Source organism: Phallusia mammillata, chromosome 5 (genome assembly GCF_965637545.1).
Source record: "Phallusia mammillata chromosome 5, kaPhaMamm4.hap1.1, whole genome shotgun sequence".
In the NCBI taxonomy this organism is placed as follows: domain Eukaryota; kingdom Metazoa; phylum Chordata; class Ascidiacea; order Phlebobranchia; family Ascidiidae; genus Phallusia; species Phallusia mammillata.
The window spans coordinates 1,136,949-1,279,124 of record NC_137256.1 but is presented as its reverse complement, the minus strand read 5'-3'; the positions used below and the strand labels follow the sequence as shown (position 1 = coordinate 1,279,124).

The 142,176-nt window shown below is 37.9% G+C and overlaps 6 protein-coding genes and 1 long non-coding RNA gene across 13 annotated transcripts; 3 read left to right on the top strand and 4 right to left on the bottom strand.

Annotated features, from left to right (window-relative positions):
- Positions 1–11,864: 11,864 nt before the first annotated feature.
- LOC145228007 (G-protein coupled receptor GRL101-like) lies at positions 11,865–18,867 on the top strand. The gene is made up of 8 exons (XM_080092976.1): positions 11,865–11,891; positions 16,182–16,529; positions 17,197–17,361; positions 17,418–17,714; positions 17,773–17,953; positions 18,016–18,193; positions 18,261–18,472; positions 18,528–18,867. The coding sequence occupies exons 1-8, from the start codon at positions 11,865–11,867 to the stop codon at positions 18,818–18,820; spliced, it is 1,701 nt and encodes a 566-aa protein (XP_079949102.1). The 3' UTR covers positions 18,821–18,867.
- A 4,217-nt stretch (positions 18,868–23,084) lies between these two features.
- On the top strand, positions 23,085–28,143 carry LOC145230207 (uncharacterized). Its single transcript, XR_013860583.1, has 10 exons — positions 23,085–23,128; positions 23,427–23,487; positions 23,813–23,898; positions 25,411–25,496; positions 25,841–26,002; positions 26,115–26,191; positions 26,260–26,332; positions 26,599–26,687; positions 26,796–26,853; positions 27,136–28,143. It is a non-coding gene; the product is annotated as an uncharacterized LOC145230207 (long non-coding RNA).
- A 14,082-nt stretch (positions 28,144–42,225) lies between these two features.
- Positions 42,226–103,956, bottom strand: LOC145228178 (dynein axonemal heavy chain 6-like). The gene is made up of 82 exons (XM_080093180.1): positions 103,712–103,956; positions 103,014–103,219; positions 102,415–102,596; positions 101,871–102,068; positions 101,294–101,463; positions 100,381–100,578; positions 99,908–100,052; positions 99,140–99,336; positions 98,494–98,623; positions 98,044–98,144; positions 97,624–97,753; positions 96,416–96,473; positions 95,140–95,275; positions 94,503–94,677; positions 93,933–94,060; positions 93,095–93,239; positions 92,297–92,551; positions 91,684–91,833; positions 90,962–91,090; positions 90,274–90,429; positions 89,809–89,910; positions 89,581–89,680; positions 89,004–89,146; positions 88,261–88,353; positions 87,745–87,864; positions 87,457–87,620; positions 86,666–86,840; positions 85,660–85,843; positions 84,739–84,875; positions 83,967–84,197; positions 83,247–83,450; positions 82,694–82,839; positions 80,534–80,765; positions 79,671–79,808; positions 79,025–79,180; positions 78,197–78,340; positions 76,126–76,283; positions 75,594–75,708; positions 75,097–75,258; positions 74,513–74,697; positions 73,959–74,076; positions 73,283–73,426; positions 72,382–72,583; positions 71,566–71,733; positions 70,950–71,098; positions 70,222–70,362; positions 69,520–69,729; positions 68,957–69,085; positions 68,380–68,480; positions 68,146–68,256; positions 67,665–67,896; positions 66,734–66,909; positions 65,763–65,870; positions 65,129–65,272; positions 64,430–64,556; positions 63,825–63,974; positions 63,226–63,438; positions 62,197–62,373; positions 61,332–61,523; positions 60,650–60,763; positions 60,016–60,174; positions 59,081–59,256; positions 58,692–58,857; positions 58,253–58,381; positions 57,721–57,836; positions 56,996–57,193; positions 56,425–56,596; positions 55,617–55,823; positions 54,814–54,954; positions 53,948–54,088; positions 52,829–53,045; positions 52,251–52,371; positions 51,726–51,831; positions 50,593–50,739; positions 48,473–48,681; positions 47,577–47,748; positions 46,955–47,145; positions 46,165–46,327; positions 45,355–45,508; positions 44,270–44,433; positions 43,250–43,472; positions 42,226–42,779 (listed from the first exon to the last, which is right to left on the bottom strand). Exons 2-82 carry the CDS (start codon positions 103,129–103,131, stop codon positions 42,676–42,678), a joined length of 12,672 nt encoding a protein of 4,223 aa, XP_079949306.1. The 5' UTR covers positions 103,132–103,219; positions 103,712–103,956; the 3' UTR covers positions 42,226–42,675.
- A 771-nt stretch (positions 103,957–104,727) lies between these two features.
- Positions 104,728–113,794, top strand: LOC145230599 (dynein axonemal heavy chain 12-like). 3 transcript variants are annotated; one of them, XM_080096067.1, is made up of 13 exons: positions 104,728–105,067; positions 105,353–105,426; positions 106,331–106,495; positions 106,816–106,924; positions 107,434–107,592; positions 108,065–108,200; positions 109,198–109,372; positions 109,656–109,823; positions 110,315–110,420; positions 110,849–110,988; positions 111,398–111,506; positions 111,913–112,066; positions 112,798–113,794. In XM_080096067.1, exons 1-13 carry the CDS (start codon positions 104,831–104,833, stop codon positions 112,941–112,943), a joined length of 1,878 nt encoding a protein of 625 aa, XP_079952193.1. In that variant the 5' UTR covers positions 104,728–104,830; the 3' UTR covers positions 112,944–113,794. The 3 variants fall into 3 exon arrangements, with proteins under 3 accessions (XP_079952193.1, XP_079952191.1, XP_079952194.1); XM_080096065.1 differs by having other exon boundaries at positions 106,313–106,495; XM_080096068.1 differs by lacking the exon at positions 106,331–106,495.
- Positions 113,764–120,730, bottom strand: LOC145230600 (microtubule-associated protein RP/EB family member 1-like). 3 transcript variants are annotated; one of them, XM_080096069.1, is made up of 8 exons: positions 120,478–120,730; positions 120,214–120,320; positions 119,952–120,044; positions 119,679–119,790; positions 119,146–119,238; positions 117,905–118,038; positions 117,153–117,323; positions 113,764–114,782 (listed from the first exon to the last, which is right to left on the bottom strand). In XM_080096069.1, the coding sequence occupies exons 1-8, from the start codon at positions 120,644–120,646 to the stop codon at positions 114,714–114,716; spliced, it is 948 nt and encodes a 315-aa protein (XP_079952195.1). In that variant the 5' UTR covers positions 120,647–120,730; the 3' UTR covers positions 113,764–114,713. The 3 variants fall into 3 exon arrangements, with proteins under 3 accessions (XP_079952195.1, XP_079952196.1, XP_079952197.1); XM_080096070.1 differs by having other exon boundaries at positions 119,146–119,226; XM_080096071.1 differs by lacking the exon at positions 119,146–119,238.
- A 915-nt stretch (positions 120,731–121,645) lies between these two features.
- On the bottom strand, positions 121,646–130,740 carry LOC145230597 (NACHT, LRR and PYD domains-containing protein 2-like). 3 transcript variants are annotated; one of them, XM_080096060.1, is made up of 14 exons: positions 129,644–130,740; positions 129,528–129,590; positions 128,983–129,081; positions 128,655–128,699; positions 128,131–128,214; positions 127,394–127,426; positions 126,665–127,102; positions 126,149–126,417; positions 125,262–125,629; positions 124,369–124,644; positions 123,777–123,915; positions 122,970–123,329; positions 122,348–122,509; positions 121,646–121,908 (listed from the first exon to the last, which is right to left on the bottom strand). In XM_080096060.1, exons 1-14 carry the CDS (start codon positions 129,684–129,686, stop codon positions 121,783–121,785), a joined length of 2,505 nt encoding a protein of 834 aa, XP_079952186.1. In that variant the 5' UTR covers positions 129,687–130,740; the 3' UTR covers positions 121,646–121,782. The 3 variants fall into 3 exon arrangements, with proteins under 3 accessions (XP_079952186.1, XP_079952189.1, XP_079952188.1); XM_080096063.1 differs by having other exon boundaries at positions 128,998–129,081; XM_080096062.1 differs by having other exon boundaries at positions 128,983–129,072.
- A 71-nt stretch (positions 130,741–130,811) lies between these two features.
- Positions 130,812–141,903, bottom strand: LOC145230598 (rho GTPase-activating protein 39-like). Its single transcript, XM_080096064.1, has 15 exons — positions 141,758–141,903; positions 141,283–141,408; positions 140,134–140,307; positions 138,661–138,705; positions 137,923–138,043; positions 136,723–137,140; positions 136,267–136,436; positions 135,267–135,384; positions 134,687–134,869; positions 134,176–134,249; positions 133,752–133,861; positions 133,285–133,374; positions 132,756–132,847; positions 131,929–132,098; positions 130,812–131,651 (listed from the first exon to the last, which is right to left on the bottom strand). Exons 1-15 carry the CDS (start codon positions 141,769–141,771, stop codon positions 131,457–131,459), a joined length of 2,100 nt encoding a protein of 699 aa, XP_079952190.1. The 5' UTR covers positions 141,772–141,903; the 3' UTR covers positions 130,812–131,456.
- Positions 141,904–142,176: the final 273 nt, after the last annotated feature.

Below are 142,176 nucleotides of genomic sequence, written 5' to 3'. Positions count from 1 at the left end.
GTGATGAACTTAACTGTACTTGTCCAGCTACAAAGTTCGAATGTGATTGTTTCGAAACAGGGTACTGCCCTCGTGATAATACAAAAAATGACTGCGGAGATTGGAGTGATGAAGTCAATTGCACTTTTACTTGCAATCTTGATTACAGTTTTGAATGTGCTTGTTACAAAACAAACAACTGCAGCTCCTCAATTAAGAAAAGTTGTATTAGTAGAAGGAAACAGTGCGATGGAAAAAATGACTGTGGTGATTGGAGTGACGAAATAAACTGCACCTATCCACCTGATAAGTTTCAATGCAGTTGTCACAAGAACAAGAACTGTACTGGTCCAGGTTTAATTCCCAGTGTTACGCGGTGTGATGGTTTAAAAAACTGTGAAGATTGGAGCGATGAAACAAACTGCACTTGTCCAGCTGATAAGTTTCAATGTGCATGTGTTGGAACAAAACAATGCATTGGAATAGAGGGAAGTTGTATTGACCGATCATTGTTGTGTGATGGAAATCGTGATTGTTTTGATGAAAGTGACGAGTCAGAAAATACATGTAACTGCTCTGGAATTTACGCAAGATGTCCATGTGATCCTGGTAACAAACATTGCCCATCTAATGGTAGATGCATACCTTTTGACTGGGTGAATGACAACGTTAAAGACTGCCCTGATGGGAGTGACGAACTCTGCACTTACCATAACATCACATGTGGATCTTGCTCCATGCTTGCTATAACTTGTAAGAGTGAACAACTTGCCAGGTATCTTGTACATTCAACAGTCTCGGCAAAGTGCAATTCAGTTGTTCAACGTTCATGCGCTGATAACATCAACAGTTGCGGAACAGAGAAAGTTATCTGTGCCACCGCCCAATGTAAAAATCCTAATTTTTGTCACAACATGTTCGTTTGCAAAGATGAACAGCTGATATTGAACGATTACTTTTGCGATGGAATTGGCAATTCGGTTCGCGGTTGCAATGACAAAAGCGACGAAAACAAAGGAGGATTCGGCTTTAAATGCTCTGGATCAGCCAGACAAGATGTTTGTGTTTTGCCCCAAGCCAACGTTTACGATTCACAGGCTCAGTGTTCTGACAAATCTGATCGTTGTTTTGTTAATGGACAGTTCAAATGTTTTCAGTGCTTAGATAGAAAGTTGATCATATCACCCAAGCAAGTTTGTGACGGAATAGTGGACTGCCTTGATATTTCTGATGAATGTTTATGTCCAAATCAGAGTTTGTGTGACAAAATAATAGGAGATTGTCCCAAAAATCAGATGCATTGTCACAATAGTTCCACTTGCATTTCCCAAGAAGAGACTTTGTGCAACATTAGTGTACAGTGTGTCGATCAAATTAACACTAAATATTGTTCCGTTTCGGATGAAGCACGACAAACCCAATGTTTACCAGAAAACGTTGACGGCCTCGGTCTTGACGAAATATTTAAGTGTGCAAAAACAGACAATGTGCTTTTGAGAACCAAATTTAAGTGGGGCCTAAGTCAAGGATACAAAGCCCGATATTTGTTGGAATCAATATGTGACGGATCTACACGCGACAAACTTGGGCATTTTGGCGAAATAAATTGTCCAAATACGTTTTATTGTTTTTCCACTATTAGATTTAGTTTGAAAAGCACGGAGGTATGCGACGGAAAAGTTGACTGTTACGACGGTTCAGATGAATTTTCTGCTTTATGTCACAAAACTCGATATTATTGCAAAAGTGATTCGTGGATATCAATTGACAGAAAAACTCTTTGTGACGGAATTATTGATTGTGACAATAAATCTGATGAAAGCAGATGCCGCTGTGAAAAGAAAAGATTTTATTGCACAAACAAGGAGCCTTTGTCGATTGAATTGAAACTCGTGCAGAATGGAATTCGGGATTGTTCGGACGGAAGTGACGAATGTGTAAACTTGGCCGGCAATGCATTTGCAGATGTCAATGAAATGATTTCAAATCCGTTTTATCGAGGAATTTTCTGGATAATGTCACTGTTAGCATTAGGAGGAAATTTGTTTGTGTTTGTTGCAACTATCCGCGGCCTACAAAAAGCCAAAAAGGATCAAAACGTTTTTGTCAACACCAGCGTTTTTATTCTAAATCTGAGTGTTTCTGATTTTCTAATGGGCATTTATCTGCTTGTTGTCATTGTGCAAGGAACTCGATTTTCTGGCTCGTATTGTTTGTTTGACAAGGAATGGAGATCTAGTAGCTTGTGTTCAGGACTTGGAGCGCTTGCAGTTTTGTCTTCAGAAGCTTCTGCCTTTACTATGACAACCATGACCACATTTCGCCTTGTATCAGCATTTAAACCATTTGTAATTCGAAGTGTTGATGTGAGAAGAGTTTTACTTGCTGAAGTGTTTTGCTGGATTTCATCTATTCTATTGGCAACTATTCCTTTGCTGAATGTTACTTCTGAATATTTTGTAACTGATGTTTGGTTTCCAAACTACTTCTTTGGAAGTGATTTTGTTTCAAGGAAAAACATGTCTCTACTTGCAGAAAGAATTACCAATGTGAAACCTGAAAGCTGGAACGAAGTAAAAAAAGCAATCAAAACAGCCTTTCCGCGAAATACTGTTCAGGGAGAGTTTGGATATTATGGAGAAACAAGTGTCTGTATGCCACGTTTGTTTGCCAAAACCAGTGAGTTTGCTTGGGAATATTCAACATTCCTCATCACAATCAACTTTCTCATGTTCATCTACATGGTGGTTGCATATTTTCTTATCTACAAGCAGAGCAATAGCATGAAAGGGTCCAGGAGCACTGATGTCAGCTCCAAGATGCAGAAGAGAATCTCGAGGTTGATTTTGACCGACTTCTGTTGCTGGATTCCAATTTGTGTCATGGGATATTTGAGTGTTGGAGGAATCAAGATGCCACCAGATGCTTACGTGTTGAGCGCTTGCTTGTTGCTTCCAATCAACAGCGCTCTCAATCCATTGCTTTACTCAAAGGCAATCGAAGATCAATTGTATAAAGCAAAGCAATTTGTGGGGGAAAAGATATCCTCATTGCGAGCTTCTATAAGTTGCTCATCGGATTTAGCGATGACACCCAATGCCGAGATAAACCAAGAAGGAGACAGAGTGGTTGAGATCGTCAAATAAAGTTGACACTGACATTTAAATTCAATGTGTTTTGTGAACATCGAAATTGTTGAGAATAATTTTTTGCAGTTTACCTTACGAAAAAATATGATGAAAATTTCGTTTGCTTTTCTGAAACGATAAAACAATTTTGTGTCGCCTTACTAGAATTCTAGTAAGACACGTTGTTGTTGTGTATCTCATATGTGTCCATCAGTTCATTGGGTGTGCCTAAAGGGAACACAAATGTGACTAAAAAGAAAAATCCTACTTTAAAGTTTCCAATTGTCGTTCACGTTTTAGGGCCTAAAAACAAAACGTTTGTTTCCTTTACTTATATTCATTCATTACATTACAGCTTGTTTAGTTGTTTTTATGTTTTGGTTTCAGAATTTGCCGTGAATTAAAATGTGGTTTATTATGAATCCGCAACTTACGTTGGTTGTAAAACACTAAGTTAAGTTTGTGCGTCTTTTTAATGTCGGACTGTTTTTATTATTGCGTGTTCATATACCTTGCTATTAATACTCTGCAACGTAGTTAGGCTACTTGTTAAAATGACTTTTTTGTTATTAATTTGTACAATTCAATGGTTTTCCACTTTTTTATATACCTTGAAGAAAACAAACGCAATTTCTGCTTCAATTTTTCCATTTAAATGTTGTTTGGCAATTTTGTTTTGAGCAGAGTTGTTAGGTGGATTTTTTGCCTTGTATTTCTTGTGCAGAATATTTGCATGTATTTTGTGAACATTTGTTTGTATTCGTTTATTTATCGCATGTTTGTTTGGAATTTATTAAATGGATTAAGAAATGGAGAGTTTAACACTTGGGAAGCAACATATTACATCTAGGCTGTGTAATCACAAGCAAATGATTGTAGATACCATCTACTAAGGGCTTAAGTACTAGTCAGCTTATTTACTTTATTACTTAAAGCTATTGCCTGGTTAAGTGATTTTCTATACCCTGCATTTTGTTGATTAAAAAACGACAACTTTAATGGAAAAAATCCTATGAAAGTTTCCTATGTTACACTAAACCAGTTTGTCAACCCTGCATTTCGTGTTAGAAATAAGCGTTTTTCAAAATACTTAACAAATTGCGTTTGTGGAACGAATGTTTCAAACCAACGGTCCTCAAACTTGCGTTCGCGAGGCAATTTGGGGAGGACTGTAAATCGGTTGAAGTATTTCCGCAATCTTATTAGGCGTCAATTCGTGCCACTGAATCAGTTTTAATCAAATGTGCGATTTTGCATAACTAGCTAAAGTTCTGCAACCAACTTTCGTTTTTCTGAAATACACAATCCAGCTTAAGGACCGAGAGCTCTCGAAATAATGGGTTTTTAAAAAAAAGTATGAGAACTACTGTTGATGCGCTGTCTTAATTATCGGAAGGCGTGACTCCATGCGCCTCCAGACAGCACAGCAGGGGCGATCGCTTGTGTTCCCAAAACTGTCTTTAACGCGCCTTTCCTTGCGCTCAAAACTCCAAGACACCAGCAGCTATATAACGAACTCTTTTATTCTACAATATGGCCGAAAGATGGCGCTCGAGAGTAGGGCAGCACGGCGAGTACAAGATTCAAAAGGCGGTTTCTGCAAACAGGTTCAAATTAGGACAAGGCAAGGGACAGAATTTCAATGACATTACGCTTACCAAACTATTAAAGGACTGGACTCGTTTAAATGCAAGCGATCAGTAGAAGGTGTGTAAACACAGCATCAAATAACATCACATATACACATCACTTAATCACACTAGTGACGGACGGCAAAACTTTAAGCACAATAATCTTACCGGAATAACACAGTTCGGTTCAGAAAAACACATGGGTGGACGACGGCGGATTTCACGTCGGTCACTAAATGTACAAGTCACACATTGGACGGTGCAGTTTCTAAACAGCATAACTTTCCTGTTCGTTTAAAAACAAACATAACTGACCAGTTAAAAACGCATGCAGACGCGGTAAGTTCCAGTCACTAATAAACACGAGGCAGCCCCGCTTACAAGACGTGACTTCGGTAAAACAATGCCAAGGTTGTGACATCATAAGCACCGATAGTGTGACAGACAATGTTCCAGGTGGCACAACACTGCGTCATACACAGGAATCATGGCCACTGGCGGGAAACATAAAAAACATAATAATATGTACAATGGCGATGTAACAACTGTTTTAAACGAACTATTTGCGTGTGCTGGTGACCTCAATGGGGTCACAAAACTATATGAGCTGTAGAGCTCGGCAAAAGTTTATTGTTTCGGAAAGCAGCAAAACCGGCGAGATGACTTCAGGTGTTAGGAGTTTTATGTAGGTTCGACGACCTTTGTTTAAATAAACTGATTTCTCATACTGATTCAGGCGGGCTTACGGGGTATTACTGACAGTGCGCAATGAATTTTGCTGGTAACAACATAATTGATACAATTAACTTTCTAAAATGGAACCAAACCGAGGGTTTACTGGGATTCGCCGTGTTTATGTTGACCCACTACTGGTACCAAACCCCCTCCGAGTTTTCCCCCTGGGCTCAGGAGAATACCTGTGTTTGGAGTGGTCCCATTTTGGGAAAATTTCCTCCAAGAACTTTCCGTGATTGGAGCGGGAAGTACGGGAAGATAATGGGTGTGGGGCTTGGAAGAAACGAGGTGGTTGTGTTGAACGACTTTGAGACAATACAAGAGGTAGGAAGTCAAAGAAAGTGTTTTAAGTAGTGATGCACCGAACAGACATAAAAGATTATTGCTAAACAGAATATTCAGCCACAAGACCTAAAATTTCAGTCGAATCTAAATCCCCTTTTCAGATGGCTGTTTTCAATTGAACCTTGTGTCGCTGATACAGGTGAATTCATTTACGAAACTCCGCAGCAACCTACAATATTTTAGCTAAACAAAACATAAATCACAGTACGCCAGGCCCATTGAAGTCGTGATACAAAATCCGCCGATCACCAAGCATTTACAAACTGCAAGGCATAGGCTCGAAAAATCTAGCCTAACATAGGTGGGGTACGTTTGGATTCGTGCCACGTAGGGATTTTAGCTTAGAACGATTTTTAGCCAGGTGTGGCGCGTTGCTAAATGGATTTAGCTAAAATAAGGTGCGTTTAGAAACACGGCCTGGGCATGGCCTCCACCGCATTGCATTGGCCGCGGTGTAGACGAAATAGAGTAGGGACACCGCTATTTCCAATGAAGGTCCATGCTCGTGGGTCAGAGGAAACCGGCTTTGCATATAGCACGAAAAGTTTCGTGATCCACCCTGGTAGGGCGCAAACTGTTGTTAATTTTTCCCCAGCCCTGCGTTTGCGTAAAACATGTCTTCCAAAAAGAGGACGTATAGTAGGTCTACTTAAGCAAAACAGTTTTTAGATCGCTGGTTCCCAACCTTGTAGACTGAAAGCAACAATTCTATTTTATAAAAACATTTGTGCTATACCAACCACCACAAAAATACTACACTTTTCTTTTCTTGGCAACGACTGGTTTGTGGAGCAGAAAAGGAAGAAACCTGAAAAGTTTTGTTTGTGCTTGGTTGTGATTTGCGCGAATTTGCGAATTAAACTCCCTCACATTGTTAGTTGGGGCATGAACAAAGGCAAAAAGCATTGAACCTATAGATACGATATTGTGCTTCAAAAACCTATTTGTGACGTCACAAGTGTTCGTATTGCGCAACAAAAAATCGTGCTTCAAATGATTTAACCGGTTCAAATTGAGAACATGTTCCAAATAAGATAAAAAGCTGGTAAAATTTTCTCCATTTAGTTCTAAAAAAATATTAAGATCTGCGTTTAAATTGTGAAATCTTGGTTGTATTTTATTATATTTTGCATCAGTTTTATTTTAATTCTATTATTAACACATGCGTTTAAATAAAATCAATAATAAAATGGATTTGGAATTTTTGTTGTGCAAATACTGCTGAGGAAACGTCAATTAATATCACCAATAGCGGGATTTCTGTGAATTTATTGTTGTGATCAATGTCAGTTCGAGCTGCAAAATTTTTGCTGCGATCAACAATTGGTTTGCAAACTGTGTTTTGAGTTTAACCTAGTTGCGTACCACAAAAACTTACAAAAATATTTTTTGCTTTGAAAAGTATTAGCCATCACTTCTGCGGCATTTGGCGTAAATATTTTGTGCACAGAAATTAATTTGCGTATTAATTTCACGAGAAATTAAACAGCGGAACAAATATTGGAAACAGTTTGTTTATGCGTAACAGGAAGTCTTGCTGACGTGCGGGGCTTGGGAAGTGACAATCATCTGCCTGGTTTGCTGAAAGCGGAAAATACGTTTGGAAACCTTTCTGACCGCAAACGCAGAAATTCAGTATTTCGGGTTAATTAAACAAACTGGTTAATCCTGTTTACCTCTTTCAGATAATTCACAGTTTAGAAAGGTTAGAAATTTTAGTTGTTTATTGAGAAAACTTCGACTAAAAAAATTAGAATGTTGCACCACTTCGTGAAAAGGTAAGCAAATTATCTTACATGTAAAGTATATCATGAGAACATGCTCAGGGAAGACGCAGGTTCAGGTTTGTCACTAGTGTATTTCTTTACAACGCCCCTGTTGTGTTCCTTCAGAAACCTCATCATGATGATTTTCGCTGCAACCTTGATTTGGTTCATCGCACCGGCTTCATGCCAAGCAATGAGTAAGTTTGAATGTTTAATTATTAAACAACAAACCAACGCTTTATTTAAAACTAAGTTAATTAGTAACATTAACTAAGATATATGAAGGTTTTAGTATTTTTTTAAATTCTGGTGTGATTTTAAATAGTTCACTTGTAGCGCATTGGTCAACTGTCACTGTGACGCAAATATAAAACGACTCACAATTATATGTTTGTGATTGTTGATTGCAGATTTTACCTGCGATGATGGGAGAATAGTTGACTCAAGGAACTTTTGCAGTGATATTCCTGGCTGCAGAGACAGAAGCGACGAGAAACTGGCCACATTTCCCACCTACCCTGCTAACTTATCATCCAGCTATATCAGGTGGACTTTGTCGGTTATCAAATGACGTTTATGTTGTTGTTTACTCTACTTGTCGCTTTAAATGTTTGACAGTGAAGATATAACACTGAACAAAGTTTTATAAAAACGTGGTTGTTGTTGTAATCCAGCATCTGGCTTCGAAATTCTACAACATGATTAACCTGTGAAATAAAACAGCACAGTTTGCGCGACGCGTGTAAACTTGCGAAAAACTAGCAATATTTTTCTTCATTCCAGTCTTATCTATTTTACGCGTTGTAATAATTTATCGTTTATTACTTCATTAATGAAAAAATTCCTTATTAACCCGATAGTACAGATACTTTTGGTCGTTTACCCTGGGAAATACCCTTATGTGGGTGGGTAATTACCAGCAACAACACGCAGCCAAACTTCAGAATGTTGGTTGCTGATTACACTTTAATTTGTGTTTATAAAAGTCAAAATATAATGATTCCACTTTCACAGCTGCGACAACATACATGATATTTGGGCAATAAACAAAGTGTGTGCGCTACGGAGGCAGGAATATTGCAAAGGCGAAATCACTTGTCAGAACAAAACTCTATGCGACGGCGGTTGCCCCTCCCACTTTCGCTGTCCGGATTCGACTTGTTTGAAGCGTTCAACTGTGTGTGACGGCGATCCCTGTAATGACTGCCCTGCCTTTCAACACTGGAGTAATGGTCACGGCTTCAAATGTGTCAAGAACAACCGTACGTGCTTACTCCCGCAAATGTTTGTGTGGGACGGCGTACAAGATTGCGATAATGGCTCTGACTTATGCTACACGCCCGAAAATGGCGATGTGAGGTATGTATATGTTTTTAGGTCGGTTGTGCTTCATACATCAGCTGAGTTTTAAATACTATTGTGGCGTCCAATTTATTGGTTTTCTTCGAAAAATGCACTAACGTCTAGCCACGAAAAACTCTAGGTTTAGACGCGTTCGAGCACTGCTGTCTTTATTGAAAAACACTGAATAAAACTGTAAGATATTGGCAAGGTCTGCGCAGCACAAAATTTAAGACAAGTTGACAACGACAGCCGGAGAAGAACTTCTCACAACAGCACGTGACCAGCAATAAACTTTAAACAACTAATAAAAAAACAAGTCACGTGGTCGAAACCCCCCTGGCCAATTATCATCGCCCTAACGGCTATCTTTAGTTGGTTACACCTGAAATTGTAGCTGAAATGCTGCGAAAGGTCACGACAGGATAGGAGTTACAAAGATGTAGTGAGCGCAAAGTGTGCCGGGAAATAAATTTATAAGAGGCAATCAAACAGTTAAAATGGTAAACGTGAACGTGACAAAAAGATGTGAAAAGGGATTAACGTAAAACACATTAAAAGACACATCGTGAAATTAAGATAAACACGTTTTGGGCAAATAAGCACACACACAGAAAACAAATTATGATAAACTAGCCTAGTAAATTAAAGACAATATAAGAAATGCGAGACACAGGCGACTAATGTAAAAAAGTGATAACGTAGAGACACAAAAGTTTTGGTAACACTAATGCAAGCGTACACACATTGGTTATGGCTAAAAAGGAAACTTGCAATTTTTAGATTTTTGGTGTGCAACGTTTTCAGAGAGCAACATGTAAAAAGTCATTTGACGTTTGTTTTGTTATCTTGAGGTAATGTGATACTTGAATGACCTTTATTTCGTTTTCAGGGACGTCCGTCGTTCCTCCAAAGCCTCGTTCAACAATCAATTGTGCTTCCAGTGCAAAAACGACGCCATGATCGTTTCAAGGTCAAGTGTGTGTAATGACGTCATCGATTGTCCTGATATGAGCGACGAATGTAATTGTACTGGGAAAGTCCCCGAAATGTGTGACAAATCAAAACGTTATCGTCGGTAGGTTTACTTGATTTTTTTGTGAATAAACGATTGTTCCAACAAAGTAATTATTTTAAACAAACGTATCTGCAACCTGTTGTTGTATTGCTTTAACAGCTTGACGGTTTAAAACGCGATCTGCAATATGGCCAAATCTCAATAATGGTTGAGGGTGGACAAACTGACACCAGTGTAACATCGGGATTCATGTTAAATTATGAAAACATTTACTCAGTACTCTTATGTGCAGATGTTACCAAATGTGCTGCTTTTAATTGTCAACGCGCGGGGCAACGGCGCCTACTCTAGGAGCTATTGTTATTGTTGCAACCATAGAGTAACTATTTTAAACCCAGCTCAGCGGGACGATGCGATTGTTTCGACATTCATGGAGTTTGTCGCAATATAATGGATCCAACCAACGCTTCCTGTCCAAAAACAAAAGATGAGGTCTGCAAATCACATGCGCCTTGTGATGGAAATTCCCCGTGCGAATATCTCTGCCCTTCCCACTTCTGGTGTTCGGAATCGGTTTGCTGGAAGCGTTCATCGGTGTGTGATGGCGATCCATGCAACAACTGCCTTGAGCTGCCCCGACCGAACGGACACGGCTTCAAGTGCACCAGAAACGGTAAAACTTGCACGTTGCCCCAGCAGTTGCTATGGGACGCCGTACAAGACTGCGACAATTTCGCTGATCTCTGCTTCACATCGGTTGATGAAATGATGAAGTCGGATCCCAGGTATGTTAGAGCGCTCACAATGCCCGATGTTTCAAATTAAATTAAATATTTCAAATTAAATATTTCCCCTGCAGGGACATCCGCCGCTTGCCGTCTGTCACCTTTAACCACTCTTTGTGCTTCCAATGCATAAATAACCCCATGATGATTTCAAGGTCAAGTGTATGCAATGACGTCATCGATTGTCCTGATATGAGTGATGAGTGTCTTTGTGAGACAAAACAACCAACAGGTTGCGGAACGTTTTCAATGTAGGTTGAAACGAGTATTTTTCGGAACTAGTCCGTCTATTAATGACTAATATTGTCGCTTTATCTTTCCTTACCTTGCTACCACTTTGGTCAACTTAAATTGAACCAAAATAAAACCCATCAACACAATATTTTTGCATATATTTACGTTGACATATATTATTTACATGATAACATAGTGTATTTCAGGGGTGTCAAACTCAAACAACTTTGGGGGCCAAATACAAACTTTTAAGTAAGTCGAGGGCCGCACTATCAAAACATTTGTAACAATGTAACATGACAACAATAAAGATTGCACGGTTAAAGAGTAAAATGTTCAGTAATACTATTGAGTAGATCAAAAAATATATTAGTATTGTAATAAACAACAAACAGATATACATTGTAGCAGAGTGTATCAACTATGCTTTGAGTAAAACAATGGCATACAATGACGCAACAATCGCAATTGCTTATTCTAAGGATGGGTACTTTTGATCATCCTTAAAACGTTGCATATACCTCTAATAAAGAATGAATGTATCATATAAACTCATTGGTTTGACAGGGTATTCCGCCTGAATAAAACACATAACTTCTTAAAGTTACTTCGCGGGCCGCATGTTTGACACTCCTGTTGTATTCAATAAAAACGGTTTTGCTTACACGAAACCTGAACATTACGAGTGCACAGAGCGACCTGCGTAAACCCGAGCAGCTGGAAACGCAGAAAACGCTCGATGGCCAAACGCGCATTTAGAAAGTGAACGCTTAAATTGTTTCGCGTCAACCCAGTAATCGACAAATTCGATTCTACCATGTCTACACAATGTAAGTGGTGGTGTGATTGTTTACAGTGGGAATGTGAGTGCCGAGATCGACTGTTCGACAACCAACAATATTATGGAGGACGGGTGGGAATGTGAAACGGTGAGTAAAATGTTAATTATGTGTTAATTGAATTTACTTGATTAACGTTGTTGGATAAATGTGTAAGAGGGGTAATTAAAATTAAAGCGAAAAAAGTACTGTATTGTTTTTCACAAACATTTTTAGGCCATTTTATTGGCTAATTCGCGGATTTTTGTGTGCACTCTTTCGTAAAGATTCATATCGTTTCCATGAAGCACCAATTCAATTTTCAAAAACTTGCTGGCGTCCAGTTTTTTTTAGGTTTGGTTTGGGTGACCGCTAAGTAGTTTTAAGAGACCACAAGTGTTTCATTTAAATACCAAAAAATAGCCATATTTGTTTTTTGGGGAATTTTGGGAAAACGCTGGAGAAAAGACCAAAACGGTCCCCCAAAACACCTTAAAAAACACTGCTTGCGTCATATGTGTCATGAGCGCGTAGCGTTAAATAATATAGTATTATATTATAACTAGGGCGATTATTTTTTGACCAAGAAAAAATTAATTTGACCTACAAATTGAAAAATCAAAATTTTGACCTATGAAGAATTCAAGTGGTTAAATTACACATTATTGTACGAAAAGTTAAAATATAAAGACTAATCTAACTAAAGCGAAAGAATGTACAAAAGTCTAACAGAAGGGCAAAAATCTGAACATAGACATAACCCAATGGTGGCCAAACTACGGCCCGCGGGCCGCATCCGGTCCACAGTCCTGTTTCATCCGGCCCGCCAAACACCTTGCCTGGTTTTTCTCCAAGCACCATATTTACCACTGTGAACAAGCAGTGCAACAGCGCTGGCTGCTACTAGCAGTAGCTTGTGGCAAGCGTTGTTATTTTTAGAATAAATACCCTTGCAGCGTTGTTTTTAAAACAGTCTGTCAACCATGACGTAAGTAGCTAACATAGCTGTATGTGCTCTTTTTCACATCCTGGCCTACTTATTGTTATTGTTATTCTACTACAATAATACATATTTTAATAAAGATGGCAACCAGTTACGACAAATTTTACGTAAATCTCATTTAATCCGGCCCTCCAGTGGCAAGATAGTTGCAAATTTTGCCCTCTGGTAAAAAAGTTTGGCCACCCCTGACCTAACCTATTCTAAAAAGGGAAATGAGCTAATTAAAAATCACTGCCAAAAAACTTCAGCTAAGACACAACAAAAATTGTTTAATACATTTGTCTCAACGAAAGATACATGAAGTATCTAAAGCAAAACCGAAGCAAGAGCTGCACCTAACCTGCAGCTGCCGTAAAATGACTTGGGACCTACCAAAGAATTTACACGTTTTGAGGTGTGTTGAGCATCACACCATATCGACCTAATTATTTCACTTAAATGTTTTCGATTAACAATAACTGGGCAATGGGCCAATTACAACAGTAAAAAGCGGGCTAAATAATGTAAAATGAAAAGTTCACTGACAGCGCAACCTCTACAACAGTGGTCTTCAAGGTAGACCGGTCGTCAACCTGTGGGTCGCGACCCCAAGTGGGGTCGCCTAAACTTTTTCTGGGGTGGCTATAAATTCAATTTACTGGCGTTTAAATTTATTACCTAAAAAATTGATACGTTTATGTTCTAGTTCGCAATGTTGCTCATGTTTTGCAGTACAGCTTGGTACCTCGTGTCACAATCTAATCATTGTGATGCAATACCGGTAATCAAAAACCGAACAGTTGCGACCCAAATATATACAAAACACAAGTTGTCTAACCCATTGTTACGCGATAGAGCCCTATGAATGATATATTGTGTCAATAATAACACATGTGGTACAGGAAAAAATGCATAAATTAACTGATTTCTACAAACTGGTGGGCTTCAACGCAAATTAGACTTGCAAAATTAGATGAAACTTTTGGGTTTTAACATTTAAGCGTAATAATACACGCTGAATGGCGTGAATGCTAATATTTAAAGTCTACTTGAAAATTAGGCTGGCATATTTACATGAAAAAAGCTTCAGTTTAGGCATTCCTTAAAACATTTTTTCTCGGAAAAAAACGCGACCACATGTAAATCCTGATTTCAATTTCTTTCAAATTGGGGTCGCTTGTAAAAAAGGTTGAAGACCACTCTTTTACAACACACGACAAATGCAACATTTGTGACCTATTTTTGACCCAGACAAGTCAAAAAAAAATCGCTCATATTATACGATATCTTCCTGACATGTGCAAAAAACAAAACTGACTTTGTGATATTTTGTTTAACTAATGCGATATCTTGTTTTGCATGTGTCCACAAACTGTACGTGTGAACAACCAACAATAGACGGTAAGTTATTACTATCCATAGAACGAAACAGACCTGACATGTGTGATATTTTGTTTAACTAACGCGTTATCTTGTTTTGCATGTGTCCGCAAACTGTACGTGTGAACAACTAACAATAGGAGGTAAGTTATTACTATCCATACAACAAAACAGGCCTGACTTGTGTGATATTTTGTTTAACTAACGCGATATCTTGTTTTGCATGTGTCCGCAAACTGTACGTGTGAACAACCAACAATAGCGGGTAAGTTATTACTATCCATAAAACGAAACAGGCCTGACATGTGTAATATTTTCCGAAACCGCATCTTTTACGATAACAATTTTAAAGACTTAAACGTATCTTTTCTGCTTAAGGTTCCACGCAGATCTTTCAAAAGCCCAAACATAACGAAATCGCATCAATTTTTATCTTTTTCAACACATTATCGTTTTTCCTACAGTAGTCAAAAAAAAATTAGCAATTCATTGGAAGGTTGCCAATCATGCTTGAAGCAAATTTAAACCCCACAGAACTGAAATAAGGACGAAACACAACTATTCTGTACTAATTGCCTGGAAGATAAACATTTTTTCATGTCAAACGCGTAGGGTACGACCTCGCGTGACGTCATAAATTATTCGGTTGATTCGGCCGAATTGAAATTTCGCCGATTCGGTACATCACTAAATAGAACCTAGAAATACTAGAAATAGTTTTATAGCATGTTTATTAAATCAATTCTTTACATTTTCCGCAATACTTGATAAAAGTTGCATGAAAAATAGAAAAAAGTTGGAAAAAGTTGCAACATAAAATTCCTACAAACCGCTTATAACAGCATACTAGATAAATTCTGAGTATTTAGGAAGCTGCCGGAAGCTGTAAAAAAAGTTGCAAGAGTTGCCCTAGTTATTACTATCCATAGAACGAAACATACCTGACATGTGTGATATTTTGTTTAACTAACGCGATATCTTGTTTTGCATGTGTCGACAAACTGTACGTGTGAACAACCAACAATAGGGGGTAAGTTATTACTATCCATAGAACGAAACAGACCTGACATGTGTGATATTTTGTTTGACTAACGCGTTATCTTGTTTTGCATGTGTCGACAAACTGTACGTGTGAACAACTAACAATAGGAGGTAAGTTATTACTATCCATAAAACGAAACAGGCCTGACTTGTGTGATATTTTGTTTAACTAACGCGATATCTTGTTTTGCATGTGTCCACAAACTGTACGTGCAAACAACCAACAATAGTGGGTAAGTTATTACTATCCATAGAACGAAACAGGCCTGACTTGTGTGATATTTTGTTTAACTAACGCGATATCTTGTTTTGCATGTGTCCACAAACTGTACGTGTGAACAACCAACAATAGAATGTAAGTTATTACTATCCATAAAACGAAACAGGCCTGACTTGTGTGATATTTTGTTTAACTAACGCGATATCTTGTTTTGCATGTGTCCACAAACTGTACGTGCAAACAACCAACAATAGTGGGTAAGTTATTACTATCCATAAAACGAAACAGGCCTGACTTGTGTGATATTTTGTTTAACTAACGCGATATCTTGTTTTGCATGTGTCCACAAACTGTACGTGCAAACAACCAACAATAGCGGGTAAGTTATTACTATCCATAGAACGAAACAGACCTGACATGTGTGATACTTTGTTTAACTAACGCGATATCTTGTTTTGCATGTGTCCACAAACTGTACGTGTGAACAACCAACAATAGCAGGTAAGTTATTACTATCCATAGAACGAAACAGACCTGACATGTGTGATATTTTGTTTAACTTACGCGTAATCTTGTTTTGCATGTGTCCACAAACTGTATGTGTGAACAACCAACAATAGCGGGTAAGTTATTACTATCCACAGAACGAAACAGACCTGACATGTTTGATATTTTGTTTAACTAACGCGATATGTTGTTTTTCGTTTGTCTGCAACTGTATGTGTGAACCATTGACAAGGTACGTAAAATCACTTTAAGATTAGTATTTGTCGTTTAGTTTGATCCTTTCAGCAACGAGCTGTTGTGTGACGGGAAACGAGATTGCCCGCTTGCAATTCGCAATGCTGATCAACGAAGGTTCAACCACGATGAGGACCCTCGTATCTGCGCGCATCGTAAACATTGTCCAACAACAAACGATCGTCTCAACATTCCTCAATCCAAAGTTTGCGATGGCGTTTTGGATTGCAAAGACGGAAGTGACGAAACCGTGGTGGAAATCTCTGGAAAGTTTCGTTCAAAAGTTTGCAATGGTTTTATAGATTGCAAAGACGGAAGTGACGAATATTCGAAAACTTGCACAAAACAAGGAAGGTTCAATTGTTCCGCGTTAAATGGAGCTAAGGTATGTTAGCATCTATGGATTATAATAACATCCCTACTCTATAAGCAGTGGTCTCAAACTTTTTCATTATTTTTTTAAGACGGTCCCGTTGTCATTATTTCAAGGGCTCGTGGGCCTTTAGATGGAATGTGTATTTTAGCAAAACGAAAGTTGATTGTAGAATTTTAAGTTACTTGTGCAAAATTACGTTTAACAATAATCCAAAAATTGTTTATGACATCACAAACAAGACAAGAAACATTACGATTGTGCGCGAACAAGTGCTTCTTTGTCACGCAATAAAGGCTATACGGAGACAGTTGATCTTCAAACGCTACTTTGATTTACACTTTTTTCAGTGGCATAAATTGACGCCAAAAAAATTATACAAGTTCTTCAACCTTTTCGCGGTCCCCGCAAAATTGCTTCACGGGCCCCTAAGTGACCGCGGACCGTAGTTTGAGAACCGCTGTCTTATAGGTTAATGTGTTTAGGTTTCCATAAGTAAATCTGAGATTTGTGATTTTACGATAAACTGTGATGATGAAAGCGACGAAACTAACTGCACGAGTGACGGGAGGTTCTATTGCGAAAACAAACAACCTTTGTTTGTGAAGAAGGAAAAGGTTTTTAATTATTCTATATAATTTTCTTTCATGGCAGTTTTAACAAAATTTGCCACTAATAGATGTTCAATGGATTTGGCGACTGTTCTGACTGGAGCGACGAATGCCCAACGAAGTCAAGCAGAGCAAATGAAAACGTTTTTTCCTCGCGATACGAGCTGATCGCCAACCCGGTGTTACGAACTGTTGTGTGGATAATGGCGTTCCTCGCAATCTTTGGAAACCTGGTATATTTTGTAAAGCTAAAACAAAACACGTGGTTCTAAGTAGGTGGTTTTTGCAGGTCGTCATGGTTACTGAGATGAAACTGTTGGTGACGACAGAGTCACAATCGGCCTCATTTCAAACCAACCATCTTCTTGTCTTGAATCTGTCGATTTCTGACCTGCTTATGGGAGTTTATCTGCTCATGCTCGGCGTTGCTGGTGTTCAATATTCTGGAGACTACTGTGCCAACGACCTTGTTTGGAGGTCAAGCCAGAGGTGCATTTCAATGGGCATTTTGGTTTTGCTTTCCAGCGAAACATCAGTAATTACAATGGTCCTGCTAACAGCATTTCGACTTTACGCTGTGAAAAACGTGAGTATTTTTTAATGCATATGTGCTCTGGTGTTTCAACAAGCAACTTATTTTGCAGCCGTTTAATGCGCCATATTTCCCCAAACTGAAAATTATTACCCTTTCCATCATCTTATCCTGGACTTTTTCATTCACACTGGCTTTTATTCCTCTCACGTCTCAATTTCAACATTTGTTTGAAACCAAAGCGTGGATGAAAGAAAACCCGTTCTTCAAGAGTCATGTCGTTGACTTTTCAAGTGAGCAATTGCAACACATGTGTATATTTAACCGTTTTGTTCCGCCGTATGTTTTCTTGCAGGCATGGACACTTTCATGAAACGGTTTGTAAAGTTTCGACACAATTTTACCATTAACGATTCCCAGACACTCGATGGCACACTTCTAAGGGTACAAAATGTTTATTCTTGGGCGGATTTTGTGGATATTCTTGAAGATTATAACTACACTGAACTGTTTGACATTACAGGATATTTAGGGTATGTATAGTTACAAGCAAATTGGATTTTAGTAATTGTTGCTGTAACTGAATATGTTTTTTCTCAGATATTACAGCACCAACAGTGTTTGCGTCAGTAAACTTTACGTGACACCGACCGACAAGGCTTGGCCATATTCACTTGGCATCATCACTCTAAACTTTGTGGCTTTTATGTTTGTTGCTGTGGCGTACGTTTGGATTTACAAGAGATCGGCTGCCAGTGGCAGGCAAGTGAATGAGAGGGCCCGAAATGCGAGAGCTGAAAAGCAGAACCAAGGTAAATCCGATAAGCGCAACTTAAATTTTGCTCCTACTTCTGGTGTTTGTTGCAGAAATGCAAAAAAAAATCATCCGGCTGGTCTTTACTGATTTCTTCTGCTGGGTGCCAATCTCAATCATGGCTTTCCTGAACTTCGGTGGAACAACTGTGCCTCCAGTGATTTACGCAGTGTCAGCAATAATCCTGCTTCCCATCAACAGCTCTCTTAACCCTCTCATCTACTCCAACGCCCCGAAAATGCTCTACGATCGAGTTCGGAAGCGTTTACGTGACGTTGGACGACGTCAACAGCCACATGACAACCGACGAGTTAACGTGGCAGTTGTGGCTGAAGCCGCCCTCTGACAATTAAACGACAAGCGACAAACATGATTGACAAGCCAAGCGGCTAAACCGCAAAACCACATCTTGTGCGACATGTATATATTTATTGTTATTTTTACTTGTTTGCGTATGTTTTGCAGTTTCGTGGTTCTTTGATCCTTTTTGCTATTTTGTGTAAAACTAAGGGTCAAATACATGTTTTTGTTTTGTGCTTAATTTTGTTACAATGTGTCTGCTGGGAATTGGCATTTATCGTTGGCAACCCGGGAAATCCCGATTAATTTTCATGAAATGCCGGGATTTGAGGCAGGTGTTTACATTAAATGGGGGTACGCGTTGTTTAATTTTCATCATAACCTTATTTTGAAACAATCATACAATGCAGTAAAGCAGTGGTTCTCAAACTTATTCATTATTTTTTCAAAACGGTCCCTTTTGCCATTATTTCGAAGGCTCGGGGGCCTTAAGCCTAAATAGGTATTTCAGAAAAACGAAAGTTGATTGCAGGATTTTAGCTAGTTATGCAAAATTCCGCATAACAATTTCGACTATGCACGAACAATTGCATTTTTGTTAGTTTCGTGGAATATAGGCTATTGTTAGCAATGGAGACAGTCGATTCTACTTTGATTTAAACTTATTTAGTGACACAAACTGACACAAAATAAGATTATAGAATTACTTTAACCTTTTCGCGGTCCCCCCAAATTTGCCTTACGGACCCCAAAAGGACCCAGTTCGAGAACCGCTGCAGTAAAGCATACATCGGCAAAGTTTGGCGCAGTAAACTGAAGAGACATTAAAATTAAAAGGCTATAGTTGGCGTTGTACGGCGAGCCGGACTATTCGAATCGGGCTTGGGTTTAAGAAAACAAGTTTAAACTCTTTTAACACCTGGCAAGTTTTTAAGCTGCCAGGTTTGAGTCGTAGGTTTACTTTCTATTCACGATTATTAGTTGCACATAACCTGCATAATAACCGACAACAAAATGATAAGTTTCTAAATGACAATCACAAACAAACATTCGCCGTGAAAGGATCAAGGCGCGCCAAACTGCGATAATCACTAACCTTAGCACAAATCTCGGAATTTGTATTTTGAGGCGTTCGTACAATTATGTCAGTCCCCAAAGCCACATGTTAAACACAAACAGTACAAATAATACAGCCACAATTATTAATTCACACGCTACACTTATTTAAAAGGGCAACGACAACAATGTTTTTAGCCGATCAGTTGTAATGTTTGGCAGACTAACATCAAGTTTTGAAAACCTTCAATCTAGAATCCGCCTACTAGTAACTTTAGGCCGTAAAATGAATCCGCCTACTACAAAATGCCAATTATCCCCAACTCACAAAACACATAAGATTAAATCATGAAAATTACGTTTAAATGTAATCAAGATTTATTGCGCAGTGCTACAAGCGGGTTTCCGAACCAGCTTCATGCATTCAATCGTAACAATGTTGTTTAAAAATTGTGCTAAACAGCAAATTACAAGCGGTGTTTTGTAAGCGATTCTGATGTCTTGTAACTAAAGTTTAAATACGATTAATGAATTAAAACTGCACGAAACTGAATTAAAACTGAAATGAATTATTGGTAAACATTCTAATCTGTTGGAGTTAATGTAAAGAGTAGGAAATGTTGAACCCCGGATAGGTAATGGAATCATCCGATGTAAACACCATCCATAAACCGCATGAGCTACAGCCAGGGGGATAAATAGAAAGGGTGGAAGAATAAGTTCCTGACCAAGACTGCTGGAAATTATCATGAGAATACAACAAGATATCCACGTTCTGTTGGGTGCTGAAAATGTTGAAGGTCAAATGAATGTGATCGTAATTTTCGGGAAAGTACCAGCATTCGCTCCAGCGATTAGGATAACTAGTTGGGTAATTGCGCGAAGAAAAGCTTCCAGTAGGGCCATGTTGGTGGTGAGATAAATCGCAATGTGTGATATTGGATGATGGGACGGTGGGGTCATCCGGTATTTCTGTGGTCTCCTCGACAGGGTAGAAAGTTTCGTATCTTAGTTGAAAACCTGTGCTTGTGTAGTAGCGGTCCGACCAGAAGCTGATAAGCATGTAGTTCCCGCTTGAGTAGAGAGGTACTGTGTTATAGTAGCTTCCCCGGTAAACTCCCAAGACATCAGAGTATTGCGAAGAACCGTCAAAAACTGTGACATTATCGCCAGAGGCAAGTTGCATGTCGAACACTGTAAGTTTCATGTTGTAGTCGTTGTAACCTGTGAACCGTCCACGAGCACTGCTGGTCGTCGGGATGGTTCCACGGGTAATTAGGGGAAGTTATATATCCGTAGCCCTGATAAATGTCCACGTGCTGTCCGTTCAAACAAGCCGCGGTGCTGGGCGCTCCCGTCGTCTCTGGCCGGTCGGTCGTCATGGCAACGGGAGTCGCGCGCACGCGGAATTTGAAACCGCGACTCGAGTCGGACGAAAACTCGACGTACATGCCGGATGTAGTGGTCCGAATCGGCGAAGTGTAGCTGCTGTATCCTGTGAAGGTCGCCAGCAGGTGGCGGTGTGCGTCGTACAGCTGAACTTTGTCGTGTGAGCTGAGCGCGAGATCGTCCACATTTAACTCGATGTCGTAACCCGCGTAATAATTATTCACAGACCACGTGCAATTCATGTCGTCGCTATAGTAACCCGGGTAGTTTGGTGACGCAGGTCGCCTTCATCAGGCCCAATCATTTGTTATCGCACGGTATTTTCGTTGCGTTGTAACGTACTTGCGTTTCTTTTTTCCGTTGGTTTATCGTGCACTGTACTAGTAGCATTCAGTGTTATTTACCCTGATGAAGGCGACCTGTATAGGACGTCAAACGTCGGAATAAAAATAATTGCCAAAAATCTGCCTTGAATTTAGGAAGGATGGAATATCAACAAACTGCTTTGAAACATGGCTTTGTGAGAACAACAGACAGTAGATGACGCTATATATACTCTATAGGTTTCATTAGGGTAAAACTGTTTGTAGCAAAGGATCTAAAATCAAATTTTCATTCCGACCTTGTACATTATAGGCACTTAAAGACTTGAAAAACATTTTAAACAGTGGTGGGATTCAGCCGGATAACCCCGGTCCTATAGAACCGTGTAAGGAAATTTTATGACATTAGCGAACTGGTTAGCCTTACTGGTTACTGTCAATGGACATTTTGTGACAGAACCGGCTGAAAAAGATGACTTTTGTAACAGAACCGGCTGAAAAAGATGACTTTTGTGATAGCACCGGCTGACAACAAAATTTGAATCCCACCACTGGGTGCATCATAATGAATGTTTCTTTGTTTTATTATTCTGTTCAGAGCTTTACGGATATTTGTACGAAATTCATTGATTACGACGAGTTAAAATATGTTGGGTGGAAATTAAAAAACAGCCTCGGATACGCAAGTTGACGAAAAAAATCAAAAAAAAAATCAACGTTGTACTCAACTTGTATTTCTTTTTTTGTGATATTATTACTTTAATGTGAAGACACATGGAATAATTTGCAATGTAACCAATCACATAAGTTTTAAAGTTGCATATGTCGAGTTCAGATTTTGTAGTCTATTGTTTGCTTGTTGCAACAACAATTATGCAGCAAAAATGTTACAAAACTATGTAGAAAAAGGAGTTGTAACCAAAGTGCAGGCAGATGGCTGAATGGTCTAGTGTGCCTGTCAACAAACAAGCGTTAAAATTTGATTTCGCGTCCTTGCTTCGGATCCCATTCGAAACGTAACCTGAAATGAAATTGGAATTCTAAATTTCTTTACTTTTGGGAAAAAATTTGAATTTGAAATGTATTAAAAAATGCTTTTGAAAAAATGAAAAATATTTTTGAAACATAAACATGCTTTGAGTTCTGCAAATATGTGTTGAATACTGGATAGATATAACATGTAACTGCACATTAGGCGCATTATGAACCAAGTCAACAGTTTTACAACACCAGTTACTAACAGACCTCTTTCGATGTATGATTTTGATGAAATACATAAATTTAAAAACACATTTTTAAAACAAAAACCGGTTCAAACAATTAAAACAAACTCACGGGATAAAATGTTTCTAATTGTGCAATAAACTAGTATTAAAAAAATAAAGTTTTTTATTTTCCCTTTTCGCACCTTAAAACAAAATCGCTTCCGCGCCGAAATACCACTCGACACACTTGAATAATTTTTGTGACGTCACGACCAATCAGCTTTCGAGCTTCACCCGCGCCAAAGTCAATCCTTTCCTTGCAAAGCCATTTGCTTGTGGAGTTGGTGGCGTGCGGAGGTGGAAGGCTGGCGGTGTATTAAGGTGAGTTGCTATCTGATTCTTTATAGTTATATATACTTACAACCAATTTAATTCTTTAATGTAACGTGAGTTTCAATGTAATTCTTCGTTGTAAAAGTTAAGTTATTGCTGTACATCGCCACATGTTATTGTGCAAGGATAATGTTTTGCCAAGTGTATGGCATGTAGTTTATAAATTTTGTGTGAATTGCAATTCATATTTCTATATACAACTAATTGTGTACCTATTTTTTGCGTCATTAGCGTAACAAATATTGTGAAAATTAGACTTGACATTAATAAGTAATATATTCTGCAGCAATCATCGAAAGTAAATACACGTCAGAAGTTATAAAGAATTCTTCCGCCGCCAAGTTCAGGTAAAATTAACTTATTTAACATTTAAATTTGTGTTGTTAAAACTGGTAAACAAAAGTTAACTTGGCTGTCAAAACAGAACCAAGTCACTGAAGCGTTAACTGTATGTGGCAAGTTTATCAACGCACGCTTTTCTGTGACGTAACAAACGGCGCTTTTTCTTAAGGCGCTGATTTAGTAACTCGCGTCTCCCGCGCTTTTTGCCTGTAGAAGTGTTGGCTTCGAGCGCAACGAAACCTTTGTTGTTTTTCAATAACTACAAGGCTAAGCTTAAAACGTAGTGCTAAAGTATATAATATTGTAATATAATGTATTTTTCATTGACAGATTCAAATCAACTCGTCTGCTCTACGATTTCATCTCACCCAGTCTGAATCCATCAACCAACATTCCTCAACTTCAAATATTTACTTGTATGTAAACATAGGAGTCTGTCGTGGGTCAACCGGGTTTGCGAAACTGTTAGGCCTAACTTAGGTTAACTGGCGCTAGGGTGAGTGACCTATTCTTTGCCGAGGTTGACTCGTGAAGGAAGTCTTCCTCGGTGGTCAAAGAAGGGTCCAAGTCTGCAGGTGTGCTACTATGTCAGCAAGTTGGCGCTAGGGTTATAACTAGAGTGGCACTCGTTAACTAAGGTTAGGTTATAGCTAACATAGGTGGGGTACGTTTGGGATTCGCGCGCCACATAGGGTCTTAGCTTAGACCGAATTTTAGCTAGGTGTGGCGCGTTGCTAAATGGCTTTAGCTAAAATAAGGTGCGTTTAGAAACACGGCCTGGGCATGGCCTCCACCGCATGCGCTGGCCGCGGTGTAGACGATACCGAGTAGGGACACCGCTATTTCCAATGAAGGCTTTGGCTCGAAAGCCAGAGGAGACCGGCTTAGCATTTTGCCCGAAAAGTTTCGTGAGCCACCCTTGTAGGGCGCAAACTGTTGTTAATTTTTTTCAGCCCAGCAGTTGCGTAATTCATTTGGGTCCTTGCGGGGGGACTCTGAGGGCAAGGGCAGTGACGCGATACTGTTAAATTATACGCTGTAAATGTCACTGTTCCTTTCTAAAAAATACCTCTGCGCCTATGCTAACTGTAAAATTAGGGATGTTGTGGATTTTTTTTTTTCGAGATTTGACCAGCTTGTGTGATCCATGCTTGTGCATCCATTTCTAAGTTTTCTTCACTAAGAAGAAATTGCGAATTGGATATCAAGCATGTGATGTTAAAGGCCTCGATATTCGCGATAAATTGATTATTACTTAACATGGCGCTGATTTATTGCCCCAATGCCCTTGTTTGCTGGTCAAACCTATTTTTTTTCGTGGATTTAGGCTAACTTCTATTACCATATTTCAGTTCCGTATTCCTGCTTGACCCGGCCACCCTGTCATTATGGGGCAGTGACATTTTGGGTGGTTGTAAAACACGACAGACTCACCTTCTACTTTTCTAGGCTAATTTGCGACGGCTTTATGCAGGGAAGTTAGTTGAGGCAAGTTTGTGTACTTTTACGTCGGCGGCGCAGGGACGATGGCGGTTCCAACGTTTTTTCAGAAACGCTTAACGATTCCCGATCGAAGCATTCTAACACCGATGACGTGCGAGAGATCAACGACGATTTTGTCCACCGATTGCTTGCCTCTTATATTTTGAGCTTGCGTTTTCCCTCTTTCATCAACCAAAATGTGTGCGAGTCAACTTTTTCTATCCTTTTATTTCCCGTTAGTAAGACCAGTTCTTGGGGGGTGTTGTGCCTTTTTACATCAGCCGACAGGTTCTTTATGATATTGTTGTGTTTTTGTTTATTGTCCGTCGCTCTAACCATGCGAACCGCCATCGTCAAGTGTTAGAATGCAGATAGTTGAAAGTTACTCCGCGCGTCCATTTTTCCTTTACATTTCACTTTTAAACATTGTTTTGTGTTTTTTTCAGATTCAGTGCCACATTTATGTTCCTTATTTGTCAAAATTGGAAACAATTTGAATTGAATTTGTTGGAATCTGATTCTTGCATTCCAGGTAATTTGTAATTTTGCAATATTTACAAACAAATTGTTTTGTTTTGGCAGGTTTTTCTTGTTTTTCAGGTTTTAACTTTATTCTTTTCTGTGTTTCAGGTTTTATAATATATTTTTTGTTTTGCAGGGCTAAACTTTATTTGTTTCCACAGATCTAATAAGAAATTTGAATTTTAAATATTTTAATTTTCTTTCACTTTTCTGCAGGTGTAACTTATTTTTGTTTTGTGCTTTTTGTGTGTTTTGTGTTTTTTGCTGAAATTGAATCTTTGCAATATAGATAAAGTTTTTAACCCCGTTTCTTATTTTTCAGGTTTTAACACACATCTTGTTTTTGTTTTTCAGGTTTTAGGCGATTTAAGTTAATTAATTCATAAAAGTATGGGAACTTATGTGAATATTGAAGCTGTTTTAAGTCAGTTATGCTTGTACAAAAATACAAAAAAGTCAGTTTCTTCGTCGTTCCGTCGACCTTTGGCTCCATCTACCGGCTAGAGAGGATCCCAGGTTTTAAACTAAGTTAATGTTTTAAGATTCAACTCGTCTATCTTATAGTAAGCGCAACATAAAAACAAAGTACAACTACTGTACTAGGGTTTCACATGCAACACATTTACAGGACAACAGGTCAACGAACAGAGGTCAATAGGTCAACGAAACCATCCAACCAGAATCGATGTAATACTTCTATGCGAGGTAATGCTTGTTCACGTTAGACTACTTAAGGATTTGATCTTTTCCACTATCTTGTATTTTGTTTCCAGGTTTTACAACAGATCAACTCTACATGGATGAAATGGTCGAGGTACACTTGCCCTTAACGTCCAACTTTACAAGGTAGATGTTTTATTTCTTAGAGAAACGTTGTTTATGTTTTATGATTGTTTATGTAAGTTGTTGGTAGTGCATGACTTTGCATATAGCCCGAAAAGTTTCGTGATCCACCCTGGTAGGGCTCAAGCTGTTGATTTTTTTCCCCAGCCCTGCGTTTGTGTAAAACACTTGGGTCCTTACGGGAGGCCTCAAAGTTGTTTATGCTATGAGAGTTGATGATGGTGTATGATTTAAATCCTTTCTCTAACATTGTTGGTTTGTTTGTTCAGGCGCTGAACACATTGGCTCATCGCCGCAGCAACACATGGATGGAACGCCAGTTTGGTCTGCACAACGACATTCACCACCAGCTTTAAAGGTAGCTTGTTACTTTCATAGAGAAACATTGTGTTTTGTGTTTCTGTCAGATAATGTTTGGTAAATGTATGCTTGGTTTTCCGTTGTTGCATTCTGATTTGTTTTTCAGGCGTTGCAGAAGATGACAGCGCAACATCGGCCTCTTACACATGCAATGAAGCCAAAAGGTAATTAAATGCCAAAAGTCTTTGTGCGATGCTGCACGAAAAAAACGTATATCATCTCATTTGTGTACATTTACACTAATTCAACACTGTTTTGCGCTAAAGAAAATGCTTAGAAATAAATTAACTTTTTCCTTACGGTGCAATTATGTCTGTCCCTTTTTATGCCTTGCATTAAGTAGCCCACACTGGTTTGTTAATTAATGTTAACCAATAAAATCGAAGGTAATGTTTTTAGCTTTGTGAGCTTATATTGTTGACGGTAATGTTCAATTTGTTGTTCAGGTCTTACAACCACATCACGTTGGTGAGATCCAACAAAACAAAGAACTTCATCTAGAAATCCACTGAACGATCGAGCTCTATCGAACAAACTGGCACAGCAAGAAATATCACCCCAGCTTCGAACTCTGCATCTACAAACTTCCTGAACTAGGCAACGGTTGTTATGCAATTGACACGTGACTAGCGCTGGGCCAATACGCTTTCTAGCTTAACAAATCCGTGGAAGATGTTTAGAGATATTTTGCGACGGTAGTATTATACAAACTGGTGCGGTGCTGGAAGCAATATGACGAATTCAGACACACTATCGGACAAAGCGTGTTTTCTAGCAAACATTAGCACAAATATGTAGCGACGGTTAATAGTATTTTTTTGCACGGACATAACGTATTTATTAGATTGTAAGTTGCGGCTTGTATAGTTTTTTGAATTTCGAGGGCGGATTATATTTTTTTGTCCATTTTATTTTCTAGCCCGGTTTGCTTTTCCATTTATTTGATGTTCAAAATTTATTTGCATTTATTCCTTACAGTTAGACCTACGTCCCGCTGGTTTATTTGCTTAGTTAACAACTATTTTGCAGTGTAGAAACATAAAAGCAACAACGTATTAAAAATAAAAGATAAAACTTAACCTCCATTGCCCCAAATTACATTTCTCAACACTTACATGATTCTTTCTTCTACTTACATGATTCTTTAGTATTGTTTGTTTGTTTTACTGCATTAATGTTAACTTTTTTGTGGTTTGTGTAACTATGCCTAACACATATGAATGTGATTCAAATAATTTTGCTGTTATGTTACAAGTCTCCGCTTGTTACTTACGTTGTATTTTTTGTTTTACTTCTATCCGAAAGGAATGTCGAAATCTTACGTTTTTTTACAAATATACTGCTTTGTATGTTTTTTCTTTGAATCTTTATTTCATTGGTGTAAAATGCTCTACAACAGCAGTTAACCTTTTCCGTTCTTGTTTGTACCTCTAAAAACAAACCTATGCATTTCATTTTAACCCTCCACATCAGAAAAGAAAATTACGCACTATGACGTCATGACAGGATGACGTCACCGAAAAAAATGGTAATGGTAATTAAAATGACAAATTGTTTCAACCCTTTTGGGACCAGAAAGGGTTTTTACCCACAGGGGAATATCCACTGCGGTAAAACTGGTATAAGTTGATTCAAAAAAGTTATTTAATTTCTCTTTTTACTAAATTAGGTGTAAACGTGTTATGTTGTAGTACGTACGTGTTCTGGTAAGAAAAAAAACTTTTAAGCGTTTAACATGTAAATTAAAATGGCTCCGGTTCCTACTACAACAAAAAAGTTTCCCAAAAAACAAATGCTTTGTCCCCAGATTGCATCATCAAAGTTGGTGTTTAACCTGTGTGATGCCTGATCAGTTAGTTACAATTCTTGTTTGTAAATGTGTGAATGATATGAATCCTGATAAATCGATTCTGGGAATCATTCCCTGTCCTATTGCCATTGTTGCAACGATTTCCACCTTTCATATTTTATATATCACAAGTTTGGGAAATCTTTATTTCCAGGCTGAAATCAGTTGACAATCTTTTAAAAAACAAATATATTTCGCTAAAAAAGCATCTTCAGTGTCTACAGAAAGCAATAAAAGGGATTAAAATTAAAAAAGCCAATAGTTCTTTAACAAACACGGTCACTCCACAACTGAAAGCCTAGCAGACTAAACTAACTGTGAACACGCAATACAATGGAAGATAAGAAACGCGCGAAAGATAAAAACCGCAAAAGTGTAAAAGGCGAGGAAAAACACACGTCACTTACACCTGGGTAAAACCATTTTTTTAATGTTAATTTTTGCATCAATTTTATTTAGCCATCTGTCTTCGGCTAAATCCAGGTCCGCAGTACGTGGTTGTTCAACGAAGGCGACACAATAACAACTTTCCATAGGTGTTTTTTTTTGCAAACTCGTTGGGGTGACGGTCTTTAAAGTGGTGCAAAAGCGCCGTCCCGTGTCGCCACTTGCCTTTTATGCCATGAACAATATGTAGGCCAAACAAAAAATCGGTTTGCCACCCGGTGGTCGGGTCACCGCGCCATTTGGGCGAAGTTTGACACTTCACAGCGCAATGACGGGACGGCGCTTTTGCACCACTTTAAAGACTGTCACCCCAACGAGTTTGCAAAAAAACCACCTATGGAAAGTTGTTATTGTGTCGCCTTCGTTGAACAACCACGTACTGCGGACCTGGATTTAGCCGAAGACAGATGGCTAAATAAAATTGATGCAAAAATTAACATTAAAAAAATGGTTTTACCCAGGTGTAAGTGACGTGTGTTTTTCTTCGCCTTTTACACTTTTGCGGTTTTTATCTTTCGCGCGTTTCTTATCTTCCATTGTATTGCGTGTTCACAGTTAGTTTAGTCTGCTAGGCTTTCAGTTGTGGAGTGACCGTGTTTGTTAAAGAACTATTGGCTTTTTTAATTTTAATCCCTTTTATTGCTTTCTGTAGACACTGAAGATACTTTTTTAGCGAAATATATTTGTTTTTTAAAAGATTGTCAACTGATTTCAGCCTGGAAATAAAGATTTCCCAAACTTGTGATATATAAATGTGTGAATGTTTATGTTTATTGTGCGGTTCTGTTTGTTTGCTGTTTTTTTTTCGATTGTTTGATTCTTTCCTTTTACTTTCAAATATTATAACTTGTGTCCTTGCTTTCTAAAATCTGGGGAAAATTACAACGCGAAGTGAATTAAATATAATGGCTTGTGCTGAGATACAATAATGCTCTGTATCAGTGGTCCCCAATCTTTATGGACGAAATCGTCCCTTAACTATTTAAAACATTTTTATTCTTTCCTAATGTACTACATAGTAGATGTTAAACCATAGTAGATCTTTATCAACTTCACTGGTTATATTTCCAGAGCTGAAGTTTCTATTTACAAACCACAGGTACAAATTGTAGCAACTTTCAATCTTTAAGCTTCAAAATTTCTCCACTGCACTATCTGAGCTCTTGTTTGATACTTGATAATTTTACAAATTTTCTGCTTAGAATTTTGCACGTTTAGTCAATTCAAAACTTTAAATGTTGTGCTTACCAAGTTAAGAATAAAATTGAAGCAAATGTTGACCAAGGATTTGCAAAGTTTCCTAACTTTAGTTATACAATGTTTGAAAACTAACTTGCACAGAAAATGTGCTCAAGTTGCTCTGTTTATTCATTTTCCCTTTATTGCAACTTTCTGAACTGAATATTCTTCGTTATTTCTTTCCTTAACATGGTTGAGCACGTTCGAGTCATGCAAGAGAAAACTAACTTTACAGATATTATACCTTGTTTTTATGTCCCCCTGATTGCAGTTTATTGAACTAGCTATCAATCTTCTTGATTTCGCAAAATAGAAAGCTGATGAACAAACATATATATTACAGCAAAACTTTCGTGCTTTGTTATGATATTGTAGAGGTAATAAGTAACTTAGAAGATAAATCACAGTACGACAGGCCCGTTAAAAGCGCCATACCGAATATATGTTCATCTAAAGTTGGAGATACAATACAACGACCCTCCAAAATAGACCAATTTCAAGTTATTAAATTATTAACCGTCATGCTCGAGAAATCTTTTAATCGTTTAAAAAAAACTGTGGGGAAATATAATATTGCGAAGAAAAAACAAACAGTATTCCAATACTATGAAATATTCACCAATCATCAAGAGAAAAAGAAAACTATTAGGAAGGCGCATGTTCTTTCAAAATAATTGGGATGTTTCGGCTTGGTGGGTTTTGTTGACAGTTTCTGTCTTGTGGTTAAAAAAATCGAAGAAAAATCCGGTTTTCGGTGGGTTTTTGCCGGAATATTCCAGTTTCAAACTGGTTCTAGCCGGTTTTAGCTTCCTACCAAACCACCAAACCGGTTTAAACCGGTTTCTAAAATCGAAAATTTTGACCCGATTTTCGAAAAAACCCTAAGGCTATAGCCTTTCCGTTTTTTCGATTTTTGGGGGTCAAAAAATCGAAGAAAAATCCGGTTTTCGGTGGGTTTTTGCCGGAATATTCCAGTTTCAAACTGGTTCTAGCCGGTTTTAGCCTCCTACCGAACCACCAAACCGGTTTAAACCGGTTTCTAAAATCAAAAATTTTGACCCGATTTTCGAAAAAACCCTAAGGCTATAGCCTTTCCATTTTTTTTTGATTTTTGGGGGTCAAAAAATCGAAGAAAAATCCGGTTTTCGGTGGGTTTTTGCCGGAATATTCCAGTTTCAAACTGGTTCTAGCCGGTTTTAGCCTCCTACCGAACCACCAAACCGGTTTAAACCAGTTTCTAAAATCGAATATTTTGACCCGATTTTCGAAAAAACCCTAAGGCTATAGCCTTTCCGTTTTTTCGATTTTTGGGGGTCAAAAAATCGAAGAAAAATCCGGTTTTCGGTGGGTTTTTGCCGGAATATTCCAGTTTTAAACTGGTTCTAGCCGGTTTTAGCCTCCTACCGAACCACCAAACCGGTTTAAACCGGTTTCTAAAATCGAAAATTTTGACCCGATTTTCGAAAAAACCCTAAGGCTATAGCCTTTCCGTTTTTTCGATTTTTGGGGGTCAAAAAATCGAAGAAAAATCCGGTTTTCGGTGGGTTTTTGCCGGAATATTCCAGTTTCAAACTGGTTCTAGCCGGTTTTAGCCTTCTACCGAACAACCAAACCGGTTTAAACCGGTTTCTAAAATCAAAAATTTTGACCCGATTTTCGAAAAAACCCTAAGGCTATAGCCTTTCCGTTTTTTCGATTTTTGGGAGTCAAAAAATCGAAGAAAAATCCGGTTTTCGGTGGGTTTTTGCCGGAATATTCCAGTTTCAAACTGGTTCTAGCCGGTTTTAGCCTCCTACCGAACAACCAAACCGGTTTAAACCGGTTTCTAAAATCAAAAATTTTGACCCGATTTTCGAAAAAACCCTAAGGCTATAGCCTTTCCGTTTTTTCGATTTTTGGGGGTCAAAAAATCGAAGAAAAATCCGGTTTTCGGTGGGTTTTTGCCGGAATATTCCAGTTTCAAACTGGTTCTAGCCGGTTTTAGCCTTCTACCGAACAACCAAACCGGTTTAAACCGGTTTCTAAAATCAAAAATTTTGACCCGATTTTCGAAAAAACCCTAAGGCTATAGCCTTTCCGTTTTTTCGATTTTTGGGGGTCAAAAAATCGAAGAAAAATCCGGTTTTCGGTGGGTTTTTGCCGGAATATTCCAGTTTCAAACTGGTTCTAGCCGGTTTTAGCCTCCTACCGAACCACCAAACCGGTTCAAACCAGTTTCTAAAATCGAATATTTTGACCCGATTTTCGAAAAAACCCTAAGGCTATAGCCTTTCCGTTTTTTCGATTTTTGGGGGTCAAAAAATCGAAGAAAAATCCGGTTTTCGGTGGGTTTTTGCCGGAATATTCCAGTTTCAAACTGGTTCTAGCCGGTTTTAGCCTTCTACCGAACAACCAAACCGGTTTAAACCGGTTTCTAAAATCAAAAATTTTGACCCGATTTTCGAAAAAACCCTAAGGCTATAGCCTTTCCGTTTTTTCGATTTTTGGGGGTCAAAAAATCGAAGAAAAATCCGGTTTTCGGTGGGTTTTTGCCGGAATATTCCAGTTTCAAACTGGTTCTAGCCGGTTTTAGCCTCCTACCGAACCACCAAACCGGTTCAAACCAGTTTCTAAAATCGAATATTTTGACCCGATTTTCGAAAAAACCCTAAGGCTATAGCCTTTCCGTTTTTTCGATTTTTGGGGGTCAAAAAATCGAAGAAAAATCCGGTTTACGGTGGGTTTTTGCCGGAATATTCCAGTTTCAAACTGGTTCTAGCCGGTTTTAGCCTCCTACCGAACAACCAAACCGGTTTAAACCGGTTTCTAAAATCAAAAATTTTGACCCGATTGTCGAAAAAACCCTAAGGCTATAGCCTTTCCGTTTTTTCGATTTTTGGGGGTCAAAAAATCGAAGAAAAATCCGGTTTTCGGTGGGTTTTTGCCGGAATATTCCAGTTTCAAACTGGTTCTAGCCGGTTTTAGCCTCCTACCGAACCACCAAACCGGTTTAAACCGGTTTCTAAAATCAAAAATTTTGACCCGATTTTCGAAAAAACCCTAAGGCTGTAGCCTTTCCGTTTTTTTTTATTTTTGGGGGTCAAAAAATCGAAGAAAAATCCGGTTTTCGGTGGGTTTTTGCCGGAATATTCCAGTTTCAAACTGGTTCTAGCCGGTTTTAGCCTCCTACCGAACCACCAAACCGGTTTAAACCAGTTTCTAAAATCGAATATTTTGACCCGATTTTCGAAAAAACCCTAAGGCTATAGCCTTTCCGTTTTTTCGATTTTTGGGGGTCAAAAAATCGAAGAAAAATCCGGTTTTCGGTGGGTTTTTGCCGGAATATTCCAGTTTCAAACTGGTTCTAGCCGGTTTTAGCCTCCTACCGAACCACCAAACCGGTTTAAACCGGTTTCTAAAATCGAAAATTTTGACCCGATTTTCGAAAAAAACCTAAGGCTATAGCCTTTCCGTTTTTTCGATTTTTGGGGGTCAAAAAATCGAAGAAAAATCCGGTTTTCGGTGGGTTTTTTGCTTGAATATTCCAGTTTCAAACTGGTTCTAGCCGGTTTTAGCCTCCTACCGAACCACCAAACCGGTTTAAACCGGTTTCTAAAATCGAAAATTTTGACCCGATTTTCGAAAAAACCCTAAGGCTATAGCCTTTCCGTTTTTTCGATTTTTGGGAGTCAAAAAATCGAAGAAAAATCCGGTTTTCGGTGGGTTTTTGCCGGAATATTCCAGTTTCAAACTGGTTCTAGCCGGTTTTAGCCTCCTACCGAACCACCAAACCGGTTTAAACCGGTTTCTAAAATCGAAAATTTTGACCCGATTTTCGAAAAAACCCTAAGGCTATAGCCTTTCCGTTTTTTCGATTTTTGGGGGTCAAAAAATCGAAGAAAAATCCGGTTTTCGGTGGGTTTTTGCCGGAATATTCCAGTTTCAAACTGGTTCTAGCCGGTTTTAGCCTTCTACCGAACAACCAAACCGGTTTAAACCGGTTTCTAAAATCAAAAATTTTGACCCGATTTTCGAAAAAAACCTAAGGCTATAGCCTTTCCGTTTTTTCGATTTTTGGGGGTCAAAAAATCGAAGAAAAATCCGGTTTTCGGTGGGTTTTTGCCGGAATATTCCAGTTTCAAACTGGTTCTAGCCGGTTTTAGCCTTCTACCGAACAACCAAACCGGTTTAAACCGGTTTCTAAAATCAAAAATTTTGACCCGATTTTCGAAAAAACCCTAAGGCTATAGCCTTTCCGTTTTTTCGATTTTTGGGGGTCAAAAAATCGAAGAAAAATCCGGTTTTCGGTGGGTTTTTGCCGGAATATTCCAGTTTCAAACTGGTTCTAGCCGGTTTTAGCCTCCTACCGAACCACCAAACCGGTTCAAACCGGTTTCTAAAATCGAATATTTTGACCCGATTTTCGAAAAAACCCTAAGGCTATAGCCTTTCCGTTTTTTCGATTTTTGGGGGTCAAAAAATCGAAGAAAAATCCGGTTTTCGGTGGGTTTTTGCCGGAATATTCCAGTTTCAAACTGGTTCTAGCCGGTTTTAGCCTCCTACCGAACAACCAAACCGGTTTAAACCGGTTTCTAAAATCAAAAATTTTGACCCGATTTTCGAAAAAACCCTAAGGCTATAGCCTTTCCGTTTTTTCGATTTTTGGGGGTCAAAAAATCGAAGAAAAATCCGGTTTTCGGTGGGTTTTTGCCGGAATATTCCAGTTTCAAACTGGTTCTAGCCGGTTTTAGCCTCCTACCGAACCACCAAACCGGTTTAAACCGGTTTCTAAAATCGAATATTTTGACCCGATTTTCGAAAAAACCCTAAGGCTATAGCCTTTCCGTTTTTTCGATTTTTGGGGGTCAAAAAATCGAAGAAAAATCCGGTTTTCGGTGGGTTTTTGCTTGAATATTCCAGTTTCAAACTGGTTCTAGCCGGTTTTAGCCTCCTACCGAACCACCAAACCGGTTTAAACCAGTTTCTAAAATCGAATATTTTGACCCGATTTTCGAAAAAACCCTAAGGCTATAGCCTTTCCGTTTTTTCGATTTTTGGGGGTCAAAAAATCGAAGAAAAATCCGGTTTTCGGTGGGGCTTTGCCGGAATATTCCAGTTTTAAACTGGTTCTAGCCGGTTTTAGCCTCCTACCGAACCACCAAACCGGTTTAAACCGGTTTCTAAAATCGAATATTTTGACCCGATTTTCGAAAAAACCCTAAGGCTATAGCCTTTCCGTTTTTTCGATTTTTGGGGGTCAAAAAATCGAAGAAAAATCCGGTTTTCGGTGGGTTTTTGCCGGAATATTCCAGTTTCAAACTGGTTCTAGCCGGTTTTAGCCTCCTACCGAACCACCAAACCGGTTTAAACCAGTTTCTAAAATCGAAAATTTTGACCCGATTTTCGAAAAAACCCTAAGGCTATTTTTGGGGGTCAAAAAATCGAAGAAAAATCCGGTTTTCGGTGGGTTTTTGCCGGAATATTCCAGTTTCAAACTGGTTCTAGCCGGTTTTAGCCTCCTACCGAACAACCAAACCGGTTTAAACCGGTTTCTAAAATCAAAAATTTTGACCCGATTTTCGAAAAAACCCTAAGGCTATAGCCTTTCCATTTTTTTTCGATTTTTGGGGGTCAAAAAATCGAAGAAAAATCCGGTTTTCGGTGGGTTTTTGCCGGAATATTCCAGTTTCAAACTGGTTCTAGCCGGTTTTAGCCTCCTACCGAACCACCAAACCGGTTTAAACCAGTTTCTAAAATCGAATATTTTGACCCGATTTTCGAAAAAACCCTAAGGCTATAGCCTTTCCGTTTTTTCGATTTTTGGGGGTCAAAAAATCGAAGAAAAATCCGGTTTTCGGTGGGTTTTTGCCGGAATATTCCAGTTTCAAACTGGTTCTAGCCGGTTTTAGCCTCCTACCGAACCACCAAACCGGTTTAAACCGGTTTCTAAAATCGAAAATTTTGACCCGATTTTCGAAAAAACCCTAAGGCTATAGCCTTTCCGTTTTTTCGATTTTTGGGGGTCAAAAAATCGAAGAAAAATCCGGTTTTCGGTGGGTTTTTGCCGGAATATTCCAGTTTCAAACTGGTTCTAGCCGGTTTTAGCCTCTTACCGAACAACCAAACCGGTTTAAACCGGTTTCTAAAATCAAAAATTTTGACCCGATTTTCGAAAAAACCCTAAGGCTATAGCCTTTCCGTTTTTTTTTATTTTTGGGGGTCAAAAAATCGAAGAAAAATCCGGTTTTCGGTGGGTTTTTGCCGGAATATTCCAGTTTCAAACTGGTTCTAGCCGGTTTTAGCCTCCTACCGAACCACCAAACCGGTTTAAACCGGTTTCTAAAATCAAAAATTTTGACCCGATTTTCGAAAAAACCCTAAGGCTATAGCCTTTCCGTTTTTTCGATTTTTGGGGGTCAAAAAATCGAAGAAAAATCCGGTTTTCGGTGGGTTTTTGCCGGAATATTCCAGTTTCAAACTGGTTCTAGCCGGTTTTAGCCTCCTACCGAACCACCAAACCGGTTTAAACCGGTTTCTAAAATCGAATATTTTGACCCGATTTTCGAAAAAACCCTAAGGCTATAGCCTTTCCGTTTTTTCGATTTTTGGGGGTCAAAAAATCGAAGAAAAATCCGGTTTTCGGTGGGTTTTTGCCGGAATATTCCAGTTTCAAACTGGTTCTAGCCGGTTTTAGCCTCCTACCGAACCACCAAACCGGTTTAAACCGGTTTCTAAAATCGAAAATTTTGACCCGATTTTCGAAAAAACCCTAAGGCTATAGCCTTTCCGTTTTTTCGATTTTTGGGGGTCAAAAAATCGAAGAAAAATCCGGTTTTCGGTGGGGTTTTGCCGGAATATTCCAGTTTTAAACTGGTTCTTGCCGGTTTTAGCCTCCTACCGAACAACCAAACCGGTTTAAACCGGTTTCTAAAGTCAAAAATTTTGACCCGATTTTCGAAAAAACCCTAAGGCCATAGCCTTTCCGTTTTTTCGATTTTTGGGGGTCAAAAAATCGAAGAAAAATCCGGTTTTCGGTGGGTTTTTGCCGGAATATTCCAGTTTCAAACTGGTTCTAGCCGGTTTTAGCCTCCTACCGAACAACCAAACCGGTTTAAACCGGTTTCTAAAATCAAAAATTTTGACCCGATTTTCGAAAAAACCCTAAGGCTATAGCCTTTCCGTTTTTTTTTATTTTTGGGGGTCAAAAAATCGAAGAAAAATCCGGTTTTCGGTGGGTTTTTGCCGGAATATTCCAGTTTCAAACTGGTTCTAGCCGGTTTTAACCTCCTACCGAACCACCAAACCGGTTTAAACCAGTTTCTAAAATCGAAAATTTTGACCCGATTTTCGAAAAAACCCTAAGGCTATAGCCTTTCCGTTTTTTCGATTTTTGTGGGTAAAAAAATCGAAGAAAAATCCGGTTTTCGGTGGGGTTTTGCCGGAATATTCCAGTTTCAAACTGGTTCTAGCCGGTTTTAGCCTCCTACCGAACCACCAAACCGGTTTAAACCGGTTTCTAAAATCGAATATTTTGACCCGATTTTCGAAAAAACCCTAAGGCTATAGCCTTTCCGTTTTTTCGATTTTTGGGGGTCAAAAAATCGAAGAAAAATCCGGTTTTCGGTGGGTTTTTGCCGGAATATTCCAGTTTCAAACTGGTTCTAGCCGGTTTTAGCCTCCTACCGAACCACCAAACCGGTTTAAACCGGTTTCTAAAATCAAAAATTTTGACCCGATTTTCGAAAAAACCCTAAGGCTATAGCCTTTCCATTTATTTTTATTTTTGGGGGTCAAAAAATCGAAGAAAAATCCGGTTTTCGGTGGGTTTTTGCCGGAATATTCCAGTTTCAAACTGGTTCTAGCCGGTTTTAGCCTCCTACCGAACCACCAAACCGGTTTAAACCGGTTTCTAAAATCAAAAATTTTGACCCGATTTTCGAAAAAACCCTAAGGCTATAGCCTTTCCATTTTTTTTTATTTTTGGGGGTCAAAAAATCGAAGAAAAATCCGGTTTTCGGTGGGTTTTTGCCGGAATATTCCAGTTTCAAACTGGTTCTAGCCGGTTTTAGCCTCCTACCGAACCACCAAACCGGTTTAAACCAGTTTCTAAAATCGAATATTTTGACCCGATTTTCGAAAAAACCCTAAGGCTATAGCCTTTCCGTTTTTTCGATTTTTGGGGGTCAAAAAATCGAAGAAAAATCCGGTTTTCGGTGGGTTTTTGCCGGAATATTCCAGTTTCAAACTGGTTCTAGCCGGTTTTAGCCTCCTACCGAACCACCAAACCGGTTTAAACCGGTTTCTAAAATCGAAAATTTTGACCCGATTTTCGAAAAAACCCTAAGGCTATAGCCTTTCCGTTTTTTCGATTTTTGGGGGTCAAAAAATCGAAGAAAAATCCGGTTTTCGGTGGGTTTTTGCCGGAATATTCCAGTTTCAAACTGGTTCTAGCCGGTTTTAGCCTTCTACCGAACAACCAAACCGGTTTAAACCGGTTTCTAAAATCAAAAATTTTGACCCGATTTTCGAAAAAACCCTAAGGCTATAGCCTTTCCGTTTTTTTTTATTTTTGGGGGTCAAAAAATCGAAGAAAAATCCGGTTTTCGGTGGGTTTTTGCCGGAATATTCCAGTTTCAAACTGGTTCTAGCCGGTTTTAGCCTCCTACCGAACCACCAAACCGGTTTAAACCGGTTTCTAAAATCAAAAATTTTGACCCGATTTTCGAAAAAACCCTAAGGCTATAGCCTTTCCGTTTTTTCGATTTTTGGGGGTCAAAAAATCGAAGAAAAATCCGGTTTTCGGTGGGGTTTTGCCGGAATATTCCAGTTTCAAACTGGTTCTAGCCGGTTTTAGCCTCCTACCGAACCACCAAACCGGTTCAAACCGGTTTCTAAAATCAAAAATTTTGACCCGATTTTCGAAAAAACCCTAAGGCTATAGCCTTTCCGTTTTTTCGATTTTTGGGGGTCAAAAAATCGAAGAAAAATCCGGTTTTCGGTGGGTTTTTGCCGGAATATTCCAGTTTCAAACTGGTTCTAGCCGGTTTTAGCCTCCTACCGAACCACCAAACCGGTTTAAACCGGTTTCTAAAATCGAATATTTTGACCCGATTTTCGAAAAAACCCTAAGGCTATAGCCTTTCCGTTTTTTCGATTTTTGGGGGTCAAAAAATCGAAGAAAAATCCGGTTTTCGGTGGGTTTTTGCCGGAATATTCCAGTTTCAAACTGTTTCTAGCCGGTTTTAGCCTCCTACCGAACCACCAAACCGGTTCAAACCGGTTTCTAAAATCGAAAATTTTGACCCGATTTTCGAAAAAACCCTAAGGCCATAGCCTTTCCGTTTTTTCGATTTTTGGGGGTCAAAAAATCGAAGAAAAATCCGGTTTTCGGTGGGTTTTTGCCGGAATATTCCAGTTTCAAACTGGTTCTAGCCGGTTTTAGCCTCCTACCGAACAACCAAACCGGTTTAAACCGGTTTCTAAAATCAAAAATTTTGACCCGATTTTCGAAAAAACCCTAAGGCTATAGCCTTTCCGTTTTTTTTTATTTTTGGGGGTCAAAAAATCGAAGAAAAATCCGGTTTTCGGTGGGTTTTTGCCGGAATATTCCAGTTTCAAACTGGTTCTAGCCGGTTTTAACCTCCTACCGAACCACCAAACCGGTTTAAACCGGTTTCTAAAATCGAATATTTTGACCCGATTTTCGAAAAAACCCTAAGGCTATAGCCTTTCCGTTTTTTCGATTTTTGGGGGTCAAAAAATCGAAGAAAAATCCGGTTTTCGGTGGGGTTTTGCCGGAATATTCCAGTTTTAAACTGGTTCTAGCCGGTTTTAGCCTCCTACCGAACCACCAAACCGGTTTAAACCAGTTTCTAAAATCGAATATTTTGACCCGATTTTCGAAAAAACCCTAAGGCTATAGCCTTTCCGTTTTTTCGATTTTTGGGGGTCAAAAAATCGAAGAAAAATCCGGTTTTCGGTGGGTTTTTGCCGGAATATTCCAGTTTCAAACTGGTTCTAGCCGGTTTTAGCCTCCTACCGAACCACCAAACCGGTTCAAACCGGTTTCTAAAATCGAAAATTTTGACCCGATTTTCGAAAAAACCCTAAGGCTATAGCCTTTCCGTTTTTTCGATATTTGGGGGTCAAAAAATCGAAGAAAAATCCGGTTTTCGGTGGGTTTTTGCCGGAATATTCCAGTTTCAAACTGGTTCTAGCCGGTTTTAGCCTTCTACCGAACAACCAAACCGGTTTAAACCGGTTTCTAAAATCAAAAATTTTGACCCGATTTTCGAAAAAACCCTAAGGCTATAGCCTTTCCGTTTTTTCGATTTTTGGGGGTCAAAAAATCGAAGAAAAATCCGGTTTTCGGTGGGTTTTTGCCGGAATATTCCAGTTTCAAACTGGTTCTAGCCGGTTTTAGCCTCCTACCGAACAACCAAACCGGTTTAAACCGGTTTCTAAAATCGAAAATTTTGCCCCGATTTTCGAAAAAACCCTAAGGCTATAGCCTTTCCGTTTTTTCGATTTTTGGGGGTCAAAAAATCGAAGAAAAATCCGGTTTTCGGTGGGTTTTTGCCGGAATATTCCAGTTTCAAACTGGTTCTAGCCTGTTTTAGCCTCCTACCGAACCACCAAACCGGTTTAAACCGGTTTCTAAAATCAAAAATTTTGACCCGATTTTCGAAAAAACCCTAAGGCTATAGCCCAGGGGTGGGCAAACTACGGCCCGCGGGCCGCATGCGGCCCGGCAAAGGAGTTCATGCGGCCCGCCAAATGTTTCCGAGTAGCGCTGAATAGTACTATAAGCACAGGCGCAGAGTTTTAAAAATACCAGGGGTGCGACTTGCCGATACCAATACCATGTGCAGTATCTGTACCCGTACGATACTTTGGAACTAAACACAGATACTTTTCACGTGCTTTAGCCTGCCACGTTATTATGCAAATCGTCACTTGACACAATTTCTTCGTTCGATGAAAGTAAAAGCGATTCACGTTTTCAAATACAGCCCACTTTGCACTGGTGACGCCCAAACTTTGGCACAAGGACTTTATCAACAAAAAACGTGGTTCAGCCTTTGTTGCAACAAACGCTTGTTTTTTTGAAACAATTACAATTGTAGCTTTTCAACCACTGTTTGTACAATCATGAACAAACGTATTTGCATAAAGCTGAAAATATACTATGTAATAATTTTGCGCAGGGGTGCACAACCTGCGGCCGCAATCTATTAATATTTTGATTTTCAAACTGCTAAAACAGATTCCGTGGGACTGGAAAAAAGATTATCAGTCTAGTAATAACCATGCGCCAGGCTTTTTATGTGCAAACAATGCGAAAAGAACGGGCACTGCAATCGTCACAATACAGTTTATGACGTCATAAACAGTTAGCTCCGTTCAGCTAAACTTATGCACAAGTTAGAAATTGTTAATCAGAGCATTTTAGGCGACTTTAAATGGTATATATATGATACAAACCTTATTTTTTACATCAGTTGTTTCAAAACAAAACAACAAGCAAGCAATTGGCGGCCGTTGGTGAAATACCATGCGGCCCGATAAGATTATAAACTTTTGAATGCGGCCCTTGCACTGAAAAGTTTGCCCACCCCTGCTATAGCCTTTCCGTTTTTTCGATTTTTGGGGGTCAAAAAATCGAAGAAAAATCCGGTTTTCGGTGGGTTTTTGCCGGAATATTCCAGTTTCAAACTGGTTCTAGCCGGTTTTAGCCTCCTACCGAACCACCAAACCGGTTTAAACCAGTTTCTAAAATCGAATATTTTGACCCGATTTTCGAAAAAACCCTAAGGCTATAGCCTTTCCGTTTTTTTTTATTTTTGGGGGTCAAAAAATCGAAGAAAAATCCGGTTTTCGGTGGGTTTTTGCCGGAATATTCCAGTTTCAAACTGGTTCTAGCCGGTTTTAGCCTCCTACCGAACCACCAAACCGGTTTAAACCGGAATAGGAAACACGAAATGATGGCAATTTGCTAATGCAAAAGGGTGAACTGAAACGAATTTGCAAAATAATATTTTTTTATTATCGTTTAAACGACATTAACACACAACCTTCCTGGATTGAGAGAAACAGGAACATATCGTGGAATTTGGATAAAATCGAAACCGGCGCAAAAATGTTATGGAAGTCGATGAAAACAAACTTTTGTAAACCGAGAAAACGAAAATCTAAAATTTAAAACGGTACAAAAACCTGTAAAATATTCACAGCAAACAAAACGGCTAACTCGAACAAATTTAATATATATGTATCTCACATGTGATGTTTGTGTAAAAACAAGCAAAACTGGAATACATTCAGTATCTGTACAATCATGTCATAAAATATATAAGCTATGTATTACAAATTCTAATAAAGGCACTTTTGCTGCTAAAACATATCAACACTGAACTAAACATGAGCACAATAAACATTTTATAAATTTACAACATGGAAATATTTGAAATTTCTAATCAGCCAATCCGCAGAGGAGAGCGGAACCACGTGATATCCAAAAATCTGGATGCTGTTCAGTTGGGAGGTGAACCATTACCACAAAGTTAGTAGAGTGACCTGGAAAAATGGGTAAAATATAAGTATTACGGTGCAGGATTCGGAACAGATTCGGAACCGAATAGGTTATAAAGAAGAGTTCGGATTGTACAGTAAGGAGCAAATTACATTTATTGCATTTCGGGTTTTGCAAAATGTGGTTTTTCCACGACAGGACATTTTCGATTAAGTTGCTTACATGGCAATGGGTTTACTCCACGTGACAACGGGTCAAGCATGAGTAATGAGATTATATTACAGATCCCTTACAATTTTATGAAAGTTTTCTTCTGAATAACCAGAATACGCAATAATTCGAAGTATTCTGTCAAATATTGATATAATCTATCATGGGATTTCACTATGCGATTACACGGATTTTGCGATTAACCAAATCATCTATTTAAATCCCTACTGACATATCAGATGTCAATTTGAAGGTTGGGAACCATTTGATACCAGACTTATTATCATGATGAGCAAGACTTCACCTGTAGTGGATAGGACTCCCGCTCTTGCTCCGGTCTTGTACAGAGGACACAAGTAGTCCTCCGGAGGAGAGGCGAAGTCCATCTTCGGTTCCATGTGGAGGAGTGGCATCCTATCGTTCATCACACGATCCTTCTCTGACGCCATCAGCATTGTGTCTGTGTCAAACTGGAAGGCATCGGTAAAGAGGCCGTGAACCACCACTCCGTCTGTGATCTCTGGGAGCTGAGAGAAGAAGAGCAAAGATGAGGACGTTGAAAACAGATGATTAGGATGATGTACACATTACATTTGTGATTTAAATCTGATTTAAATCATTAATTTATGCCTCGTTCAGGTTCTTGCGTGATTGACTTTGTCCATGTGGCAACCTTGCACCCAGTTTGTTCAATTAAAGTTGAGTTATAGTTGGTGTAAAGATGTTTTGGTTTTTGCTTTGCATGTGTTCCTATGTTATCTGTTGTATGTGTATTTTACGATTATCCTTGTTTCTTCATATCAGTTAACGATTGTATTTGAAGAGTTAACAATGGAACACATCAAGCCACTGTTTATCCAAAACTTGTTAGCTTGTCAAATGATACTTACTCCGATAAAGGTTATAAAAATTCTGATTCTCAAACTGCTTACCCAGTGTGTTACCACAAAATGTGTTTGTTCATCACAACTATTATGGTTTACTTCAAAAATAATATCCTGGCAACGAAAAGCAGGTGTTCGTTGCCACATTAGAAGCACATTTCGACATAATTCGTTACCTAGAGCAGTCTCCCACATCACGTTAAGGTCTCAAAAAATATTGTTTGAACAATGTTTTGTGTATATAGTCAGTAAAGTGTAGAACGAATAAAATATTTCTGTTAATGTGTCTCTAATTAAAATATTATGGAGCAATGTTATGGGGGTTAAATATCGCTACACAGAACATTTAACACAAAAGCTATTGTCAAGTTAAAGTTAATATGGCATCACCAAAACAGTAAGATTCCAAAAAACATATTTGCGCCAGTTTTTTTCCGTACCACTTTATCAGCTTCAGGTTCTTCACCGAAGGCAACTTGCGACAATTCCTCGTGATACTCGCCCTGATCCCTGAACAGCGCCATCGGGTGGAAGTGGAAACTGAGCCTATCAATCGGATGGTCGTATTTACGAGCGTGGTTCTGTAATGCGCCTGTCAGAAAACCTGAAAGAATACAAGTGACACAGTTGGATTTAAAGATCACTTTAAAACAATACAATGATAATCAAGCCAATAAATCAGTGGTTCTTAACCGGTGGGAAATTTTCCACCAGTCGAAATAATGTACGAGCAAAGGGAAATTTTTGAACTTTGCAGAGTTTACTCACTACATTTTTACAAACAATGAAAGCACATATTTATATTGGTTTCAATTACCTGATATCAACGGCAAAATTGGATTCAAATCTGGTTGGATTAGAATCCAAAAGATTCGATATAGTACTTTGAACATCCCTATGTTAGATTGTTGTTTTAGGTTTTGCTCGATTGTTTAAAAGTTATAAATCAGATTATTTGGCAATAAAGTTAAGTATTTAATCGAACTAGGACCATTATTGTTAAAGTAGGGCACAAAACACCATCATTAAAACAGAGGGGAACTTAGTGATTGACGTTAGAGGGAAAACACACCAAAAAAGGTTAAGAACAACAATCTACAGACAATGTACACTGTTTCGAGTTATAAGGAAAGATCAATAAACTTGGGGGAAAATGATTTGTAATGTAAACCCTAATCTAGATAATGCTGGCACAACTTTTGATAAACCGGATCGTCGCCTAATCCGGATAAATTTATCGGTGCAATGAAGTCCGTACTATTTATTAAAATTTTAATTCCCAAACCGTAAAACGCTTTTATAGAATGCCTTAAAACAAAACTTTTGTAATATACTTTTCTAAAATACGCAATATAGCATTCATCGTTCTGAAGAAGCCCTACCGTTCTGGTAGGCGAAACGTTAGCAAAAATACAAGTTCTTAAAAAACCAACTAGTATTTTGTTAAGCATTACACCAGTTGAACGACAAATTTGTTAAATTAAACAAAACCTTTTTGTTACGTAACAAACGAACAACAATCAACCTTGTGGAAAGAAGAATCCTGAAATCCAGAAACTTTTCGGGGGTCCCTTCTCGACCCATCGCTGGGTAAAGTGGCATCTCAACACCAAGTCCTTCACCCAAGAACCCAGGGGTTTCAGAGAGGGGTAAGCTGATTCCTCCCATAAGGTTGGAACCTGAAACAAAATGCTCGGGTTTAGATCCGAGGGTCATGGGTTCGAATTCCCCATTTACCAATTCAAAATAGTTTTATCCCCTCCTAACACACTGCATAGTTGATGCTAAACCATACAAAGATTATTTAAAATTGAGTCTTTTATCAACTTCACATGTTATATTCCCAAAGCTCAAAGTGTCTATTTACAAACCACATGTAAAAATTAAATAAATTCCATCCCTCAAGCCTTAAATTCCTCCCTTTGGAGGAATTCCTATACGGCTGGGAACCACTAGCACAAATAAAAGGTGATTTTCGAAAATCGATATTATTAGTTGGTCAACATGAACAGTTACGACCGATTTTAATTTCTTTTGAAAAGTTTTTAGCGGGCGACTTATTGCGAACAGTCACAAAATATTTGTAACACACGCAGTTTTTCAGGTTTTTGCATGCTCGGCCTTTTCATTTTTTTTTGAGTGTTTGAATGACTTTGTTGTAAAACAATTTTAGAATTCAAATGTTATAACTAAAATAATCTTAGTTGTAAACCCAAAAATAACTTTAATCCGAAACAGAGTTAAAAAAATAGCAGTTTTGGAGAGAATGTTCGTGCAACCAAGAGTTCGGTCAATTACTAGTACGACCCGGGATTCGAACCTCCAACCCTTGTACCTGGTTGTTCAAGAAACTGGTGTACATCATTTCCATCTGTTCACTCATCACAACGAGACCCGCGATCGCCTTCTTCAACGTTTGAAGCGAGTTTACGATGACTTTCAGGAGTTTCTTGAATCTCTCAACTTCTTGTTGGAGCACGGTTGTGAGGGAATTCACCCTGAACAAGAATGAAGGATTATGAATTGAAATACGTTAAAAGACTAAGACGAGTAGTTTAAAAGACTAACAACATCTTATCTGATGCTAATTATTTAAAAAGTAGAGCACGCCTTTGTGCATCAACTTAGGGGGGAAACGTAAAATAATAATACAGGTGTAAAAACTAGATAACCGTGGACTTAAAATAATAATGTTTAGGGTTAAGAGGTTGCAAAAACGTTTTGCTATAATAAAACAACTTCCAATATGTTTTGTATTTGTTTTTACCAGATAAATTTGTATGTTAATAATCATAGATGGTCACTTTCCACATTTTTTTCACCTAGTTTATTTGCGTGAAGTAAAATCAACGAAACTTCCTCAGTGAGCAACAAAAGTGTATACACTTTACTATAGTAAAAGTTGAAAAGACAAACAAAAACAAATAAGTGTTTAAAATAAAAAACCTCAAGTTCAAACTTCATGTTAATTTTTTTACACGATTTTTTTTAGAGTAAAAAAAATCCCTAGTAAGCAACAAAAAAAGCAAAAGTTGAAAACGTCAAAAATAAAATTCAGTGCTTTTAATAAAAATTTTAAAAAAACTTAAGTTTAAGCTTTATATTGAGGTTGAGTTTTTACTCACCTTCCCTTCGAGTCGAGTCGGAACATGGATTGATCAGCCGAGTCCATGTCGAGTTTGAAGATCTGGAGTTTCTCCAGGATGCTCTGAGCGAGTTCTTGGACGATCTCATCACTTGTCTTCCCTCCTCCTCCGGATTCGAGACGAGGTTGAACCTCCAGGATCGTGTTCACAAGATTCCCTGTCTCTTGACGCTGGAAGAAAAAGATGGGGATTGAAATGAGCTGAGAGGACTTAAACAATTTGATATTTTCAAATTCATTTTTTTCAGGCCATACGTTTTTTACTCAATCCTACACTTTTGCACTACGTAGGGTTGGGAAACCCTGGTGTGCAATTGCGCGTATGCCGGTCCGTTTTTAATTTACACAAATGACTATTTCGTAACACCAACAATGCCAAAGGCATTTGACAAAAGATGTGGAAACAATAGATAGTTCATTCCCCTTTTTAGTGTATTTAAGCAGTTATGTTTTTACGCATATAGTTGTTTTTAAGAATAGAGATTATAAGCAAAGTTTGCGTGTATTTTGGGAGACTGTTTTAAAAAATAAAATAATTTTTGCCATCAAAATGAGTTTTTTTCTAGCGCACAATTTTCAACACATGAACAAAGGTTTCGAACCTGGAAGGCGAGATTAGCATTGTTGTGCATCCCGAAAACTTCAGGATCATCGCTTATCGGGAGTTTGTTCACGTATTCCTGATACTCGTCCATTTTGTCAAACGCGGGAGCGAAATAAACTCCAGACTCTGAAAACTTGTAATCCGGGTTCAGAGTTTCCTCTCGGAAGAATCTGAAAAACACGAAGTTGGTGGAAACTTCGTTCCAAAAATTGTTTTAACTGAATTTCCTGTCATCGACAGTTAAAAAGTTTTTTTGTTTTTTTTTACAAAGTAAACCATCCAATGCTGGCATAAAAAGCGTCAATCGTTAACTTTGGCCAATTGAAAAGGATTAAGTTAAACAATTCGTTCCAAAAAAAATTGTTTTGCTGAAATGCTTAAATACCGATGATGCTTATAAAAGCGAGATGCATTTGTTTTGTAAAAAAATATGGAAGATTTATTTGCCGAACATTTATTGGCCAGTAGTTCAAATTATCCAAGTTTTTCATAAAATGAAACCAAAATGGTGGTTTACACGTGAGATTGTCATTGTTGTTCAAATAAAGAGTAAACATTCAACTCAAAAGCGCCAGTTGTCGTTTAAAACAAATTAAACCGCTTTGGCCTCAAGTGGATGTGTTGGATTTTATGATTAAACGAAAATGATGCAAACAATGTCTCAACATTTTCCTATACGATCATTGTTAATTAACATGTAAAAAATTTTGAAAACTAAATTGTGTTTTAAAATTTAAAAAACATAAACTTTATTTCAACAAAAAAAAACAAGCAAGAAAAGGGAACATATTGTTTACTGGCTGTTTCAAGTTTAGATAGTGTCCCAAAATAATCAAAACAACAGACACATCAAATATATACCTTAGTCAAACACCCCAAAGAAAATAAATTTACCTTGACAGAATTGTTCTCAAGCATCTTTGATCGATTGCATCAGTTACTCTTCCTCCGTACGTGATCTCACCAGTGATGTAGATCAGAGCATCCCACGGGATTCTGTCCTCCGAACAGAAGAGCTCCAAATTGAGGACAGCGCATTCTCTGTCACTGTCTGTGAACTCGTATCGAATATTCCAACCAAGAGGACCAAACTTCTTGCGTTCCTGTCAAAATAACAACAAATTGTGTTAATATACTTTTTTCAAATATGGAAACAGGTTTCCAAAGAAACAGAATCAGTCGATAATACTTAAGAATATATATTTCGCTTATTGGCATCGTCAGTTCATGTAAAACCATGCATTAAAACAACAATAAATTTAAGATAAAACAACAGGCTGAAATCAATACACAGAACCTAAACCACTTCACAGGTGGAGAAGCGCTAACTATGAGCGTATGGGTCTGGCAAGCAATGACGCCCAAACCCGCGCACCAATGATTTTAAACATATATTTTTAAGTTTAATTATTTCAGGTAAGATTGGCACATGTAAACTTTTCGCGTAAACTAATCGTGGATAACACACTTGATTGTTCTTGTCGCCATAAACAACAAAGTGTGGTTAACAAAAAACTTGGGAATGTGCTTTCAAAGGTTAATTTATCCAAGTAAGACCTGATTGCTGATATACATTAAAGTTTTGTAGTCAAAGTCTACTGCAAAGTAACATCAGTTTTCAGTAACACCACAGGTCCGCAAATAGTTAGGCTAAAAGTCTAAATGGGTTTATATAACGACAAATTTCCGCAACAAACAACGTATTTTTGAGGTTTAATTATACTGATGGTGGGAATTGTTAAGTTGAGTTGTGTTAAGTTTATTTCGCTTAGTGAGAGAAAACATGATAACACAATTGCACTAAAGCAATCATCAAGCCGAAAACAGCTGCGCAACGTTAAAACTTTATAGCGCAAAAACATTGTAGGGAACCATTGGTTGAAAATGGCTGAACGCGCTGCAGCTTTATAAGTTTTGATTCCTTTGGTTTATGTAAGCAAAATCCAATGACACAAAGTCTTTAGTAATTGACACAAATTTAGCTTTAAATGACGGGCTATACAACGTTTTGTCCACACAATCAAAATCTACGCGTGTTTTGGAATCTATAAAAGTCTTAAACTATTATACGGCTTACATAACAAGAGGTTTTATCGCAAAACAAATCTCAACCTATCAATAAAAATGGTAACAAGCAGAAACAAAAGAGACGCGCAGGTTTTTATGCCAACAGTGGTAAAGAAAAATACACACTAATAAATCAACATTTTTTTACAACACACGTAAAAATTCGTAAACTGTAATTTTTTTTGGCGCGTGCGCACCACAAACGGAAAGTTTTTGAGTGAGGTTTAAATACCAATAAGTCAAAAATTCATTGGTTCGAATCCCAATGTTTGTAGTCGCCAAATTTTTTTTGGTGATTTTATTGTCAAAAAATAAATGTTTTTCGGGAGATCCGCGCACCACAAACGAAAGTTTCCCTGTGGATATTTTTCAGTTTTTGTTCGTTCGTTCTAATCCTAATGTTTGGGACTGCCTTGCGAAGGCGGTTTTTAATCAAATTTTTAGTTTGTGATTTGACGTGACAAAGTTTTGTGGGTTTGTTAAAAAGGCTTCACATACAAACGCCGAGTTCTATCTGATGCAAACCGTCATGTGCATCACAAACCGAAATTGATTACAAATTAGGCGATTTTCCAACGTTGAATCTTAATTCTTTACATTCGCTTGTCTCTCATGACTGGATTTAAAATTGTGCGTTTTTGTTACATTAGGTTTGTGGCAATTACAATTGTTGTTGGTTTGGTTAATACACTAACAATTTCCAACTCTCGCGTTATTTGACAATAATCGCAAAGCTGATGCCACACTTGTTATTGTCATGTTCTTATTCAATATATGACGTCAGATGTATAAGTCATTGTGACGTCACAACCATTCACTATGTGACGTCATACAATAAAAAAAATACATTTTTTGTAAAACAAACATTCTATGAAGTAAAATTGTTGAGTCAATGACGTATTTGTTAATGTTATTGTTACGTCACACACAACAGTGGGGGGAATCACCTGTATAGCGGCGTGGAAGAAACAAAGTCCGAATATCATTCTTCTCCACTGAATGCCGAGCGCATTATCCTCGAAGAATGACGTAGTTATCGACGCGAAAGCGCCCCGGATGTTCGAACGGAGGCCTTTCGGGGGTTCGTTTGTTACCTGGTAACAAACAATAGACATTTTATTCCAGATGTTACCAATAAACTGTAATATAACTGAAAATATACTTACGAACACTATACACGGACTTGAAAAGTAATTTAATCATAAACATGACTGCCAAAGAACTGGTGTATATAGAACACATCATGCAGACATTTTAACAATCTCTGTTGGCATCATCAGTGCATGTTATGTTGCACAGCTTGATTGACAACCTGCACTGATGATGACAACAGAGATTGTTAAAACGTCTGCATAATGTATGCTATACACACCAGTTCTTCGGCAGTAATGTTTATGATTAATATACCAAAAATATATATTCGGAAAAAATAATTGAGACATTTAAAATGAGTTTAATAAATTTTAAAGACAAAAATAAAACACATCCTTATGTCTTTACCAATGCTGACAATAGATACGTACTTTTGACTTCGTTTAAATGTGCATTTTCTGAATATCTGCCATGTTACGTAACATAGAAAAATAATAGAGATATTTTTTAAAAGTTTGATAAAGTTCAAAAACAAAATTAAACACGAAATTAACGTTTTTACGAATGCTTACAATAGATCGGCAAATTTATTCTTTTATTGTGTGTTTTAAGATGCCTTCTGACATGTTCACTAAACCTGACCTGATTAATCATTATGTAAGTTCCGCAACATTTGTTTATTTTATCGGTAAATGTGTAGCCGAACAAGGTGAAGGTACGTAATAATGTGAACTTATCACGTTTACAAAGGCTTCCTAACCTATTTACTCCACCCAACCCTTCTACATAACTTGTTTTAAATGACAATTGCCCACCAACGTTACCAAATGAGTTGTTTGACTAAACAGCCACGTTAAAATAGCTTAAAGTCGATTGATTCCGGTTTATTTTTCAACCATAAATAAAAAGGCAACTCTTTCACTGGCGTAAAACCGTAATAGTGAATATTTCCGCGGTGGGATTCGAACCCATGGTCTATAGATCTTACCTTGACCGAACCCTGTAGGATTGTGACAGGGAAAAAGTTTGTTGGCATCGAGCTGAGGAAGAGTCGGAAGTCTTCATGAATAGCATCCGCCGGAAGCTCTTTGAATCTGAAAACGGAAATTAATTGTTCTAATTGTTTTTAGACGAAAACAAGCGTTCCATGTACACGTTTTACATCACAGTACGCCAGGCCTATTAAACCGAATCGGCCGGTCACCAAGCATTCACCACCATATGGCAAGGCACAGGTTGGAAAAATCTAGCTTGTGGTGGGATTCGAACCCACGACAGGAGTTTTTCTCTACCAACTGAGCTACACAGGCTTACTGGTGAACCCACCGAAGGTTAAATCACAAGCACCGTTGCCTGGTATGTTGCATGTCAGCTTCGTAGTAGGGGATCGTATAAGTTAAGATGGACATTATTTCACAACTGGGATCAGCCCTGAAGCGTTTTAACACCGATTACATACAGCCATGTTAAAGAAAATAGTATAAAACTTAAAACAACAATTTTAACCACTTACTCCTTGAATATTTCCTCGAGCCTGGGCATGAACGACTTTGCAAGATGACAATTCTGTAGGAAAATCCATCCCCCTGTTTCACGTGCTGCGTTGATCATCTTTTCCGCGATCGGCCCCTGACCTGTATGACGTCACAAGTAACGTTATTGTAACGTCACAGTTACGCGGTGCGATGATTTTTTTTTCATAATATTATTAAAATTGAATTACGTAATCAAAGCAAAAAAGGTTAAAAAAATAGATTACTTATATGATGCAAAAACATTTCACATATGTTGCCAATAACTAACAAATACAAAAACCAGAAGAGTTTTTACAAGTAAAACAGGTTTCTAAACGATGTTCGTGTAGTCGAGCACGAAAAACTGTTTCTAAAACTGCCCGGAATAATTAAAAATTAAACCGTAATAAAAATTAACCGACAATAAAATATATAACATCTTGTCAATGTGTCGATAAAGTCTTGAAATGAAAGTGGTCGACTACACGAACATCGTTTAATTAATTGCGTCAATTTGAAATAGTCCGGACATTTTTACTAAACACATTGAGTTAAAACTTTCACATAAACTAGTAACCTTGTCCGAGAGAAATAGCTTGCAGTTTGTCCACGTAATCCCGCTCTTTGGCGAAACGTAGGAAAGCCCCCATGGGGTCAGAACCGGTGCTGAGAACGAACACTAGAGGCGTAAGACTCGTCATGTCAGCGTAAAGTGACGAAAGCGTGATCGGTGGGTTTTCTACGAAATGCTTTCCGCTGTTCGCTACAACGAAGTCGGTTGTCGTGGAGACCACCTGTGAATGGAAAGTGCATTTGGGAAAAGGTTGAAGAGTTTTGTTTGGAAAATGTTGCAAATAGTTTAAACCAGCGCTATTCAACCTAGTGTGTTCCACAACATAAGTACCATTATTTCAAAACATTTTCGTTACATTTACAAAGCGTCATTTCACATGTTCATGTTAACATCTTATATTTCTTGCCTGAAATTCGGCTCAAACGAATTAATTGTTACACCAATCACAGGAGTGTGGTATCAGTTCTAGAGAGTGCACGAGTGAAAAAAGGGCAAAGAGCAATGGACTAAACCAGGTCACATAATCAAATATCCAACCTTAGTTGTATAAATAAGCAAAACCCTTTTTAAGGTTTAGGACTAATACATCCTACACACTGTAAACTAGCAATGTAATTGGTTAAATTACGCAAACACTACTTGAATATGAACTTCTAAATCTCTAAAACTGCCGATTTTTGGTACATTTCCAAAAACTTCACTATGGATCCCAAAACTACAATTTGCTTTTAGGATAACCATGCCTATCTATTAACCTTAAATAGCTCTTCTGGCAATTGTATTTTTGTGCGCATTCAGTGTTATTTACCCTGATGAAGGCGACCTGTATAGGACGTCGAAATGTAGGTGCAAAATACAATTGCCAGAAAAGCTCTATAAACATATTATGCCTGACAGCAATAGTTTATACATATGTATACTTATACTGCAGACAGTGCACATAAGGTCTCATCAGTGCAGCTGGTGACGAGAGATAGGCGGTATTGGCTAGTGTAGCCATCCAACGGCACTCCAGTTTGTGGTGAGCAACTAGGGGGGGTTGTACCCTGTTGCTCACCACAAACTGAAGTGTCGTTGGATGGCTACATGCTTTTATATACTTATACTTATGTATCAACTCACTTTTTCCTCCTTGAAGATCTTGACAAGGATCAACTTTTGAAACATCGTCAGTTTTTCCTCCCAATGTCCGATGTTGTCATCCACCTTCTCATCTCCCTCATCCGGAGTTGGAGGTCGGACATACGCTGGAGGATCAGGAGTCTGAACAATAACAAGTATGACGTGACAATGAGTCGTGGAATAAGTCTATTGTTGTCGACTAAAAAGACAAAGTAAACAAAAGGAAGTGTGACGTCATAATGAAATCGTAGGAAGTGTGACGTCATAATAAAGTTCATTGTTGTCGACTGAAAACGCTGTAAACAACGTAGCATGTGTTGTAACTTTTTCATTTAAATAAAAATAGAAATTATTTGGACAAATTTGACAATGTGAAAATACATGTTGGCACCAAACATTAAAAGTCAAGGTTATTTATTAACAAGAATAGAAAGAGGCTTTCAGTGCACATTAAAACTTTTATAACCAAGTTTACCACCATGGAGTAAGACTTAAATTTGTTTGATGTTGGAATTTTTGTTCATAGACTAAACAAAGATGCGTTAAGATTCTTTGGCACAAGCCTCCATTAAAACAACCGCATACAAAGCAGTGGATCACTATAAAACTCGACCCACAGATAAAATGGGTCACATCCAGTGGTGGGATTCAGCCGGTTCGCACCGGTTCTATAGAACTGTCTTACGAAATTTTATAAGATCAGCAAACCGGTTAGCACTACTGGTTACTGTCAGTGAACTGTTTGTAACAGAACCGACTGAAAAATATGACTTTTATGACAAACCGGCTGACAAAAATATTGAATCCCACCACTGGTTACCACTGGTCACAGAAGTCGAGTTTACCACAGTCGAGTATCAACTCACCGAGTAGTTTTCCCACTTTTCAGGGTTGAGTCTGATTTCGAGTTCACCGAGTGCGCAATAAATCGGAGTTCTCATCAAATCTTCGGTTAACCCGTGGAAGCAGGGGAGATATTCCTCCAAGTCAACACATTTGGTCCAGTTCTAAAATTACATAATATTTAAATGAAAATTAAATACAAATGAAACAAAATATAAGATAAATACAAAACAAAATAGAATTTTTAATCGTTAAACCAGCCTTGAAACAAAAACTTTACATTAAAAGTGAATCAGACAATTGATTGAAACAGCGATTGTTATAACGTTTTTAATGCAATAAATTGACTACATGGCAATTTGATTTGTTTTTTGATCAGAAAGCTTTTTTGTTTCTGGCTCAAAAAGATATCTTCTATGTTCAAGTTTACTGATGATCAATAGCAAAACACCATGACTAAACTAACCAACTTTACCAATGTAAGACGAAACAGTGTGCACTGTCTGCAGCTTACCATTACAAAAATTCAAAAGATGCATCGCGATTTCGGCTTTATGACGTAATAAGGATATAAAACAAAAAAGAATGTTGCGCACGCGCTTTGCACCGACACCATAGACAGAATTAAACATAACAGCGCAAATAGAAGTATTTTTTATGGAATATTTGACCTCACAACATCAAATTTGCAAAAATAGAATATATCGCGCTTTAGGCATCATGATATAATAGGGATATAAATCGAATAATTAATAAAAATAAAAATATTTTCATTAATTTGCAAATATAGAATGTATCGCGATTGAAGCATTATGACGTAACACACCTCTTCGGAAAGCCAATCAGCTTCGGGTTTGGGAGGTTGCTTCTTGTCGATTCCCGCTGCTCCTCGGAGGAAGTAATTCCACTCCGCATCTTTAATCAACATCTTCTGCCTCATGATGTCGACACAAACCATGAAACTGAAGATCAGTTTGTGGCGTTCGAACAAACCGCGCGCAACGTTCCGGTAAATCGCGAACGTCGTTTCTTCCTGCGACGTAACAATGCAGAAGGTTGGATGAATGGCATTTATTTGTTTAAAGTTGAAACAAAAATAACTTCATAAAATTTGTGGAAAAAAATTAAATACAAGTTACTGTATAAAAACTTCACATACTTATGCAAATATTCAGTGGAGCGAAAGAACAATGCGTACAACTGTACACCGGTCCACTAAAAAGTAACAAACAAAAGTGCCTGGCTTAAAAAAACTCTAACCATTCTTAAAACAAAATCATTTGCTATATTAAATGCTTGGTATGTGTGTTTTTCGTAAAGTGTTGCATTTAACTGGTGTCAAAATTGTCCCAGATTAGTACTTATTTTTAGTCGAAGGACTTGTTTGACAAAAAGTTGTATTTAACACAATTTGTCGTTTTAAGTAGTATGATGAAATGACTAGTATTTTGTTTAGCATTACACCAGTTGAACGACAATTTTGTTAAATATGCTACCTGGTGGACGAAATGCCTATTCAGTATTTTCTAAAATATGTATTATGTTCAACTTTATTCCAATTGGACGAAACTTGTCTAATATGCAACGTTTGTTTTGTATAATTTATCGTACACAGAAAAAACTTGCATTCTTACCAGTAAAGTTTTAAGCCTCTTATCCAGTGTGTCAGCCTGCTCAGCATTTGTGATCGTCATGTTGAAGATGCTGTTGAAGTATTGGAGGGAAAACTGGTACATGGGGTCAATCTCACTGAGGGAGGCGACAACGAAGAATAAAACGGAACCACGAGTCGCCACTGGACGATATCTGTAGGAAAAATTAGTTAAAAATCAATAGAACAAACACAAATGAAACGAACATGATAAAAGCATATCTATAGATTAAGTGCACAATTAGTTTATTATAGTGAACCATTTTGGGTTCTTTGACTTTAAGCGTTTATAGCATCTAACAGTTATTTAAACTCATATTGATGGAAACATCTCCAAACATTTAATTTTCGGGGGAAAAAAAATAAGTCAGAATAGGGTCATTGAAGTGACTTGTTTTGCGTTCGCTGACGGAATTACGATATTTCCTAGGTAACGGAAAAAATCTGTTTTACCACTTTTTAACCATATTTTTTGACACCAAACTGGTCCTAATTAAAGATAGGAATAAAATAAACAATATTACAAGTTTATAACATCAAACGGATAATCTTACTTCTCTCTAGCTTCGGAAATGTTAATTTCAGTCGCTTCAGCCTCCTCGAGTCGTTTCGAGATAACTCCTGATGTGAGTTTCGACTCGTTCAGAGTATTTATCAGAGTTTCATTGTCGAGAATGTTTCCCTCCGATGTGAAGAGGAGTTTTAAAATCTGATCTTCGATAGATTTAAGCTGAGCCTTGTCCGCATTTATCCTGGGATGAAATAGATTGGGTCATTGAATATTTTATTGTGGTAAGGTTCTTATATAAGTTGGATGAACATTAATTCAAAACTGGGATCAGCCCTGAAGTGCTCATGCAGACAGCGATCACGGCACACTCATACATCGTACACCAGGCCTATCGAAGGCGCCATACCGAGGTATACTATGTTATTATTTTTTGGTATTGGGTTTGTTCGTGGCGTCCTAAACAGTGTAACAACTCATTATGCAACATAATTGTCCATGTTGTAACGGCTAAAGTAGCAACATTTCTTGGTACTGTTATTTTAACTCGCAATAGGCGAGTTATTGAAAACAATTTATATGCCAGACACTTGACCTGAAACCACCAAAAAAGCTAAAACAGTGACTTTAACCGAATGAATTCGCCATAATATTAAATTGCTCACATTATTCCTTCCAACTAATGATCCAACATGTAACAACTTTCATAAATCGTTTGTGACAGAGTTTGTGATTCGAATTCAGCCCCTATCACCATAGCAACCGACCCACCTTAGGATGAGCTGATTCCTCTGTTCTTCCAAATCCGGTCTCTCCAGCCTCACTACGTCACTGAGGATCTGATCTTCCAATCCCAGTTTCGTCACAGTGAAGTTGATAATGGTTACCTGGCAACGGTGAAAACATGAGAGTTGAGAAACAAAAACAGCGTTAAGTTCCTCCATTTAAGCCTAACGTTAGTGGTTCAAATCCCATCACCGGTGGTGTGTCTTTTTGATAATAACGTATTTTAGGATAAATATCTAAGTTGTTTATGTTTTTTCGTTGGTATAAATTGCTTAACCTTTAGTAAAAAGCAAAAATATAAAAAAATGGTCATTTACACAATGTCTGTTAAGATTTTTTGTTCACATTTCAAAACTACTTAGATTATTTCAGGACTTTTGTTATCCCAGTAAAAATGATGTTCAGTTGTATTTTATCTTTCAAATTTAGTTGCTTTCTAACTTAAAGTTTATTGGTACAGTAAAAACATGTTCAACTTGAGGCAACTTTAGTAATTTGGATTTGACTCTCATCTGACCTTGATGCAGACTTCCGGTAGATAATGTGGATTCGCCATTTTTGTCGTCATGTAAAACCGGAAGTTCTTGTCATAATCGATATCGGAATCACCCAAGCGTATCAGCATTCGGCCTCCAGCAATAAAAGTCTAAAAAATAAAAACAGAGAAAACGTCTACAAAGTCAGGAAACCACAACTAAAAGACATTACAATGCTCTCTGGAAAAAATAAGCTTTTACTGTTTTTACCTGCTGCTTGGTTTTACACTTCATTTAAGAATGGCATCACGATTGTCAAAATATCATGTTGTTTACAATGATTGGTCTGTCTTTTTTTGTCAAAAAAATATGTTTTTTTGTCATTAGAAAAATAAATTCTCATCCACAATATCACACTGGTCGATCATCTAGCACTTTTTAGTCGGATTTCGAATTCGAAAACATCTTGGTAATCCTCACCTGTTTAAGTAGAACCGGTTCCAGAGCCGGATCCAGAGTCTCTTCTATTTCCTCACAGAGAACCGGCATCCCGATCCTGATCGAGTTTTCCAGGGTCCGGAGGAAATTGGGATCAGAGAGCTTGATGACTTTTAATCCGTTCTTCGTCTCCTTGTTACGAATCCATCTAAGCGGAAAATACGAATGCAAAATGTGAAGATTAAAAACAATGTCGAAAGGTTGCGGGTTCAAATCCCGGCAGGGTATCAGCGTTCGGGATCTGTTGCAAATAGACAAAACGCGAGTCCGGAAAGACTCCAGTCGTGGGTTCAAATCTCACCGCAGACTGTAGATATTTTTCAACCCTTACACACCCATATTACCCCCCAATAAGCCCTGCCCCCCTTCACCTGTTAGCCTGATCCTGGGGGTCAATCATGAGGGGCCATCTCCGCGCTCTCGTCACCATAATCGCATTCTCCGTTGACACGTTGTCACGGGGAAGTCCCTCCGTATTCCACTGACGAATCTCGTAAGCGTCGCCCAAAATTTTCACCAAACTGAGGTTGCTTGAAGTTGGAAGGTCCTGAGATTGAAGTTTACAATGTGTAGGTTTGTACGGTGATTCTCAAACGGTGCCCGAAGATAACGGAAAAGTTATTTTGCACTAGTAGGTTTATACTCGAATGGTAACATAACGGAAAAGTTAAAATGTATACACCTTAAAACTTCACGAATATTTAAAGCCAAACGCCAATAATAAACGATAAGTAAGCTGCAGACAGTGCACACTGTTTCGACCTATACAGCTTAGTGACACTGAGCGACATCACTTGATTTCCAAGCAGTTGCTTAGCCATTGTGAGTCAGTTTCCTCTGTGGTGTATACCCAGTTGCGGCATCGCACAGAATAGGTGAGGCATGGGTTTTTACCCTGTACTCCCAACAAACTGGAGTGCCGTTAGATGGCTATACAAGCCAGCACGGCCATTGTATTGTCACCAGCTGCACTGATGAGACCTCATAGGTCGAAACAGTGTGCACTGTCTCCAGCTTACTTATCGTTTGTTGACTTGATGCTTTCACATGCAATACAAGCTTTTCATTTGCCACTTGAGTAAGCGTCCAATACTTTATAACTGAGAATGAAAAATGATTTCCAAGTAACAGAGTCAGTCAATGAATTTACATGAAATATATAAATATTCTGCCCAACTGGCATCTTTAGTTCCTACAAAATCACAGGATAAAACATAATAAATGATGCCACCTGTTGGAGGGTCTGATATTGTTCAGTATAATCACTCTCTGTTCGATATGTTATACATTGAATTACCCAACCCACCAGTTCTTTGCATGTTTGAGTCCAACCTTCTACAAGCAGATCTCTGTAAGTTGAAGTGAAAGCCCCATAGTAAGCCACACATGCAGCTGCGATGAAAACGTCTCCCACAACATTCCCTATCTGCTGTTCGTATTCCTCCACCTTCTCTTGCCAACGAACCTGCACGAAAACACGTCATTGATGATGTCACTAAGTGTCTGACGCAAACATCCTGAGATGCAAATAATTCAAAAGCAAAATACAGCCATATTTGAAGCTAGGGAATGTCTTACTTAGTCGTAGATAATGTCAACACCCTTACTATATGGTTGATTACATTGCAATTTATCAATGGGCAAAATGTTTTAAAGCATTTACCCTGAAAACTATACGGCCCTGTAACGAACTCGTCGCGGACCGGCGGTTGCCAACCACTGTTTTAAACAATGACAAACAAAACAAAATATCTTCAAATTCAACATTACAATTCTATTTCAAAACAGCTATACTTTTAACGGTAACTTAAAATTCCACCAGTAAGGGCAATATCTTGAATAACAACCATTTCAAAAACAGATCTCAAAGCTTATGCTATAAATTCCATCTGGTCAAAAGACAGTTACACAGTGTATACGTCACTGATGACATCACCGACCTGTTCGTCACCGAGCGCAGCGGTTAGTTTTCCCGCTCTTTTCATCCGAGCAGCTGTAAGTGACATCGTTTTCATCAAACGATCTTTCTCTTGTACACTCTCATCGTAAGTTGCCTGTAAGATGAGAGGAAATATAAATTGTCCTTTCTTGAGGCTTTTTTAACTGGGAACTAATCATGATTTGGATGTTAAAGGTAGTATTTTTTGACTGTTTTTTTTTTCTTTTTTGTGTTTTAAATATTTCCTTCTTACAAGCAAATTAGTTCTCTCATCGTGAGTAGCATGTACAGATGGAATTAAAAGATGTTTGGAAACAAAGGTTCTCAAACTGGGGGGTAAACGTGACATAGTTTGTGGGTGATTAAGCAAGGGGAATTTATTGGGGAAAGGGGTGTTTATAGGGTAAAAAGGTCAATCAAAACCCAAAGTAAATCAGATATTTCATGGTTTAAGTCAGATTGCAAATAACCAGAACGTGCAATTAACCGAACTTTTTTACAACATACAACAAGCTAGTTTGAGATTCAGTATGCAAAAAGGCGAAATACGCCAATAAACAGGTTGCCATTAACCGGAACGTGCAATTAACCGAATATTTTCTACAGTTTGGGATTTAGAATGCAAAAACCGTACTATTTACACGACTGTGTAAGGGTCATTGCCCTGTCAATCAAATCTTTACCTGTAATTCAGCAATTTGATTCTCAACTTCCTGGAGTTTTTCCTGTTTTTCTCGCAATGACGACATAGTGACGTCAAGTTCCGCTTGAGCGGCTCTGAGTCGTTCCCTCTTTGGCTCCACCTCGCGGACAACGTTGGAGTAGGTGTGCATGGCTCGCACCCACATACACATTGAACGACATGCCTTCGATACCTGCAAAAAGGATTTCGTAAATTTTAGGCACATTATATACGGCATTATTCAACGAATTTACGGTAGTATGACTGTACTAAATTAAACTTTATTAGGTCAATTTTGTTAACAATGGAAACTAAACGTACGGTTTTGTCCATTGCATTTAAGAACAATATGCATAATAAACTTTATTGTTAATGTTTTGTTTGGTGAAAACTACCAGAGAGCTCGTGTATTGCGCATAGATTCTATTGTAGATGTTTAACAATCGGTATTGTTATTATTATTATTAGCAAGGACGAAATTTATTTAATAAACTAAATGGCGATTATGGTTTTAGTAAAACTATTTTGCAAGCCCGTTTCTTGTGTAATAATTATATGTTGTAAAAAAATCATAACAAAAACAAAAAAATGCAGCACTAAGGCGCAATGTCTTAACCGTGCAGATATCAAACGTGGTTGAGATGTTATTATAGATTTGAATACAAGAAGTTTTCAACAGGGATAGATTTAAATTTGACTTGCATTTGGAAACAAACAAAATTATTTTTCATGAGTATACAAAGTTTAACAAAGTAGTTTAACGGGGACAAGTTTAACAAAGTAACTGGGGCTTTCAAAATTTGCCACGGAGTAAAATCTTTGCAATATATTGAATCTTTGTTAGCGGATGAACGCAGTGTATATACCCGTTCGACTTTCTCCGGTACGAAATCTGGCATAGCGATGTATTTGTTGAGTTTGTTGATGATCCTCATCTGAATGTTGTCCTTGTCATATTCCAGGAGCCGTTTTAGGAAGTTGGGGTCTCCAAGCAAAGTTTTCGCCGCAGCCCAATCTGTCTTCGAGTTGAGAAGGATGCAAACCTGACAAAGATGCGTTATATATGAGTAAAGACGAATATACATTCATATTGGGATCAGCCCTGAAGCGTTCATGCAGACCAGCAATTACAGCACACTCATAGTAAGCCAGGGCCTTGTAGGCGTTAAACCGAATCAGCCGGTCAACAAGTATTTCCAAATTAGGCAGGGCATGGGCTAGAAAAATCTAGCGTGTGGTGGGATTCGAACCAACGACTGGAATCTTTTCGAGCTACACAGACTCAGTGGAGAATTCGCCGAAAGTCGAATCACAAGCACCGTTGCCTGCCTTGTATGCTGCACATGTCAGCTTCGTAGTAGGGGATCGCCAGATTGACCAGTATCAGTTAAGATGAACATAAATTCATAACTGGGATCAGCCCTGAAGCGTCTATGCAGACCAGCGATCACGGCACACTCATATATAAATCACAGTACGCCAGGGCCATTGAAGGCGCCACACAGAATCAGCCGGTCACCAAGCATTCACCACCATATGGCAAGGCGTGGGCTAGAAAAATCTAGCCTGCGGTGGGATTCGAACCCACGACAGGAGTCTTTCAGGGATTTGGAAGAAACCAAACAGGCAGTTTTGAAAATTACGTGATGAGGCATTAGCCCTATTGCTTGAATCACCTCAGCAAGGCAATTTCAATTTCAGACGGCAATTTGAAAACTTGTAAGCTACTAGATACTAATTCCGGACATTAGGAGTGTATTTCAAAATTATTTCCGGACACAGATTTAACGCCCGAATTCCGGACACGTCCGGGGAATTCCGAACGTCTGGTAACTGTAGCATAGACCTCGCAAGGTAACAAGTTAAAAATATTCCCATCACAATATTCCACCCACCGTTTCCATGACAGTCATGACGAGATCAGGTGGTTTGGCGAATACTTTAATCTCAGCGATATCGCTTTTGTCGAGAGCGTCCAGCGCTTTATTGGCTCCGTGCAATACTGGCAGGGCATCATCCAAATCCTTCTGCGCATCATCTGCTATCGCTTGTGTCTCTTCAGCTTTCACTTTCGCCACAGCTTCGTCTTCCAGAACAACTTTGCGCACCTGTTACGTCACACACACACACATGTTTATGATGTCATGAATGCATGAACTATAACCACGTTCTAATATGACAAAGCACAATATGAAAAGATTGTGACGACATAATGGAATGATGTAATAAGTTGTGACCACGTAAAAACGTCATAGAAAATGTGACGTATGTATATGACGTCATTTTTCGCATACTTTAGAATGAGTTACGTATTTTTTTTATTTTTTTGAAAATGGAGGCTTTATTAACCAAAAATATTTAACTGAAAATCGATGTTTCAGTTTATGATGTCATATAACACTAGCCAGATAACGTCATAATTAAGTACAGTATCAGATAGCATTGTTATTAACAGGTGTCGAGTACGTGGCAGTGATTCGTCAAATCGTGTCACCTGATCAGCTTTTTCCTGGTCCACCGCCAGTTTTTCCATCAATTCTTCAGTTTCAACACTTTTACGTTTCAACTCGGGTTCGAGAGCTGTTAGTTCTTCCTGCATTGAATCCACGAGATCGTTCGTCTCAAGGAGTTTGCTTAAACCCGTCTAAAAGTGAAATGAAATAACGATATTATTGGTTAATACTTAGAAGTTTAGAAAGCTCAAGTTGACATACAGTACAACCTTGGTTAATCCGGACCCGTTTGGACTAAAAACATTGCCCGATTGGACGAAGATCCGGATTAACCCGATGTCGGTTGGTTAAAGCCTTGCCACATTACAAATCATTTGTACCTCAAGTTTTGCCTGAATTAGTCGAAGATTCGGATTAACCGAGGTTGGCTGTATTTTCAATTTAACTTTAGACAAACTTTGTACATTTGTATTTTCTTCTTCAAGCAACAAGCCCCACTTTTTTTTGTGGTTGCTCTCAATAAAGAGAGCACAAATAAAGATAAAACAGATCGGCATATTTACATTCCTTTAACTTTAAGCAACAACTTTTAGTTTTTCTGTTTGTCTAGCATTTTCACAATTTTAAACTTATTTCGTCATTGTACCTTAAACCTGTCCCTCGCACTGACAAGTTGTTTTCGCTTTTCTTGCAACATCGTCAAGTAAAGATTGATCAGTTCCAAATATGACGTAGGAGTTGTGTAATAGTGACGTCGTAATTCTTTGTAAAACCTGAGACAGAATAATTTTGTTTATGTCAAAAAACAAAATAAATCCGTTTATGAACAAAATAACATAATCTATGACCAGGGTTGCCATTGACATCGAATCAAAAACAAGGACATCCGAAAATTTTTTGAACGAAATTTTTCATAAGTTACGAAACGAACGAATGTTCTTGAACAAATCTTTGTTGTATTTATACGAGCCATGACATATCACATGCCATATTTTATGCCACAAACAATCCGTTCCAGCAACTTCTTGTCCGTAGAAAATGTTTCGTGCATCTCAAAACAACTCCGGTCTAGGTTTAGTTTTACTTGTAGCAGGTTTTTCACTTGTAATTGTTAAAAATAAGACAAAATAAGGACTCAAGTCTAAAACAAGGACAAGTCTTAGAAATAAGGAAACTATTTTTTTAAGACACAGCCCTTCAAAATAAGGACAGGTCTTAGAAATAAGGAAACTATTTTTTTAAGACACAGCCCTTCAAAATAAGGACAAGTGTTAGAAACAAGGACGGTATAGCAAACCTGTCTATGACCTATGCATACATCGGATGCAGACAATACAACTCTTACTTCTCGGCCATTGTGTTCACACTAATATGAATCTCAACACATAGTTTTGAAATTTTCTCCTTCATATCATCTTCAAGGTCATGAACTGGACCCAGAAAGTTCTGTGACACGCTCAACAGCGCCTCCTCTGGCCACTGGACAAACCTGCAAAGGACAGAAGCATCAGATTGCGGGTTCGAACCCCAACGTAGGTGGCTGCGACAGGTGCAAGATAGAAACACAAAACAGTCCGGCCGCCATTTAGCTATAACATTAAACAAGTTTTTGTTGCATTGCCCATGTATATTTTGCAGGTAAAGATGAAACTGCGGTTATACAGTAAGATTATTGTGTTTATGGAAGCTTTATCGTAATATAATGACCATGATTCTATGATAGAACAACACTAACAGCCATCGCTGTTCGATCTGAAAAAACGCGCAAACATATGGTAGTTTAGTTTAATTACGTTGGTTAAATTATAATTATAGGCAAAATTTTATTATTGAAAAAAGGTTACAAAGTATAATGTTGGTTTGAAAAGTTCTGGTGTCCACTAGGGGGAGTTAACTTAAGATGCAATAGAATTGTTTAAAGGAATCCTTCCACAGTTGCTTTGCAACAACAACAAATATCATGAAGCACTTTTGCTTACCAGTCAATTGTGCAGCAGTTGACCAATGAGGGGAACATTCGACATCTTGCACGGAAAGCGTCACCTACTGGAGACATACAAACCACGATGTGGAGGTTTTGACGAACTCTGACGACGAATAAACATGCGATTGAGTTAATTAAATCCGGACAGAACATTTATGTGTGTTAGTTGAGTTATTTTAACATAAAATGGACAGACACTTATCGTAGGTTTGAATCCGATTGCAGGCTATTTTTTCTAGCCTGTGTTTTGGCACATGGCAATGCTTGGTGACTAGCTTGATTCGATACAACGACTTTAATGGCCCTGGCGTACTACTATTTCTATGTGGGTATGCCGTGATCGCTGGTCTGCATCGCCGCTTCAGGGCTGATCCCAGTACGTTTGTATGTTCACATATAGTTGTAAACGGGCGTGAAACCGGACCCCGAACCCCGAACCCCGAACCCCGAACCCCGAACCCGAACCCGAATCGTTTTGAAAAGCCTGTTTAGGCCCAAAAGTTTGATTGACAGGTGTATACATTGAAGCCACAGGACATACAAGATAACAAACATAATAGATTTGGTCTTTTACAGGGCATTTTAGGGCTCTTAGACATTAGGTCTGGTCCAGAAACTGACTACTTAGCTGGTTAAATTTATTCAAAAAAATAATAACACAGAGTGTAAAAGTCAGACCCGTTTTTTTTCGGGCGATCCGCCACTACGAAGCTGACATGTGCAGCATACCAGGCAGGCAACGGTGTTTGCGATTCAACTTCAGGCGGATTGTCTATTGAGCCTGCGTAACTCAGTTGGTAGAGCGCGAGTCATGGAACCTGTCGTGGGTTCGAATCCCACCGCAGGCTAGATTTTTTGCCTATACCCTACTATACGGGAATGAATGCTTGGTGACCGGCTGATTCGGCAAAACGCCTTCAATGGGCCTGGTGCACTAGAATAACACAATGTATTATGAAGCCTCACCTTGCGATGAAATGTTGGTAGACGCCATCTCTGTCGCCTTCAGAAATCCCGAAGTTTTTAGCGAAGGGTCGGATCGCAGCTAGCACTTGTTCCAATTCGTCTTTCTCGAACAAGTTAGGTACTTCCCCAGAGTTGAGAATGTTGTTGATGTCTTCAAGAAACTCTTCTTGCACGATCTAAAACGATTGTGATGTAATAAGGATCAAAACAATGATATGCATCTAGAATTTTCCGCATTATTCTTGATTGTGCATTTTAAGCGAATTGTTTTTAGGAAAGTTTTGGTTAATCGCATATTCTGGTTAATTGCATAAGTTTGTGAAATCGTTTTGCATTTGTTTTGTCAGATGTTTGTAAAACAGTTTTTTTTATTTTGAGTTCTGACAAAATCGTTGAGGTAACGTCTACAAACTTAGAGACAACAGCTTATTATAATGCACTAGTTGGTTTTTGTGATAAAAGGTTAATTAATTATGAATAACAAATCAAATCAATACTGCAGCCTTTAAACTTTAAACCAGAATCTCCAAGCTCGTTGCTTGGTGGATGAAGACAATAATAAATCCTATGCCTATTGATTTGCCAAAACGTTTGAACAATAAAACATGTCGACTTTTATGTCTATTTGTGTCGTTATTTTCATCATTAAACTTATGAATAGATCCGTATATAGTGTTCCATAATGATTTTAAGTTCACGAAAAACATTAAGTCATTCTTTCGTAAGATTTCAAGGTGAATATATTTCGCCTTTGCAGCATCATCGGTTTCTTATTCAAATAGAAATGAAAATCATGAAATAACTGGGATCAGCCCTGATTCGTCGATGCAGACCAGCGATCACGACACACTCATGTATAAATCATAGTACGCCAGGCCCATTAAGTCTCATTCAAATAGAAATGAAAATCATGAAGTAACCTCAATCTTACTTGTGTATCAGTGAACAGGAACACTGTATCCTTCCCTTCGACTCCAGCCGTTCTGTAGACTTTCCTCAAATCCTCGTGAAATGATTCGTAATTATAACCTCGGGTCAGTTCGATCTGAATGCACTGATACCCGCACACGTGACAAGCCAATCGGGTGAGAGATTGCTTACCACACCCACCGATTCCGACCAATAACGCGTTGCCACGTTGTGTTACTATCATACGGACGATTCTGGAAATATTGAAGTAAAAACGTCAGATTTTGTTGTGGCCGCTGATATGTATAGGTAGGTGCTGGGTACGATGTGTCAGGTAAAAGTAAAGAATGCTCAAAATAGGCACTGAAATTTCGAGTCATCATCAAAACGCTGAGACATCAATAAAATCGCCGAGTAATAATTAAAATGCCCAGTCATATTATTTCTGCTTTGACACGAACACTTTATTTTTTTAATCGAATTTATCTGGAGTTTTTCCTCACCTGGACACGTGGTCGATCGCGTCTTGGAAGAAAACCAGTTTCATCTCCTTCGATGACGTCATATTGTAATCGTCCAAATAATCTTCAAGAATTGTTTTCACTTTTTCCATTCTGAAAAAAAAAGAAATAACGTAAAAAAACGCACATCAAGAATAATATGTAGAACGGGGCTTATCGAGACCGATTACGTCACACCTATATACGTCACCATGCACTGATGACATCATTACTTACCGGTCTGACAGGTTTTCGTAAATTCTGTCTTCTTTCTGGGCTCCGACTTTGAGGAAATCCCCGAAAATGATCGGCTTCTTCAGGAAGTCGTCTGGCTCCATCTAGTGGGAAATAGTTAGCAAGCATAGAAATAACATTGTTGGTAACAAGAAGAATTTAATGCGAAGTGACGTAATCAGTTGAACATAACCTTGGTTGTTTGGAGCCCAAAGGAATAAATTTGGCACCAAGCCACGTTATGTTTTGCATTTTGGTCAAATAGTTCATAATATAAGTATACTTATAAGCTGCATACTGTGCACAATGTTGCAACCTATAAGGTCTCATCAGTGCAGCTGGTGACAAGAGATCAGCCGTACTAGCTAGTGTAGCCATCTAACGGCAAATCTCTAGTTTGTTGGGAATAACAGGTTAAAAGCCCATGCCTCACCTAGTCTGTTCGATGCCACATCTGGGCAATTTATTGATATAGTTGCAGAACACTGAACATGTCTTCGTCTCGACAATTCGTGAACGTGTAACAGAAGCTTGTCTACACAAATGTAATGAAATGACACAACTGATGACATGAACTCACATTTTGTCCGAAATGTTTGCTCGCCATTTCAGCCAGAATGTGATAAAAATAATTCTTGTCTTCACTGTTTATCAGACGGTCGTGGAAAACACGGAGAGATTCGTGGCAGAAAAGATGGAAGATTTGAACCTGGAATACAATGTTAAGAGTAAAAAGAACATGCTTGAATTGTTGCGGTAAAATTTTGAATTGAAACTTTATTTCTGAAATGGAATGACAAAGTACGTGTATTATCGATTGAAACAGATCACATGTTTATGTTTAGTTTTAAAAACATGTAAGACATTACCTTCACAGATTTTTTATAATTTTTAATTGTTTTATACACCAAAAAACTATGCACGCTTCTTAATACCATAATTTTAGTGATTAGAGAGCAGGTATGAAAAATTTATGGAACGATATTTTACTTAATAGTATGGAAAATTGTCCACATACGCTTTGTACAGTGACCGACGTTTCTCTGTTACTGCTGTATATAGTTTGTGGAATTGAGCACAAAAAACATCACTTTCAAAAACAAACGATAAATAGTGTTTTTTTGTCCAATATTTTTTTCATACCTGCTCTCTAATCACTCCTGGGTCAGCCCGCAAAATTCCCTGGACAAGTTTCGACAAATCTCTCAAGTTGAACACGTAGTGAGACTTTGTTGGAGTCGGCAGGAGGTCGGTTGACATTCTACCGTATATTTCAATTGCTGCGTCGACCATATTTCCCGCGCATTGCTTCACAGCAGCCGGGAACTCAGATAAGAATCCACTCATGATCGCCTGGTGTAATAATATGTTGGAATATATTTGAGTTTAAAAATGTTTTAGGTGAGAAATATTTAATGGAAAACTTTATAATCAACCACCGCTGTTTTTTTAACAAATTAACAAACGCAAAGTAACGAAATCATTCAAGGTAAAAAAAAACATGGAATTTGACAAACATATCAGGCCAATTTAAAAAAAAATAAAAACACAAAAAAGTCTTGGGGAAAGTTTCTTTCCATAATTTGCAGTAATTGTGTACAAAACAAAAAGGAATTGGCAACAAAAAGCCCAAATCGTTAATTTATCGAAGCAGGGGTCTCAATTTTAGTTTGTCATTTTAAAGCAATTTCAATCTCGTTTCTGAACAAAAATATTCCATAGCAATTGCTTGTGAAGCAAAAAAATTGCGAGCCATTACCAAAGTGGCTAAATTACTTTTAAACCCTCTGTATATGAAAGTAGAAACGGGTGGAAGCAAACCGGCGCCAGAAACAAGCAACTTACATTGAATATTGTCTTGAGGTTGAACTCGGATGGCGACGGAAGACAAAACATCCCGAAGTGTCGGACGAAACGAGGCGTGACCGGGTTCCTACCACCACCAGGGGGCGCACAAGCTGCAGCTATTGTCACGTCTTTGATAATCTGACGGAAACAATTGAGTAGGGTGAAAACTATTGCAGTGTTTACATGTTAGGAGCTCATAACAGGTTATGGCAGCGTTTCCCAGGGCCCATGGTATTACAAGGTGTTTTATACTGACAGAGATTTATAGACAACAGCAGAAAACACGTCCAAACTTCAACACTTTCGAGTTTTCAAAATGACTTTCTTGACGATTCTCGTGTTATTTAGACATGATGCTCTGTAAATTAGCCTTTGACTTTAAGTTTTACAAATTTACCATCTACATTTTTGATTAGCAGGGAGGAGGTGAGGGTTACTTTAAAGGGGCCACGACATATGAAAGGTTGATAGTCACTGAGTTATAACTTTAACAAAAACAAAAAACTTTCAGTGCCAGAGAACTTTTTAAAGTAACTACATTTTATTGTAATAGTTTCAACAATCGTTCTTGTCATCATCAATGTAAGATCTTTGGCAGTTTTGTTCTTAATTACCTTTTTTGCTGTAAATTAAACAAACTACTAGAAATTGTGACTGGTCGTCATATTGTCTGTAAATTTGCAAATCATTACATAGTTGTATGTTGTTGTTTTTTGCAAACTTACTTTCCAGAACATTTTCTCCCGGTCATAGAGTCCTCCGAAGTCCTGGTATTGTCTCAGCAGTTCAATGGGAGGTTGACTCCCGTATCTGTCCAACTTCGGCATGTTCAGGTCGTCCACGAACACAATCACACGTTTGCCGGGGGGAGCACCTGATGACATCAACAAAAAGTTAAACAAATGCATTGTAATTAGCAGGTTAAACATTATAAAGTTTGCAGAATACAAAACAAAAGAGTTTTTTGCGTTGTTTCAACAGTTGTTGCCTGTTTCGGTAAAGTAACCTGTGTCCACTTTATCAAAATACACACGCGCATATCGGATAATTTTTTTGTTTGTTTGAAAAGATATCTAGAGATCGGTTGTTTCACAAATAAAATAAAAACAAAGTTTATCTAAAATAGTTTTCTAAACAAAAAATAGACTGTCTTCAAAACTGTTGATTGGATAAATTTAGTGTTGTTGCTAGGCATAGTCCACAAACTATTATTTCGCTTCACAACCAGTTGTATATAATGTATCTGACGTTTGATGACTAATGCAAGACGTCGTTAACAGAGTAATGATTAGATAACTGTTGATTGGATGCGATTACAACTCAACAAAACAAACCACTCACCAATAATATTTTTGCGTTTTCGTTCCAACTTTGCTTCGAGAAACTCCTGGGTTCTAATCGATGAAGTTTGAGCGGAAAAGTTCATGTAAACTGTCACGTAATTCCGAGCTTCTGACACCGACTCCAGCAAACCGCGTGCCACAACCGACTTGCCAACACCAGTGCCACCTGTCAGAAAAAAGGGACATGTGGCAGACGTCAGTGCAAGACTTATGTTACACATGTTATGTTAGTAAAAAGTGGCATGTACCACATGACAGTGAACACCCCAGTCAGTGGAACGTAATTAAGTGCATGTAAAACTGGGCATCTGTCCGGTCGTTGGTGACCAGTGACAAGACAGCAGTTAGGAGACTGCGAGTGACAATAAAATTTTGCATGTTGGAAAAAAATATTTAGGGCGAAATGGCTAAAACGGCAATAAGCAAGTGATGATCCCAGTTTATACGTTTCTTCAAATATTTAATACTGGTTCAAACATTCAAACAGTTCTTTTAAAATAGTTACAAGCCGGCAAATGAGTTAATTTTTTGTATTTAACGCCAGGACTCTCAAAGTCAGACAAGTAGAAAGTTAGCATTGCTTTAATGAAGTGTTTCTTAGACTGTGTTACCTGGTGCGCACCGTAAAATTACCAACATTTGGGAGCACACCATTCATAGAAATATGGTAAGTCACTTATAAACTTCACAAATCATCCGGTAAAATTATCTTTTTTGTTATCTTGGGGTGTACTTGGCTACCTTTCTAGGCGCAGCATTAAAAAACCACTGCTTCAATGTGTGTCAAAGTTCACAACAACCCCATCCTTCTTACCAGTGTAAAGAACAGATTTGTTGATTTCCAGCAATTTATCCATGAGATATCCGTATCTGACAGTGTCAATGGTTGGCACCAACATGTCAAAGAACGGGGTTTCCACGCTGTATTTGAACTGGGGGACGATTCTCTCCCACAGATCGAAGCGTTTCGTCTCAAAATCCATGTAGTAACTGAATAAATCCGAACCGGCAGGGAGCTGGAATAAAGAGAGGGCGTTTGTTTCTTGCAAATCTCTTTTTTTAAACACACTTGCATTGTGTAAATACAAGCTATTTCATATTTGTTAGAACAAAATTGAAATGTTTTTACGAGCCTAAAGCATGTTGTTTCTAAAGCAGTGGTTACCAACCTTTTGGTGGCACCTGACCCATTTTACGTAAATATTAGAGTTACACAACGCCATGAAAAAGTTTACATAAAGCACTCCATAGCAACTTGGTTAAAAGTTTGGCCTTCACGGGCCTCCTAAAACCATCCCACTAAATCTAGGTTGGAAACCACTGAACTAATTTATGTTTTGTTAACTTGTGGAAAAGCGTTTCAAAAGTCTTCACCGAGGTTAAAATCCCAAAACAGAAAACTTCGCTTAAGTTGGCAATCAACGATTGAATCAATGCTAATTTCTCTGTTTATAAAAACAATGCGAGATTGTGCTGTACACGCTTGAAGTGAGATTTTTCTAATTGGAGTTGCGCAGTCGATTGTAGGAAAGCGTTTCAAAAGGTTAAAACCCCAAAACAGATCATTTTATGTACGGAAGTAATCCACGATTAAATCGAATTTCTTTTAAAACCGTTTCAAGAAAATTCATTGAAAATTTCAAAAATCAGATAATTTCATATCAGCTAGCAACAAACGATCATGTGTTGTAGCGGAGAGAACGTTTTCAACCGACCTTAAGTTCAGGATTATCTTCCATCTGACCACGAACAAACGAGTCAAACATGTCGATACAATTCTCAGTAACGTTTCCAGCAACCGACCAAACGTAGCAAAATATGAACGCGTTTGCAACCATCTGGTGGAGGCGAATTGGATCCTGTGAGAAAATATTCTTTTAAATACAACGTTATTTTCTCTAAAATAATATGATTGAAGTGGTAGAAGTGGCCAATGGCCCCTTTACATAAGCACGCCGAAAAACTAGTATTCTTTAAACTTGAAACCTATAAGTTTGCTTTTCCAATAACTTTTCTTGGTGTTTTCATTACACTGTGATGTTTTAAACCGGCTTTAGGTAACAAGCTAAAGCGGGCAAAGTGATCAATGTTTTTGAACCTTCACAAGAACACCAAAAACTTGAAGCTCCTTGATTTACTTTTCAATCAAATCCTTTATTTATAAACTTTGCAATTACTGTGATGTTTTAAAACAAACTTCAGCAGAATAATTGAATGATAGTTAGTTGTAGAAACATATTTTAATTTAATATTTCAATAGAGCTAGTAGAATTTAAAAAAAAATAGTAGATTGAAAAAGTAAGTGCGCTCTTGTACACAATCCGAGTTTTTGACAATTACGCAAATTTTAGTTGATTTTCTCATTCAATCTGGCGCAAGAAGTTTTTTCACCTGTTTCAGATCAGGTCCTCCCTTCCCGAGAAGCAGGGATTGAAGAAGAGAACAGAGACACGACACTTTGCTCATCCCAACTTGGGGCATGGCCTGAGTGAGCGACTTCTCAACATATCTGATCATAAAAAGATCGGTAATGTTTGAAATCAAGCAATTGTTCACTTAAAGTTAAACGATGAAGTATTTAAAACAAAATTGGTGCATTGTTCAAAACGTTCACAAAGACAATGCTTAATTTCGCTTAAATTCACAAAATGACAGATACATTATTATTATTTTGTTTAATTAATTTAGTATTTTTTGTTGATAAAATATTTAGATAAACTTATTTTTAACGGGTTTTTACTTGATATCATTTAAAGTTGCAATAAGATTCGAACCAATAACTCTTAGGTTTGGTAGTGGATTTTCTAAGACTGCCACCTACTAATTGACAGCTGTAAATTGCAAATTTTGTCTTATCTATGCCCTAATCGGTCTAAGTAAGAAAATAAATCAATTGCTACAACCACATAATAAACCTGTTTGAAGGTGGTTGTTTACCATTTTACCTGATCCCGTCTTCGATATAGGCATCAAACAAATCGAGGATAAACTTTCTGGTCTCCTCTTTCAGTTTTGGAGTCATCTGTGTTTTTAACCACGTGGTAACAAACGGTCTCCATCCCAGCTCGTTGGGATCGATGTAAACCATTCCACAGCGTGATACGGTGGCTGGAGAGGCGACAGCCAGATCCTGTGTGAAATTGTGGGTAATTGAAAGACCAAAGGTTATGAGTTCAAGCCCAGGTTTACCCGATTAGATTGTTTTAATGGTAGAAACTGGCAAAATGTTGTATTAAAATATACACGTTTTACATCATTTTTTGTCAAATGTCGTTTCGTTTTGTCTGTAGTTTTTACGATTTTAGTTGCAGACAAGGAAGAAATTGGCTTTGTACAATTTCAGGTATGTATTTAACATGTGTGTAAATTCGATTTAAATCACTCTTTCTTGACCAAACGGAAGGAACAAACTAGCGTTAGACATTGAAGTTACTGTTTAAGTCCATGATAACTGTTCGTAATCTGGTTTTAATGAAAGAAAATCATAACAAGCAATACAGAAATGCTAGCATGCAAGTTGTATCATCACCTGAACTTCAAACAACATGTGCATGCTGTCTGAGAGCTTGATTCGTTCGGAGTTTGCCAAACACAACATCTTGTTGTCGTCCAACACCGTGTTCATGTTCTCAATCCACAAAGCGTCGACCGGTCCGTCGCATATTATCCACTTGTGGTCGCTAGAGGTGTCCTGAAACGTCATCGGGTAAGTATGATTTCTATGGTCACGTACACTTCCAAGTATTGTAAATATATTTCTTTTGTCCCGAATGTGCTTTTTAATACCTCATCATTGAGTTATTGTCTCATGTTTGGCTTTTATTTGTTATTCCGTGATAATAAAGGTTTTGTTTTACAAAGATGCATTTTACTTAGGCCGTTGTGGCAAATCAGAACTTATAATGAGTAAACGATGATTCGTATATTTTTAAAACTTTATTACCAATAATAAATGTTTTATGTTTTGTGGTGCAAAGTTTTATTTCAACCCGGGGTCGTATTTTCAGCGCGAAGTTTGATATTCACCTGTACAGCTTGCCTCACACTTATAGCCATCAATCCGTCTTTCCACTCCAGTGTGAGTTTGTCTTCTTCCCCGTATAATTCCCCCATTCCTATGCTCTTCGGGTTCAACACAGTTCTACAGCACAGCAGGTTAGAGTGTAAAAAGTGTGTGGGCCAAGTAATATGTTTTTCATTTAAACCCGAGTTTCATTTAAACCCGAGCCCGAACCCGAACCGTTTTTGAAAAGCCCGTTTAGGCCCGAAGGTTTGATTTACAGGTTAATACATAGCTTTCGGAAAAATAAAATCAACAAATACAATTAGACAATAATAGACCAAGTAATTCCACCTAAAACCGGGGCCTGCTTTTGTAAGACCAACTATCACCAGCTGCACTGATGAGACCAAACAGTATGCACTGTCCGCAGCTTATTTATCATTTTAAGGCAAACTGGAATGCCGTTAGATGGCTGCATTAGCCGGCCTATGTCTTGACACCAACTGTCGACAATCAACCGGGCCTTACAATATTTCATCAGTTAATGTAACTTACGTTTTCACAGGTTTATACTGTGGGTGTTTATGTCCATTCTTGTGCAAAGTTCCCAGTGTCTCAGCCAACATCTTGTAAACCGTCGTTTTCCCTCCTCCAGTCGGACCAACCAACATCACACCGTGACGTACTATCATTGTTTCGTACAATTGGATCACCTGCGTCACAATCATGGTATGGTGATGTCACTGTTGTAAACTTAAACCGAGCCGATAGAGGTTTATATTTGTTGAGTTTTTTTAATAGTTTATGCACAGGAAAAATTGGGGTGAACATTTTCATAAACATGGGCTGTTTACAAATGGATTTATTATTGGCAAAAGTGGACAGACACAAAGGGAATATATTGCAATAAAAAACTAGAAAGGTGGCTTTCTGATATACTTCCATTTTATATATTCTATATCATATTTTACCAATTTACTATACACATCATTTGATCTACATATATGATTGTTTTTGCAAGCAAAATCGAATGGGTCCCCACACACGTGTTTGTGCGGATTTATTGCAAACAATTGTTGTGGATATTTTTAGATTCTTAAGGACAAACTATTAGAAAGCATAGTACACTGACCTTAGTGTTCAACAATACCGTTTTGCCTAATTCATACATGACTTCAGTTTTGATTCTTGAATGATTTGTCAAAAATAAAAAGCTACGTTATGACGAAAAATCGTTCTTAACTGTGTTTTTAATATCCACAAATTGACCTTTAGTGACCCGTGGTCATGCGGTGGCCAAGCTGACAACGAAAATTTAAAGACCATTTATCGCGGCTGTCGAAAAAGTCAAGTTTATTTTTCCATCTTTATGTTGATCAACAACGTTTTGGCTGACATAAACGAAACCGAAGCACATATATCGAGTTTGTATCACGTCTTAGGTATGAAACCTTAGCCAAATGCGCTTGATAACTTAATAAAACGACATAACATTGCTGCGCAAAAACAGATGATTTCTAATCACCGAAACGACTGTCTCGTAAAACGTCTGTCCGGACGTCAAGCTGAGCACTCCCGCTCTGTCGCCCTAATCGTAAACCAGTGAGTTACTCCCTTGGGACTTCTATCTGACTGACAGTGTACACATATTATAGACCGTAAAGGTAACCATTTAGTCGATTTAGGCAAAATTTTAAATACCAAACGAGTAACCTACTGCAAACAACTGTTTAAAATTTCAGCACATTAGGGCTTGTATTTCTGGCCTAAAACTTATTATTTTGGGGCTTAAGAGTTGAAAAATAGGTGAATTCAATAAAAATAAAAAGTTTAAAAATTCTTTAGAATACCTTACATTGTACCAACCAACAAAGCATGAAACCCTTAGATTGTGTAGTTTAGTCAGTACAGCTGTTTTTTTAAAATACGTTTTGGGGGCATGTGGGTGAACCGCTAGGTCATTCGGGGTCAAACTTCTGGAGGATCAAATTTTGATCAATAGCTAACATCTGTGTAAATTTGAATAAATTTAAAGCACTATTTCTTGACCAAACGCATTTAACAAACCAGTGTTAGACAAAAACAAATATTTTAGGGTTTAAGGGGTGAAAATGGGTAAATCCTTTTTTAAGGTACAAAATTCTTTAGAATACCTTATATTGCACCAAACAACAACGCAGGAAACTCCTAGGTCATTTACTTTAGTCAGTACAACCGTTTTTTTTTTTAAATACGGTTTGGGGGCCTGTGGGTGAACCGCTGGGTCATTCGGGGTCAAATTTCAGGAGAATCAAGTTTGGATTAATATCTAACATCAGTCCCAATTTGAATAAATTTAAAGCACTCTTTCTTGACCAAACCGTGGGAACAAATCCGCGTTAGACGGGAAAAAAGAAAAAAAATATAGACAAAAACAATGTGTGTCCCATAATAATTAAACGAAAACACCTCCAATTTCGTGAAACAAAAATATCGAATTGAACACTTTTCAATGAATATTTTGACGTTGAGTTTGCTCTTGGTTTGATAAAAACTTTAATTTTGCTGCTAGAACTATTCCCGACAGGGTTAGTAAGGAAAACCATTTGTTTGTTTACACAACAAAATAAATTCGAAATAAGCCGACCTTCTTGACAATAGCAGCGATCGGTTGCAGTTCTGCTTCCACGAGACAATCTTTGATCGTGGATTCGAAAACTCCGTAATCATGTTCGGGAATTTCGATTCCCGGGAAAAGATCGGAAAGAATGGCGCGGAAAAGTTGAGCGTCCTGTCGAGTGACAGGAATGGTAATGTGTGGCACAACAAGACGAAGGTTTTAAAATTTTAAGTAAAACGGATTTACTACTAGGGATGTGCCAAAACTGCAAATGTTCTGTTTGGTCGAGCACCGAGCATTTAACTTTAGCGCTCGGTGCTCGGCCGAGCACGCTCGGTGCATTATGACGTCACAAAAAATCCCCTTTCTACGTTTTTGCTCTACTAGGTCTCTTACGTCACCGGCGGTGTATTATTAAGCTATCATGCCCTTTAAGTACGCGTTTTTCCACTATCTAATACGTTTGAAAAATCATTCGTTTTTGTTCATAGACACCCGTTCGAACACTAGTTACATATGTTAGCAGGGCGTGAATATGCAAATTTAACGCTCGGGTCAGCTTGTACAACTGCTCGGCCGAGCACCGAGCATTAAAAACAGCGATGCTCGGTACCGAGTACTCGGGTTCTGGTTTGGCTCGGCCCATCCCTATTTACTACCGTAATAAATTGTAAAAATTTTGAATTAAGATTTGCTTTTTTGAGAAAACGACATAATTTATCTACAATGCTGTCTTTCGAACCAGTTTTGTTCTTACCCAGTAACTTAATTTAAATTTTTTTTAATTCATTTTTAAACAAAACAACAAACACAAGAAATCTTGTTAAACTTCGAAATGATCGGAAATATTTTTACCTGAACCAGAAACTTCGGCAGATTCGAATCTCGCAACGCTCGAATGAGCACGATATCTTCATGAATATCCGGGTTTTCACGCTTGAGTGATCCTGCCATCACCAGGACAGACTTTACAGCTCGCATTCCGAAATCGTAGTGATCTTGTTGTGAAAGCTGAAACACAAGATAAATGGGGGGTGTAATGTAATATTTCCACACACAATACCATAGCAAACTGGATATGATTGAACGTCAAGTTAGGTGATGAGAGTTTATGTAATAGTGAAATAGTTAATGAATTTGATTGCGGGGTAATAATTTAAAATCTTCTACAATTTAAATCGCCTGACAATAAACGGAATTTTACCCTGTCATAGAGTTACTGACGTCATTATTACGTCACAGTTGTAAAAATCGGTGACAAACACAAGCTTTCGATATCTTTTTTCATGCATACGGATGTTACGGTATCTGATCTTTCAAGAATTCCAAGTCATTAAGGTTTTTTTTCCAGTTAGAAATTTCTTCGTATGTTATCGCCGCTCTGACGTCACAATTACGGCATAGTGATGTCAGGACTTTAAATCGTTTTTTCTTAACTATAAATTTTTATGGCGTGTGATATCTTCGCAGACGTCACAACTACGTCACTGCAACGTCATACCTGTTCTGAGCATAGCTTGTACATCTGGACCATCTTCTGAGAAAGAGCTTTGGACGATTCGAAACCTTCACTGTATAGGATTACCTCAGCGATAAGTTTGTAGTCGGGCACCATCATTGCTATGGGGCGGAATAATGCCTGGAGATGTGGATGTTAACAGAGAGATTGTACATGATTTCGACTTATATAGTTAATGCTACCAGAAACAGAATAGCAGTATGGCCACTGTGTTATAAGGTGTAGAGGTAGGTTGCTATTTATTGTTGCAGCGATGAATTAAATATGTTATTAGAGAGATTAAACAAGACTCTGACCTATGTTAAAGTACTACTAGGCACAGAACGGCTTCAAGTATTGCCACTGCATATATATTGCAGAGTCGTAGGTTTCCATTTTTGTTCAGGTTGTTGCTAGATTGGAACAATTGTATAAAATACACGAGTGATTGCTACTGAAAGGAGCAAATTCCATGAAAATTTGCATAAGATCTCAAATTATATTGTGGTCCCATAAGTAACAGAACAGTGGTTGGGCTCATAGTATTGTCACTGTGTATAATCAGTTAAGGTAGATTGTAATTTATTATTTCAATGGTGGTGACAATATTTTTTTATATCTTAGATCAATTGTATTTTGTTTGAAGTGGGTATGTGGTAGTCACCGTATAATTGAAGCACCAAACAAAACTGATTAAAGACAAAAATCACTAAAAATTTGCATTGGATATATGTGAAAAAATCACTTTAGCATGAAAATAAATGCAGAGCTTCGTTGCAACTTAAAGTATCACGTCATTTATAAACAAAAAACTTTCTTAAACAACATGTGTTTACGTTACTATGGCAACATGACGTCACACCCACCTTGAGGTTATCCGGAAGTTCGGTTCTTCCGGCGTAACCCGGGTTCATTGTGATGAAAGCAGCGCACGTCGCGTCGAGTTTGATCTCTCGACCTTCAAACATGAATCGAGCAGCGCGAGCCAATTTCGCGTTTCTGATTGTGAGCAATTGTTGCGCAATAACCGACAACACTTCGATGTCGATTCGGTTGAATTCGTCGAAACAACACCAGGCTCCTGATTGGGCGAGACCGCTGCACGTGACAAAAACACAAAGTTGAATGCTAAAGGTAATGCGGCTTTTTGGAAGCATTGGTGACGTAAACTGATGACGTCACTCAAAAACTTTGACGTCATCAACTTCAATTTAAAGGTTTTCTACTTTTCGCAGTCTCACAACCATTAAAATGTTGATTATTAAAAAAAACTACAACAGAACAGAAAAATCTTAACAGGTTTTAAACACATCATAAACTTTGACGAGCCAATCGAATCTACGATGAAGGTCATTTTCCAGTGGAGATGTGCAAATCTGTTTTTATCACTTTACAAAAGAAACCCGGTGCCACAAAATGCGAGGAACACAGAACCATCAGCCTCATGAGTCACCTCACGAAGCTTGTCCTTCGGATTCTACTTAACCGCATCCGAGGCAGAACGACTGGAGATGTCAGCGAAGAGGAGTACGGATTCACCCCGGATAAAGGTACGCGGAACGCCATCTTTATTTTGAGAATGATAACGGAGCGAGCAATTTAAATGCAGCGTGATATATGTGACTGTTTCATCGATTATGTGAAGGCGTTTGATAAGGTCGAACCGTTGATCGAAATGCTGGAGACACTAGACATCGATGGGAAGGACATTGAATTGATCAAGAATCTGTACTGGGACCAAAAGGCAGCAGTGAGGACAGATGGTGCGTTGAGTGAGTATGTGAACATCGAACGCGGAGTGAGGCAAGGGTGTATCATGTCACCAGACCTGTTCTCCCTTTACACGGAAATGATAATGCGCCACATCAAAGATCTGAAAGGTTTCATTATCGGCGGGGTGAATATCAACAACCTGAGATACGCCGATGACACTGTACTCATCGCCGACACAGAAGAGAAGTTGCAGAACATGATGAACAAGACGGTTGAGGAAAGTGAAATGAAAGGGCTTACCATCAATAAGAGAAAATCCTTCGTAATGGTTTTCACTAAAAAGCCTGTCACGCCGCCGTGCAACGTCAAAGTGAATGGAGAGGTGCTGGAACAGGTCAGCCAATTCCAGTACTTGGGCAGCATGTTAACATCGACAGGAAAGTGCGACATAGATATCCGCAGGCGCATTGGAATTGCAAAGACTGCCTACAAAAACATGAAAAGTGTTCTGACCTCTCACTCGATCAGCATTACAACAAGACTTCGACTCTTGAAATGCTACGTGTGGTCGGTTCTTCTATATGGCTGCGAGTGTTGGACCATCAGCCAAACGACGCAGAATCGCCTGGAGGCAGCGGAAATGTGGTTTCTGCGAAGAATGATGCGCATATCCTGGACGATGAAGCTGCGAAATGACACGGTGCTGCAGCGGGCTGGAACAACAAGGCAATTGATGCGGACCATCGTCACGAGACAGGTTCGATTTCTCGGCCACGTGCTTCGTAAGAAGCAATTGGAACATCTGGTGCTCACCGGGAAGGTGGAGGGACGAAGAGATCGTGGTCGGCAGCGTATGACTTATCTAGGATGGCTGTCACGTGTCACTGACAGATCGACGCTGGACATCATCCGGAAGTGTATGGAAAGACAAGAACATTTGATTGTCGCCGACGTCAGACTCTGACAGGGCACGTCTATTGATTGATTGAAACTTTGACAAGACAGTTCCGTTTAATCGCAAACCCGTTTACAGCATACTGGATCCCAAACAGTAGCCTATGGTTGGACAGGAAATAATTCGGTTTGTCGCAAAAAAGCTTGGCAAACTTGAGTTACTTGTAACTAGAATCGTACGTTTAAATCAGTGCACAACTACCTCTACATGTCGGTGGTATTGTAACAGTTGCGAAAGTTAGATTTACCAAAGAAAAAAAACTATGAAATATGATCTAGGGTGAAATCAAGCCCACAGCAAGCCAGTTTTATAACTCGAACGAGCCACGAAATCCCTGTCCAACTGACCACTCGCTTACCTGAAAAACCTTCCCATAATTTTGAAGTCGAGTCCCTCTGAGCAGTTGAATACAACGCACTGCTTGGCGAGAGCTTTCGCCAAGTCCTTTGTGGTTTCGGTTTTTCCGGTTCCTGCCGGTCCAGCGGGGGCTCCCCCTAAATCGAGCTGCAAACAACATTTTCAAGGTCAAGTGAAGGTCAAAGATTAAGTTGGTTAAAAATAAAATAATGGGTTCTTTATCACATAATCGAAACATTGTTACATCACACATGTGTTGTGACAAAATACTATTATTGTTTTGTTTTAAAATATCAAACTAGGAAGACACAAATGGGCCTACATAACGCCTGTCTCATTAATTTAAGAAAAACATTTGAATTTCATTTATAATCAAGATTGGTTTGTACAGACAGGAGTTCGTTACTGTTATTCATTTTTCCCAAATGCGTTTTCATTATTGTGCATAAACAGATGAAACATATACGACGAAACCGCAAACCGCAAACCGCAGAGATTCTTGCTTTTTTTACAGCTTATATTTCAAAATAATACACCAAATCCACTTGACGCACCTGTAGCGCCCCCATGAGGCAGAGGTAACATCTATCAGTGAGTGGAGTAATGACGAGACGGGGACAAGCTCCCAGATATTCGTACCCGTATATATATTGTGAAGTAGCACACCTCACTGCGCAATCATCTATATCTGTCTCCCAGTAATATCTCAACTGTCTCAACCATTCAAAGTTGGTGGGTGTGTTAACGTCCATACGAACCTGTTGGGGTCAAACACAACCTGTTACGTCATTACATTACGTCATAACCATTAAAATTAGAAGGCCATTACATCACACAAAAACAAATTTAAAAAAACATCATGACATTTTTTTGGCATTTCACAAAGTTGATGATGTCATTATCTTAAACGTCACAAAGTTGATGATGTCATTATCCTAAACGTCACAACACTGATGATGTCATTATCCTAAACGTCACAACACTGATGATGTCACGATATTTTATCACAAACAATTTCTTTACAAATAAGTCAGTAACAATTTTAGTGATAACTCTCCGAAATTCATAAGTTATTTAATACCATAGTTACAAAATAACGTATTATAACTTATATGAGATGACGTAATTACTATATTAGTGATGATGTCACAATACTTCATTCAACTTAATTTTGTCAGTAATGACCTCAATTTGTATCTTAGCGATAAACTCATTTTTTGAAAGACCTAGATACAACAATGTCATAACACAAACTTTCGTGATGACGTAATTACCATGTCAGTGATGATGTCACGAGCGTGCACATCGACCGTGATGAGAGCGGTGATATTGTTCCGGTGCAGTTGAGGCAATTTTGTCCGGACCAGTGCAGCGAGTCGGTTGAGTCGATCGAAACTTGTCTTCTCGAAAAGTTTGAGAGCTTCTTCAGGTCCGCCCTCCACATCACCTGATAATATCTGACTGACTTCCTGACACCACATTGTCTGTGAGATCGTCAACACAACCTGCGGGTAGGAGGGTTAAGTTATAGAAGTTTGACTGATAGTTGGTGGTTCGAATCTCAGGTTAGGTGGCTTTGTTGACTTATTCTGAGCACCAATTGATGGAAAAGGCAAAAATGTTAAAGCAATATTAGCAGAAGTCTGATAGTTGGTGGTTCAGATCCCGGCATAGGCGGCTTTTTTAGACACAAACTTCTTGAAAAAAAAACTTATTCTAGGACCCGGTAAAACTGGGAAGACTAAGAATCTGGGGGTTTGTGGTTCAAATCTTGTCCCAAGTGTCTTTGCTGGTTCGAAACCAAAAACACTGATTGGCGCTATACATTTAAGGACTTAACTTTGCCAAAAATAAATAAAACAACCAAAATATTATTTGTCTGCTTAACACTGAAACATTTACCACAACAATTCAACAGGGAAACTATGGAGTAAAGGTTATTTCTGCCAAAAACTGTTTCCCTAACTTAACCCCAAAACACAAAAAGCACAATTTTCCGACAAAGGGGAATCCCCGTTTGTGTCAGTCACGTGTCCGATGACGTACTTGCGATGGATGAGCGATGCACCACTCCTCACGTGACTTCTGTTGGAAATCGGTGATGGCGAACTTCGACATCTTCCTCAAGTTCACGACCATCGCCTCTTCGACTTTGCCCAACCAATCCTCCACGTTGCCGCGTGCTGTGTCATCACAAATATCATGAGTCAGCCAATATGAATCAGTAAAGGTATTGTACAAAGGATTATGACAGGGGTGCACCACATGCGGCCGCAGAGACAAGTTTATGCGGCCTTGAACATGTATATTAAAATGTATGTATAGGCGTCCGTGACGTAAATTAAACTCTAAAGTCTGAATGTTTGGATTTGAAAACTGCTCTGTGGATTTACATCAGTAAGTTTGAAATAAAAACAAGCGTCATAAGCGAAAAGGTTGTGCACCTTGGTTAGGAGTAAAAAGTGACAGGTTCCACAAGGTCATTAAGTCGCTTCATAAAGTGCTTGTGTAAATGTACAACAAGAGAGTAATTTGACATGGTTTAGTAGATAATATAACTAAACAAATCTGCTCTAATTTGGCGTGGTCAGTGTGTTAATACAATTTGAAATGTGGAACACTAAATACGGATTCATAAGTTTAATGGTGACGTCGCTTTTTACGTTTGTTTGGGCTGTTATTTTCATCATTAAATGCGGAATTATATTGTACCTTTGTACGCTGCCAAGTAAAAAACACGAAACAAAACGGTTTAAATTTCTGCTCTATATTGTGACATACTGGTGTTTTTGTCAGTGCCAAAGTTGCATCATTTGAATCTGCTCAATTATGACGTCACACACCTTTGTTAACCGAATAATGGGTTTATTTGCATAGAGACTATAATACCAGGCCTAACCTCCACATTCGCCTGTAGCACATTTGCATCATTTGAATCCCCTACATTGTGACGTCACACACACTTACCTTTCAGTCCCTTCCCGAGGCTGACATTTTCTCCTTCGGGTGAAATCATGGCGTGAATGTCATTGGTAACTTGCACCTCCTTGTCACCACTAGGGGTCGCCTTACCGTCCCCTCCCACAGCCACAGTGCCGAACTCGAGAAGAGCGATCGCGTCGAAACATTTGCGGAGATGAGGTTGGACAGCCTGGGAAAATGGGGGATTTTTATAAGTTGGGTTTAGTTAGGTTTGTATATGAGTGGTTTTGTGATTGCAAGGTCGTAGCAAGGTCACATTCACCTTCCGTACCAATATCTCACAACAAAGATATTTATAATATCAAGTTTATAGAGCTCTTCTGGCAATTGTATGTTTATTCCGACGTTTCGACGTCCTATACAGGTCGCCTATCAGGGTAAATAACACTAAATCGTCGAAACGTCGGAATATTTATACATTAGTTAGAAGAGCTCTATAAACTTAATATCATGCCTGGCAGCAATAGCTTATATATAGCAATACAGCACATTTAAACTTTCAACTAGAATCTCCAGCTCGTTGCTTCGTGGATGAAGACTGACTGCAATGAACCTTATGCTGTTTGATTTTGTAAGGTTGAATGACTTGATGTTTTAATAAATTTGAATTAAATGTATTTAACAATTTAAACAACGACGCGTTTTTCCTGAGTTACGTCACAACCAGCAAGTCAATATATGGATGAATAAATAAATAAACTTCAAGCGTTGGTTAAGTACGTCCGGCTTCATTCAAGTTATGGTTTGATTTATTCCATTATCCCTTTAATAGTGTTTTGAAATTAGCGTTAAAACAATCAATCTTAACTATGATCTGCAAGCGGCATTTTAATTTGACGTCATAAATGTCTTAGTGACGTTGTATGCTCAACAAATAAAGGAAAAACCACACACCAAAACCAAAATAAAACCTTCAGATTTTACCCAGTCAGATTATAAGCTTTCGAACACGTGACGTCAAAAACGCCATAGTGACGTCATAGTCACCTACCTGTGGGTTTCGAGTCTGTGCGAGAATTTCGAGTAACTCGTCGTTGGAGAGAAAGTAGAATCGCGAGAATATGACCCGTTTCGATTCCAGGTAAGCTTCCAGACACTTCTGAATCTGATCTAGAAGAGCGTTGTTGTTCTGGAACTGTTCCACCAAACCCGGTTGGGTCGCAGCTCTGTAAGTTCAAAGGTCAATGGTTAGAGGTTAAGAGTTAGGGTCCTTATGGGTCAAGAGTTGGAGGTCAACGGTTAGAGGTCAAAAGTTAGGGGTCAACGGTTAGAGGTGTGTTTGACAATGATTTGGATTTTGTAATTTTTCAAAAAGAGGAAGTAATATATAAATACACAGGTTTAAAATTCTTGCATTAAACATAGTTACAGTTTTATTGGTGTAGCATACCTTGTTATTTCAACAGTTGGGCAATAATTTATGTGACTTGGTATCAACTACATTAAACAGGGCTATAGATTTTATTGACAAGATACTAGCACTTTTAAGGTGAGCAAAAATCAATACAGGATTTACCACATAAAGAGAAAAATGTAACTTTATATTTAAACTGATAAAGAAAAGTCATTTCCATGAAACAGAATCAGACAATAATGGTATTTTAGGGTATATATATATTTCGTCCAACTGTCATCTTCAGTTATTATCCAAATTGAGTTAAAATTATGCTTTTTAAGTCTACAAACAAAACAAACACAATTTTAAGAAACTACATACATCATGCAATGTAATGTTTCTGACTGTCATTCAAAATAGAAATCATAAAAAGCACAACAATCCACCTGAGGGCGTTCGGGAGCCGGTTGACTTTTCGCATAATTTCCTTCCACGATTTGTCGACAGTCATAAACATCTTAGCTTCGGCCGGTAGTTGGCGCTGTATGTCGGGAGCGCTGAAGATCGACTCGAGGTAGAGCCAGTTTCTTTGGCAGTTCAACCATTCATCCTGTGAATATTTGTGTTACAACCATGCTGACAATATGCTAGTTGCAAATAATATGCAAATCGAATTTCCTTCCTTTTGTCTGGAACTTGAAATTATTTCTTGCAGCAAAACCTGTTCAACCCACCAATGTGTCGTTCATCAGGTTCAACTGTTTCTGCCAGTCGTCCACTTTCTCCTTGATCGGTCCTACGTAACGTGATGACGCAATCGTTGCCACGGAAACACGGCTGTCGTCAAGTTGGACCTAGTAACGAAATTACCGATTGTTATCCTAGAAAAAACATCGCCTGACTCTGAAATATGTGGTTTCTTAAGCAAAAAAAAACTTGTTTTGAAAATATATCAAGGCGGCGGAATTCGAAACGCAGACCTAAGTCCGTTTGAAGTTAGGTAGTTACCAACTAAACTTAGGCCTTAGCACTACCACAATTTGAATTGGGTGAATCTTACATCGCATTCGAGTTGTGCCAGATTACAAATTGAGCAAAATCTTATTTATTTATTTATTTAAACCAGGAATTCAGCAAATCAACCTGAAAATAAAGTATAATTTTCATTCATTTTTATTTAAACCAGGATTTTAGCAAAGTAATTCGTTTTAAACAAGTAAATTGGTCGCAAATAAATTTCGGTTCATTACCTGAATATCATCAGTTCCTCCCAATATGAAGACATCTTTTGAATCTCGGTGGGGAAGAACCGCAAACTCGGTGGTTTTCCACGAATCTTCAACCTGAGGCAAACAAGGTATTGAAGATGGATTTTCTTTATTGAAATGTGTGGGCGGCTTCAGACTTTTTTTCAGTCTGTTATTATATGCGACTGTTGTCTCCATCTGTCGTACTGAGTCTCTGGTGACTCGTGATTGATAATATACTACAAACAGATTAAATTAAACTAACCGAATTTTTTCGTGTGGTTTATATATTCTTCTTACTTGGTTAGTTGTATTGTTACTATAATGATCAAATTTTAGTTTTACCAGATCATTGCAAAAGACGCAAGACAGTTCTTTAAGGCCTTTTTCACATGCGTAAATTGACAGAAATTTCTTTGGATCCAGCTAACAGCCGATTGTTGTGTTTACACAAACATTGTAAAAGGCTACTGCTGCCAGGCATAATGTATAACCTAGTAATGCTCATCCAGCAGTTTAACTGTAAACAGACGATTCGACGCAAGATTGCGAGATATGCCATTATCCTGATGAAGGCGTCTTGTATAGGATGTCGAAACGTCGATTGTTTTTAATAAAACTGCTGGATGAGCAATACTTTGTTATACAATCATTGTAAAATTGCGTTAAAAGCATCTACGAGACATACACAAATTGTTGGGAGTGACTTTCAGTTTGACCCGGGATTCGAACCCGCTACCTCTCACCTTCTTGAGCATAGTTTCGAGTGAAGCTTCGCCTGACGCTTGCCCTGAAACTTCTTCGATCGCTTCGGCGTTTTCGAAAGTTCCCCATTCGTTCAAGTTGCGGAAAGTCAAGAATTCTTCTTCGCCATCCACATCTTTTGTAGCTGCGACACCAAGCGGATGAATCAATAAATTAAATTGTGTTCCGGAAAATATTTTTAAGTTTGCCGCGAAATATTCGTTACACATCAAAATTAATTTAAAATTATTAATATTAAACAACTTTTATTGATGTAAAAGTAGATAAGTTTTAACCTGTAAAGTTCGTTAAAATGCCGCAAGCTTGAAATCACGAAACTTGGTTAAAAAGATTTTGCTATCTGGCTAAAAACCCTTGCTCCCTTAGTCAGTATTTCAAACTGCGCCAAAGTAAAAATTAGTGAACAATTTTAAAAGGTGTAAAATTAAGTTTTTTTAAAAAAAAATAAGGTTTTTGACGACAATTAGTTCGTTAGTGTTAAATAGATTTTGTTTTCAGGTCTCTACATCTAAAACCCTCAATCCATTAGTCAACTTTATGTGACTCAGCAAAACCTACTTTGTCCTGGAGTCGGAAGTTTCTGCCCGATCACCGTCTCGATCGCCTCCCAGTGGCGAGATTTCAGAAAGGGGTTTCGCAGATTCGTGATTACCGGCATCTGTAATGACGTAATCAAACAATGACGTCACTGTGATGCTAACGCAAAATTTTTTGAACATTTATTACAGCAATATTTAAATAGCATCGGGGCCAAAAGTTGTTTGACGTAACAATTGTGTAACATACCTTGTCTCTCATGTCATTGACTTTTCCCTTGAGAACCGGAACTACGTCATTAGGCGGAAGTCCCTTCTCAAGTTGGTGGGAGTATTTACCATATTTGGCAACCTGACAAAATATGGGCAAATTTGGTGACTATAACGATACAAAATAAAAAGCAAACAAAATAACTAACAAAAACATTTTTTTTGAAAGTAAAACAAAAAGTAAAAGTAATGTTTTATGGATCATAATGCCAATTTCGGATCAAATCGAATACCTACAAAACTTAGGCCGTAATGCATTATTATATTTAGCATGCTTGCATTAATTAGTGACACAGTAAGAGATTATTTGTCGGTCACATTATGTTTTCTAAAATTGCCAAACGGAAATGTATTACAATTGTAACTGAATTTAGTTTGGGGTCCGACCAAGCAAGAGGTTTAATCTCCCAATGAATAAACTACACAACAAAGCAAACATTCCTACCTGCATATTCATGCCTTCTGGGTCTAGGGTTTCGAACTTCTCATCCAGCCAAACATTATATAATTCCTCCCACTCATCCAGTGAATTCCACAGCAAATCTTTGAGTTTCAACTCAGCGTGAACTTCTTCCAGTTCATCGAACTTTGTCGCTTCAACCTGGAAACCAAAAGGTACGGGGTTCAAATCCCCGCTCGACCACAGTACAATGTCAAGATAGTCGAGCATTTTTTAACAAAGTAATGCAAGTTTTATTTGTTTCGTCCGATTTTATTCTTATTATGTTGGAGCTGTTTGTTTATCGTGCACTGTATCAGTCGCATTCAGTGTTATTTACCCTGATGAAGGCGACCTGTATAGGACGTCAAAACGTCGGAATAATAATACAATTGCTAGAAGAGCTCTATGATCTTGACCAGTTTTAAAAACGTTCGCTTTTTTGTTGAATTTATCAATAAAACGCCAAACAACATATTCAAGGAACTGGGGATTGGCTCAGGACCGTGGTAGTTTTTTAGTATTTAATACTTCAAATTCAAAGCGATTCGTTTGAATATGATACCTTAATACTGTCGATTTTTTTCGCAATACAACCAGCTTGGCTAATGCAAAACGGTACCATCACGACGCATGTGATTTTTCTCGAGCATTATTTGGATGATTAAAACATTCATCTTATTTTCAATTGTACCTTAAACTTCTTCTGGTAACCCTTGTATTGGAAAGCTCTTTTCTGTAGCTCATCCATGGATGAAATCATTTTCTGGATTGTTCCTTTCACTTTTGTTTTGTCCGATTTGTAATCCAGAATAAACGGATCCTTGGGAAATAAAACAAAACAAGATATTTAAAAAAATACTGAAGATTACCACACAAAATTCGACTCTTCATAAAGCAGTTGCGAAGTGCTGTTATTATAAATTGGCAAGTAAAATTAAAGGCGTTTTATTGGCAATTTCACATAACATGTTTAAACGTCTGCATGAAAAATGTATTACTGAATAAAATCTCATGTTACGATTTTAAACCATTTGAGGCCCTGACTTTTAAATATGTTGTAGTAAAAAAGGTATATGTTTAAAATAAAAGTGTCAAAATGAGTTTCCCATCTGTTCTAGCACATATATGTAATTATACTACAGCCAATATTATAGCATAACGTTTTTAAGTGCAGTAAACCTCGGTTAATCCGGACCAGCTGGGACCAATTGTTTGTCCGGATTAAGCAAAGATCCGGATTAACCGATGCCGATTAGGAGCCTTACCACATAACAAGTCATTTGTACCTCAAGTTTCGTCCAAATTAATCCGGATTAACCGAATCCGGTTTTACCGAGGGAGGTTTACCGTATATTATGGTTGACTACAGAAAGCTCGTTAACGAACCCGCTTCATGCAACCAGCTCTACATACCTGGCTCTCTTGTTTGATCGCTTTAACTTCCTTGCCGAGCTCAGCGATGTCTTTGTCCAGATGGTTGCAGAATTTGTCGATGTTTGCGTCTCGTTCTGACACGGATTTGTCGATCGCGTTGCGAACTGTGTGGATTGATGGACGGAGTGTCTGCGGGAAGAATAATGTAAATAAGAGGTGCAGGGTGAAATATAATAAGTAACACTTCATTTCAACCAGATCGGGCGTTATTTTTTACTTATTTTAGGAGGCTGGTGGGGTATTCGATGGGGATACAGTGTAAAATACAACATTTGAAGTATGATTTTAACCAATTCGGACTACATTTTTAAATCGATTTTAGGGGTATCCCACAAAGGCATATTATACAAATTGTCCAGTTTCACCGAATTCGAGTATGGTTTTGACCAAATTAATAGGGTAGTGGGATAACTAATTGGGTTACAGGGTGACACACAACAATCGACACACCACGAAGACATATTCTACAAGTTGTATAAAATTTACACTATCTGGTAGAAATTTTTTCGTCCTAAGACCGTCGTTGGTTCGAATCCCGTTGAAAGAAAAGTAAAAACACAGAAAAAAACTCCTGACAGACAAATTAACTTGCCTTGTAAACAGCGAAGTCTTCAGGCGGAGTTGGGACTTCGTATTTATCGATGAGATCATACATCATCACTACAATACTGGACATTTCATCAAGAGGTTCGATCCTCTCTTGGATGTCATCGAGGAAGGAGAGGGAATCCACAAACTCGATGGTGGAAGCGGGAACCATCTCAAGTTTGAACTGCGCGTCTTGTGCTTCAGATATTATCGCGTCCATCTGTCGTTTCGCGAGTTGTGGAAGGAGTTTGTTGATCGCCTGCGAAAAGATAAGTTGTTGAGTTGAGTCCCGGAAAGACTCCTGTCGTGGGTTCGAATCCCACCGCAGTCTAGACTTTTCTAGCCTGTGCATAGCCATGTAGGAATGCTTGGGAGACTGGCCAGACTCGGTATGGCGCCTTCAATGGGCCTGGCGTACTGTGATTTAATTTAAGATGATAATAAATTCAAACGGTGCTTGTGATTCAACTTTCCGCGGGTTCACCACTGAGCCTGTGTAGCTCAATTGGTAGAGCGCGAGTCCCGGAAAGACTCCTGTCGTGGGTTCGAATCCCACCGCAGTGTAGATTTTTCAAGCCTGTGCATTGCCATACGGGAATGCTTGGGAGACTATATACAGTATACTGCGACTTGTTGGGTGGAATTTATTTCGCTCATTGAAACAACAATTGCGCTAAAATTATCACCGAGCCGGATCTTAGTCAGTGTTTACAACATTTCTGTACTTGACCTTTTTATGAACTCGCATTTTTGAAGTCTAATATTCAATTTACGTCGATTTGCAAAAAAATCCAACCCTCACCTCGAGACATCGTAGCGGATTTGGAATCAACCTTTCCTTAAGTTTCGTGGCATCCACCAACAACATACCGAGTGGTCGTCTGCTATTGATGGAAACCGCTGCTTTGTGTTGAGTGTGATATCGCTCTAGCGAATCCGAGAAGAATCTGACCAAGGAAAGAAAATAACTTGAAACTAACAAATAATTTTAAGTTACGGTTTCTCATTTTTTTTTATTTCACCGACAATTTTACATTAAATTTAGTATTGGGTTGTAAAAGAGCCCGAACCGGAAAGTACAAGCCTAAAACCCACGTCCAACCTGAATTATATTTATGAACCAGTGACACAAATATGAACCAGTGTGAAGTGAGGCTCGAATCAAGTCAGTTTTATTAAAACTAACGCTTGAAGCCCTGCCCGACTTATTTTCCCACAAACCATGTATTATATCACTTTAGTACGCAGCCAAACTAACTGTACAAAACGTGCAAAGTGAAGGCGTTACTGCCCAAGGTGGAAATCACTGGTCTAGTTTTTATGGTATGGAACGAATTACCAAGGACGTTAACATAAAATTAGTAGTAGTTCAGATCTGCCAGGTTTTGTGTGAATGGTTGTGAAAATAGCAACAACACTTTCCATTCGCTTTTAGCTTTTTAAGTGATTTTAACTTGTAAACTTGAAAATACCTTCCACATGAAACAACAAATTAATGAACAAAATATGTCTTAAATTTCTGAAGAGGCTAAAATTGGAATAATTTATTAATTTTGACCGCTTTCGTCACCTGGTCGCCCTGAATGTTTCATATCTCAAAAGTTTAAAGTCATTTTTGCAACAAACACAACTTTACATACGTGACGTCATGGTCGTCATGTTCGATCCTGTCGAGGTCAAGGAGTTCGTTGTCGCGATAAAACTCGTGGAAATGAGCGAGTGTGTCAGCGTACATGTCTGCACAGTGGAAAGCTTTGCTCGCACATTCCTAAACATGGTGGAGAAATTTATGATTGGTTAATAACATCGTAATTTCAAATTATAAAGTGTTACTTTGCAAATAACGTATTTTTTTTTCTTTTTTAAGTTTTAAACATCCAAATTACACGAATTTGATTGGCTAAATCGTTAGAACCCAAAAGTTTCATTCAATTTGGCCACTTATATTCACGTTAAACCCACCAGTTTATAAAAATCAGACAATTTATATGTTTTTTACTATACAACCGCTGAATTACTTTGGACACAAAATGGCGTCCATGAGGCTCTATCGCGTAACAATGGGTTGGACTAATTGTGTTTTATGTAGACTTTGGTGTAACCCACATAACACTTGTAACCTAACTTGATGGAGCCTACAAACCCGCAACCTAACATACATCCTCGGTGGGATTCGAACCCACCTCCCTCAGAGTTTGATCACAACAAACCTTGATATTCTCAACGAGTCCGATGAGATGTCTGTCATCTTCGAACATCGCCCCTAGTGACGGGCCATCACCGCATGTTTTCTCCTCAAACTTGTTGTTAATGATCGGACGAGTGAAGGCTTCGAAATAATAATCAGTGACGAGGTTGGAAACGGATAGAACGGTCTCCTCGAACCTGAACGAATAAAATTGCTTGTTTGTGAAAAAAATCTTTCATGTAAAATTGTCATAACAAGAGTGTGTTAAAACATTTGTTTTTCGTAGAATGTAAAAAAAATGTTTTTTCGTAGAATGCATTTGTAAATATCAGCGTTTAAGTAATGTTCAGTTTTTCGTTTTTATAACTGTAACCCGTGCTTTAATAAACTTTACCCGGATACATTCGTTCGGTAAAGATGCCGTAAAGTTGTAAAAACACATTAAAATTTGACAAACTCCATCAGGTCTAATGTCGCTGATATACAAAAGTATGTGAGACGTTTAAATTACAAAGCAGTAAGTCTTATTTTTTTAATAATTAAAATGTTTAAAACACGCGAAAGTACTTTTTTAAACAGACCGTAAAAATGTTTTTACTTCAAACCAGTGAGATCACGGCGAGTGTGACGTCACTGTGGTATATATTGACGTCACAAACCTAGTTATGACATCACCGAGGCTCTCGTGGAAGTCGTCGACACTTGGTAGGAATGAGAGATTGTGGACATCGAGATCGAATTCTGTGAGGAAGAGCGGAGGGAGGACGGGAGATTCCTCCTCTTCATCCATTCCTCCTGTGGATGTTGCAACATCCAAAATGAGATAAGATACAAGAAAATACAGGCCTTTAGGTTCAACAACCACATTAAAATAGTAGAACAAATTAACCTTGTTTGTTGCATAGTATTACAAGATAAAGTTCAGGATATGATAAGATGCCAAAAAATGGTGATTAATTTATATGCCTTAAGAATTGATACTAATAAGTAAAAGATTGCTTTGAAATGTAAATGTGTGTATTATTTGGAGTTAGAATAGCTAAATTATGACAATGTTTTTCCTCAACACTCTGCGATGTACACAACATTACCAGATGCAATTTTTGAATTGGAGAACTATTGTATTTGTATACGTATTCTCATAAAGGGTTCTTGGTTTAAAACCCAGTGCACAACAACATTTCTAGAAAGTATTTTACACCAGGGCTTCTCAAACTGTGGGTCAAATGGGGTCGCGAAAACATTATGCGTTATTATGTCAGTCACAATAAATGGTATTACGTGCGTACATTTATTGTTTACACATCATTCCCGTGTAGAGGCTATACCAGGGGTGCACAACCTTGCGGAGTACAGAGACGAGTTTGTGCGGCCGTGAACATGTTCATTATGTATGTACTGGCGGCCGTGACGTAAATAAAAACTATTTTGCCAAATATTTTGATTTTCAAACTGCTCTAAACACATTTTGTGGAACTTAAAAGAGTATTACAAGCCTAGTAGCCATATGCGCCAGACTTTTTTATGCCTATTGTGTGCAAACAATGCGAAAAAGCAGATACCACAAGCGTCACAATATAGATTATGAAGTCATAAAAGCTAAAACTGTCAATCTGTGTGTCAAGTTAGAAATTAGTTTAGGCTTTTTAGGCGCCATTAGATGGTATATATATATAATATATAAGTATTTGTTACATCAGTATTTTTAAAACACAAGCAAGCGCACAATTGGCGGCCGCTGGTGAAATAAAGATCTGTGGTGCGGCCGTCATAGCGAAAAGATTGTGCACCCCTGGGCTATACCCATCAAGGGGTCGCACAGACATTTCTGTTTTAAAATGGGGTTTGAGTTTAAAATGGGGTTTGAGTAGCAAGAAAGTTTGAGTAGCCCTGTTTTACACAACAACAAAAAATGATTGTGGAAATTAAACAAACCTGGAACTGATGTGACAACTGTGGTGCTTTCCTCCTGTTGGGCAGGAGCCTCTTCCTCCTAATGGTGAAAACATTTCATTACCACTTTGTATGCAAACTTTTAAATTTGGTGAAGTTGTGCAAATTTTTGGGCTTTATATGAAACTTGTTTGCAATTACTTATGCAAAACAAAATCAATCCAGAAAAATGTAAGCACCAAATAGTGAACACTAACAGAGTGTGTTTTCAAACTGGAATACATAAAACTCATGTCAGAATATGAAACAATGGAATTTTACCAGGTAATATTTCTATGGGACAATAAAAGTGGAATTGAAACAATGGAAACAAAATATGACACCAGAACAAATATATTGTGGAGCGAATTGAGTAATACGATATGTTGCTGCTATGGATTTCATACAACAAAACAAAACTGTTAGCTAAATCTTAGTAAAACAGGCTTACACAGAAAATGTATTAAAAGTGTTGTTAATAAATCTTTAAACATTGCAGCAAGTTCTGTTCTAGAAATATATTCTTTAACAGCAAAAAAAGCTACAACAAACAGCATGGCATTTTTTAGACATTTTGTGTTAGCCCTACTTCCTTAGCCCCCCCTTAACCTGTTAAACTTTTGTCCTCATTCACCAATGATGTCTTGCCTTATTTTGTGCTTTATAAAGTTTCAACAGCACCCAGGTTTTTCCACCTTGGTAATTGTTTTAGTGGAATTACTTGTCTACAATATATTTCACCGGCAAATTAAACTCAACTCCGGAAAATAAACTCAGTATTTTTAGTCACTATCTGCAAATTGATGTTGTTTTTGATTAAAAATCAACTGTATAAGGTCCACCTTAGTTAAATTTTGACAAATACACATGGCACCATCTAAGCCAGGGGTGGGCAACCTATGTCACTGTGGGGCCAAATACAATTGCGATGATTAGATCGCGGGGCAGCACCTTTATACAACACAAGGTGATTTTACTTCGTTGCATACCAAAAATGCCTTACTACAAGTAAAATTCGCATTCGATTCTAGCCGCATATTGTCAGGTCGCAGAAAAATAGCACCAGGTGCACTAATCTGCTCAAAAACATATAATAATCGTACTCGTTTGCCAGTACATTTGAAATCCAAGTGTCTCTGCAGGCCGCACAACTTTTAATCAATGGGCTGTATGTGGCAAGCGTCACCATCTTAGCATTTCCCTTTACTTACTTTATCCCAGTTTTTGATTGCATCATCTGTTGGAGTTTGATGAAGTTGTTCAGTTAAATAGTTGAGCAAAGTTGAAACGGAGTTCACGGCCAATACATGCATTGTGTTCACAATCAAGTAGTCAGATAATCTGAAAAAAATGGTTATTGCTAGTGTAGAAGTAATGACATCTCTAAACTTTTAACAAATACAAAAAAAACAATTGTAGTGTGGTAAAAATCAAAAAACCTATTGTTAAATTTTATTTTATAAAAGCAACATGTTGCAAAAACTTGATAATGTCTTAAATAAAACTACAAAAAATGGTGCAATGTATTTGATCTCATTTTTTTGTAATGAGATAAAAATACGAAACAACAAGAGGGTGATAGGGACAGTTTAACTGCTTGCATCGTTTTTAAGTTCAAGTTATAGCGCCACCTAATGAAACTTGTGAGTCGCCGACAGTGAGAACGTTTGTTGGCTTGCTCGGTGTAAGTCATCTTCTCTGGAGCGTCGCCGAACATGTCCTCGATTTGTGACTAAATAACAACAAACATGTTATGCATTAACATAAGGGGGGGAAAAAATTTTTGGGGGGGTTTCCACACAAATAAACATATACAGTTTATGTTTTGGGCCTGTCGGTTGACCACTGAGTCAATCAGGATCAAAATTTTTACTGCACAACTTCAGAAACCGACAACGTGAAATTTAAAACACTTTAAAAAAACACTTCTTTCTTGGCAAAAAGTAATTACAAACTCATGTAAGACACCACAACCTTAATAGAACCTGTCACACTACTGGTTGTTATCATACCAAAACCTCATTTTTTACATTTTATGTAAAGGATTGTTGAACAAGCGATGCAATGGTTTACCCTCATACCTGTACCAGCATAGAAGAGCCAGCAGTTCCAGGTATAGGTTGGCCGTCCTCGCCATAACCTACAACTCCAGGGCTTTCTACATCATAAAAGTAATCGTCCGGTGTAAACCCAGCTTCAAGCAAAGCAGTTCTACAAAAGATATGCAAATGTAAAAACCTCAGTTTTGAACTGATCTTTTTGTCAAACCCAAAAAGCAGTTTTCCCAGTGAATAAAAGTCTATTAAACAACATAATAATAAAAGTTTTGCACATGAAATTTAATGGAAAAAATAGCTGTTCGAAATACACATTTACACTATTTGTAATGTTTGAACTGATTACTTTCAAAGTTTGGCAACACTTGGGTTGTTTGGGGTCTAATAATACCAATAAGGAACCCAGGGCCCTTCATAAACATTATGTGTTTAAAAGACACAGGGTCTTTACCCAATAAAACAACAACCAAAATATAAGTCAAAATCATCTCTTAATGACATACCTAACATTTTAAGCTACATTTAGTGATGTTTCTAATCACAAGAAATTTTACAATATAGTTCTCCACAGGCATGAGTTCCACTATGTGTTTCTGGTTCATAAGGTATTTTGGTGGCACAACACAACCAAGTTAAAGTTATTTAAAGTACAAATAATTTTCCATTTCACCTGCAAGCACTGCGAACAACTTCTTTGACCAAGTCCCGAAACTCGGAAAGACGTCCTTGGACTTCCGACAGTTGTTTGAATTGCGCGTCGCGAAACTGCACCAAGCGGTATGTGTATCCCTTCTCGATACGGCACAATCCCATGTCGCTGATTCGATAACACATCTCACGAACGTTCAGCAAGGCTGGTCGCAGAGACTGCAAAGAGTAAATCAACATCATCAATAAACAATGGAGTCGCAAAGAGTAATAACACTGCTTATGTCCAGTTGTGGCACTGAACAGAAGAGGTAAGGCATGGCTTTTCAGCCTGTTAGTCCTGGAGTGCCGTTAAATAGCTATACTAGCCAATACAGCCTATCTCTTGTCACCAGCTGCACTTTGTAGCATGGAACAAAAAAGGTGAGGCATGGCTTTTTAGCCTGTATTCCTAACAAACTGGAGTGACGTTGCATGGCTACACTAGCTAATATGATGGAGCTACAAACACAGGAATGGCCTTATGTCTTGTCACAAGCTGCAGTTAAGATATGTTACAGGTCAAAACAGTGTGCACTGTCTGTAGATAACAGCAGTTAAATTTTTTGAAAAAAAATCATTCAATAAAAATTAATGTAAGGATTGTAACAAACTCTTTGGTTTGACTATGTTGTATTGTTTGACCTATTCAACATTTTGAATTATAAGATTCAAAGAAGTACCTTACATATATTAGGTGCTATTCATTTGTATCCTAGTTGCAAATTAACAGTTAAGTAAGAATGTTTACCGGGTTGAGCAAGAACAGGTTTTCTTGTAAAGCTTTTCTGCACTTTTCAGTTTTGTCGTGTCGGACATTTTGTCTCCAAACAGCGAAAGCTTTCCATTTGCGGAAAAGATTAAAGGTGGGAATGTTGACAAGTTGGCAATAATATCTGGAAAATATTAAATACAAGAAAAAAATGGATAAATCCAAATAATTTTGACAAATACTAAACTCAAGGTACCAAAGTCAAGATTTAAAACATATGTTAAAAACAAAATGAGTTGGTGAAATATACAAAACTAATATATGTTAAAAATTAACTACGGAAAGGAATTAGGAATAAAAATAATCATGTAGTCATGATATTACTTTACCATTTACATGGTTCTAAAGTTGGTTTATTGGTCACCATGATAGGTTTGTATTCAACTTATGAGTCTAATTTTGTGTCGAATCAACCCACATTAGATTTAATATTGAACTTGTGTTAACCTAACCTGTATTCTTGTTCCCATCTGTCGAGGTCAGTGAACTCTGTTTCACCCCCATGAACTCTAGTAACCCCTTGCACACTGATGGTTGAGTAATCATCTGGGATAATGTCACTATGGGTCACTATTCGAAGATTGTACGGGGAGTATTCATTTGATGATCGCCCAACACGAGGAGTCATGTATAGAAATCCAATTCGCTTGCTAAAAAAGAACAAAAGTACTTGCTATTTGAAAAAAATGTTGATCACCTTATGGGGCAATATATGTATTTTCAACAGACAAAGTATGATAAATGTGCAAAGCAAGAAATGGTATTAGCACTAAAGTTTACATAGGTTATCAACAAAATGCAGTTGCTTCTGGTTAATGACATTTTTTTATTCACTTATAGGTCAAAACAGTGTACACTGTGAGCAGCTTGCATATCATTTATTGGCTTGGTGTTTTTACATAAATTTTTCTTACAAGTGTCTAAACATGCAATTCATCAGCAGATTTTCTCAACTATTTACAGGTTACGGATGGGAATTCAGTGTGCAATAAAACAGAATTTGTTCATAACCTGATGCAATTAACCTGGATTATTTGTGTCTGGAAAGACATTTTGAAACACCGAATGTGGTCCTCATTCAAACAGCTGGCAACATGGTTAAATAAGTAGATAAATGAGTTATGGTTGAATGCAGGGATGTGCAACCTTTGTTACTGTGGGGCCAAATACAATTCGCCGGTAAATAGCATCGTTCGCATTAATCTGCTCAAAAATATATAATAGTTGAACATGTTTGTCAGTACATTTGAAATCCAAGCATCTATGGGCCGCACAACCTTTAGTCAAGGGCCGCATTTGGCCCATGGGCCGCAGGTTGCCCACCCCTGGTTTAATGAATGGAAGTAAACAAGCAGCAAGACTTACTTGGCTTTGACAATTTCGATAATCTGCAATGGCTCATGAATATCAGCAGCGATAATATCTTCAACCGAGAGTCGCAAAATCGATGCTGAATCTAACGTTATTGAACGAGCGTGAGAAGTTCGGGATGAACCGGTTTTCTTGGGATGTTTGGGTGGGATTGGTGACAGGGGCTAAAAAACATAAATAAATATTTGTTTTTCACAAACAGATTCAATCCACAAATACAATTTATGTGTATACAAAACAACATTAACATTTATAATCAACATAACATGAAAATTGTATGTAAAGGACTCTCCAGCATTTTGAAAAAAAATGAAAATGAAAAATACTAGCAATAGTTTCTTAAAACTTTAAACAAAACACAAAAACAAGGCAGGTTTTAAATAATGACAACAGAAGAACACAGAATAAAGCATCTCAAATAACTTTTTACATGTCCTTCCATCAAGACTGAAAACTACTGCAACAGACAATATTATTATACCAGTGTAAACTGAAATATTAATTACACCTATTATAAGACTGTATCAATGGCTGCCTTAATTCAATTTTATGTCCTGCATATGCAACGTACTGGTCTGTCTATAGATCCAGGAGTTTTTCTTGCTTGGAAACCTGGAGTCATCGGAACGCCACCGACAGTTGCAGAGCGTTTGCGCGATACATCTTTCGAAGTAGAGGGCGGTCTCCAACCTTGTCTCATGAGAGCAAGTCGGTTTTGTTCTTGGATGTAAGTTGGTTGGTTGTGGGATTGAAATGTGGCCAAGGTGGGCTTGATGGAAAAGAAACAGAATTAAACAAATCCAACCGTTTTCTTGCCATTTGCTTGACGTTTTTGCAACATTTTTGTTTTCACTTTAACCTCAGTGTTTCATTATATGTAAGTTGAAAAGAAAATATATACTAAATAAGGTTCCCGTTTAAAAACTAAGCAGTTGTAGAAAAAATAGCAGTTTAATGTAAAGTTTTCCGCTTGGGTTTGTGTAAAATCAACTGATTAGTTTAAATAGCCACAAATTTAAACCTGTTACTACAATGCATACAATTAAGTTCCAAAAATTTTAAATTTAAATATGCAGTATAATGTAAACTAAATATGTAAGTGAAATTTGTCGTACCAACGGTTCCAGTCGAACATCCCTCTGCCGCTCTCTACTGGCCATTTGAGCTTTTGTGATCCTACGCAGTCCGAGAGTTGCAGTGTTATATGCAGTCGACTGCATCGGAGCTCGAGAATACAATCGAGCTTTCAGTTTTGCTTCGTCCATCACAGATCGAGGCAGAACTATTTCTGAAGCACCTGGACAAAGTTACAAGATGTTGGTGCCAAGGTAAACAACATTTCAAAAGACCTGGGAGTGATTATACTGAACAATACCAGTCTTTTTATCCTGGTATTGTAGGAACTGAAGATGCCAGTTAGGTGAAATATATTCCATGTAAATTCATTGACTAACTCTGTTACTTGAAAAATATTTTCCATTTTTAGTTATTTCAAAAGAGCAGCTAAAACTTAATTACTCTTCAAAAACAGTAACATGTTTGAGCACAGATTCAACCCTTGGTGCAACTACCACTAAATTTATTTGTTTAAAATACCAAACAAATTCAAACAATATTGTATTTTACAGAAAGCTGCAAAGAAAGGTGTAAAAAAGTGACTCGTAGAGCAACCGTTTTTGAATGAATATTACAAATATAATATTAAACATTTTACCTGTGTTTGGGCGGTGGCTTTGCATCGTTGTTGCACGACTAATTAGGTCGGGAGGAGGACCAATGGCCGTTCCATTCAGTTCAGTTCGACCAAGCTGGTCAAACGATGGCTCGGCCATTTTAAACGAGCTTTTTTTGTCCGTTTCGTAAAGTTATCGAAAAACACCAGAACTACATTATTGAGTAGTAAACGATGTTTTTATTCGCCTGCAATTGCAATAAAAAGAAATATTTAAGTTTATTTCTAAAACACTTTCTGCAAGCCAAAAACTACGAACAAGTCTTATTCGCAGTTACTATGGTTACAATCTGAGGTGCGACATCATGTGGATGTTTGCAAAGTAGCGTGATTTTTTTTTCGACTCAGTGCAAAATATTTTTAAATAAGTTGAGTGATAAAATTAATATTTTTAAAGAAAATAAAGTAATGTTTTAATGGAAGTATAAGTTCTAACTATTTTGTAACCCATATTTGAAACTTTTTTAAAAAAAAGTTAACTGTTTTACGACATCATTTACGAACAGAAGTCACCCCTTTTTTCTTAGTGGCCAAACGAAGTAACGTACACCAAATTTTGGTTTACAAAATTGAACACTGGGTGATATGTTGTAGATTTTTCAATGTTTTTGTTGCTACGTTTCAATTCCCTAGCGAACATTCGCCTTCAGTTTCGACAATCTTGTAAAGTTAATTCTCACGTGCTTATGATTCAACAAGTCCGTCCCTCAGAGAGAAGTGACGATGTCTCAAGCTAAGTTATAAATAGACGACAGCAGAAGAAAGATAGCGCTTGCAAGGCGACGTGCATGTCTGCTGCTTCTGCAGTTGAACAGACTTCTTTGTTAAGTTCTTTGTTCCAGGGCTTATGACGTAACAAACAAACTATAAGTGCAGATAAGGTTAAGGTTGTCTTAATATTCTTGCGAGATATATAAAACGAATTATATATTCTCATAAACTAAGTTTTAGCGTCTGCTTGCTTGCAAACAAGTAACGCTAAAAGGGTGCTGAAATGCAAAACAGTTGTTCAACTGATTAGGGCAGACGCGTTAACAAATAATCAGGACTTACAGCAGCGAGCAAAACGAACTTGCCTGTGGCCTACGACGTTCAAACAGAAAATGTGTTTTATGTCGCATTTTTGCGATGTTTCATGGCTTTGGAAATGGAACATCGGCAACGTTTAAGCTTCAATCTAGTAGGTTTAAGGTCTAATAGTTAGACAGGGTTCAATATTCTGCTGTTTTCACAAAAGAACCTCACAAACACGCTGTAAAGTCAGTTTGTTGCGAATATGTGTGGGGGTTTTTCTTCAAATTTTGTGTCATCTGTTAGTTTAGCAGACACAATTCCACAGGTTTCCTGCAAGCTAGCTACGTTTGGGTATTTAATCAAGAGAATGCAAGGTCCAAAAACGTTTCTTGAATACCATCATGCCCTGGGCGAATAAAAAAGGACAACAAAACAAACAGCACAACAAAAGTTTGACGTGTTGTTACTTTCACATTTACTGCGCTTAATTGATATCTCTCACATTTCCATGATTTATCAGCAATATTCAGCAGTTCTATAGCAGTCTCTAAAACGCAACTGTTGCGTCCATATTTGCTACGACCAGTTGTTTTTGCTCAGATTTTTATGTAAACAATTTTTTTGCAGTTATGTAAAAACTTTAAACTTGACTGGAAGAACTTTAAATTCCCAAAAAAAGCTTCTTTGACCAATATGTTATAGGTGCAGGTGCACAGTAGTAAAAATAGACTTGGCAAATACATCACCTGTTTTTAGTGATTCTGCGTTTTGGGAAACTTGTAAATATGAGTTTATACGGTGAAGCGGATTTGTTCCCGGTTTCGGCGGAAGAGGAAGAAAGACAATTACATTTGGCGATTATGCACAGTTTGCAAGAAACCGAATCTAACATCACAAACAGAGAACAAACTGAAATAGATGAACTTGAACCTGAAATAGAGAAGCCCGCTGAAAACGTCAAAGCAACCAGCAGTTCTTCGTCATCTAAACCAAGGAATTTTAAGCGAGCAAATACAACAGCTGTAAGTTGAAGTTGCATTTTTTGAAATTTAGGTAATTTGATTTCTATGTGCATGCGTATTTTTTACTGATTTCAATGGGGAATATTTGAAGAAGCATTTTTAGCAAGAGAGCACAAGCCAATAATTCTGTGCAAAAACGTTCAAACGTTTTGACAAATATATTTTAACTTTGCGTTTTAACTGTATAAAGCTTAGTTAAGGAAAAACGCCTTTTTTAATTTACAATTTATTGGTTATTAGGTTAGTTCAACACTTGTATTGCAAAATTATTGGTTTTTGTTTTAGTTGTTCCAGGAAGCCGAAGAAGAATCCCCGCAGACTATGCTTCGGCGCTCGATGTCAATCGGCAACGGGAGTCCGTAAGTTCAGTTTGTACAGATTTGCAAGTCGCGTTTAAGCTAGAGTTTTAAAAAACAACGGGGAGGAATGCTACGTAATGCCAGGTCAAGCAGGAATTTAAGAACTATTGAGACACAATCAAAGAATCGTCCGTAAAAGTTCAGACGTTCTTAAAACGTTTTTGTTGTTTTGACACTTTAAAAAATAGGGAGAGCCAAAGCAACAGTGTTTCATACCGGAACGGAACGAAACCAAATAACGTTATTCGTTCTGAGCAAATTATTTATTTCGTTATTTCGTTCTGGACCGATATTTTCATTTCGTTCCGGTCTGACCGAAATAAAATTATAACGGTATTTATCGGTATTTCGGTCTTAAAAAAAAAACATTTCTTTGTGGTCTTTACAACTATTAAGCGAAAAAAGAAAGAAACTTGCAACACACAAAAATTATTGTCGGTAGTTGTTACGTCACATAACATTTGTCAATAATGGTCAAACGGATGTTAATTGTAGGAGCCTCAATTTTTATTACAGCTTAACGGCGCGAAATTTTCAGCAATTGTATCATGTCAAATGTCCAGAACGAAATACCGGAATAAAATATAACGGTATTTCGTTCCGTTCCGGTATTTTGAATATTTTTTATTTCGGTATTTCGTTCCGGTATTTGAGCCAAAAAATATTTTTTTCGTTCCGGTATAACGTTCCGTTCCGTTCCGGTATGAAACACTGCAAAGCAAGGTTGCGGAATGATCGATTATAAAATGTTCAGAAGAAAAAAATATGATAATTTCAATCGGCTGATGCGGTTTCCAGTAAAATTAATGTAAGATAACAAAAAACGGGCGCCTAAAGAGCAAAAATGACCGCTTCTTGCCGTAAGAAAAAACGATATTTCCACTAGTGTCGGTTTTTACATCAGACCTCGACCTACGTTTCTCACTGACTGTTGCGAAGTCAAGAGCGCCCTAGCGGCGAGAAATAAAGAATATATTCGCTGCTTGGTGGCGTCCTGGGGTCGAGTTACGTCACCGATCCATTCCTCAGTGATGGTTGGACACAACCGATGCCTCGAAGATTTGCTGAGGTAACAATCCCCTATTGTTACATCTAATGGCGTGATTCAAATTTTTTGTCATTTTTTTGGTTTTATCACAATTGTCATATTTTTCAGCCGGTTCTGTTTCAAAAAGTTCATTGACAGTAACCAGTAATGCTAACCGGTTCGCTGATCTCCTAAAATTTCGTGAGACGGTTCTATAGAACCGGTGCGAACCGGCTGAATCCCACCACTGGTTACATCAACTGTAAAATATGCAGGGTCATATGAGTGGATTGATATCGTTCTAGTTGTGAATGTGATGTCATTGACACATATTGTGACGTAATAACATCATTTGTGCCAAGGGCGTTTCCGGATTTGATCAACTCTACCAACACGAACGGTGAAACCCCACTGTATTTGGCAACAGTTCATTCACAAGAAATCGCGGTGAAACAGCTTTTGCAGAGCGGGGTAAGAGAAATTTCTATTCGTAATTGTTTGTCGTATATCTTTACCGCGCCTGGAACATTATAATACTACAATAAATACCTATTAACTAAAATACTTAATGGAAGTCTTCCTTATACTAATTATTACTCTAATATTTGTTCTTGTCACAATTAACTTTTAGAGGTCTTCAAGTTGCCACTTAATTTGCAAAGTACGAACGCAACTTTACTGACTGTAGCTGTAAACATATTCAGTACAACATAAATACAATTAAGACATAGATGAATAGCTGGAATGAAGCGTCGATGCAGACCAGCGATCACTGCATACTCATATAGAAATCATAGTACGCCAGGCCCATTGAAGGCGTTGTACCGAATTAGCCGGATTTTTCTAGCCTACGCCTTGTCATATGGTGGTGAATGCTTGGTGGCCGGCTGATTCGATATGGCGCCTTCAATTGGCCTGGCGTACAATGATTGCGTAAATGCAAGATTTGCTTTCAACAGCAATAAGCATTTGCTTTTCAGGCTGATCCTGATATGGGAAGAAACGCCCACGACACACCTCTTCTGGCCGCTGTCGATAACGATTGCCGGGAGGTGGCGCTAGAGCTTATAAAATCTGGTGCTGACGTCAATCGACCTTTGAACCGTGGATGGACGGTTCTGCACGAAGCTGTGTATAGGGTGGGCGTTGAAAAAATATAATTAACAGACATGTAACGTATTATCTAAATATCTCGAGCTAGTGGCTTGAAATTCATATTTAATTTTGATATATTAGACAGTGGTCGGCAACCGCCGGTCCGCGGCCCGGTACCGGTCCGCGAGGAGTTCGTTACCGGGCCGTATCATTTTTCAGGTTAAATGCTATAAAACATTTTGCCCATGTATCCTGGGCATGATAAACTAATTTAAGCGTTTTTATTGCTATATATTTGTAGTTTTTTGAAGACCGGTCCGCGATAAAATTTTGGTTGTAAAACCGGTCCACAGTGCAAAAAAGGTTGCCGACCCCTGTATTAGAAGACTTCTAAATGGTGTCACGTTGTTATGTGTCAGTGCCACATGACACAATGATGTCATGGCCCCTCGACAGTTGCTTACGTCATAACCGCAATGCACTGTGGGAGTTAATGTACATCTATTTTATGCGCAGGGACACACCGACAGTTTGCAAGTGTTGCTAAGCAACGGTGGCGATCCGAACATCCGGGACTGTTTCGGAATCAGCCCGGTGTTCACGAGCGCCGCATGCGGACGAAACGAGTGCCTTGAAATGCTACTTCGTTCAGGTGAAACAAAGCAAAAGTAGTTTTTGACAAACTATGAACAGATGTTTTGAAAATGACAGGCCAGCACAATGCATGATGTATTAGCACGGTTGCCATCGACATGGACCCCAAATAACGACAACCGAAAATTTAAATTTTCATCTGAAACAAAGCAAACGTTTTTGAACAAATCTTCGCATTTATACGAGCCATGACATAACACAAACCATGTTTTTGCCAGAAACAACCTGTTCCAGCAACTCCTCGTTCGTAGAAAAAACGTCGTGCATCTCATTACAGCTCAGGTCTAGGTTTACCTGTAGCAGGGGTTTGACTATCATTTCGCTAAGTCTGTTCCTTGTAATTGTTGAAAATACGACAAAAATAAGACCCAAGTCAAAAACAAGGACATTTCCGAGAAATAAGGACGGTATGGCAACCCTGTGTATTAGTCTACAGTGTATACAGTGCAGTGGTTCAGTGGTTCGCGCAGTTCTGCCCAAACGAACTTTTTTCATTTCATTTTTAAAGTATTTTTAATTCTCCATCATGACTGAATTACTGCATCATAAGCATTTTATGTGGCTTCATCTCAGTAACTTGGAGTATTGCATCATAAGTGGTTTTCTGAAAGTTTTGATGGCAGAGTATAGCCATAGCCAAGTACAGCCTCACTCAACCACGTTGTACAGTAAAATAAACCAATCATTACCGCTTACAGACAATAGCCTTCCAATTTTACTGTTACACACATGGCGATTGTAACGTCATAGCACGGGAAATAATAGACAGGTTAATCATGCGAAACTGAACTTGGAGATGTAACAGTTAGCGTTCAAAGATGAGTTAGTATTCGTACAAGGAAAAAAAATATTTTTTTTGTTGTTTGAGGCTTGGGTCGTAAGATGCTCATAAAGTTCAGATTTGGGTCGCGCTCAAAAAAGTTTGAGAACCACCGGTCTACACCCATAGCTTCTTTGGTATTGTTTCTAAACAAATACCTCTTGTGACGTCATAGATGGAGATCCGAACCTCTGCGCCGAAAGCAAGATGGCGTCGCCTCTTTACGAAGCGTGCAAGGAAGGTCACCTTGATTGCGTCATCACGTTGCTGGACAACGGCGCTAATCCTCATCTCGTCAACTGTGATGGACTTTATCCGATTCACGTCGCATCTTCTCGCGGTTTCGAAGAGTAAGTGTTCGAATTCCATTGTTTGTTTGATTAACAATCTCATAGTTCCTTGGCAACAGTAGCCAGGTTTGGAAATTTCCGGTAGGGAGTGTCCTGGGTTCAAACCCCGTGAAAAAAAATGTAATATGCTGACTCGGCAATTGTTTTCACCATTAACGCTTATGCTCCGTTGCGCCAACTGGCGAAAATCCCAAACCTGGCTACTGTGAGTTCCTACCTTAGAAGCTCTATCCAGTTCTTTGTTAAAAAATGCTGACTCACGGTGAAAATGTTGACGTTGCAGAATCGTCGAGAAGCTTCTTCCGATTACTGACGTCACAAAGGCTGAGAATTGTGGAATGAGTCCGATTCATTCGGCCGCGAAAGGCGACAACATAGAAATCTTAGACATGCTGATTAATCATGGTTATGACGTCAATATTAAACTGACCAGAGACAAAATTACATACAGGTCAGAATAAGTTTAATTTATGAAGGTTGAATCTGAATGTCCTAATGCAGATGTCGCCAACCCCTGGCACGCGTGTCATGGTTGGCACGGGAGGTTGTTTTTCATGGCACGCCAACCGATTTCCATATTGAAGTAACAGTTTAACCTGTTGCAGTGCTTGTTTATAGTTTTCATCATGCCATTGTCTCAAAACCAGCCTTACATGCACAAAACGCTCTGCTTTCTCTTTATTATTGATATCAGCTGGCACGAACCACTATTATTTACAAAAACGTTGGCACGCGAGGTCATTAACACCTGGAAACAACAAGTAAATTGGCACGCGTCGCCTAAAAGTTGTCGACCCCTGTCCTAATGTAAAGAAAAAAACTTTTTATGCACACTTTAAGTGGGTCTAACAATCTTTGCTCAACAAAACGGTAAATTAATTGTGATATTTTTTTTCAGTTGTGTCGTCAAAATAAGCTTTATTCGAATCCCACTGTTTTTAGGGACCGTCGCCAAACCGCTTTATTTTTTGCCGTTTACAACGATTCAGAAGAAGCCACAGAAATCTTACTCGAAGCTGGAGCAGAAACTGAGCTGGATTACGTAAAAGTAGGTTTTTAAAACAGTGTTTGAGATGAATTGGTTTGCAAATATCAGGAGGAATTAGTTTGCATTTAAGAAGTGTTTCAGGCAATTTTGTCAACAATTGATGGAATTTATGTTTTTAACATAATAAACTAGGCAGAAAAAAATGATTACTTTCCGATAATTAATACTTGGTAAGGGTTTTACGGTGTAGCTGCAGCACGTTCAGCTATTTTCCGCCAAATGTGCCATTTACTGTTTCAACGTTGCGCAGCTACTTCCGGCTTGGTGATTGTTTTCTTGCAATTGTGTCGCTATGTTGTCTTTCACCAAGCGAAATAAACTCTCAAAAATTGTCATAAACCAACTGAAGAATTAAAAAATGGCAATTCCCCTAAAAAAATATTTTTTGGGTTCATCACTAAACATTGCAACTGTTGTTGTGTCTCTAGCCCCTCCTTGTGGCGGTGAGTCACAGTCAATACGACATGACCGATCTACTTCTATCCCACGGAGCTGACGTGAACGCTTGTTTCAACGAGGATGGGGCGTTTTTCCCCGCTTGTGTCGCATTCGCCCTACGAGATTTCAGGTAAGCGCGGGGTTTCTACTAATGATGCACCGAATATTCGGTACAATCAGCCATTTTTGAGAAGATTTGTTTCAGGCGGATTAATATGTTCCAATTCGGCCGAAACCGAACATTTTAAGAACACAACTTTAAAAAACCAAACGTGGCTTTTTCGCCAAACTATAGGTACAACACAAATTTTCAAACAGCGAAATAACAAATTCGCGACAAATAATTTCGTCCATTTCAGAATTACGATCTGTAATTTAAACGCAGAATGACAAAACTGCCGAATATTCGGTTTCGTTTCGAACCCAATTTCGCCGATTCGGTGGATCACCAGTTTTACCAACAATTAAAACTTGAATCAGTTCCTAGCTCCGAGCAGTTAGTTAGTTAGTTAGAGTCATTACGTGAAATATTTCCACAGAATGCTGAAACAAGTTCTGATATCGGGCTGTGACGTCAGCAAATGTCTCAAGTGCGACATCGGTGGTCAAGATCACTCCAGGTTTAGTGAAGCTGTTCGTCGACAATCGGTAAAGTATTGGTTACACGCTTTTGGTGCAATATTTACTAGTTTGTCCAAACACCATGAAACCTTACGGTTTGTATTTTCCGTACCGCAACAGTTGAAATCTCGTATTAAAGAGATAATTGTTTTTCTCCTTTACATTTGATATCGAAAACACGACGTTGTTTAATTTGCGTTAATTCACAGATTACAACATAAGTTTTGCCACAGATGATAACGCAAAATTTATTTGCTATGTTTTGTTGTACGATTTTGTTGGCAAATTTGTATCTGTAACATACTAAATTACACATTCAAAAACCCTAACACTGCACTGCCAAACATAAAAAATGTTTTTTGGTATTTTGTTAAGTCGTTATAAATACAATTGAACATGTTCCGAACGTCAGCATTCTATTTTAACTTTTCAGTTTTGTCACTTTCTGACTGAGGACCACCAGAGGGCGTGGTGCGGATGCACAGTTCTCTATCTGCTACAGTTCGTGGGAAATGTGAAGTTGTGCAGCAAAATACTGGAAGCTGTGCGAGTTAGCGATGAGTGGGAGGAAATTGAGAAACTAACTGGTAAGTTCTCATTGGTAAATCGCGACTGTTCGATTCCAAAAAGTCAAAGCAACTCGAATGAGGTACAAAATTATGACAGGGTCCAAAAATAATTATTTGTTGCTCGAAATAAGTTCATTTAACTTGGGATTTATATAAGTCAAAATTTGCATTTTCAAATTGTTTGGTGTGGTATGGCTTATTGGCAACACCAATGCGATGCTGTTAATTAGTCATAGTACGCCAGGCTTATTAAAGGCGTGATACCGAATAGTCATACAGCAAGACACACGCTTGAATAATCTAGTTTGCGGTGAGATTCGAATCCACGACAGGAGCCTTTCCGAGGTCGAAAGTCGAATCACAAGCACCGTTGCCTGCCTCGTAAGCTGCAGATGTTCGTAGTAGTAGGGGATCGCCGTTTCGGTCGTTATTTATAATGTTAACTATACATGATAGAATAAAAGTACCTTCGGTAGCCTAATGAATGTCCTGACTCCAATCCCTATTTTTAGGCTTAAATTAATTAAAACTTAAATGAGAAAATTCACTACCGTATCTAATTTCAAATATTGCCTAGTTCTGGAACGAAAGTGATTATTGATTGCCGATTTGTCCCACTAACCAACTGCAGACTTTTTAGGTGAAATGTAACAAGCAGTTTTGGGTCCTTGTTCAAGAAGCAACTATAATTCCAACAAACCTTGAACCTAAATGATATACTTTTTTAATTTTATTTCTTGCATTTTTAGACAATCCCAGATCATTACGTCATCTGTGTCGTCTTAAAATCCGATCAGCGATTCGCATCCAGGCGTTACGTCACGAATCTACTTTCCAAACTCTTCCTATTCCAGAACCAATGAAGAGATTTCTAGAATTCAGCGATGTTCAATAACCGCTTAAAACCAGCACCACGAAACCCTCAGCCAATTTTTAATTTTTTGGTTTTTAATAATGGCAATTGGCAACATTATTAACATAGTTCAATGGTGAAGTAATTTAAACTCAAATGCTAAACTAAAATTTTGTTTTAAAATAATAGAAAAAAAGTCTTTTTCATTTTACTTCACATCATTGATTTGAAAAAGCCCTTTTTCTGATTTGACGATTTTCCTGACGTGGATTTCTTATACTCAGCACTTATGTGCATTTAATGCAACCGCAGTGCAATAATGAATTTTACCTGACGTGGATTTTTATGCTGGACTTGAAATAAGTTTATCGGCGAAACAAAATGTTCCCTAAGTTTTGAAGGAACACGTTAAGTAATGTTAAGATGAAAGTTTGTGAATGACAAAAAAAGAGCTGTTTTTCAACTCGCATTCGTTTGTGGGTTACAAAGAGTTTGTTGCTTTGACAAGCATTCTTTATGTGAGCTGGACGTTTGCCCTTTTTCGATTTAAAAATGGTTTGCACCTGCTGTAAATGCTAAAATGCGCAATCTACATATAAAAGTTATTAAAATGTTGATGGTTAGGGCTTAAAAACGGGTATCTGGAAATAAATTGTAATGTTATGGCAGCTACAAACCATCACCCTAATAGTGCTCAACGTTAACATTTTGTTTTACACGTTTTATATGAGTAGATTGCGTATTTTAGCCCGTAAAATGCCGGTAAACAGCATTGTAATGGACATTTTTTCTGGCGCCTTATACTGACATATTCACCACATTTTCTTTCTTTGTTTGTTTTTTACATTATCTGCAACAGTGATGAACAAAATAAAGAGGTTTATACCAAGCAACATGATGTACATTCGAGACAAAACCAAAATAAGTCAGCTGCAAAAAAGATCATAGCAGTGTCGGAAACTTTAAGCAGTTTTTCACATCAACATCCAACACAATAACATACAAAAGAAACAAAAATTCAAACTGTCTTTAGATAATGGCACATAATCCAATCTACAATCTAATGTTAATTACAGGTTACTTTGGGGTTTTAACTACACCACTTAATAATAATTGCTTTCATTTTTACACAAGTACGAAATGTGATTAGTTGACACATTTCAAACAAAATTTATTAAACTTTATACTTTTATTAGTTTTGTGAAAAATAGAAACACTTGAAAAAACATTAATGTCAAATTGAAACAACCTTAACTTTCGTTTTACAGAAAACCAGAATGTACAAAAATTTAAATAACGGTGTAAAAAATAAGATTTATTATCACTGGCACAGAACTACAGAAGACCAAAGGAGGCATGAGCGGCTATTGTTTGCTGGTGAAGCTAGCCACTTCAACTCACGACCACAAAAGGTGTGCTTTGTAAATAACCTCATCAAAGGCCAGTGTCCTGCTACTAAACAGGCAAACATTCGTTGCGCAAACAGCTTTCACGCTGTCAAAACAATCCAGTTTCTTATTACATGGTCCAGTAAAATTAAAGTGGTGGACAAAACATATATAGGGAGCTTAAAAATAATAGTTTTTAAAAATTTACCCCAAACATTTTACAAATTCTGTCATGCACGCCTAGGACATGGAAACCATGCAGTTGGTTATTAACACTTCTGCACTTGTAGAACTTAATTATTGGAGACTAAAACTTCTCTAGCTGCTAATTGCAAAATGCTGAGTATTAATGGAAGGTACCATGCGGATCAAAATTGGTTCCAATGCAAGTTTTGTGTTTATGTTGAAAAGTGTTGTAACGTTTTCAGTATTCGTCCTGTTCTTGGTCTAATCCGTTTGGCTCCACTTCATCTTCAGGGGCTTCAAAGCCATCCTAAATGTAAATTTGAGGTTTTAAAATATGTTTAATCAACAGCATAATTGCAAAAGAACTTGTGTACAAAGAATACATCTTAGTACAGACATTCAACAATTGCTGTTGTCATCACAAGCTAAAACAGGGTCCATATAAGCACTTAGGGTCATAGGTGAATGCAAGGTTTGTTTAATTGGTAAAAATCAAACTATTTAAGCAAATTCAATGTTTAATGTAAGTTGCAAATAATGTTTTGTGCAACAAATTATAATTCTGTTAATGCATAAATAACATGTTTGGCTGCTAAACTAGAACAGTTTGGAAACAAAGACTAAAGTCTTGTGTATTTCAGCTTGGTAACTAAGATATAACAAATGCAATAAACTGTAATGATGTCACAGAAACAAACCTTGCCACATGTAATGCTTCCACTTTTATTCAATATTCCTGAACATGGCTCAACTACGTCTGTGGTATTCTGTTGTACTTCCGCAGTTAATGACTGTTGTTTTTCATTTCTCAGAAAACTTTACTGCATTTTTCTATGCCTGGCCAGTTGCAAGTTAAATCAAACAAATGGTCACTTTATTGTGCCTCAAACTTCTTTAATGAAAAGCATAGTTTTTGCTACAAATCTAAAAAGAGTAATTTATAAAATATGTTAATTACCAAGTCTGTACATTTGACATCTGTATGTACTGCTAATTTGCTAACCACTAACATTGGTAATTGTAGTTCGTGCCTACTTTTGTTACTGTACCTGTTGGATGATACAAGAGGAATTTCCTGGACCTTCTGATTAATAAATTGCATCCAGTATTCAGTTTATTTAACCTAGTCTGAACAATTAAAACTGAGAACTCATTAAAATCCTCAGTTCTGTTTGATAGTAACAGCATTCTGGCCACAAACATATTTGTGATTTGATCTGACTGGTTTTGTTTGCTTTGCATAAACTGCCATGCAACACACCGACAACTTGGTTTAATGTTTGCTTTTATTAACAGTACAATTGTTAAAAAGAATGCTAAAGAACAAAATTCCCTTGTGTATAGTTTCATACATTTTTACATCTTCGGCTTTCAGTTTCAAAATACACTTTTATTATTGTTAAATCCATATCTTCAAACATATTCTGGCACTACTAATGGACAGATGCACTCTTTCCTGCTACAAATGTGTCGCCTTCTCCGTTGCGATACTGAAAAGCCGGGTCTGCATCCAAGCTCCAGTGGCCCTTGCAACAAATACAAACTTTCACTGATCATGTTTGCCTTTTAAATAACTTGCTATCACTGATTCTGTTCTTGTTATCTTACTTCCCTAAAAAACTTATGACTAACATTTGACTCAATCAGGATGGAAACCTATGACTGGCAAGCAAGGTGGCTTTTTCAAAGACTGTATCTAGATCTCAGTTAAGATGAACATAAATTCATAACTGGGAGATCTGGCTCTCAAACAAATCTTAGTTTTCGTATCTTAACCAATTAGGTACAAGTAACAAATAATTCTGCTGGTATCAAAATATAGGGCATAAATAATGTATTCGTGCATTTTAGTCAATATGTTTCATGTTTTTTACTGCTTTTCTACTTGTTGTGTTGGAACTAATCTCATGTCCAATGGCTCTCAGAGAAAAACATTTTAAAATGTGTGACATTATTGGCTCTTTCAGCTGAAAAGGTTCTTGGCACCTGGACTAGACTTTGCAATATCTGATTAAATTAAGTTCGTCATACAGTTTACAGCGACAAATAGAGGCAATGTGTGTTTCGTTTTCCAAACTAACTACACAAAATATCAATCTTGGTTTCAAAAGAAAAGCGGACAATAACAAGAGTGAGAATTCATTGTTTAATTTATTTTAAACACAGCAAACCTAAGTTAATCTGGATTTTCACTTAATTCAGACAAAACTTGAGATACATATGTTTTGTAATGTTAACTTATCAACATTAGTTAATCCGGACAAAATGTTTGGTCCCCAAATGGTTCCAGATTAATTTTGTTTTAGAATATACTCGCGTGCCACTCTTTGGTACTTTTTCCATACCATTTATTTAACGTCCTAACGGTATGGGCTCGATTTATGATACTCCGTAAACCTTTCATTCTGTTTAGGCGACACAAGATACAAAAAGTTTGCAACGGGGCTTAAGTTTTGTCAAAAAACGAACAGTTTAATTAGTGGGTTGTGTAACTTTACTAATTTTTACTGAAGTGAGAATAATCCTCTGAATTTGTGTGCCATTTTCAAATGCTCTGCGCGCCACTTTTGGCATGCGTGCACGTGTTGGACACCCCTGATCTAAATCCTTATATTTACAAGTAAGGTTGTGTTCTGCAGCACTGATTAAACCAACAAGATAACATTAACAAACTGACCTCTGTGGCATAAAGAATAGTTGTGATTTTTGCACACATTTCCTGCATTCTTTCATCACAACCTTCAGAACCTTCCATGTCTTGACAAATCACCTCGATCTCTCGCAATTTACCAAAATAAAAATCCCGTTCCTTCTCAAGCGCTTCAACTGTTGTTTGGAGTTCTTTATTCTGGAAAAAAAGAAGTAAGTATGCCATTCATCAGATTTTCATTTATTACATTGCATCACCAAAAATACAGACTGATTTAAGTGTAGTGAAAGTTTCAGTTTATTAAGGTGACGATGGTTATCATGTGGGACAAAGTATTTATGCTTCCACAACAATCCAGTGTTTGATGTTTGTCTCATAGTAATAAGGTCATGGGTTCAAATACCACCTTGCTCTACAACACCTAATGGCTTTTTTGCAGTTAAACAGAATTAGGTGCAAAAAATTACAGACAACTTTTAAAAGTGTGCAGCATCTCAAACACATCCGAGCACACAAATCTTAGATGACAATTTCAGCACACTCATCAAAATCTGCAGCGGTTTGTAATAAAAAATATACGGACTGATTTGAGTGTGATGAATTTGTCAGCTAAGTAATGTCAATATATATATGTGACTGAAATCGTCTGTTGAGCATCTCTTGACAATTTCTGTGTTAATGCATCTTTAACATTCATGTAAAGTAACATTAAAGTAAAAATTCACAGCATTTTATTGAGCATACTAAGCAATACCAACATACAATAATTGTCAACAAACCTGTTCTTGAAATTCTGCAACTTCAACTTTTAGGGCATTTATTTCTTGGTTACTAGCAACTGAAGTATTTGAAGGAATGCGCTGTGGTGCATTGTTTGATAGTGGCTGTCTGGTTGCAACGGAGGTACGTGAATCTGGTGCGACAAAAAACAACTGTTACGAAATCAAAATTTTATGTCAACTGGTATAAGCTGCGGACAGTGCACACTGTTTGCAGCGTATAAGGCCTCATCAGTGCAGCTTCTAAGATGAGATCGGCCGTGTTGACTAGTGTAGCTATCCAACGGCACTCAAGGTTATCTGCAGCAAGCATTTATTAGCTTGATGTTTTCATATATAAGTGGCATAAGTTTTACAGATTTTGGGAAACCAAGAATTGTTTTCTCAAGAACTCATGCAACAGTGCAATTAAGGCTAGCAATGCTTCAAGATGTTTTAGTTACTTGTAAACAATAACATATTCCTCATGTGATAGCTCTAAGTGCTTTACGTTACATCTTTTTCCCATGGGATGAATAAGTAACAACCTAAACATGGGATTGTATGCCACAAGGCCCTACTGCACATATTGCCTATGTAACTGTATATTTGTGTCAAAGACAAAGAAATAGTGTTTGTGCCTGGCAAAACACGAGTGATTGCACACAGAACAGTGCTTGTTTTTAAAACTTATTGAGCCAAAAAATTGCAAGCGTAAAAGTATTTGCAACATTAACATTTGTTAAAAAAAACTTAGGTAGAAGCATGTTCCCTTATTAGCACAAGAAAGTAAAAGTTGATTTTATTACTCTTTAAAATATTTGTTCCAAGTTCAATACATCTGTGTGCAGTTGAATGCTTGTTTACAGAAGTGGCTTGTAAAGCACATTTCCTATCAAGCATCCCACAGATTTATATGTAATAGGAAATTATCTAGCCCGGTGTTATTAAAGTTCGGCAATAGCTATGCAAGATTTCTACTGCAATAATTTAACATGGTATTCTGACAGATGACTTTGACACACACTAGAGCGACTTAGTGTTTTTATACGACTACTTTTGGAGACAAACAATCTTTGATCATTAAGCCTTAAAACATGAAATGACTCAGCAAAAAACTTGATCTCTAGAAGCACAAAGTTTGACATGACACAGTTGAAGAACCACTGATGGAAGTGCATAGTGTAAAAATTTTAAACCAACAACTTCAAAGTGCAGAATATACAACAACAGTGGGTTTGTGTGTTCGTCAAACATTTCACCATCTTGGGGTGTGCTACTGCTGTCAGAAATATTTCCATTGGTCACGTTTGGTGATTCCTTCTCTTTCTGCTCTGGGGTTACTATGGGTTTGACTTTGAGAGAGACACAGAATAAAAAAAACTCTTTTGCCTTCAACTTAATCATGTATTAAACTAGAATTTTTATATCAGTTAGCTTAATTGCAAACATAGAATTGTTTTAGCCCCGGCTATATTAATAAGTCTACTAACTCATGGAGTAATGTTAAACTTTTCAAATGTTACTTTAACTTAATCGTGTATCAAACAAGAAAATTTATATCAGTAAGCTTTCTGTAAATCAGGAATTGTTTTACAACATGACATTTATAAGGGTACTAACTCATAGATAAATATTGTAGCCGCATTTGAATGTCACCTGGTATGTACATGTTTAAGTCTGACACAAAAATAGAAAAAGCAGTTTATTGCCAGCCATGTGGGAGCCATGCAGCAAGCAGGCGAATGCCAATGACATGAATTATGAATGAGAATAGAACGCATGTCTGACTCACTAGCTGCTGAAGGTTTACGTGAATCCACCCTCGGTGCAGAGCGAACTGGGGCAGGTCTTGGACCACCCACCATATTTCCTTCCCTTGCTGCAACTGGGTCATATTCCAACCCCTGCAATAGATAGAAATGTTTTGCAAACCATTGCATCAAGGTGCCATGCTTTATAAATAAACATATAGTACATATAGTTGTGACCATATTAGTACATCACATTTTTTTTCTCCACTTTTACAAGTTTGTCAAGTTTAAGATGTAAAACTAATTTTAACTACCTGGTAATTGGCATCAAAAAACTTCTTGAACCATTGTAGAAATTCAAAGTTGTCTTGAAACTTTCCTTTAACTAACCTCTCCACTGGAATAACCTAAAAAATATCAAGGTAAAACATTTAAACCAAATGTCAACTACTGTAAGTGGGATACTTTAGTTCAATATATTTCAATAGTTACACTACATAAGTCCGACCTTGGCAAAATGACTATTTTAGAATAGCAACATTGACAAGTTTATATATTTCAAATCACAAAGGTTACCTTGTCCACTCCAGTCTTTTTGAAAACATTTTGCAATATTTTAAAATTTGAAATGAATTCATGCTCTAACTTTGAATTCCATTTAATTTTGTTCATCGGAACTTTTCCTGCAATGAAAAAGATGTAATATTATATCAAACTATATTTTTTTCAACATATTTCAAACTTACAACTTATTAAACAAACTGTAAAATTGTGCAAATTATTTGGTGCATAGTATTGTGAATAAATTTTGTCTGACTTTTGTCAGAAACTTAAACTTACCACTGTCCAAAAAAAGCATGTGCATAAACTGGCAGTAGACACCTCCTGTACAAAGTTCTTCAACCTTCTTAATGTGTAACTGAAGACTGTCGTTGACCCATCTGACAAGTTCATGTCGACTAAGGTTATCCGAAGAGGCAGACGTTGACGTTACATTTACTGCACTCATTATTCAGTGTTTTCTTTTGCATTCATTAATTAACAAAACAAAAAATTTGGACACAAATTCTGAAAAAAACATTATATTTTACTTTCAGAAGTTCAATAATACCTAATACCAATTGTTTACATCTTTAAAATAAACTATGCATGCTTCTTATTTTACAATACATATAAAAAAAATGTTGTACATTTAAAGCATGCAAAATGAATCTTGAAGCAATCAACGACTGCTTCAAACTGACAACTTACAGAAACCTCTCGACACTTGTGCTTATAATAAGTAAGAAGTCTTTTTTTAAATCAGATTAGGTATACTTTCACCAATTCATATAGTCAAACTATAAAATATAAATTATCAAAAAAGTCAACCCAACAATTTGATATGACAGATGTTGTTAAGTTAACAAGATACAGAATAAAATATTGTACACAATGCAATTCTGAAAGAAAAGTACTATTTTAATGTGCTGTAAGCCTTTTTGTACCGACTAAACTACATAGTTCGTTTTGCAGTTTTTGTCCATATTTGGACTTTTTGAAAGAAGACAAATAATATTTACAAAAAAAGTTGGCAGTAGTCTGTTGTCACAAATCTGTGACGTTCAGCAGACCAGATAACCCACACAAAAGTTTAAAAATCTGCAAATTTTTATTTATTAAAAGTTTTAAAAACGAAAAGTTTCCCATTTTAATCCTTTTTGCTTGCTTTTTGACAACTTATAAGTTTTCCAACTATTTTAACTTGATCCGTAAAGATTTGCTAAACCGAGAAAGTTCAACGTAATTAAATGCTAACAAATATTTACTTTAAACTCAGTCGAAAAGTTTTTAAGCCGCGTCTGTTAAAAGTTAAAAATTGAACAATCCGAAACCGTAACATGCTTTCACAACGATTCAAACAAAATAATAAATTAATTCCTATTTTTAAAATATATATCTTCTATGGCTTGATGTCTTGTATTTACCGTAAAGAAAAACAAACGCAATTTCATACATCAACAGAAAATCAGGATAAAAGTCAATTTTATTGACAATTCAAACATATTCAGCTAAAATAAAAATAAAAACACACGATACGTGCAAATGCCGACACAATAAACACCAAAAACCACAGTCCAGCTTTAAGCTTGTGCAAAAAAACTTTTATCGAGATTTTGATTTTGCGAAAGTATCTTCGGTTTCTGGGTCAAATTGTGACTTTTTCTGTTTCAACTCAAAGCCAAAGTCACGTGCCACTCCGTCACGTCCGAACACCCACACCTCTGGTCTCTATCAGAAAAAAAGAGAGTTTTGATTTTGTGGTAGATTTTAGTTGTTTTATGAATTAAAGGTTTGGACAAAATCGTTTTTATCCGTATTTATGTTTGTGTTGTCTAATTTTGTTGGCCCCTAACTAGTGGTGGGATTGAATTTTTTTTCAGCCAGTTCTATCACAAAAGTCGTATTTTTCAGCCGGTTCTGTTACAAAAAGTCTATTGACAGTAACCAGTAATGCTAACCGATTTGCTGATCTCATAAAATTTCGTAAGACGGTTCTAACATATAGAACCGGTGCGAAACGGCCAAATCCAACCACTGCCCTAACGTTTTTTAACAAGAATTGCACCACTTTGCCAAAAAAACACGCAAAAAAGTTACAGTTGACTGCACAAAGCTTACTTGGAACCCGCTTAAGTTGGAATTTTCACCACAAATTGACGAGACTTACTGGTGAGGGCATGCTACAGTAATGTCCATATAAGGCGTTGATCTGTTCGTTCGAAATATCGCAGTAAGCGAGGTGAATTCGTTCAAACTTTGGGAGGAGTTTGGTGAGAGAAGAAGTTCCCGCGCAGCCCAACCAACACTCAACCAGTCGGATGCCCTGAATCTGTGTGAAAATAAAGATGGTAGGTCCGTTTTTTGTTGCAGTTGCTGTGTCTAACCAAAGAGTTCTTTGGTCTAACTTTCAACAAGACTGGATTAAGCACTTGTTTAGGGCATCAAGAAAACGTGGCACGACTCAAACTTTTCAAAACCGAATTTGTGACGTTTTTTTAGCAGTTAAGAGCACCATAAAGTAAGATTTTTCCAGTCTTGATGCTTTAATGCGCCAACCTCACCCTTCAAATATGAGACATAACGCATGTAGTAATTAACGGTGTAGTTTCAGTGCATTTACCATCTATCCACCGATTGTGCCCTCAACTTTATCGCGCTTTTCAACGTCCTAAAGGAACTATTCCGGTTTGGTGAATATTTTAGCGCAATTGAAAAAAATAAACTCAACTCAATCCAACCTAGATAAGACTTTAGTAAAATACTTTTAAACCACGGCAAAGTTTGCGAACCTTTTTCCTTATGATTGAAATCCCGTTGGCGAACCTCACGAAGCTGTCCCCGCTGAACATGACCTGTTCCATATCGATTTCCTTCACCGAGTTTTCTTCCAAATACTCGGCAGCGGTCTGCAGCAATCTCATCAAACTCCTCACGTCGCTGCTGAACACAGTCAGAGGATTTCCGTCTACAGAGTCAAGCTTCAGGGTCTGTGGAAGCCCCCGTTTAGCGACGCGAAGTGTAAAGGAGCTGTCGTCGGCCTCCCGAACCTGGTTGAAGAGCTGGAGAGTGATGTAGCTGTCCAGCGGGCCCTGCTGGAACCGAACCTCCGTTGAGGTTTTTAGGATGCCCCGGCGTTTGTCCCAGTTCGTCTGCGGAAAGAAACGACGTTATCGGCTGTGACACCGAGTGACAACGTTTACAACTTGGAGGCTGGACCTTTTTCTTTATACAGTAAATCTCGGTTTAACCGGATTCAGTTAATCTGAATATTCGCCTCATTTGGACAATTTTTGGTCCAACGGGTCCGGATTAGCCGAGGTTTATTGTAGTTTGGAAACGTTAGTAACTAATTAAAAGGATGATTCAAGTACAGACAATTAAACCTGAATGGTCGTCAGTTCGACACCAATCATAAAACAGTCACAAAATTTGTTGTATCTTTTAAACGAGTTAAATAAAAACTTTCTGACCAAAGAATATAGCCTACAAGTGATCGAAAGCTAAACAATCACTAAGTTATAATTTGTGCTTAAGGGATTGGTATGGCACACAGAATTGTTTTTATTTTATTTTAACATTTAAATTTTCCGTCTCACCTCAAACTTCTGGAAGGCTGTAAAGTTTTGCTTGAAGTCATTCATGTTGTTGACGTTGGTGAGTCCGTACATGAACTTGGCCACAACCTCCCATCGGGGATCGTCCATTAGGTGGCGCTCGTAGTGGTCAAATTCATCACTGGTAAATACAAAATTATTTTGGTTTAGACTTAAACTTGAAAAAAGTTATTGGAATGTTTAGGCTCAAAGCAGTCTTTAGAAATGGGACTTAAGCGCAAAACAACTTGAGCTATAGATTTTTTCAAAATAGATGGATTATCTCTGCAAAAAGAAAAATTAATAATGAACAAAATTAATATTTATAATATTTCCTTGACTTTTATCTCCAACTGGTCGTGCAATTGTCGTTGTAAAACATTCTATTGTAGAAAGTTTCAACAATCGCTGTTGTGATCATCATAGCTGCAAACTGCATATTCGCTCTTTATTTTCGCTATATCTACAAGGTCTATCGCACCTGGTTTTTGACCAAGCTACTTTTAAGTACTTGTCTAAGGAACTAATTATTTCATTAAACTTGGCATTAGCAATCACACAAGTTTGACATCAATCAAACAAGAAAGCCTCTTACTTCGAGGCAAAGAACATGAGGTCAAGAGCTGTGAAGAATTCTTGCCAGATCATATGAGAGAATGAACAATTGTGTTCTCCTTCGAAAATCCTCAACTTTAACTTGGTGTTCCGATCCAGGTATGTGACCATGAAAGCCTGGTATCCCTTCTGTGTGAGTCCGACTGACTGGATGTCGTACTGCTTGAAAACTCCCTTCTTGTTGGCGAACATGTTCCGCGCCAAACAAGCGATCTTCGTTAGTTCGCGAACGTCGATGTGACGCATGTGGGCCGATCTGGGAATAGACGATTATTTGTTAAGAAAAGATATTTCGGGCAAAATTGTAAGATGGCCTGAAATAACAAGCACGAAACCTGACCCGAAGCCAAAACTTTGTGAAAATACATTAGATTTGTATTTTTTTATGCTTGTATTTTGTATAATATCGCTTATTTCGTTGTCGCATATTGTTGTAATTTTTTCATTTTGTGAACCCGCCGAAATCGTTGCTTTTAAGAAAATACACCTAAGGCGAGCGTTCGCTGTTTATTTGGTAAAGATCAAAAATAGAATGATTTCCTAACGTGCTACAAAATTCGGGCTCATGTGAAGCCAGGCCCGAATAAAATGCGTTGAACCGGAACTAGAATGCCAGGCCGACAACGCCAACTTTGCTGGAAAATCTTTGTAAAGCATTAATGCAATAATTCACTTCATCACTGACATTTTCAACACGAACCTCAGGTAGATCAAAACATTTATCAGCAAGAGGCAAAGAAGTATGATTTACTTTATTGTATCAGTTAATTTTAGCAGGAGTAATGGTCCAGACAGCCTAGCTGGGTTGGGATTCGAACCAACGACGGATGCTAAAAACATAATGAACCTGATCACCGACATTCAAACACATACCTCAGGTAGATGTTGAGCAGAAAAATCATGACTCTTGTGATGGTGTTGAGAGAGGGATTCCCCGATTCAGTGCGCCGCGGATTTCTCAGGAGGACCGCGTAGAGGATGATGCAAAAGACGGGGACGTAACAGGCTGTTTCGAGATCCGGATCTTCATGCAGAATCCCATAAACTCTTCCACAGTCGTTCCCGCAGATTTGCTGACCGAGCTGCTTTTGTGATGATGCGTCTAATCCGAGGATACGGATGACTGCGCCCGGTCGGTAATCAGGTGAAAGGTCAAACGCCTGACGTGGACGGCACGTGACCAGCACTTTCGCTTCAGCGAGAAGTTTACCGCTCAAAATGGAACGGAGGAGGACGCTGACCTGAATGAAAAGAACATTGTGCTGTAAAGTGAATGAGGCGCAACTGAGTGAAAACAAATACAACACAGCGACAGATTTAGTGGTTTTTTACGCTGAATTTTCTTGATCTGATTTTAATGACCCTGAATCGTCACAGTTGCTTTACTTGAAAGGAGATTTCATTATTAAGAAAAGATTCACTACGTGAGGTGCAACTGTTCACAGTTAAGAAACAATTTGAAAACTATGGTTTCAAACCGAAAAAAAATGTTTAAATCGATAAAAAAGTCGAGGTTTTATTTAAATTTGTTGTTATTTTTTTGCTACTATCGTAGGTGTTTACATGTACAGGCAACGCAGTCTGTACCGCAACCCTACTGATTTATTGGAATAATTGTTGTTTTTAAAATACTTGTACAGTTTCCTACGCAATAAACATGTTGGAAATGCATTATGAACCGTTCCGAATTTAAGTCTAAATAAACGATATTTTTACAACTTTTTTTATTGATTTCATAACGAAACTATCCATGTTCTCACCTTAACTTTGTCCTTCATTCCGACCTTAGGCACAGGACTGATTGCAATATCTTCCGAGTTGGCTTCATCCAGACCATCGAAAACCAAAACAATATTTGGGTTTTTCTTGATCTCGTGGAGGATAAATTCCTTCTCCTCATCCGAAAACTCTTCGCCGTCGGAAACTCCGTATTTGAGCAGAAACTCGACCAGAGTCAACTCCTCGTTACAATCGATGTCCCGGATGTAGATGTAGCATACGATCTTTGTGTCGGGCAGGATTTCTTGGTCTAAAAATCATAAATTCCGGTAGGTGGCGCACTCAAATGCAGTTTGTGTATAAATGCTGACGGTTAGGGCTATTAGGGTTCGTCTGGGGTTTCATCATAATAATAATAAATCAACCTAATAACCTAGATGTTTATGTTAAATTTAGCCCCTAACCCTACCCCAATTTTACTAGTTTTTTATAGCTGCGCCCTCTATCGGTATTCAGCAAACCGTGTGTGCTGTGAGTTACTGTGTTAGTAGCTCTACCTAAAATCATCTGAACAAACTTCCGAGAGAGGGTGCTCTTTCCGATTCCTGCTTGTCCCGTAACCAAGACGCGGTTGCCATGCTCCATTATGTACTTGGATCTCGATTGTGGCGTCATAGTGCTGCTTTCCGCCTCCTTGCGCGCATTGTTCTGTGACAATGTGAATATTTCCTCAATTGTGACGTTTCCACGCGGAGCAATCGCCATCTGGAAGTTAGAGCGCCTCTGGCGGCCGAATGTGGTGTCGTTGGATGAGATTCGGTCTTGCTCGCTCGTCAGTTCCAGTTTGACCTTGTCCAAGGGCGAATCGAGTCCGATTGGGGCCTGACATTCACCACACGCCTCCTGGGCAAGGGTCATGGCACCAGAACGGAACTTTCTGACCGCTGGATCGCGCTGCACGCTCGAGTTATTTTCCATGGAGTGGGATGAAGCGCCTGGGGACAAAAAGGGGAATTTTGCTGGTTCGAAAAACCTTCCAGGGGTAATAATTGAAAGTAATTCAAGTTGCACCACTGAAGCTAAAATACATACCTTCTTTTAGGGAACCTTTGTTTAAAATTATTAATTATGAAAACTTTATGTCTTTTCGTGTTTTTGTAATTGAAGAAAACGTGTTTTACTCGATCACGTACAATTTTATGACAATAGCGGATATAGGTTTGTGAAGTAAGCGATACGTAACAACACACTTTCTTTGTTCGGTCACAATGAGCAGTATAACGTACCTGCGCTGTGATGAAGATAGGACAGGTGTTGGTCTGAAAGAAAAACATTTCCATGTCGTGGCGAAACTTTGACAAATATGAAAGTCATATTTGAAACAAACGTTTTAATTCAAGGCCATTGCAACACGGAATAATACCAAAAACATTTGTTCTTTTCACGCGTTTGAACTAAGCTAGTCCCCAAACGAACTTCGAACAGTTCACTATGGCGAAGTTATTTTAGAAATTTTGCTACAATTGAAATTTTGCTACATACACGAAACTAATTTTGCATGAATTTATGCCCAAGGTGAATACATAGTTGGTTTGGGAACCGGCTTAAACGTGGAAATTGCTGCGAGACAATTCTTCTGTTGAAAAAATACTAATTTTCAAAAGAAATCAGTTTTGCTTTCAAGCTATGTATAAAATATTAAATTAATGTCACTTTAAAGGATCTCAATCGCAGAATAAGTTGCAGATTTATGAAGACGTTTAATGGTGAAAATAACGGCTCAAATAAACGTAAAATCGACATGCTTCATTGTTCAAACGTTTCGGCAAATGCTCATGCCTTCATCAGTGATTTGAAGGCCACATCAGTTACACCTGTTTATATCCACTTGAGTCGCATAAAGGAATGATAAAAAGGTGCGTAGAAGACGTAACCTGTGTATAAACACTGGCATTGCTGGTTTAGCGTTTAAATCGTGTGTTTTACAATTTTTGTGCAAACGCAGTTATTAATAGAAACTTACCGTCAGCTTGTTGTTGGTAGTAATGATTGTTGACGACGTCACCAGCATGTATGGATGCCACGTTCTCACAATTTACTCCTCGACCTTGCAACAAAATACAGATTAGCCTTGAAATAAAAAACATTTCAGCTCTCTGATATATTGAACGGGGTTTTCAAACTTTGGCGCAGAGGCAGAAAGTCTTCTGTTGGTTTGTAATTGTTGTCATATGGTCTGAAGTTTCTATTAGCTCATTTGCCGATGGAAGTGATTTAAGCGATAGAGCTACTAACACCCCTCACGGTAGACCCGCATGCACATTTAGCTAATTTTCGATAAGTGGCACAAAGAGCTGAATAATTTATTTCCAAAAAGCGATAGGATTGGTGTAGGTAGATTTTCCGATTGAGACCAGGACAATAAATAAAAGAAACAAAGCGCTCAAGCATGCTCCAGATGTCCAAATATTGAGTTGAAAGTTAAATGGTGTTTTTGCCTTCGCAACATAAGTTTTGTTAACAGCGTGCTGCATTTTGCTAACTCACCACTGATTGGGGGTGAAAACGGAAACACTGGTTCATGTTCGGCGTCTGGAAATAAAACAAATACAATGTCACCCTTAATGTTATAAATTTAACTTGTGGAAAATAACGGCCCAAACAGACTTAAAAAGCGACCATGCTTTGTTAGCGGCATTACTGATGATGGCATTAGCATTTGCATAAACGTTTAACCAACAAAGCATGTCTATCCGGGCCGTTATTTCCCTTATTAAACTTATGAACAGATCCGTATATAGCGTTCCAATTTACCTTCAATGTTACGTTATGTTATTGTGATCAAGCAATAATGCAACAGCAAAATTTTGATTACTTCTGTAACATTCACCTGCACTGCTTGGCAAAGATATTGAAGTAGAATCGTCAAAAGCTGAAATGGAATGAAGACGCTGACTGCGGGGAACTGGGATTTCTAAAAAATAAATTTCAAGTCAGCTCAAAATATCAGGTTGTTAAATTTGCAAACACTGGGTCTTCAAACCAAATATTTCTGACTTCATGAAAAATCCCGTTACATGTATTGGTCCAGTGGTGGGATTTAAATTTTTTGTCAGCCGGTTCTATCACAAAAGTCATATTTTTCAGCCGGTTCTGTTACAAAAAGTCCATTGACAGTAACCAGTAATGCTAACCGGTTCGCTGATCTCATAAAATTTCATGAGACGGTTCTATAGAACCGGTGCGAACCGGCTGAATCCCACTACTGTATTTGTCTCATGGCAATCAGTTCTAAGTTTGCTGCAAGGCTTTAAAAATACAAATTTTGCAAATTTTTTTTTCTTAAGTCAAGATCTAATTAGTTTCTGTATTAACAACATGTTTTAAATTATTTGAAACAATAACAGTTAACAATCCTACCTTGATGTGTTCGTAGTTGTGAAGTTCGTAGAATTTGCTCGCTATTATGTCGGAGGAGAGGACCTAAAATTTACGAAATAAGTAAAACGTTTTAAAATTTCTGCAAAAAAACTCACCTCTTGTTCTTGGACTCGTCACTTGATTATTTTGTCGCGACATTTTGAATCAATTTAGAAATAACGACATCCAATACATTTTGACCAAGCTTATTTGTTAAACGTTTCACCACAAAACAAACATCTTTGACGTTTTCCACCCAAAGCCTAACCTACGTTTGTTTAGACTTCTTTGAAAAGACCTGAGTTGAAAATTGTCTATCTTATAATCCGCCAATGTTTCTTTCTATTACAAAGCGAAGTAGGTAGCCTATGTTGCATTTACTTTTCTTACTAGCTATAGCGCTATCCACACACATTCACTTAAACCCTACATTTATTTTTCCTCTTTGTTTCTTACTTAAACCCTAAATTTGTTTGACTTTTTGACTTTCTTTACTTCACCAATTGCGTTTTATTTAAAATAAAAGCCTGTCGCCTAAAATATGTATTATTGCATTGTGTATTTAACTTGACACAAATTGCGTTTTAGTGACCGAGGTTTACTAATGCCCAAGTAGAGAAGACCTCTCCTACCCAAGCAAATTATACGTTCTCAACACCCATTCACATTTTGCAGTCTAGTACAGTTCTGCAGTGAGCAAGCTAGTATGCTACCTGTGGAACTTCTGGTGTCTGCACCCCGTGTACAAACGCCTGCAAAGCGTTCACGCCTCGGGAAAGCCCGAAGTTTTTCCAGCAGGCCTCGTGTGTGTCGCAACTCAGGTTTTCTGAATTATAATTACTTCAAGTATCAAGTTACAATTGTTTGTTGTGACGAAACAAAAGCGATCTGTCGTGTCACCTACACACCCACACATGTGCTACAATAGTCGCATTCCAATAATGATACGTAACCGGTTATTTTCGTTTTAAAGCGGGTTTCCAACGAGCTTCGTGCAACCAACCGGAACGATAAGGCTTGTTTCCTGTGTTTAAAATTTCGCTGACGAGAACCACTGCTTTAAATATTATGTATACGATTTGTTACTACATTATGTATAACTTGACTGTGATTTGCCAAGTTATAATGACTCGGCATCTACTTCATGTTCATCTTTTGTCTCAAAACCACACTTTTCTCGCTTTATAGTTGATAATGCACCTTCTTGAAAGCTTTAGTTCGTGGGTTCGAATCCCACCAGAGTAAGATTTGCGACAACTTGTTTAATCGTCGAAAGCAAAATGATTCAATCTCTGAATAACTTTTAGTCGCGAAACAAAAACACAGTGAACCATCCGCTGGGTGTCGCTGTCACCACGCGAGGGCGCTACATACGTCGCGGCGCTAAAACAACAAAAGCAGGTGATTTTTGGGGAGCGAAGCAGTAAAGAAGGGGTCGAATGTAAAACGAGCAAAGTTTGCTGATGATTGCAAGGAACACAAGAATGAATTCAACCTCATATGTAATATATATGCGAGACATCCTCCAAATATCCACTGGGAATGCTGGATGACGCAAGCTGGTGACGTCAGTGATGACGTAAGCGACACCTTGTTTGCGCATGCGCAGTGGAAAGTAACACAACAAATGGGGAATCCCCCAAAGAAAAACAACGAGCGCTGTACAAAGTTGCACTTTCGGTGGTTTCCAAACATTGCGTCGAACTCATTGCTTTGTGACGTCATCGAACGACAACAAAGCTGCGTTATGACGTCATACTGAAAGCGCGTTTGGAAGCAGGATTACAAAACAGTGGGCGCTTAATAAAAACTTCAGTAATATTCGGAAAAATCGCGACAGAATAACCCAGTGTGACGTCACTATGCTTCACAAGTGAGGTCACAGTCATGGCTCAACACGACGCCGTGTCCATGGTGACGATGACGTCATTATAACACACCGTCGAGGAACGAGGTGTCGTAGTTTAACACTAGAGTTCGTATAAATGACATTTCCTTTCGCGTGTTCTCGAAGATTACCCTGGGGTCATCCGACTCACACCGGAGGCAATTCGGCGCCATCACCATCGCAAGGTTGCTCGCGTCCATCTTCGTGATTCGGGCATTCTCCTCGCGGGCGAACACCTGTCAATCAAACAGTCACGTGTTTATAGGGCGGCGCTTCTAAATCTGGCTCATGGTGCTCAATAAATTTTAGGAAATAAAACGCATTATTGCGAGACTCCAAAAATAGTAACTTGGTCAAAGAGCGGTGTTTGCTATTTTTTATCAATATTTACTATCTTTTTATTACACAACAGTTGTTTGTTTGAAATATAACGGTTTCGGAAATGTTCGGAAATCCGAAATCGTTACGCAATCTTTCGGAAATGTTCGGAAATCCGAAATATTTCGATCTTACCTGAAGGAACTTGATGAGATAGGAGAGACAGAGTCGGTTCAGTTCAGGAAGCTGATTCACCACAGAAATCGCGGCATCTGGATTGTTAAAGTTTGCGACGCACTGCTCATACCAAGCTGCAGGGATAAGAGGTTCTTCTAATTCACGATACCACAACTTTAACAGGGAGCCTGAAAAAAACATAGGGTCATATATAACATGGGTTTTGAACATATATAAGCTATTGCTGCCAGGCATAATATCAAGTTTATAGAGCTCTTCTGGCAATTGTATTTTTGCTCCAACGTTTCGACGTCCTATGCAGGTCGCCTTCATCAGAGTTGATAACACTGAATGCGCGTAGTGCAATGCACGATATTGATTTTGAACAGACTTGCTGTTAGTTCGTTTCATTTTTATCATCGGTGGGCGGGCAACGTCTGAATGCGTTATGCCCACAATGAGTCCGCCGTCAAGTTGCCCATTTTATTTTTTCGACTTGGGCAACTGGTGACTTTAATTTACTTTAACCCATCGGAAACTACTGGGTTGTCGCAATGCCGCTCAAGTTTCTTGCTCAGGAAACACAAGCGACCGAGATGGGATTAGAACCCATGACCTTGTGATCACAATGCGGATGCGCTAACCACTCAGGCACACGTTCTTGTATTTAATTTGTGTAATCAATCATTACCAATTTGTCTATACTTTGTAAACAACAAAGGTTTCTTTTCAGGCGCACTTTTAAAGGCATATTTGAACTCGGAAACCATTTTTTCCGTATTTGCGAATTCGGAATCCGAAGTTGGTCACGTGACGTACGAAATAATCCGAACATGACGTCATACCTGGTACGTGGGGATCGTGCAGGTTGTTGGGGATTTCCCACCGGTCGATCTTCGCTTTGAGGATGTTGACCTCGTCGATGTCGCCTGGAACTCTGAGAATTAACACGAAAAGTTTACATAACGTCGTGGGTTCGAATCCCACCGCAAACCAAAACCAATCCATTTTTTACTTGTGGCACGAAAAGGGTCATTAAACATTTTTCTTGGACAGTTATTGCATCAAAATGACAAGGATATCTTACTTTAAGTTCTATTATAAATGTAGTGATTTATTTCTAATCAAATAATTTTAGTGGCAAACTATCAAGTAAATGTCTGAGAATGGAAAAATGTTCTTCAAGTAACAGAATCAGTCTATGAATTTACATGCAATATATAAAAGTGACATCTTCAGTTTGGTTAAATCTACTTCGCAAAAAGATTTATGTGTTAAAGTTTCAACTATAGTTTTGTTGCCTATTGAAAAGTTTATTGATAAACATCGGGCTAGATTTCTAATTTTTAAAGCAGAAATTTTTTGCGTCATTACCTAAATATTCCCTCAGTTTTATTTCCTTCAAGTCGCAAAACTTCGTCGGACAAACTCGTCAGAATCCATGGAAGTCGTCGCTCTGGATGTCTGGGTGGAAAAAAATTCATCAGTTGGTTTGCGAAGAAAATCAACAATCAACAAAAAAAGGAAATTTAAAAATATTATAATTTGGGAATAACACAGAAAAAACGTATATTTTGGGCGTTATTTTCCTGTTAAACTCATGAACAGATATAGCGTTACAAAACACAGGAAAAATTAGTAATTTAAATAATGTGTCGTAAATTGGGATTTTACGTTTAAGCGGTTATAATTATGAACTCTTTAATGAAACAGAACTTTAGTTGACTGGGAAATCAAAAATTGCATGCAACGGCATTTGTGAAGTTTGTACAACATTAGATGTCGCGATGCAAAAAAATCATATAGCTCTAACGCCCACTGGCGGATGTTGTTATACCAACCTTTCACTCTGAAGTTCAAGAATTTCCTGCAAAGTATTTCCGAACATGGAAGGGTTGAAAATGGAGCGCTGTGATTGGGCGACCTCGTCCGCGGTCGGCTTCTTGTTGCCCTGGAAACCAATCACGTGATGTTACAAATTTGTGATAAACCGAAGTTTAGGTCCGCCAGAATATTTCGGCCGAAAATGACGTTTTGGCCGCAACCTTTTTTACGCTTGAAATATTTCTGTTTTATCCCAATTACAATTTTAAAAGGTTTCAATTTATAATGTTATCGGTCATTACGCTGCTCGGTTTGCACAACATACTCTTTGTGACGTTACAAACGAAATAGTGTGACAGAATAATCTCTTATTTATACGTTTATTATTTACATTAGAGGTATTTTTTAGGTTTACATGCAAGTTATGCGGATTGCACTTACCCGTTTTGCTCCCGTTTGAATGATTTTGTTGAGTCGCTTGAGACAAACATTCGCATACAAGGAAATCTGGACGCCTGGAATATAAAAGTGGAATCGATAAAGAAACAAATATTGAAGATAATTAATGCACAGATAAGCGACTTTTTACATGCAACAAATATATGGCAATACAATTTTTGGACAGCTTGTAACGCACACTCTCTTGCTATTTCTTCATTTGTGGGATATTGTTCATTGCGACCAACACGATTTGCAAAATGCTACATTTCGTAGTCAGAAAAGCTTTTCAATGCGACAACGTTATCTAAACGTTACTTTTTGGACAGCGTGCCTAATTTCAGTTTTCCACACAAAACAAGCCACTACTAAACCATTACTGCAATTACATCACTTGCAATTAGTCGTTAAAGAGATTTAAACATAGGTTCTCTTCGGTTGCAGCACAACACATACCTTACGCAAACAGGCCACTACTGTAACTACAAACACAAATTAAAACCAACCAACTCACCTCCTTCATCAGGCAGATCAAGATGTGTGTAAATGTACCCTTCCAAGTAACTGTGGAACTTATTAGAGGGAGGGAAGAAAGCCAAACACATCGCCAACAATTCCAATCCCCTTTCAAGCGATTCTGAACGTTGGTTGCCAGTAGTTTGCCGACAAAGTTGGATGTAAATCTCATCACGAAGACCTTGAGAAAAATGTGTAAAGGTCAAATAATGTGACGCGACAAGGACAAAAATTGGTTTACAGGGCGTTACGGGAGTTCAAGGTCGTAAGTTGTTTTCAATGTCAAATGTACTGTGCTGTATTTCTTCACATATTTTGCTATGTAACCACCAACTTAAAAAGTAGCTAGATTGAAAAAAACTGCCCAAGAGTTTGTCTGTAGCAAATACATTTCAAAGAAAGAGTTTTAACAATTGTTGTTGTTGAACCCAGTGCAGAAACGCTATCTCAAATTTATATTTACTAGTTTTTTTTGCATAATCATGCATGGATTTTAGTCAGCTTTTAAAAAGTGCAAAGCTGTAAACGACACAACAGTTTGGGGGGTTTGAAACAAGTTGCACACGCACGCCACCTACCGGCGTTCTGCCATCCCTTGGTGACGATATCGAGTGCTACAGTTTCAATTTTCTTCACTTTCCGGTCTCCCATGTAAGCCTGGATCAACTTGAAAGTCTCACAAGCATCTTTCTTCGTCTGCAAACAAATATTAAAAGGAAGGTTGAGAAAAGTTTTAATAAATTTGGCGAAAAAGGTTTTGTTAAGAATTGCAAATGTTTCATAAAGTTATGCCCAAATTTGGCAAAACCTTTTTTACATAAAAATCAGTGTCCACTAGATGACGCAAGGTTGCTGATTTTTTAGTATTTCTATTCGAGCGTTTTCGCATCTTCTCTAAGCAATGGATCATATGCTTGTCGGTTTAATTTTGTGCAAGTAGGAGTGATATATTTATTTTAATTTTTTTTATCGTGAGTGGTTGTGAATCACTTGTGATATGGGGAAACTGCTACATCCTTCCGAAGTTTAAAAAGTGCAACAGTAAAAAATCGTATTTGTTTAAAATACTAATACAGTAAACCCCGGCTAATCAGCATCTTCGCCTAATTTTGACAAACTTGAGGTACAAATGATTTGTAATGTGGTAAGGCTTGGACTAATCAACATCGGTTAATCCGGATCTTCGCTAAACGGGTCCGGATTAACCGAGGTTTACTGCTATCAAAATCGCATTCCTGCACTATTTCTACAAATCAAATCAGCAAAATGCATCAACGCAAGACAATCACAGTACGCCAAGCCCATTGAAGGTGCTATACCGAATCAGTCGGTCACCAAGCATTCCAGTATAGCAAGGCGCAGGCTAGAAAAATATAGCCTGCGGTGAGGTTCGAACCCACGACAGGAGTCTTTCCACGCAAGACCAGGACGGAAAACAAGCAATCAGACAACTTAGATCAACAACACGTCATCCGTGTCAAAAATGTCAATCACTTCAAACACTACGTTTCCAGCCCTCAAAAATACCAAGTATGAAGTAATTAACTACTCGGCCAGGCAGGTAGATTGTTGACTAACCTGTTTACATTTTGTCATGATCATCGGTTTTCGTATTGGCTCTCTGGTCCACGACAACATAGTGTGGATTGTAACTTTCTTGCGCAGAAGACCCTTCGTGTGAACATTCATGTTTTTAGCGAACGATTCCATGTTGACTTTTTCCGAAGCACGCTTTGAACGGCGGAAATCTACAAACAACATTGTCAGGTGTTATTTAATAAACTCAGAACAATCCTAAAGACCTGGTTCAAAGATTAATGGCAAAAAGAATCATGAACATGAAAACGTAACATCTTTATGGAGCTACTTTTCCTTTGTTTATCGGTGTTATTTACCCTGATGAAGGCGACCTGTCGAAACGTCGGAATAAAAACACAATTGCCAGAAGAGCTCTATAAACTTGGTATTATGCCTGACAGCAATAGCTTATGTATGTAAACGCTAGCTTGAAAAGTGAAATGAAACGAATCTTACCTTTCTTAGGAGGAGCGCTGTGCTGAGGAAAACTCTGACTCTTGGAGAGCGCACCTGAGTTCCGGTCACCACCACCACTTGCGGCGCTCTGCCTCTTCTCCTCTCGGTCCTTTCTCTTCACCGGAGGACATACATCGGGCATTCCCTCATACGATTTTGTCCTCGAGTAACCCCCGTTCCCGACGAGTTCACCTTCGGAATGCAAGTCAGGCATCGTGGCATTGTGTTGGTCCACTGATAATTTGATCTGTTTCGGTCGAATTTCGGTGGAATCAAGCGATCCCTGCCCGTCAGACGCGTTCCAGTGGTTCTCAAGGTTGTTCTCCTTGTCGCTAGTGGGCGCTGGTGCGAACCCTCCTAACGTTACGTTCTCATAACTCGGATTTGAGCATGAGAAACTGGTGCCTTGTTCAGCAATCTGTTGGAAAAACATAATTTGATATTGTTTATTAAAACAATGCAAATAAATTTACTGAAAAAGTTTTCTGCTTTATTTCTATCACATATACAAAATATACTCAAAAAGAGCAGCAGACGATCAGCGTCAGTGTAATGTTTTATTTTGAAAAACAGAAATATTAATTTCGCCTATTTGGGCATCATCAGTTTCAGTCTTATTTAAATATTTGATAAGTGTAGACAGTTCCGTCGGTCACCACCCTGTTACAGAGGCTGATTCTTGTGGTCTGTTATCACATTACACTTATTTCCATCACATATTCTTTAACTTTGAAAAGCGAAAACAATAATAATTTAGAGAAAAGTAGTCAAAGAAACAAAAAACCTAAAGTTGCAAACATTTTTGAGTAAAAACAATCACTCAAATAAAACAAAAAGTCAAACAGTTTAATATTAATCTATTTCATGTAGAGGTTTACAATAATAAACCAATAGAAACAAATCATACTACGCCAGGCCTATTAAAGGCGTAATACCGAATCAGCCGGTCACCAAGCATTTATCACCAGAAAGCAAGGTTCAGGCTAGAAAAATCTGGCCTGCGTTGGGATTCAAACCCATGGCAGCAGCTTTTCCGGGACTCGCGCTCTACCAACTGAGCTACACAGGCTCAGTGGAGAAATCCGCCGAAAGTTGAATCTCAAGCACCGTTGCCTGCCTCGTATGCTGCACATGTCAGCTTCGTAGTGGGGGATCGCCAATAGTAACAACTTATTTGCTTCAAAAAAGTTTAACGGTGACCTGTGAGTCAGTTGACTTTCGTGTTTTTCCTGCGGAAGTTCGATGACGTTTCTTGTATTCTTGTGCTCGTTGAGTTGGTGTCATGTTTGTGTCGCTGCCACTACTACCAGTCGAATCTCGTCTGTGAATAAAACAATTTTTTCTTGCAACCAAAAGTTTGACACCTCGTTAACAAAACTTATTTTGTCACTAAGGAAAAACCTACAATTTATGACTTGGGATTTTAAATTTTTACAGAGACTTTAAAAACTTGATAATATAGTGACATCAGCATATTTACGTCAACTTTTTATGTTTTACGCTCATCAATAAAAATTTTGTTTATAAAAAAAAATACATGACAAAAAATTTAATGAAACAACTCTGAATGGTAAAAATAGCGATCATATTTACAGTAGTAATACAGTGGCGTCAACATGGAAATCATATGTTTACAAGGAAACCAATACTTTGATGCCGGCAATAACCAATGTTTAAGATAGGTGTAAGTGTTTGTTAACAATTTACATCATCCGTCCAAACACACTCACATTCCACAAACACACTGGGATTTAGGCCATATGTCAGCAAACATACCCGAGATATTGATGTACTAATTTGGCATTTCTAACCAATAGCGAAGATATTGTTAAATTTTAAACCACAATTCATGGTATTGATTAGATTATGTGGCTTACTTCAGGTATTTTTATTCTTTTGTTATTTTTATCGTTGCTACAAACAAACAAATAAACTAACCTTCCAGCGAGTTGGCCACTGTTCGTTCGTGAACCCATCGCACGTCTGTTGAACAATAAGTAAATTGAAAACAAGTGAATGAATTAATTTTTTTTAAATCCCATTTTAGTCACATAAACAACAAGAAAAAAGTATAATTTTTAACACAGTTTTACATAACAAACAAGCAACTAAATACAAAGCTTTGCTGAATAGATAATTGAATACAAGTCAAATTTGTACTTTTTACACCCCGACACGCATATAGTTTATTGGATTTTTTTATAACACAGCCATCCATATGGCTAATATCTAATTTATAAAAATACTTTTTGCATGTAAACAACTTATTTGTGAAGAATAACTTTCAAACACCTTCAGTAATAAAAAAGGTCATTTCTATGCAAATTGAGTCTTCGCATTTCTAAACTTTCCTTGTAAAATGATAAAGCATCATATTTTTGCTCAAGAAATATTGTTACCTGTTCAAGCAAGTCTCTTGACTTCAGTGATAATTGATTTAATATTCTGATAAAACCACACAACTCATGTAGCTTAAAGTTTACACCTGGCAGTATTACTGTGACTAATGTCAACTTCTTAATAGTAATGCTATAAATAGAGTTACATCTGTGGGAAACAATACCATGACTAATGTTCTCCTCAAAAACAATTACATACATGTAATAAGACAATGAAACCAATATAATTTTCTGAAATATTAGAAAAATTGTGTACAAAATTTCTATTTTATTGTTTTTATTACTGCATGGCTAATTCATAACAAACAAATACTAATGCTGTTTGAAACTTTGTCTGAAACATAAATACACATATTCCAATTTTCACAGAATTAGGAAATATTAACTAATCTTCATGATTCTCAAACAAAGATTGTGTACCTTTATTAATTCTATTGCTAATTTATGCAATACTATTGCTGATTTTGACTTTGACATAAATACACATAACCTAAGCTTCATAGAACTTTCAACACAATAAATATTCTTTCAAGCTAGATAGATAGATATTGACTACTTAAACTTCATGATAACTTATGTGACTGTTCTGTCCTGACTTCAGATACATCCAGGTCAGCAGTTGTGGAGCTGACTTACATGAGCAGAGGAAATGTCTGTGTTTTGGAAATACGTGATTAGATACAACAGTGATTCAGATGTAGGAAGTCAGGTTTATGTTACACTCTATCTTACACATCAGTTTCGTGAATAAGGAAATGGCTGTTGTGTTTTCAACGGTGGGAAAAAATTGTACAAACACCGCAAAATAAACAGATGCACATTTTGAGTTTATGTAATCAGATTATAGCTTAATGAGGGAAATAACGGCCCAAATAGACAGAAAGGCGACATGCGTTATTGTTCAAACATTTTGACAAATGCATTATTTTCCTCATTAAACTTATGAACAGATCTGTGTATAATGTTTCTGACTTTTACAGTTACATTTTCATTATTAGACACAAGTTATTACCTGTGTCTTGGTTTTGGTTTCACTCCGTCATTATTTCCGTCAGTTTCTTGTTTCAGTTTCTGCAGTTTTGACAGAGGAACTATATCTGCTCCTTTGGGCCGATGCCAAACTGTTCGTTGTGTCCCTGCGTTGTAGTAGTAAAAGCGAGATGTCTTCTGGTCAAATAATTCCCACCTAAAGAAATACTTTTGTGTTTAGATAAACTACAATTAGGACCACAAGACATGGACTTGAAGGGTAGCATAGATAAAAACACAAATACATTTTATTCTACATCACAGGCAGTTTTGCAAATAAGGACTTTTTATTTTCCTATCAAAGCTAAGAGAATTAAAATTGAAAGCAAAACACTGAATGTAACTTGCTTTAAACTCAAATAGCCAACATTTGTGAAATTATTCATCTGCATACTTTAAAACTCAGTTTGTTACAAAAGCTTCATCGAATAAAAACAATGAAAACCAACAAAAAAGCATAAAGCGTTTTTGAAACAATGGCCAAATTGTTTATGTTACACCATGGATGACTAACTGGGGTTGACACAGGCCGAAAACCCAATAATTAATCAAAAAAATGTTTATATTAAGAAGGATATGACATGTTTATAAGTAATGACCATATAACACAAAATATATTGGGTGTAGTGGCTACACACAACAGGAAATTACTTCAGTAGTTCAGACACTATTACAACTTCCAGGACGTTTAAAATAAACTTGGAACGTACAACATGTGCATATGTGTGTTAGGATTTCAGTGGGAGGGATATATTATGGACCACATGCTACATCATTCTATTTGTAACAGTACAATAAATAGATAAAGCTTGCTAAAATCAAACTACACAAGGAAGTCACACAATTTTAGCATGGCAGTACAGGGTATTACAATGTTATCATGTTTTGGTGTGACCTATATAACTCTGTAACCAAACAAATGGGAAACACTCAATATTTACAGCATTTGGTATAGATGGTAAATCAAAACTGTTTGTATGTATAAGTTTATTTCTGTAGGTTGAATAGCATCTGGCAATGTTTAAGAATAAAATGTGCTTCCTTTTTGCTGTGTAAATCTCATAACCTATTTGCCCCCTTAACAACAGGATTTATCGCAGATTTTTTGGTAAACAACAAAATGTTTCTTTACCATTGTTCATCGGACGATTGTTTGTAGGAGACGTCATTGGGTGGTTCCCAAACACATTCTCCAGTGATGAGATTAGCGTACATTCGCTCCCTTGTACGGGGTTCAACTATTTCAACCCAATCCGTCCTATAACAAAAACTTGTTTAAATTAAAATTTGGCAAAATTTTGTACTTGGTTTGGAAACAATTATTTCCACGTTAAAATTGATGAGCTTTTGTATTTAATGTAAGACAAATATATTTCCTAAAAATAAATCTTTTTAAACTTGTGGTATATATAACTATATACAAAAGAAATGGGAATGATTCCCAAAATTTATTTACTGGGAATAATAAAGTTTATCATTTAAGATATCTGCATTGTAGTGTTTGTTATTATAGCTCACTGAAGACATAACTCTATGAACAGTTTCAGCACAAACACACTATCTAATTAAATTCATGGAATAGAAGTAAAGGTTAAATGTTTACTTACCCCATCACAGTCATTTTAGTCCAAACAGAAATCCAAATCAAGGTGCAATTTGCACACAAGATTAAACAGAGTCATTAAAACGGCAAATATCAAATTTTCCACACTTATACCTAAACTTACTTATCACCTGCAGAAAAATAACATAAATTTTTAAGACAATTTGTAAAAACACAGACAAATTTGAGTAGAAAGTAAAAAAGTTTAATATAAGTTTACAAAACCAAAGTTTCCATTCTCATGTGACAAATAATTTAATTACTGGGTGCAACACTAGTATTCAAAATACTAAATGCAACAGTCATCCATTAATTGTTATGTTCAGACAGTAGGAAGAAACGCAGCTATTGCTCGATTTTGTACAACTCCTGGGGTGTTGTTTAGTTTTAAAACACAATTGAAGAGTTTTACAATGGTTTTTG

Excerpts from the sequence above, each read along its gene's own strand:
- LOC145228007 (XM_080092976.1), top strand. The coding sequence starts at position 11,865 with ATGGAGGACGGGTGGGAATGTGAAACG. Across the intron at positions 17,715-17,772 it reads GACTTTACGCTGTGAAAAAC|CCGTTTAATGCGCCATATTT; the intron begins GTGAGTATTTTT and ends CTTATTTTGCAG. Across the intron at positions 17,954-18,015 it reads TCATGTCGTTGACTTTTCAA|GCATGGACACTTTCATGAAA; the intron begins GTGAGCAATTGC and ends GTTTTCTTGCAG.
- LOC145228178 (XM_080093180.1), bottom strand. The coding sequence starts at position 103,131 with ATGGCCGAGCCATCGTTTGACCAGCTTGGTCGAACTGAACTGAATGGA. Across the intron at positions 92,552-93,094 it reads ATCCGCTACGATGTCTCGAG|GCGATCAACAAACTCCTTCC; the intron begins GTGAGGGTTGGA and ends ATCTTTTCGCAG. Across the intron at positions 52,372-52,828 it reads AGCTATTTCTCTCGGACAAG|GTCAGGGGCCGATCGCGGAA; the intron begins GTTACTAGTTTA and ends GACGTCATACAG.
- LOC145230599 (XM_080096065.1), top strand. The coding sequence starts at position 104,831 with ATGAGTTTATACGGTGAAGCGGATTTGTTCCCGGTTTCGGCGGAAGAG. Across the intron at positions 105,068-105,352 it reads AGCGAGCAAATACAACAGCT|TTGTTCCAGGAAGCCGAAGA; the intron begins GTAAGTTGAAGT and ends TTTTTGTTTTAG. Across the intron at positions 110,421-110,848 it reads CTGAGCTGGATTACGTAAAA|CCCCTCCTTGTGGCGGTGAG; the intron begins GTAGGTTTTTAA and ends TTGTGTCTCTAG.
- LOC145230600 (XM_080096069.1), bottom strand. The coding sequence starts at position 120,646 with ATGAGTGCAGTAAATGTAACGTCAACGTCTGCCTCTTCGGATAACCTT. Across the intron at positions 119,791-119,951 it reads TTTTTGATGCCAATTACCAG|GGGTTGGAATATGACCCAGT; the intron begins GTAGTTAAAATT and ends TATCTATTGCAG. Across the intron at positions 114,783-117,152 it reads CTATTCTTTATGCCACAGAG|GATGGCTTTGAAGCCCCTGA; the intron begins GTCAGTTTGTTA and ends ATTTACATTTAG.
- LOC145230597 (XM_080096060.1), bottom strand. The coding sequence starts at position 129,686 with ATGTCGCGACAAAATAATCAAGTGACGAGTCCAAGAACAAGAG. Across the intron at positions 124,645-125,261 it reads CTGCTCAACATCTACCTGAG|ATCGGCCCACATGCGTCACA; the intron begins GTATGTGTTTGA and ends GTCTATTCCCAG. Across the intron at positions 123,916-124,368 it reads CTCATGTTCTTTGCCTCGAA|TGATGAATTTGACCACTACG; the intron begins GTAAGAGGCTTT and ends TGTATTTACCAG.
- LOC145230598 (XM_080096064.1), bottom strand. Across the intron at positions 133,862-134,175 it reads TTCAAACGGGAGCAAAACGG|GGCAACAAGAAGCCGACCGC; the intron begins GTAAGTGCAATC and ends ATTGGTTTCCAG. Across the intron at positions 133,375-133,751 it reads CTTGAACTTCAGAGTGAAAG|ACATCCAGAGCGACGACTTC; the intron begins GTTGGTATAACA and ends TTTTCCACCCAG.